This window comes from Phyllostomus discolor, chromosome X (genome assembly GCF_004126475.2).
Source record: "Phyllostomus discolor isolate MPI-MPIP mPhyDis1 chromosome X, mPhyDis1.pri.v3, whole genome shotgun sequence".
NCBI classification, from domain to species: domain Eukaryota; kingdom Metazoa; phylum Chordata; class Mammalia; order Chiroptera; family Phyllostomidae; genus Phyllostomus; species Phyllostomus discolor.
In genome coordinates, this window is record NC_050198.1 from 60,082,979 (window position 1) to 60,224,478 (window position 141,500).

A 141,500-nucleotide genomic window follows, 5' to 3' on the forward strand; every position below is an offset into this window, starting at 1 on the left:
ACAGGATGCCAAACCCATGGATCGGCTTTCCCATGAGAAATCAGGGCTGCATTATACCTAGGCTGCTTTGAGGCTTGCTTTTGCTAAAACTCCCTCACCCTGAGTTGAAGCAGCAAATGCTTACTGCATACCTTTAAAGTAACTTCCTGAAGTCTGTGCAAATTCTCCCAAGGACTGAAGTGTAACCAGACCAATTACTCCTATCATTCCCTTGCATTTGCAACATTTTTCTTTGTTAATCTGTAAGAAGTAATCAGCAACATCCTTTCCTTTGTTATCTAAAAAAGTAATCACCTAAAGCAAACCTGAGCATAATGAATGAAAACCTTCTTTGATGTATGCTATTAGAAATCCAATAAAAGCTTGTCAAGGCAAGGGTTGAGGTGCTCTCCCCTTAAGAGAGTGGCCAAGGCACCCTCTCCTTGAGAAAGTGGCCATGCCATCCCTTTTTCTCCACAGGACTTCAGTACTCTGTGTGAATTTGTTTCATTTCATCCACAACACCTCGGACACTGTTGGCCAGAATCTGCATCAGTCCTACAGATATACTCAACATGTACAAAATGACATATAAACAAGGCTATTCACTGAAGCATTGTTTGTAGTAGAAAGGGCCTGGAAACAACGTAAGTGTCTCTCAGATATTGGTTAGATAATGTTCCTACAATGAGATACCATGCAGCTATAAAAAGCAAAACTTCTTTATTTACTGATATGGAATGAACTCTACTACATGACATTAAATTAAAACAGTAAAATTCAAGACATATATGGGGGAATAAAATATACATGTGCATTTGTTTGTATAAGCACACATTATTTCTTGAAAGATTTGTTAGCATTGGTTGCCTCTGGAAAGAGGAACTGGGTGATTAAAGGGTAGAGGACGGAGGGAGGGAGATTTTTTACTATGTATCTTTTCTCTGTACTCTTTGAATTTTGAATTATGTGATTGTATTATCTATTCAAAAATAAATATTATTTTTAAAAAATAAAAATTTCTCCCCACTTCAGAACTCTGAACTCTACTAAAGAGTGAAAAGGTGTGATGGAAACCACTTACAGGAATAAAAGTTCTATATTTTAACTATAATACTTACAGATGTCCCTAGTCTCAAATAAATTACTTATATCTAAGGAATTCAAGCAGGGCTGAGTTAAGGGTGGGGTGTATAAGGCACTTGCCTGTATGCAAAATTTAAAGGGATGCCAAAAATTCAATAATGTAGATAAATAACATTTAATACAATTTTTAAATTGTTTTTCAAGTACAGTTTTCTGCCTTTTCTCCCCACTCCTCCCCACCACACCAGCCCTCCCCACCCCCCTCTCCCATTTCCACCCCCTCTTGTTGTTATCCATATGTCCTTTATAATTTTTCTTGTAAACCCTTCACCTTTTTCCCCCTTTATCCCCTTCTCTCTCCCTTCTGATCACTGTCAGTCTGTTCTCAATTTCAATGTCTTTGGCTATACTTCGCTTGCTTGTTCATTTTGTTGATTAGGTTCCTGTAAATGGTGAGATCATATGGTATGTGTCTTTTATCACCTGGCTTATTTCACTTGGCATAATGCTCTCCAGTTCCATCCATGTTGTCACAAATGGTAGGAGCTCCTTCTTTCCTTCTGCTGCGTAGGGTCCAGAGATATATGAAAGGATGCTCAGTATTGCTAGCCATCAGGGAGATGCAAATTAAAACCACATTGAGATACCTCCTCACACCATTAAGAATGGCCATCATAAACAAAGCAACAAACAACAAGTGTTGGAGAGGGTGTGGAGAAAAGGGAACCCTTGTGCAGTGTTGGTGGGATTGCAGACTTGTGCAACCACTGTGGAAAACAGTGTGGAATTTCCTCAGAAAACTAAAAATGGAAATGCCTTTTGACCTGGCAATGTCACAGCTAGGATTATATCCTAAGAACCCTGAAACACCAATCCATAAGAACCTATGCACTCCAATGTTCATAGCAGCACAATTTACAATAGCCAAGTGTTGGAAGCAACACAAGTGCCCATCGGTAAATGAATGGATTAATGCAATATTTTTTTTAAAGATTTTATTTATTTATTTGTAGGGAGGAAAGGAAGGGAGAGAGAGAGAGAGAGAGAGAGAAACATCAATGTGCGGTTGCTGGGAGCCATGGCCTGCAACCCAGGAATGTACCCTGGCTGGGAATCGAACCTGGGACACTTTGGTTCCCAGCCCGCGCTCAATCCACTGAGCTACACCAGCCAGGGCTGATTAATGCAATATTTTAAAATCAAAATTAATTTAAAAATCCATGATGAACAAAATATCAAAATACTAGATGCCACATCCAGCCATATTGGAGCCTGAAGCAAAAGGAAAAATGTGGGTCCCATATATGTGTTTTTATATGCTTTTAAATGGTTATTTTTTTTACAGAATATTAAAGTGGTTGAAAAATGTTGAAAAAATGACAAAGTAGGTTACCTTCACAGTATTAAATTTTTTAAATATTTTATTTAGTTATTTTAGACAAGGGGAAAGGAGGTAGAAAGGGAGAGAAACACAAATGTGTGGTTGCCTCTCGTGCGCCCCTCACTGGAGACCTGACCTGGTCCACAACCCAGGCATGTGCCCTGACTGGGAATCAAACTGGGGACCCTGTAGCTCACAGGTTGGTACCCAAGCCACTGAGCCACACCAGCCAAGGCACAGTATTAAATTTAAATAATGTATCTCCCCCCCTTTCTAAATTCAATAAGCAAGTCTGAATGAGGACAAATAAATTAAAATAAAATAATAAAAATAAAATAATAAAATATGATTAAAGACATAACTGAAAATGTGACAAAAGAACAAGGCACCATTTTTTAAAAAAGAGACCAAGTAGTTTTGAAAAAATATATAGAAATGAAAAAGTTTTAAAAACTTTTTGAAAGTAGTTTGAAAACTCAATAGACATATTAAACCACAGATTAAGCACAGATAAAATGTAAACTGGAGTATAGGTATAAAGAATACAGCTCAGAGAGATAAAGAAATAAAAACATGAAAAATAAATAAAGAGCATAGAGGATAACTAGAAAAAAATGTAATGTTCAATGAAGTAATGACTGGGAGCATTCCAGAACTGATGAATTAAAGATGCAGATTCTCAGATACAGTAAGTATGAGTCCTAAGCAGAATAAATACAACTAACTTCACTTGTAGATGGTTTTGGAGACTTTTCAGAAGATCAAAACATGATCAGAATGATAATATTAATATTTTCTATGTGCCAGGATTGTTGTAAACACTTTACTCAAAAGATAATCATTTTAATATTGGCATATTTTCTTCTAGTCTTTTATCCATACATGTTTATGTATGTACAATAATTTCAAAGGAAAATTAGAATAATACTACACATATAACTTTGTACCCTACTTTTTTTATTCAACATTTTTTTCATAAGCATTTTCCCAGGTCATTAAGCAGCAGCAACAACAGTATAAACAGCTAACATTTTAGTTCTATGGTTATGAACACAGATTTTAAGGTCAAATTTTGTATTTGAATCCCAGCTCAACACTTCCTAGATGTGTGACCTCAGGTAAGTGGCCCACCCTGTCTTTCACCCCATTTTCTCATCTGTAAAAACCAAACATCCTGGAGTTATTGAGTTACCATTTACTAAGCTGTCTGCCAGGTACTCTGTTAAATACATGAATAATCATATTTAATCCTCACACAACACCTATGGCTTAAAATGGTTATTACTCCTATTCTACAGATGTGAAAAGTGGGGCTTAGAAAGCCTGTAAAGCAGGGGTGTCAAACTCATTTTTGCCAGGGGCCATATCAGCCTCACGGTTGCCTTCAAAGGGCCAAATCAAATTTCAACTCCTTAACAGTTAAGAAGTTACATTTATACATTCTTAAAATTATTTTGGCCCTTTGAAGGCAACCGCGAGACTGATGTGGCCCCTGGTGAAAATGAGTTTGACACCCCTGCTGTAAAGTGATTTGCCCAGAATCCCATAGCCTATGACGGTGCTCCAACTTGAATTCAGATCTGTCTCAAAAATCCATGCTCTTGATTGTAATGCTTCACTCTTCTTCTTTGATATTATTTGAATGGCTTCATAGTATGTACAAGTCATAAAGCTAACCACACCTCCCAAAATTTGCACATTTAGATCTTTTGCACATTTTTCCTGTTGTACATCACCCAGTGAAGACTTTCTTTGCATATAAAATACTGCACTTCAGAGAGACCCTTTAGAGTAGCTACTCTGAAGTGGATTTATGAAGTCAAAAAGTATGAGCATTTTAAGGCTCTTAATATTTGTTGGCAAACTACTTTCCAGAAAGGGTGAAACCATTTACATACCTGTTGGAAATGAGAGTAAGTTTGAATTTTTTTCATATGTTGACCACCTATTTATGTGGTTTGCCCATTTTTCCGTAGACATGTTCATTTTTCTGATTTGCTTTTATGTTACATAGTTTTGTGTTATTTCATATATTATATATATTATATATGTATATATATCTATGTATGTTATATAGTATTCCCCTTTTATCTGAGGGGGGGTATGTTCCATTCCCAGTGGGTGTTTGAAAACTGATAGTACTGAACTCTACATATACTACACTCTTTGCTGTACATAAATACATATGATAAAGTTTAATTTATAGACACAGTGAGAGATTAACAACAATAACTAATAATAAAATATAGCAATTGTAAAAATGGACTGTAATAAGGGTTATGTGAATGTTGCATTATTAAGTAAAATAAAGGTCACTTGAACACAAGTACTGTGATACCAACACAGTCTATCTCATAACCAAAACAGCTACTAACTGTCTAACAGATGGGGAGCATATACAGTGTGCAAATGCTGGACAAGGGATGATTCAGTACCTGGGCTGAATGGAGCATGATGGCTCAGGATTTCATCATGCTATTCAGAATGATGCAGAATAAAACTTATAAATTATTTCTAGAATTTTCCCTTTATAGTTTACATTGATTTTTATTCTTACTTTTAATTATATTTTATTGATTATGCATTACAATTGCCCCAATTATTCCCCCTTTCCACCCCTCCATTCAGCCCCACAATCCCTCAAGCAATCCCTACACTGTTGCCTTTGTCCATGTCCCTGGGTCATGCATATGTATTCTTTGGTTACTCCATTTCCTATACTGAACTATACATCCCTATGGATATTCTGTAACTACTAATTTGTACTTCTTAATGGTTCACCTTTTGCCCATCCCCCTCCCCCCTCCCATCTGGCAACCATCAACATTGATTCTGTTTCTGTTCCACTTGTTTGTTTATTTTCTTTTTTAGATTCAATTGTTGATAAATATGTATTTGTTGACATTTTGCTGTTCATATTTTTAAAAGATTTTATTTATTTATTTATTTATTTATTTATTTATTAACAGAGGGAAAGAAAGGGAGAAAGAGAGGGAAAGAAACATCAATGTGTGGTTGCCTCTCCTACTCCCCCTACTGGGGACCTGGCCCACAACCCAGGCATGCGACCTGACTAGGAATGAAACTAGCAACAGGCCAGCACTCAGTCCACTGAGCCACACCAGCCAGGGCTACTGTTCATATTTTTTATCTTATTCTTCTTAAAGAAAACCTTTTAACATTTCATATAATACTAGTTTGGTGGTGATGTACTCTTTTAGCTTTTTCTTATCTGGGAAACTATCTGTCCTTCAATGCTGAATGATAGCTTTGCTGGGTCGAGTAACCTTGGTGGTAGGTCCTTGCTTCTCACCACTTTGAGTATTTCTTGCCACTCCCTTCTAGCCTGCAAAATTTCTTTTGAGAAATCAGCTGACTGAATTTTATGAGGGCTCCCTTGTAGGTAACTAACTGCTTTTCTTTTTTTATTTTATTTTAATCATTGTTCAAGTACATTTTTCTGTCCTTACTCCCATTCCAGCCCACCCACCCATCCTTCCCCACCTCCCTCCCATTTCCACCCCCCTCCTAGTTTTTGTTCATGTGTCCTTTATATTTGTTCCTGTAAACCCTTTCCATTCTCCCCTGAAATTCCCTCCCCTTTGCCCCCTGGTCACTGTCAATCTGTCCTCTATTTCAACGTCTTTGACTATATTTTTCTTGTTTCTTTGTTTTGTTGTTTAGGTTCCTGTTAAAGGTGAGATCATATGGTATTTGTCTTTCACTGCCTGGGTTATTTCACTTAGCATAATGCTTTTCTCTTGCTGCTTTTAAGATTTTCTTTGTCTTTAACCTTTGGCATTTTAATTATGATGTGTCTTAGGGTGGGCCTCTTTGGGTTCATCTTGTTTGGGACTGTCTGTGCTTCCTGGGCATATATGTTTACTTCCTTCACCAAGTTAGGGAAGTTTTCTGTCATTATTTTTTTAAATGGATGTTCAATTTCTTGCTCCCTCTGTTCTCCTTCTGACACCCCCACGATGCAAATGTTGGTATGCTTGAAGTTGTCTTAGAGGTTGCTTACACTATCCTATTTTTTTTTATTCTTTTTTATTCTTGCTGTTATGATTGGTTGTTTTTTGCTTCCTTATATTCCAAATTACTGATTTGGTTCTTGGTTTGATCCACTCTACTGTTGATTCCCTGTAAATTATTCTTCATTTTAATTAGTGTTTCTTTCATTTCTGACTGTTTTTAATGGATTACATGCCCCCTTTTATGCTGTTGAAGATCTTACTAAGTTCACTGAGCATCCTTATAACCAGTGTTTTAAACTCTGCATCTTGTAGCCTACTTGTCTCCATTTTGTTTAGTTCTTTTTTGGAGTTTTGTCTGTTCTTTTATTTGGGCCATGTTTCTTTGTCTCCTCATTTTGGCAGCCTCTGTGTGTTTGTTTCTAGAGCTGCTATGTCTCCAAGGCTTGGATCCAATGGCACAGCCTCCCCTATTACCCAAGCTGGGTATTCAAGGTACATCCATTGTATAGGCTGTGTATACACTGCTGTTATAGTTGAGCATTGATTGTTATTGGCACATCCAAGGTCTGTGTTCTGTCCAGGGTAATACAGCATAAGTTACAAAACTATCTGAAGATGGCTACTATTTGGCTGGGCTTGAAGGTGCCTAGGTGAAGCCAAGCTGTGAACCAAGGCCGGCTGCTGCTAATGCTAGGCTTGGGGCAACTTGGCAAGAGGTATGGGCCTCACTAAGCCGGATTCTGGTTGTTTGGGATAATTTAGGAAACTCTGAAACATGGGCCAAGACATCATAGGTTTGCTGGATAAAAATATGGTACATTGAAAAAATGCAATAACATTGCAGCTGTAAAAAGAAATGAGGAAAATTTCTATTCACTATGAAGTGATCTCCAGGATATACCATTAAGTGAAAAATCAAGGCACAGAATAGTATTACAATATGCTACCTTTTATGAAAGAAAGGGGAAAATAAGAATATATATAACTGTTTATGTCTTCAAAAATAAACAGTAGAAGTAAAAACTAAGAGCGAATAATATGATTATCTCTAAGAAGAAGGAATTGGTTGTTAGGGATCAGGAATCAAGGCCAGACTTCTCTGAATATCTTACAGTTTTGGCTTTGGAATCATGCATTTTTTTTCATAATTACATAAAAAATTAAACCACCAAATCCCCAAATGTTGAAAACAAAATAAATACAACAAATGACTCTGGATATATGAGGGTTGGCAGAACTACACAGAGAAGAATTATTCCAGGTTTCTTTAAAGCACGATAATTTGACTACACTTGTGAGATATACCTCAAAGACAAATAGAATCCCAGAGAAATCATGTTTCATTCGACAATCATATTTGTTATTAATAACACTGTAATTGATATTTTAAAACTTTAAGATATATATTGTAGGATAAACTAAAGAAATAATCATGCCAATGTCATGAGAAACCAAGATTCCAGCATTAAAAAAATGATACAAATATATAAAATTGAAGTTAAGTACAAATTTTATAACCTTCATTTTCAACTGAAATATCAGTCAAAACTAATTTAGTTTTTTTCTTAAAATGTTCTTTTATTTTTTATTACTTTACTGTTGTTGAATTACAATTGTCTGCATTTTCTTTCCACCACTTCCCCCTCACCCCATCCAAACCCACCTCCCTCCCTTGCTTCCATGGTCTGCATTGGTTTTGTCTATGTGTCCTTTATAGTAGTTCCAGAAAACCCTACTCCCCACTGTCCCCTCCCTGCTCCCCTCTAACAATCTAAAAATGTACATTTAATGTTTTTATAGTTGAATTGGTCTATCTTTTCTTTTACATAGGTTCTGGATATACAGTCTTTATTAGAAAGATTTCTTCTGTTCCTACAGTGCACCTGCAGTCTATCAGACTTCCCATATTTACCATTTTATTTTGTATTAAATATTAATCCACCTGTAATTTTTTTCTACAGTTTTTAATATAGGAATCCACTTTTATTTTTCTGAAATGGATAGCCATTGTGCCAGTATTAATTATTAAATAATCTATCATTTTCCTACTGAACTGAACTATTCCCTTGGTTATACACTAACTTTTTACATATCCTGGTATCTCACTCTGGATTTGCTACCCTCTACACTGATGTGTTGTCTAAACTTATATTATTATTATGTTGATTTGATCACACAGGCTTAATAGCATTTCTTTTTTTGAAGGTTTTATTTATTTATTTATTTATTTTTAAAGACTTTATTTATTTATTTTTAGAGAGGGAAGGGAGGGAGATAGACAGAGAGAGAGAAACATCAATGTGAGGTTGCTGGGGGCCATGGCCTGCAACCTAGGCATGTACCCTGACTGGGAATCGAACCTGCGACACTTTGGTTCGCAGCCCACACTCAATCCACTGAGCTATGCCAGTGAGGGCTAGATTTTATTTATTTTTAATTAACATTTTTTAATGTTTGTTCAAGTACAGTTTTCAGCCCTTTCCCCCCATGCCTTCCCATCACCCAAGCCCTCCCCACCTCCTTCCCCCATTTCCACCCCTCCTTGTTATTGTCCATGTGTCCTTCACAATTGTTCCTGTAAACCCTTCACCCTTTCCCCCCATTATCCCCTCCCTTCTCCCCACTGGTCACTGAACCTTTTCTCAATTTCAATATTTTTGGTTAAAATTTGGTTCCTTGTTCGTTTTATTCATTAGGTTCCTGTTAAAAGTGAGGTCATATGGTATTTGTCCCTCACCGCCTGGCTTATTTCACTTAGCATAATGCCCTTCAGTTCCATCCATGCTATGCAGCAGAAAGAAAGGAGTTCCTTTCTTTCTGCTGCATAGAATTCCACTGTACAGATGCACCACCGTGTTTTGATCCACTCATTTACTGATAGGCACTTGTGTTGCTTCGAGCACTTGGCTATTGTAAATTGTGCTGCTACAAACATTGGAGTGCATAGGTACTTTTGGATTGGTGTTTCACTGTTCTTAGGATATAATCCTAGCAGTGACATTGCCAGGTCAAAATGCATTTCCATTTTTAGTTTTCTGAGGAAATTCCACACTGTTTTCCACAGTGGTTGCACAAGTCTGCAATCCCACCAACACTGCACAAGGGTTCCCTTTTCTCCACACCCTCTCCAACACTTGTTTGTTGCTTTGTTTATGATGGCCATTCTCAATGGCGTGGGGAGGTATCTCATTGTGGTTTTAATTTGCATCTCTCTGATGGCTAGCAATACTGAGCATCTTTTCGTATGTCTTTGGACCCTCCATATGTCCTCCTTGGAGAAGTGCCTATTCGAGTTCTTTGCCCATTTTTTAACTAGGTTGCTTCACTTCTTAAAGTGGAGTTGTGTGAGTTCTTTATGTATTTTGGAGATCAAACCCTTGTCTGACGTATCATTGGCAAATATGTTTTCCCATACAGTTGGTTCTCTCTTCATTTTAATGCTGTTTTCTTTAGCTGTGCAGAAGCTTTTTATTTTGATGAGATCCCATTTGTTTATTCTTTCCTTCATGTCCCTTGCTCTAGGGGACATATCAGTGAAAATATTGCTGTGTGGAATATCTGAGATTTTCCTGCCTATGTTTTCCTCTAGGACTTTAATGATGTCACAACTTATACTTAAATCTTTTATCCACCTTAAATTTATGCTTGTGTATAGTGTAAGCTGGTGATTGAGTTTCATTTTTTTACATTTAGCTGTCCAGCTCTCCCAACACCATTTGTTAAAGAGGCTATGTCTGTTCTATTTAATACTGCTTCCCCCTTTGTCAAATATTTATTGACCATAGAGACTTGGGTTTATTTCTTGGCTCTCTATTCTGTTGCATTGGTCCGTGTGTTTATTCTTATGCCAGTACCAGGCAGTGTTTGATTACAGTGGACTTGTAATGCAGTTTTATATCAGATGTTGTGATCCTTCCCGCTTTGCTCTTTTTCTCAAAATTGCTGCAGCTATTCATGTCATTCATGGTTCCATATAAATTTTTGAAGTGTTTGTTCTATATCTGTGAAATATGTCATTGGTATTTTAATGGGTATTGCATTGAATCTATAAATTGTTTTGGGTAGTATGGACATTTTGATGATGTTAATTCTTTCTATCCATGAACATGGTACATGTTTCCATTTGTTTGTGTCTTCCTTAATTTCTTTCTTCAGTGTTGTGTAGTTTTCTGAGTATAGGTCTTTTACCTCCTTGATTAGGTTTATTCCTAGGTATTTCATTTTTCTTGTTGCTATATCAAATGGGATTTTTTACCCTGATTTCTGTTTCTGATGTTTCATTGTTGGTATACAAAAACGCCTTTGCTTTCTGAATATTGGCTTTGTATCCTGCTGTTTTTCCAAATTCATTTATTCGGTCAAGCAGCTTTTTGGTGGAGTCTATAGGATTTTCTACGTACACTACCATGTCATCTGAAAACAATGACAATTTTGTTTCATCCTTTCCGATTCGGATGCCATTTATTTCCTTATTTTTCTGATTGCTGTGGCTAGGACTTCCAATACTATGTTAAATAGAAGTGGTGAAAGTGGACAGTCCTGTCTTGTTCCTGATCTTAGTGGGAAAGATTTTAGTTTTTGCCCATTGAGTATGATGTTGACTGTAGGTCTCTCCTATATGGCCTTTATTATGTTGAGGAATGCTCCCTCTATTCCCACTTTGCTGAGTGTTTTTATCATAAATGGGTGCTAAACCTTATCAAATGCTTTTTCCACATCTATTGATATGATCATGTGATTTTTGTCTTTGCTTTTGTTTATGTGATGTATTACATTTATTGATTTGCAAATATTGTACCACCCTTGTATCCTTGGGATGAATCCCACTTGGTCATGGTGTAAGATCTTTTTAATGTGTTGCTGGATGTGGTTTGCCAATATTTTGTTGAGGATTTTAGTGTCTATATTCATCAGGGATACTGGCCTGATGTTTTCTTTCTTTGTTGTGTCTTTATTTGGTTTTGGGTTTAAGATGATGCTGGCTTCATAAAAAGATTTTGGGAGTCTTCCATCTTCTTGGATTTTTTGGAATAGTCTGTGAAGGATAGGGGTTAGCTTTTCCTTAAAGGCTTTGCAGAATTTTATGAAAACTTCCACTCCAGGCCTTTTGTGTTCCAGTTTTTTTTTTTTATTACTCCTTCAATTTCATCTGCTCTTATTGGTCTGTTGAGGCTTTCTGCTTCTTCTTCATTGAGTTTCGGACCATAATATTTTTTCTAGAAATTTGTCCATTTCACCTAGGTTTTCAAATTTCTTGGCATATTCTTCTTTGTAGTAATTTCTTACAATCCTTTGTATTTCCGTGGTATTGGTTGTAATCTCCCTTCTTTCATTTCTGATTTTGTTTATTTGGGTCCTCTCTTTTTTTTTTTCTTGATGAGTCTGCCTAAAGGTTTGTCAATTTTGTTGATCTTTTCAAAGAATCAGCTCCTGGATATATTGATCCTTAGAACTGTGCCTTTTGTCTCTATGTTGTTTAATTCTGCTCTGATCTTGGTTATTTCCTTCTACTTACTCTGGGTTGTCTTTGTTGTTGTTCTTTGACTTCTTGTAGGTGTAGGATTAGGTTGTTTATTGGAAACATTTCTTTCTCTCTTTTTTTTTTTTATGTAGGCCTGTATCACTACAAACTTCCCTCTCAGAACTGCCTTCGCTGTGTCCCATAAGTTTTGGATTTCTGTGAGTTTATTTTCATTTTTTTCCAGAAAAATTTTTATTTCCTCCTTAATCTTGTTCTTGACCCATTCATTGTTTAATAGCATGCTACTCAATCTCCTTGAATTTGAGTGTTTTTTAGTTTTTTCTTGAGGCTGACTTCTAGCTTCAGTCCCTTGTGGTCAGGGAAGATGCTTGATATGATTTCAATTTTCTTGAATTTGTTGGGGCTTTTTGTGTGTCCTATCATGTGATCTATCTTTGAATGTGTTCCAATGTGCATTTGAAAAGACTGTGTATTTTGCTTCTTTGGGATGAAAGGCTCTCTATATGTATTATTTAAGTTCATTTGATCTAGGACATTGTTCAATGCCACACTATCTTTGCTGATATTGTGTTTGGAAGATCTATCCATTTTTGACAATGGGGTGTTGAAATCCCCTACTATAATTGTGTTGCTGTCAATATCTTTCTTGAGGTCCTCCAAGGTTTTCCTTATGTATTTTGGTGCTCCTATGTTGGGTGCATTTATATTTACAATGTTTATGTCTTCTTGATTAATTTTTCCCTTGAGTATTATGAAGTGACCTTCTGGGTCTCTTTTTATGGTTCTTTTTTTTTGAAGTCTATTCTGTCTGATATTAGTATTGCTGTCTTTACTTTTGTTTTTCTTGTCTATTTGCTTGGAATATTTGTTTCCAGTCCTTCACTTTCACTCTGTGTAGATCTTTTGTCCTAAGGTATGTCTCTTGTAGGCAGCATATATATGGGTCATGCTTTCTTATGCATTCAACTATCCTATGTCTTTGATTGGAACATGTAATCCATTTACATTTAAGGTTATTATTAATAAGTACTTATTCATTGCTATTTTTTCATACATCTGTTCCTCTCTCACTCCTTTCCTTCCTTTTCTTAAAGCAGACCCTTTAGCATCTCTTGCAGAGCTGGTTTGGTAGAGGAGTATTCTTTTGTCTGGGAAGCTCCTTATTTGGCCTTCCATTTTAATTGAGAGCTGAATAAAGTAATCTTGGTTACAGGCTTCTGGTTTTCATTACTTGGGTTATTTCTTGCCATACTCTTCTGGCTTGGAGCATTTCCATTGAGAAGTCAGCTGCTAGCCTTATCTGGGCTCCCTTGTATGTTACTTACTGTTCTCCCCTGCTGCCTTTAAGATTCTCTCTTTGTCTTGGAATTTTGCCATTTTAATTATGATGTGTCTTGAGGTGGGCCTCTTTGGGTTCCTCTTGATTGGGACTCTCTGTGTTTCCTGGATTTGTGTGACTTTTTCTCTCATCAAATTAGGGAAGTTTTCCATCATGACTTTTTCAAACAGGTTTTCTATCCTTTGCTTTTCTTCTCTTTCTTGTATCCTTCTTATATGGATATTATTATATTTCATGTTGTCTTGCAGCACCCTTACCACCTGTTCTTTCTTTCTGAGTCCCTTTTCCTTTTCTTGCTCCATCTGGGTGGTTTTTTTCTATCTTGTCCTCCAGCTCGCTGATTTGATCCTCTGCTTCATGAAGGTTGCTTGTAATTCCTTTTAGTGTGGTTTTTATTTCTGAGATTTTATTGTTCATTTCTTCCTGGTTTTTGTTTATAGTTTCTGTTTCTTTTTTTATGCTGATGTAGTTATCACTCAGTTCCTTGGAGTTGTCTGTGAGTTCCTTCAGCATTTTTATAACCATTATTTTGAATTCTATATCTGATAGTTTGGTTACCTCTGTTTCGTTTAGCTCTTTTAGTAGGGAGTCTTACATTCCTTTTGATTGCTTGTTCTTTTTTTGTCTCCCCATTTTAGGTAACTCTTTTTGTTTGTTTTCTGCACTTCCTGATGTTTCTCTTTGCTTGCTGTCTTTGTAGGGTGAACGTCTATGGTAGGAATTCTGTGAGGTTCAGTGGTGTATTCTCTTTGATTTCCTTGTCTGGATCCTCTAAGTTTGCCGTTTCTTCTGTTTGTGTGGGCTCTTTTATTATACTCAGTTTTTTACCTTTTGGTGATTCCTTTGTTGGTGGTTTTTGTCCTCCATCTGGTACACTAGCATTTCTTAATACCTAGCAAGTTAAATCCTCCTTCAATGTTCTCATTTTTCGGACTGTTTTGGCTACCCATTTTACCCACCCCCCCAAAAAAAAAATCTCAATAGGATTCTAATTGGAATTGCATTACATTTACATACTAATTTTGGAATAATTGACATTTTTATGATATTAAGTTTCCTCATTCATTAGCACTGCATGTGCTTTTTTATGAGCTCATGAGATTGTTTAATGTTTATACAACATCTATAATGAGATCTTGTATTTTTCTTTATAGAAGTTCTGCATCTTTCTGGTTCAATTTATTCCATAGTATTTATAAGTTCTTTAAAATCTTTTTCTCCAGCTTTATGGAGGTATACTTGACAAATACAAATTGTATGTACTTAAGCTGTACCATGTGAGGTTTTGGTCGTTTTTTCCTTTTCTATTGGATTTATTGGGGTGAGACTGGTAAACAAAATTATACAGGTTCCAGGTGCACACTCCTCAACACATGATCTGTATACTACATTATGTGTTTACCGCCCCAAATCAAATCTTCTTTCATCACTATTTATCCCCCATACACCCTCTTTCACATCCCTTCACTCCACTTCCCTTCGCAATCACAATACTGTTATCTGTGTAGATGAGTTTTTTCTTTTTTTTTACTTTTTGCTCCATAACCCCCAGCCAGCCTCCAAAATCTGCCTCAGACAGCAGTCAGCCTGCTCTCTACCTGTGAGTCTGTCTCTATTTTGCTTGTTCATTAGATTTCATATATGAGTGAAATCATATGATATTTGTCTTTCTCTGACTGAATTATTTCACTTAGCATAATGTTCTCCAGGTCCATCCATGCTGTCACAAAGGGCAAGATTTCCTTTTCATTAATTTTATTGGTGGTGACGATCGTTAATAAGATTATATAGCTATCAATTGTGCAATTTTTATAAAAGATTTTATTTGTTTATTTACTTTTTGAGAGAGAAGGGTAGGAAGGGAGACAGAGAGGGGTGAACCATCAATGTGTGAGAGATACATGGTTGCCTCTCACACACACCCCTAACTAGGTACCTGGCCCACAACCCAGGCATGTGCCCTACTGGGAATTGAACCTGCAACCTTTCCATTCCCAAGCTAGTGCTCAGTCTACTGAGCCATACCAGCCAGAGCTCAAGTGTATAATTCTATAATACATCATCTGCATATTGCATTGTGTGCCCTTCATCCAAAGTCAAGTCTTCTTCCATCACCATATATTTGACCACTTTTACCCTTCGACTATTCCCCACTCGTCTTCCCTATGGTAACTACCATACTGTTGTCTCTGTCTATGAGTTTTTGTTTTTTTTTGTTGTTGTTGTTGCTTTTAGTTTTATAGCCCACATACGAGTGGCATCATATGGTTCTTAACTTTTTCTGTCTGACTTATCTTGCTTGGCATGATATTATCAAGACCCATCCATGTTATCTTAAATGGCAATATTTCATCCTTTCTTGTGGATGAGTAGTATTCCATTGTATATATGTGCTACATTTTCTTTACCCAATCATCTAGCAAAGGACACTTCAGTTATTTCTCATGTCTTGGCCACCTTGAATAATACTGCAGTGAACATGCAGGTACATATATCTTTGCAAATAAATGTTTTGAAATTTTGGGGTGGATACCCAGAAGAGGAGTTGCTGGGTCATATGGTAACTTTATTCTTAATTTTTTGTCAAGTTTCCATACTGTTTCCCACAGTGTCAATATCAGTTTACATTCCCACCAGGAGTGAATGAAGGCTCCTTTTTTTCTCCACAACCTCTTCAACACTTATTACTTGTCTTGTTGATGATGACAATTCTAACAGGTGTGATGTGGTATCTCATTGTAGTTTTGATTTGCATTTCTCTAATAGCTAGTGTAGTTGAGCATCTTTGTGTGTGTGTGTGTGTGTGTGTATGCAATCTGTGAGTCTTCTTGAGAGAAGTGTCTATGTGTCTATTCAGGTACTCTGTCCATTTTTTATTGGTTTGTTTGGTGTTGAGTTCTATGAGTTCTTTATATATTTTGGATATTGACCCCTTGTTGGAGCTTTTGTTTGCGAAGATCCTCTCTCATTTGGTTAGTTACTTTTGTTTTGTTGGCAGTTTCTTTTGCTGTGCATAAGCTTTTCAGTTTGGTATAGTCCCATTCATTTATTTTTGTTTTCTCTTGCTTTGAGGTCAAATTTATTAAAATCTTGTCTAAGAACCACGGTCCATAAATTTAGTACCTATGTTTTCTTCTGTGTAATTTGTTGTTTCAGTCTTTTATTTATTTTGAGTTAATTTTTGTATATGGGGAAAGACAGTAGTCTACTTTCATTCTTTTACAGATGGCTTTCCAATTTTCCCAGCACAACTTATTGAAGGGGCTTTTTTCCCCATTGTTTTTTTCTCCTTTATTTAAACTTATTTGCCCATATACATGTGGGTTTATTTCTGGGCTGTCAGTTCTGGTCTGTTGTTGTATGTGTCTGTTCTGCCAGTACCATGCTGTTTTGATGACTGTCACTTTGTAGTATAATTCAAAGTCAAGAATTGTAATGACTCTAGCTTTGTTCCTTTTTCTCAGGATTGCTTTGGATACTTGAAGCTTTTGTGGTTCCATACAAGTCTGATGATTTTTTGTCCTATTTCTTTTAAAATATCATTGGGATTTTGATGGGGGTTGTATTAAATCTGTATATTGCTTTGGGTAATATAGTCATTTAAACTATGTTAATTTTTCCAATTCATCAACATAAAATTGTTTTCCATTTCATTGTGTCATTTTTTTTAATTTTATTTTAATCATTGTTCAAGTACAGTTTTCTCCCTTTTACTCCCAATCCTGCCCACCCTCCCAACTCATTGTGTCATTTTTTTTCTCTTTTAATAATGCTTTGTAGTTTTCAGTATACAGGTTCTTCACATCCTTTGTTGAGTTTATTCCTAGGTACTTGATGTTCTTTGTTGCAGCTGCAAAATATTTTTTTTTCATTTCTTTTTCTGAAATTTCATTGTTAGTGTATAGGAATGCAGAGGATTTTTAGAAACAATAAACAAATACAGTAAAGTTGCAGGATACAAAATCAATATACAATGTAATATTTTGAAAATGTATGGTTGTGAAACTATAACCACAATCTGACTGACATATCTATCACCTAACGAAGTTATGATTTTTTGTGGTGAGAACACTTCAGATTAACTTTTTCAGAAAATTTCAAGTATACAATACAGTATTCCTAACTATACTTAACATGAGGTACATTAGATTTTCACATTGTAGTCATCCTACATATATGAAACTTTTCTTCACTTTGACCAACATCTCCACATTTCCTCTACCCCATAGCCACTGGGAACCATCATTGCATTCTCTGCTTTTATGAGTTCTACCTTTTTTGATTCAACATATAAATGAAGTAATGCAGTATTTGTATTTTCTGGTCTGGCTTATGAGTTCTTTTTACTGCTTTTGTAAGTCTAATAATTTTTTAATTTCCATTTTAAAGGAGTATTGCTATAATATGGACAATTATTTAATGTTGTATATTTATCTTAAATTCAAACTCTCCTATTAGTTATAGATTATTTTTTATTAAAGTCTCTTGGTTTTTCTATCTATATAAACATAAATTAGCAAAAAAAAAAAAGAGATAGATCATTTAATCTCATTTTTCACACTATATATACAGATTTTTTTTTTATCTTACTTCATTCTGTAGAACAGCATTGTCCAGTAGAATTTCCTGCGGTTATGGAAGTATTTGATAGCTGTACTGTCTAATATGGTAGCCACTAGACATATGTAGCTACAGAGCATATGTGCCTGGAGAGACTGAGGAACTTCTTTTTAAATTTTATTTAATTTTAATTATTTTAAATGCAGATAGCCACATGTAACTAGTATCTATAATATTGAACATCACTCATCTAGATTACTGAAAATAATGTTAATAACAATAGTAGGCATGTCTATATAGTCCTTGCTTTCAATCAAAATGTTTTTAGCAGAATGCTATTTATGATACTCTTTTCTTTTGGCTTTTTGTAAATAATTTATTATATTTAGGTATTTTTTTTCTATTCCTATTTTACTTAGAGTTTTTATTAGAAATTTCTGCTAAATTTTTTCAAATTCCTTTTCACTATCTATGAGATCATAAGGCTTTCTTCTTTAACTTGGAGAATAATGGATTATGATGATAGATTTTCTTTTATCTAATCACCCTCATCCCTGGAATAAACTATATTTTGTTATAGTTTAACTTGTTATTAAGTGATTTTCTTAAAATAAGATCAAAAAGTGATTTTAACTAAAAATTATGTTCTTGTTTCTTCATCACTACCTGAATCTTTCTGTTTCTGCCATCTGTGACAAGGTAGAAGTCTGCTTCTTCTGTTGGCCACAGATCACCATTACTACAGAGACCTGAATACTTAAGATGAAGCCCACATTCCCATGCACATTGGATTATCCATTCAAATAGTAAGAAGATAAAATTGAAGTATGGGAAAACAGATCAAAGGTAAACAAGCCTAAAATTCTTTCTCAAGAATTAAGCTAGATAATTCATGGAAAAATGATAAAAGTAACCAAGTTCATTACAACTTCCTTTCCCACATAGATTATTTTCTAGTGTTTCAATAGGAATAAAAAGTGGTTCTTATTTTAATTCACTGGAAAGCTCCCAGGAAAAAAGCAAGAAGCAGCAAATCTCATATAAGTCAGACAAACTAAACTAAAGAAAAATTATTGCAGAAGTAAACATTTAAGCAATGTTATAATTGGTGGGTTTTTTTATTGTACATGGGCAAATATTCATTGAAATACATAGTATTTTTTAAACACTATAAAATTAAATTTTCTTCTAAATAAAGAAACAGATAAGGAAATAAGCCCTGGCTGACGTAGCTCAGTGGATTGAGCACGGGCTGGGAACCAAAGTGTCCCAGGTTCGATTCCCAGCCAGGGTACATTCCTGGGTTGCAGGCCATAACCCCCAGCAACCGCACATTGATGTTTCTCTCTCTCTCCCTCCCTCCCTTCCCTCTCTAAAAATAAATAAATAAAATCTTAAAAAAAGAAACAGATAAGGAAATAAAAGACCATTCTCAGCAGAAGTAAATACTATCTGAACTTGTTTGTGGGCATAACAATTAAAAAGAAGAATGGGAAAGGTAGAGATAAAAATTATGACGATGTGACTTCTGGTCAAAATGGAGGCATAGGTAGACATGCTTAGCCTCCTTGTGCAACCACAAAAAGAATCACAACTAACCTCAAAACAAAAAAGCACCCAGAACTGCTAGAAAATCAAACTGTATGGAAGTATAACAACTAAGGATTTAAAGAAGCCAAATTCATCCAGATGGGAAGGAGGGACAGAGATGGGGAGTAGGGGCGGAGAGGACTCGGTGTGACATAGAGTGGCAGCTGTGGTGGTGGCAGTGGTGGCAGCAAAACTGGTGGTCCCACATTCACATGTGGTAGATAAAAACTGAGAGGCATACTTTTGGAGTGAGCTATCCCAGCCCCAGGCCAGACCACATGACCCAGAGTTCCAGTGCCAGGAAGATAAAGCCTCACAAGTTATGGCAGTAAAAACCAGCAGAGGTTGGCACAGGAGAAGAACCTGCCAGTTTCTCAAGAGTCTGTTTGAAAGACCCACTTGGACTTTGAACATCCACAAACCCACCCACTCTGGAAATCACCACCAGGGCAACAGCTATAGGGGCACCAGTAGCATACAAGAAATAGGTAAAGTGACTGGAAACTGTGTGAGGACCAGGAAGCCTCCAGAAGCTAAGCATCAGCATAGTCTTCTCTTGGACCCCTCCCCTTCCCACAGAGCTGCAAAGCAGTGAAACAGCTTGCCCCACCCTGGTGAACACCTCAGGATCCATCCCATACAACTTAACAGGTGTGCTAAGACAGAGAGTCAAAGTAGCTCTACGTAGTACACAGGAATAAACACAGGCTGCCAAATTGAGGAGACAAAGAAATATGGCCCAAATAAAAGAACAGAACATAAACCCAGAAAAATAACTAAAGGAAATAGACATGGCCAACCTATAAGATACAGAGGTCAAACACTGGTGATCAGGAAACTCAGAGACCTTGTTGAATATGGCAAAAACATAAGGGAAGAAATGAAAGCTACACTAAGTGAAATAAAGAAAAATCCTCAGGGAACCAACAGTGAAGAGAAGGAAGCCAGGATTCAAATCAATGATTTGAAACATAAGGAAGAAATAAACATCCAACCAGAACAGAATGAAGAAACTATAATTCGAAAAAAAAATGAAGAGAATCTTAAAAGCAGTAAGAGAAAAGGAGACAGTTACCTACAAAGGAGTTCCCATAAGACAATTAGCTGACTTCTCAAAAGAAATCTTGCAGGCAAGAAGGGGCTGGAAAGAAGTATTCAAGGTCATGAAAGGCAAGCACCTACATCCAAGATTACTCCATCCAGCAAAGCTATCATTTATAATGGAAGGGCAGATAAAGTTCTTCCCAGATAAGGTAAAGCTCAAGGAGCTCATCATCACCCAGTCCTTGTTATATGAATTGTTGAAGAAATTTACATAAGAAAGAAGAAGAAGATCAAAATTATGGAAAGTAAAATGACAACAAACTCACAATTATCAATAACTGAACCTAAAAAAATGAAAACAAAACCAAACTAAGCAAACAACTAGAACAGGAACAAAATCATAGATATGGAGATCATTTGGAGGGTTATTAGCTGGGAGGGACAATGCAGAGAATAGAAGAAAAGGTGCAGGGATTGAGAAGCATAATGGGAAGGCACAAAATAGGATGATGTTAAGAATAGTATAGGAAATGGAGCAGCCAAAGAACTTATATGAATGTCCTATGGACATGAACTAAGTGGGGGGAATTTCCACAGGAAATAAGGGATACTGGGTGAAGGGGGAAAGGGGGGAAATGTGGGACATCTTTAATTGCATAATCAATAAAATATATTAAAATAAAAACGAATAGTATAGGAAATGAAGAAGCCAAACAACTTATATGCATGACCCATGGACATGAACTAAAGGGGGAGAATGCTGGAGGGAAGGGAGGTACTGCATGGAGAGGGGCAAGGAGAGAAAAATTGGACCACTGTAATAGCATAATAAATAAAACATACTTTAAAATAATTAACCACATACACACACAAATTATGATTATGCTAACAGAACTACCAGATAAAGCATCTTACCTGACAAATATACCTAGTGCACCCAGAGGTTGCTAAGGCAAAGGTACAGGCTACAAAATTGACACTTCTCCAAATCCCGCTGCAAAGTGGTCACAGAGTTAGAGGCTTAGTGAGAGAACACACAACTTGGGATATCTGTCCAAGTTTTACATATACTAAACTTCTTAAAGTTAAGTACAGCCTATAAAGAATTAAAAGCTCTCTTATATATACACTTGTGCTACATAAAATCTGAACTTCTACCAAATTCCAATTTATCACTACCTTTTTCCCCCAGTTAAATAAATTCCAGCAGCTATAAAACAGGATAGTTCTGATTCCCTAATAGATTTTATCATTATTCTAGTGAGCCAAATTGATAGTTTTTTAGGTTGATAGCTTTTGTGTTATGACCAATTAATTAAAGTATCAGTAAATGTGCACAAATTACTGGTAAATAAGGGGAAAATACATCTGTTTTCCAGAGAAATGAGCAGATGATAAGCATTTAATTTCCTTTTTAATTTTTTAAAAAATATTTTATTTCTTTATTTTTAGAGAGAGGGAAAGGGAAGGAGAAAGAGAGGGACAGAAACATCACTGTGTGGTTGCCTCTCACTTCCCCCCAACCAGGGACCTGGCTCACAGCCCAGGCACGTGTCCTGACTGGGAATCAAACAGGCAACCTTCTGATTCATAGGCTGGAACTCAATCCACTGAGCCACATCAGCCAGGGACTTTAAAAAAAAAATTTATTGTTACTCTATTACAGTTGTCCTTATTTTCCCCTTTTGCTCTCCTCTGCCCAGCTCACCCCTTGCTCCCACAGGCAATCCCCACACTGTTGTCCATGTCCATGGGTTTTCATACGTGTTCTTTTGACTAGTCCCTTCCCCTCCCTTCCACTCTTATCCCCCTTCTACATCCACTCTGGTCCCTGTCAGTCTGTTCCATGTTTCCATATGTTCTGGTTCTATTTCACTCATTAGTTTATTTTGTTCATTAGATACTTCTTATAGGTGAGATCAAATGGTATTCGTCTTTCACCAACTGGATTGTTTCACTTAGCATAATGCTCTCTAGTCCCATCTATGCTGTAACAAAATATAGGAATTCCTTCTTTCTTTCTGCTGTGTGGTATTCCATTGTGTAAATGTACCACAGTGTTTTGATCCACTCATATACCAATAGGCACTTAGGCTGTTTCCAGCACTTGGCTATTGTAAATAATGCTGCTATGAATATTGGGGTGCATAGGTTCTTCTGAATTGGTGTTTCAGGATTCTTAGGGTATAATACCAGCAATGGAATTGCTAGATAAAAAGGCAGTTCCATTTTTAGGTGTTTTTTTTTTTTTTTTTTTTTTTTAAGAAATTTCATACTGTTTTCCACAGTGGTTGCACCAGTCTGCATTTCCACCAACATTGCACTAGGGCCCCATTTTCTCCACTTCCTCACCATCACTTGTTGTTTATTGATTTATTAATGATGACCATTCTGACAGGTATGAAGTGATGTTTCATTGTGGTTTTAATACACATCTCTCTGATGACTAATGATGTTGAGCCTCTTTTCATAGGTCTATAGGCCATCTATATGTCCTACTTGGAGAAGTACTTATTCAGGTCTTTTGTTCATGTTTTAATTGGATTGTTTGTCTTCCTGGTGTTGAGTTAGATGAATTTTTATATATTTTGGAAATCAAACCCTTGTCCGATGTATTACTGGCAAATATATTCTCCCATGTGGTCAGTTCCCTTTTCACTTTGGTGACGGTTTCTTTATATGTGCAGAAGCTTTTTATTTTGACATAGTTTCATTTGTTTATTTTTCCTTTATTTCCTTGCCCTAGGAGATATATCAGCAAAAATATTGCTACGTAGGATAGGAGGGATCACAATACCTGATATCAAGCTGTACTACAAAGCACTGTAATCAAAACCATCTGGTACTGATATAAGAACAGACACATAAATCAATGGAACAGCATAGAGAGCCCATAAATAAACCCATATCTCTATGGTCAATGAATATGTGACAAAGGGGGAATGAGTATACAATAGAGTAAAAATAGCCACTCCAATAAGTGGTATTGGGAGAACTGGACTGGTACGTGCAAAAAAAAATGAAACTAGACCACCAAATTACACCATACACCAGAATAAACTCAAAATAGATAAAATACTTAAACATAAGTCATGATACCATAAAAGCCCTAGAGAAAAACACAGGCAGTAATATTTCAGATACTCCAAGTAGCATTTAATTTCAATTTTACTATGATTAGAAAGTTCTACTTCTGCCAGAAGGGAAGACCAAAAAGGCAAGATTTTATTGAAAGACTCAGTCTGAATTTCTAGCAGTTGATACCAACTTTGCCATTACCATTTTCTGTTATTTGTTCTCAGGATGCTTCCTCACTAGGATAATTTTCCTAGGAACATTGCTTCCCTGCAGTGCAGGCCTTGAGGAGTGGGACCCAAGTGTAACTCTCAAGCAAGGCAATGGGAGCTGAAGTTAAATTTACTTTTGACTTAAGCACACAGAAACAGATCTGAATGTAGGGCAGAGACAGATATATGCTCAAGATAATTTTTATTATAGAAAAGTAAAAATGTACTTATGCTTATGTGACTACATCTATGTATGTTGAGTGTGTGTGTAATTATGGGAAGAAATGAGATTTTACTGAAAGTATCTGGGAAAAGGAAAAACTCAGAATGCTTGTTGGCTTATTCTAAACCTGACTGTGATGCATGAAAAAGCATACTTTTAAAAAATAAGTCATTGGGCCCTGGCTGGTGTGGCTCAGTGAATTGAGTTCTGGTCTGCAGACCAAAGGCCAGTCTGATTCCCAGCCAGGGTACATGCCAGGGTTTGGGGCCAGGTCCCCAGCTGTGGGGAGTGAGAGGCAACTACACAGTGATGTTTCTTTCTGTCTTTCTCCCTCCTTTCCCCTCTCTCTAAAAATAAATACAATCTTTAAAAAAATTAAAAAATAAAAATAGGTCATTGGGTTAAATATAATTCCAACAGATTATAAACTGAAGAGCACTTACTGAATATTAGCCCAACCCACAAAAACTATTCTTTCAGGTGTGTGTGACATCTATGACCTAAATAATGGCAGAAACATTGTCTATCAATTCTAGAACATTGCAGTATAATAAAGTAATAGTACAATTATTTATATTTTCTTCAGGTGAAAACAGTTGAAAAATGCAACTGTTCTTTATGAGCTTCACTAAGGAACTTGGATCTTTTTCCTCTCATTTTTATTTTTACTTGTTTTAGAAAAGGTTTGATTTTTTATTATAAAATTAGCACATTAATTACAAAAAAGAGAACATACAGAAAAGTACACAGAGGAAATGTGCTGATGGAAAATGAGGAAAAGAAGAAAATCTTAAAAATGACACTTTAAAACATGTAGAGATTGCTCTGATAGAACTGTTTCAGTTCATTTTAATAAGGTCTATCTTCTTTAAGATAAAGCTTCCTCCAATGAAAATGCTGTAGCTGAGAGCCAATGCTGTAGACCAATTTAGAAGTCACAGTAGTCAGACATTATCTCCTTCCAGTAATGATTCTCTAGTTGGATAAAATACTAAGATGAACAATTTGCCCAGATTTTAAAATTCCTGTTTTTGTGTGACATCAGTGAAAACAGCAGAGTAGGAAACTCCAAAAGTTTTTTCCCTTCGCAAAAGCAGCAAATGACCTGGCCAAGTCAAAATCAACTTTAAAGAACTCTGCAAATGCAAAAGTTTACAGCAACTATATTTGTTGAGGGACATCACCAAAAATGGCAGAGTATGTAAATCAAAGGTTATGTCTCACCACTAAAACAACTAACAAGCTGGAAAAACTGTTAACTTGTGTAGAACTCTGGAATGTAGTAAAAATAAACTTACAACAACCAAGGGAAAGCTTAATGAAAAAAGAAGCAGCTACACTACAGTAAAAAAAAATGCTATGGTATTTTAAATCACCTGCCAACCAACTCCCCAATTCTCTGGTCAGCAGCAGCCATGAAGATGATATCCTGCATTCCTGGTACAGACTGATACTGGCAGAAGAAATAATAATGACTTTATTCCCAAAGATTGTGATTGTGTGTTTCAAACTTACTAGTGACTACCTCAAGGTCTGGTATAAGGGCCTGCCTTTCTTTCACCTGACTCAGAACATTTCCAGGGATCACTGGGTGGCTTTTGCCAAAAGCATTTAAAGACAAATGTTTTGACTGGTGCACCCTGGGAAAAAGAATGACAGTCAGGACAAGCAATAGATAGACTGAAAAACCTGGAAAAGAAGAAGATGGGAAAGATGTGGGGGAATATGAACCTTTAACAGCTCCCAGATATACTTGGGGAATGAGAAAGTCATGTGCATGTTGAGAGCTGGACATGTGATCAGAAAATGCCTGAGAAGACCTACGATTTCATTTCTGGCTAACTTTCAGGATTCATGCAAGCCATTACTGAAGGCTAAGTCAGAGCTGTAAATGGTTAGGCTAAGCATTGAAGGAGTCTCCCAACACAGAGACAATATGCAAAATTGGGAGACTATTGTTTTCCTTTTCATTTCTTGACTCCAGGCATTTATAAAAATTCTGTCAAAATCTTAGTTGATTACTAAGCTAATGGAATACAAACTTCACTGGCAACATTACAGAATGACACTTTACAAAATAGTTTAGAAAAGGCTTTAAACAAACAAACAAACAAACAACAACAAGAAACAAAAACAAATCCTGGGGAGGGGGAGAATGATATATCAAGAAGTATCATATTATAATAATCTAAATATCCAGTTTTAAATAAAAATTATTAAGAATGAAAAAGAAGAAAAATGTATAGCTCATTCACAGGTAAAAAAAAGAACTAATATTAACTGTCCCTGAAGAAACTGAGACATTAGATTTACTAGACAACTTAAACCAAGGGCCTTAAATATGTCCAAAGAACTGAAGGAAACCAGGAAAACAATATCACACCAAATAAAGAATACCAATATAAAGATAGCAATTATAAAAATGAACCAAACAGAAATTCTGGAGTTGAAAAGTATAGTAAGTGAAATTAAAATTACATGATAGGACACAGTTTGAGTAAGATTTGAGCGAGCAGAAGAAACAAATTGGAGGTCAATCAATCCAGATTATCCAGTCTCAGAAGCAGGAAGTAAAAATAATGAAGAAAAGTTAATAGAATCTAACAGACTTTTGAAACATTCTCAAGAATACTAACAGCCCTGGTCAGTGAAGCTCAGTTGGTTGGAGCATTGTCCAATAAACTAAAAAGTTGTGCATTCAATTCCAGGTCAGGACACATACCTAAGTTGTGGGTTCAATCCCTGGTCAGGGTGTGTATGTGAGACAACTGATTGGTATTTCTCTCTCTCTCTACCCACTTCTCTCTCTTTCATTTTAAAACAATGGAAAAATGACCTCAGATGAGAGGCGGAGAAGAATACTAACATACACATAATGGTGTTCTGAGAGAGGAGAGACAGAGAGGAGGGAATAAAGAATATTTAAAAAAATAATGGCTGATATCTTCCCAAATTTGATAAACGACCTGAATATACACTCCAAGAAGCTCAACAAACCCCAAGCCAGATAAACACAAGAGGTCCATATTCAGACACATTATAGTTCAGTGGTTAAAATACAAACAGAGAATTTTGAAAGCATCACGAAAGAAGTGATAGATGTACATGAAAGCCTCAATATGATTGACAGGCTATTTGTCACCATAAACCATGGAGGACAGAAGGTAATGGGATTACATACTCAAAGTGTTGAAACAAAAAATGTCAAACAAGAATTCTATACCTGTTCAAGCTATAACTGAAGTGGATATTTAGACATTTTCATAAAAACAAAAACTGAGGGAGTTTGTTACTAGTAGATCTTCCTTACATGAAATGCTAGAGGGAATTATTTGGGCTGAAATGAAAGGACACTAGACAGTAACTCAAAACTTTATAAGGAAATAATGAACAATGACAAAGTTTACTACAGAGGTAAATCTAAAAGCCAATATTATTGTACTTTACCATGTAACTCCTTTTGTATTCTACAATATTTAAAACAAAACCACATAAAATAATTATAAATCTATGTCATTGGACATGCAATGTATAATGATGTAGTTTGTGGTATTAATAACATAAAGAGGGGAGCTACAGCAACATAAGAGTTGAGTGTTTATATGCAACTTAAGATGGTATCAATTCATTAGATTGCTATAACTTTAGGATGTTGTATGTCTTCTCCATGGTAACCACAAAGAAAATATCTATTGAATATACACAAAAAGAAATGAAAAGAAACAAAAACATGTCACTACAACAAAATCAACTAAGACTTGCTGGGTGATTTAGTTGGTTGGAGTGTCATCCCATACACCAAAAGGTTGTGGAATCTATTCCCAGTCACAGCACATACCTAGGTTGTGAATTCAATCCCCGATCAGGGCATGTGCGATAGACTATTGATCAATGTTTCTCTCCCATGTCGATGGTTCTCTCTCTCTTCCTCTCTCCCTCTCTCCCTCTCTCTCTTCCTCTCTCTTCCTTTCTCCCTACTTCTGTCTCTAAAAGTCAATGAACATATCCTTGGGTGAGGATTACAAAATCAACTAAACACAAAAGAAGGCTTTGATGGAAGAAATGAGGGACCAAAAACCATAAGGCATGCAGAAAACAAATGGCAAAATTTCAAAAGTCCTTCTTTATCAGTAATACTTTACATTTAAATGGATCAAAGTCTCCAATCAAAAGGCAGAGAGATTGGCAGAATAAATAATCATTGGGTAAAAAAGTAAATCACAAAGGGAAATTAAGATATAACTTGAGACCATTGAAAATGAAACAAAACTTATGGGATGCAGAAGAAGCAGTGCTAAATGGGAAATTTATAGCTGTATACATATTCAAAAATAAGAAATATCTCAAATCCACAGCCTTACTTTATACCTTAAAGAATTAGAAAAAGAACACATTGAACACAAGGCTAATATAATGAAAGAAATAATGATGATTAGAGTGCCACAGAGATGTACAATAGCCTGGGGGATATAGTAAACAATATTGTAATAATTGAGTATGGTGTCAAATGGTTACTAGACTTATTGCGGTAATCACTTCCTAAGGTAGATAAATGTATGTCATACATTTGAAACGAATTATTATGTCATACATTTGAAACTAATATAATATGTGTCGATTATAATAAAAAATAAACCATAAAAAGCTGAGTGAAAATAAATAAAATGGAGGATATAAAAACAATATAAAAATTAATGAAACCAAAAGTTGGTTCTTTGAAAATATCAACAAAATTGAGAAGCCTTCAGTAAGACAAAGACAAATAGAGAAATGACAAATTGATAAAACCAGAAAAGAGAGCAGGAAAATTACTGCCAATTTTACAGGAGCAAAAAGTGATTATTAGAGAATACTATTAACAATTGTATATGAGCAAATTGGACGACCATGATGAAATGAAAAAATTCCTAAAAACACAAAACTACCAAAACTTAATTAAGAAGAAAGCAAAAATCTCAACATCCCTTTAACTGATAAGGAGATTAAATCAGTATCCAAAACCTCCCCCAAAATAGAAGTTCTTAAGCAGGTAGCCTAACTGATATACTCTACCAAGCATTTAAAGAATTAACTCCAATGTTTCTCAAACTCTTTCAAATTTTATAGGGAGAGAACAATTCCTAATTGATTCTATGAAGCCAAAGTTACCCTGATACCAAAACCAGACAAAAACACTGTAAGAATAAGAAATTACAGGCTGATATCCATTTGAACATTGATGTAAAATCTTCAAAAATACTAGCAAACAGAATTCAGAAAAAATATTAAAAACATTATCTACCACAACCAAGAAGGGTTTATTTCTCAAATGCAAGATGTAATACCTTATGTGAATAAAGAGGAAAAACACATAGCATTTCAAGCAATATGAAAAAGCCATTTGACAAATTTCAACACCTTTTTATAATAAAAAAGTTCTACAAATTGAGAATACAAAAAACTTCAACATGATCAAGTCCACATATGAAAAACCCAAGGTTATCATCATACTCAATGGTAATAGCCTGGAAACTTTCCCCCTAAGACCAGGAGCAAGATAAGGATGTCTATCTTCACCACTTCTATTCAACATGGTAATGGAAATTCTAGCCAGAGCAGTGAGGTAAGAAAAAAGGCATTCAGATTGGAAAGGAAAAAGTGAACTTATTTATGTTCACATATGAAATGATCTTACATTAAAAGACTCTAAAGACTACACAAAAAAACATTAGAGCTAATAAACAAATTCAGCAATGTTTTCAGATATAAAATCAACACACAAAAATCAGCTGCATTTCTACACACTAACAATGAATAAAATGAAAAAAAAGAAAACAATTCCATTTATAATAGCATCAAAAAGAATAAAATACTTATGAATAAATTTAACCAAGAAAGCAAATGCCTTATACATTGAAAGCTATAAACATTGATGAAAATATTAAAGATGACATAAATAAGCAAAAAAAATCCTATGTTCATGGACTGGAAGACTTAATATTGTTAAGATGGAAGTACTACCCAAAGTGATCAACAATTTTGATACAATCTCTATCAAAATTCCAATGGTTATTTTTCAGAAATAGAAAAATCCATCCTAAAATTTATGTGGAACCCCTAAACAGCCAGAAGAATACTGAAAAGAAGAACAAAGTTGGAGGACTTGTACTGTTTTATTTTAAAACTTACCACAGAGCTATACGGTAATCAAAATAGTGTGGTATTAACATAAGGACAGACATATAGAAATCAAGGTTTCTGAAATAAACCCTTGCATAAATGATTAATTGATCTTTCACAAAGATGCCAAGACCATTCAACATGGGAAAGGACAATCTCTTCAACAACTGGTTTTGGGAAAACGGAATAGGATATCCACATGCAAAAGAATGAAGTTGGTTCCTTACCTTACACCGTATTTTAAAAAAGTGACTCAAAATGGATGAAAGACCTGAATACAAGACCTGAAAGTATAAAACTCTTAGAAGAAAACATAGGGGGAATCTTCATGGCATTGGTTTTGGCAGTGATTTCTTGCATATGACATCAAAGTTACAGGCAACAAAAGAAAAAAGATAAATTGGATGCCATCAAAAGTAAGATTCTGTGCCCTGGTTGAGGTGGCTCAGTGGATTGAGTGCCAGCCTGTGAACCAAAACATCATTGGTTGGATTCCAAGTCTAGGGCACATGCTTGGGTTGCAGGCCAGGTCCCCAGTAGGGGGCACATGAGAGGCAACCACACATTGATGTTTCCCTCCCTCTATTTATCCCTCCCTCCCCCTCTCAAAAAATAAATAAATAAAATCTTTTTTATGAAAGATTTTGTGCATTAAATGATACTATCAAGAATATGAAACAATCCACAGACTGGGGGAAAATACTATGTTTCTTTTTTTGTTTGTTTTGTTTCATTTAATATATCCACTGAGCCACACCAGCCAGGGCTATTCTCTTCTTTCTTTAGAAGGTGCTGGAAATTTGGTAACCAAGAAAAATTACATATGCATACGCCTGTATCTTAAGTTTCACCTCCTTCCATGAAACTCTTACCATATTTTAAGAATTTAATAAGTAATTCAAATCAAGCCTAGAATATTAGATTCTCAATTAGCGTTTTTAGGTGATTGGATTTATAAGTGAGCTCACTATGCTCCTCTCCTACACCCATAGGGATGGTCCCTGTGATACCTGTGTAAGAACTGTATTTTAAAGTTATCTAAATATTTATATCTAATTCTCTTTTTAAAGGTTTCAAAAAATAAAGGGTTTTGAAGCAGCTTTCAGTGTTACTACACAAGATAAAAATAATTAGGGAATTGGGAAGGACTGGTTATTTTAGATAAAAGAAATATCAACCTAAGGTTCACAGTTTTTAGAGGTGGATTGGCAAATGGGTTCTGAGCATCCTAGTAGCCATCATAAGGAAAGTTAATTACTCAATTCACATTGTTCATATGATTCAAAACACACAATTACTCAACTATCCCAGTTACCAAAGATATAACTTTTCTTTGAGTTACTATTAAAAATTATTTTTATGTAATAAATGCCTTCACAAGTATATACAGTAAATGAAAGCCAAATTTCATTGGCCTATTTTGTATTATAACCCTTGATGTAGTAGCCCCATGATGTAACACCAAAGTGGATGGATTCTAAAAGGGACCAAAACAATATTGCCTAGGTCTGAAGCTCTGGTAATTTAGCTTCATTGAATGAAAAAATATATCACTTATCCAGAATAAATGATTATACAATCATTTGTCTTCCCAAAGTATTTATTCCTTACAGTGAAGTTTAGATAACTGTTTGGCAGTAGAAACTTTGTGGCGTAATCGCTAACAAGCACGGTAATCTTATCCCTATGTCTTTAAGGAGGATACCTTTGACATCACTTTATGAAAGTACTGGAACCTTTCAGGTCACGTGACTGAACGGGGAGCCATTTTAGTACCTCAAGTAGGTAGATCCTGGGGGACATCCCATATGTCGGAAAATGTCTCAACGCCAACAACTTCAAAATCAGAAATTATGAGTTCCCAGGATCCCCAAATTCTTGTGGACTCTGAAGCTGAAAGTTCTGATGACTCTGACACTCAAACTGTGGGTGACCAAAGCACCCCAACTCCTGCCGGCCATGGTGCCCAAGCAGATGCCAGAACTCCTCGGGGAAGCTTAATGGAAGGGATAGGTAAGTGGCTTTACAGTTTTCCCCTCTACAAGTAAAGGATAAAATAAACAAGAGAAGTTTATTTTAACTGTGGGATCCCCTTTAGGAGAAGTAAGGCTCTGTTCAAAAGATGTAAAATAATGACTCTGTGGAAGAAAGGGGGTGGCTAATATGTTAGAGTAGCTTGGGCACTGATTCCAGTTATTCAATAGGTTTGAGGGGTGGCATATTTGTCAGTAAGTGAGGAGCAACCAAATGTGCCACCACTTTTACCAGTGCACAGCACCCCTTTTTTCACTGGTAAAAGTCCTGTGGCCACTGAGAAGGTCGCCCCTGTGTGAAGAGAATTAGCTCTACACCCTCATTCTGTGAGATACCTGAGCTGCCGCATTTCCGCTCCGCTTAGCGCCCCTCGAGTCTTTCCTCCACCCCCACCGCCAACTCCACCCTCACTCCTGTTACCCCCACCCCGGCACGCGGTGACCTGGCCTCGCCTCGAGGCCACCCGCCTGTCAGCTGGTCCAGGCGGCCCTGGAGGCGTGGCGAGGCGGGAAGGGACTGTGAGCAGTGCTGCTACCTGCCGCTGCACAGTCTGCCACCCGTCGCCCGCCATCAGTCTACATGGCTTGCCACCCAGAAGCACACTCACGCCCCCTTCGGAGCCAGAGGGGCAGAGATGCGGGTTCCTCCCATGCGGCCTTTCATGTGCCTGCGCGAGTCAGCGGAGGAGCTGGTGAGTCGGCCAGGCGGAGGGTCTCAGGGCGGGTCAGCGCCTTGTGTCAGCGCACAGTCCTTCCTTCTCTTGGCAGCTTGGACCGTAAGGTTCAAAGGCTAGGACCTCTTGCTTTTCCAGGGAAATCCGTTCAAAGTCTAGGAGCCTCGAAAGCTTAGTGCCCCAGGGATAAGGATGGAGGGGTCATTGCTTCCACACTGCATCTAGAGGCTATGAGCATGAGAAAACGCCGATTTTTGACTGATGTTGACTTGAGCTGCCTGGAGCATGTTGTCAGTCGCCTTTCACCTCGCTATAATTCTAATTCCAATTCTAATTCTACTGACGCGAGGTGGAGCTGGGAAGTAGATGGTGAAGAGAGGTCCTAATGTAATTACGTATCAAAGAGCTCTTGCTAGAAAGAAGTGGATGGATGTCTTTTCTTAAATACTATAAAACCAGTTCATTAGATAAATGAAGGTAACAAACTTTGAAAAATATTAAAAATTTCAACCCAGGTTTTCAACCTTCTCTGAAAGTTTTCGTTTTTACATTCTTTCTTTCATAAAATAGGAGTTGAGAGAAAGGCATTGAAATGAACAAAATGTCCTGGTCTTAATTCTGCTGAGAAATCTAAATGTTACTACTGATTTGAGAAAATCTTGCTTTAGCAGCTAGTTCTTCAAGTATCTCTATTTCTGCTTCCAATCTTAAGTGTTGGATACTTCTTGTGCTGTAATGGAATCTTTCCAGCCCCAAGATTTAAAAATTTAATTTGCTTTGTTTTAATTAACTTCCCCCTTATGTTTACACTGTGTGTATATAACTGTATGAAGCAGGAAGAAAAAATGATTATCACAAATAATCAGTACCTCTCTATCTTTTTTTCTCTCTCATCCTGGCTGTCTACCTTTCCACTGCTGGCCTCTCTTACGCTTTCTATGTCTTTCTGGTAGTTTCCGAAGTCACACTAAAGGACTGAAATTGTAACTGGTGAGTGATTTCACCATAATAGGGTCTCAGGCTAACTTGTACATGTTTTTAAAGAAAGGTTCCACTGTTTTTAAGTGATATTCAAGTTCAAAACTCTGACCCCAGTTAGTGGTTTACAGAATAGTAGGAGATATAAATTAATTTAATGTGAGGTATATGTATAACATTTTATAACTTGGTGTATAGTATAATGTCCTTAGAACCTAAGAAAACTTTGTCAGGTTTCATATGTATACATTGCTTTCTTTCCACTTTTGAGAAAAAGTCCCTCAGAAGTGTGGGCCCAAAACCCCAAAATATGAATCACTTTGGATATATCCCAAATAGATGGAAAATAAGATGAAACATAAAGATTAACTTGGAGAGGATTACTCACTTTACAGAAGATGCCTTTTTTAATATATAAAAGGGATCCATTTTAGGATTTCTTTAAAAATTTGTACGAGTATTTAAAATAAGTGGTGGTTGTACAGCTTGTAAGAAATAATATACCTAACATGCAAAATGTTGTTCTTATATATAGAATGCACACAATAAATGTAAGCTATCAATAAATTGGAGTTTACATTCTTTCATATCACCCTTCAGGAATGTGTCTATCCATGAAGTTAGCTGTATTCCTATACATAGCCTAATCATAAGAACCGGACTTTTCTGAAAGTTGCTCTGAACTATTTATGCTGGCTGTAGAGTCATAAAACAGTGCCTGCTCTCCCATGATCTTATTTAATTCCTACCAATCCATTAAGGTGAATGAAATATTGAAAATTAAGTTATTGTTTTCTTTTAATCATCATAAAACATTTCTGCCAGTTGTTTGGGGTTTGATATTGGACTTCGGTTGGCATTATCTATGCAGAGGCATGTAGTTTATTTCAGTTTCCCTCATGATGTTGGTGAAATTGTAGTGCTTTACTTGAGTCTAAGAATGTTAAAAACACTAAATCACGTTTCATACCAGTTTTGACTTTCTTATCATGCTTTTTGCATAAATTTTTGAAAATCTTCACATATTGTGGGAGAGATAAAATCACTTTTATAAATAATAAAGTTATTTCAAATAAGGTATTTCAGAACTACACACTCACACCATTCCAGTGAAGATTGTGGACAAAAATCTTGTATAATTTAACCAGTACTACCAGAAGTGATCAACAGGGGGAGTAAGAGGAGTTTTTGGTGACTTTCTGTTGGTTTTGTTTTTATTTTCATGAACTCAAAAACAAGAGATGAGTAATAGCCAGCATGAACCTCCTTACGAAATTGAGAACCAGTTTATATTGCGCCTGCCTCCGGTAAGAAACCTTTGTATCTCAGAGAAAATATCTTCAGTGCATAAATATTAGCTCTGCTTGGAATCTGTAGCATTTCTATTTAAGGTAGGCTTTAAAAACTGAGAACATTTGTTTCCCAGGAATCATGTTCTATTAAGCAGCCCCATCCCAGTGTATAGTCTTCCAGAAGTATTTTTTTTTTTGTCCTATATCTGCCACCTATCATGTGGGTTGGTTTCCTGGCAAACAGCTGTAACAATGGTGGATTTGGTAACTTATCACAGATACTAACAGACTGTTCTTTGGACAGCCAAGTAAAGACTCTTCTAAAATCTAAATCCTTTGTCACCTCAGAAGGACCATCACTGTGTCCTGCAAATTCATCACCATGCAAGGCTGTTGAAGCTCCTCTCCACATTGTATTAGGTTCTTCCCCCGCGTCGAAAACTGTATTCAAGTAGTAGCTCGTCTAAAAAAACTATATTAAGGATGGGTTTCAGAAAGCTATTTCCCCAAATATGGTTAGTTACTGTACTCAGTAAACTGCAGCTAAGCCTTTCCTTAGTAACTACAACTGAAGGGCAGCAGTGAGAGGCAGGAATATAGACCTGGGAGAAGGCATTAACAGTAGCTACTAAATAACAACAATGAGGTCAGAGTCAGCCTCATCCTAACTTGACTTACCCAATGCATGGAATCTCATGGTACATAGCATTGTTCCTAACATTCGGGAGGTTTGATGTTTAATTTCAGGAGGACTGTGACATACCTGTTCTTTTATCTTCCAAGTAGTCAATTCATTTTCTGATTTGTCAGTTTATCTCCTTTTTAGGAACATGCTGCTACTGTCAAGGAAATGATACACTCTGGAAGTGTTGCCATGAAGGATAAACTAACAATTGACTTATCTTGTAAGTAGTTAATATTCATTCACCATACACTGAGCAGTAATTTATTAAGGGATTTCTCTGTTCCAGGTGCTCTATGCCATACTAAGAATGTGACATAACTAGAATGTAGTCTCTGTCTTGATGGACACTAAGAGAGGCTTAAGTCACTCATCTCTTCTTTTAAGAGGAGAGGAAGTAGATACTATGCAATCTGAGTTAATTATCAGTGTGTATAAGGAGAACTTGAGGATTACCTGTGGGCTTTGAATATTGCTGATTGTCTCCTACACATAAAGCTTTGTGATTTCTGACTATGACAAATGAAAGTGCCTTCTTTGTTTACAAAGGTGATGTACTTTTCTCTCTTTTCAATAATGTTTATTAGGTTTTCTAAAACAGAGAAGTAGAACCTATGCCTACTGAAAATTTGTGTATATGTTCATTTAAACTGTGGTTGTCACTTTAGTTTCAAAGCTGCTGAAGGTTTTTTATTATAGCATGTATTTTTGTTCAGATAATTTTACATGATGATGCATGTATTTATTCCATACAACTTTTTGCTAAAAGTAAAATAAATACAGAGAAGTGAATAAAGAAGGAAAAAGCCCTAGCTGGTGTGGTTCAGTGGTGGAGTGCCGGCCTGAAATGAAGGGTCACCAGTTCAATCCCCAGTCTAAGGCACATGCCTGGCTTGCAGGCCAGGTTCCTGGTGGGGGGCATGCAAGAGGTAGCCACACATTGATGTTTCTTTCCCTCTCTCTCTCCCTCCATTCCCCTCTGTCTAAAAATAAATAAATAAATAAATAATCTTTAAAGAATAAATAAAAAAGGAAATAAAAAATGGTCCATCAGCCCAACACACTAGAAACCCTACTGGCATTTTTTTAAAAAAAGGGCAATACCAGTTTGGGGCTAGAAAATTCAAATAAGACAGAAAAGTTCAAAAGGAGGAGTGAGACTCTCCATCCCAGTGTGCCAAAATCAATACCAAAGATAACTAATATTAACCCTTTCTCCTCGTGATTCATTACAGACAAAACTTTTATGCATACCAACATTTAAATAATCTATGTTTTTAAAGTTAATTTATACCAAAAGGATTATGTCATACATGGTTCTGCATCTTTTTTTTTTTTCACTTACTGTTAGAAAATTAATTACACTCGAATCCTTAAAAGATATCCATGTTTGAGACATCTGGACAGGAATCAGAGTTGTCAGTATGTGATGTATGTGTGTATGTATACACACACACACACACACACACACACACACACACATATATATATATATATATATATATATATATATAATATACATATGTCTTCCAGTATGTGGCAATTGTGTAGACTTTTATCTTTTTGAAGCTAACTAGAGGTTATAATTTGAGACTTAATTAGTACCATTTCTAGGATCAACCCTTCCCTCACCCGACTCTTTGAAAACACTCATACATAATGACATGGCTTCTTATGCTGTCAAAAAGAATGGGTTTGAATAAATGGAGTTTGCCTTTCAGGATGAGAATGAAACATTTACTACTTTATCTACATTTAGTTCACAACCATTATGAAGAAAATTCACTACTTTTGATCAAGTGACATAAACTGAGAGAAAACAACCACCCCGTGTACTCTGCCTTCTTTTCTTTAGAGAGTTACTAATTGCATGCACAATTCTAGCGTTATGAGAAATAGTAGATTTCACTGAAAGACTAGTCTGTCCTCCAAGAGTCTTCATTATTCAAACCCTAGGAGGTTTAAGACTACATTGGGACAATGTCAACTTTAATCTTTCCTATGTCTCTTCAGCTGATGGACGCCATGCAACTGTTGAGGTAAAAGATGTCTCACTAACTGCTAAGATGGTTGACTTGCCTTGCACTATTGGAAGCCTGAAAACTCTCGACAACAAAATCTTTTATAAAACAGCAGATATTTCCCAGGTATAGACAGTTTTCTTAATCTCCTAGCTCTCACATCTTTCCAGAGACCCCCTTCTCCCTGCTTTTCTCTTTCTTTCAGTGCTCCTTTCCACTTGATGAATAACTGCTTGTGATTTCCAGTTTTTAGCTCAATTATAGAAGAATACAATGACATGTTCTGGTTTGGTGTTTTATCCAGAACTTTTCACTATTTTATTTTATCCATACAGCTTTTAGAGCTTCCTGTTTGCCATTTATAGTGACTCGTTATTTGAAAAATAAGAGCATCTGGGATTTTCTTCTGACCTTTCTGCTGTGTGCTTTTAACTGTGGAGATTTACAATGGTTCTTATTCATTATCTCTACTCTTGATTTTGTGTTTCTTTTCTAAGGCAAAATGCTAGGATATATCTGTTTTCAACATATTTCTTTCTTCTGTGATAAACACTCAAGCTAAAAATAAAAATCCTACTTAGAGTTCATATACAGTGCTGCCAAGACACAGAGAAAATGAATATGAATGTATGTAATACTTGGTTTTCTGGAAATGTCAAATAACATTGTTATCGCTTCTATGCTTAAGGGCATCTGGTGGTAAGAATGATCATGATTCATTATTAACTCAAGATTTGTGGCCATAGTCAACTTCTTTGTCTTTATTAAATGTAGATGCTTGTGTGCACTCCTGATGGTGATCTCCACTCCTCTCCCAAAGAACCAGTTACCTCTACTGATCTAAAAGGAATAAAGAAAAATGAAAAAGCGATACAGAAGAAATATGCCTGGAAGCATGGAAGTAAGTCACCAGCCCTTTCTCTCATTCTGGCTGACTACATTTATCTGCTAAATCCTAATACTTGTGAGCCAGAGACCAATTTACCACACTTACGTGTTTGGTTCATTAGGCATCTATATATTCTTAAAGAAATGAGTCATGTTCTGAGCCAGTAATATATAACATGAACTTTCTCCTTAACAAATTCAGGTAGATATGTGACTGCCATCAGTATTATATATGTTTCACCATGTTACATTTATTTCAGTTACTCCACCACTTAAGAATGTCAGAAAGAAAAGGTTCCGCAAAATGACAAAAAAGGTTAGTTGCATGCTATTTATGTGTCTACTGGGTAGATTGGAAAAGTATTGTGAGTAGAGAAAAAAGAGACAGTCCGTTGGGGATTAATCTGTTCATTCATTTGTATGTTCAGTAAACATTTATTGAGTGTGAGCTAAATGCTAGGCACTGTGTACTAGCAATTGGGAATATAGAGTAAACAAAAACCACCCTGATCCTTGAAGTTATAGACTAGTTCTTTAGGGACCTGTTTATATCTTGAATCTGAAACTTCTGCTAATGTTTTTAGTTTTCAATTGCAATATTTAGTTTTAAAGTGAACCCATCCAGAACCCAAGAATTGGGAATTGTGGTTACATTCCTAACCTTACCTTGGACTTTTAGAACCTTGGGAAAGCTATATGAATACTGTGATTTGGCTTTATTTTTTAATTTTTTTTTATTTTGAAATAATTGTAGAGGCACATGCAGTTGTAAGAAATAGAAAGGATACATATACCATGTATCCTTTACCTAGTTTTCCCCATTATAACTTTTTGCAAAGTTATAGTACAATATTACAAAAAGGAAATTGACATTATTAAAATTCACCTACCTTATTCAGATTTCTTCAATTTTACTTGTATTCCTTTGAGAATGTTTAGTTTACTTGTATTACCTGTGAATATGTTTAGTTTTATGCAGTTTTATCCTATGTGTATGTTCAGGTATCTACCTACATAGTCCAGATACTAAACAGTTCTGTCACCAAAAGGATCCCTCATCTTGCCCTTTTATAGCCACACACCTCCCACCTACCCTACACCCCTAGTCAGTCTCTAACCTCTGGCAATCACTAACACGTTCTCCATCTCTATAATTTTGTCATTTTAAGAATGTCATATAAATGGGAACCTATCCTTAATAACTGTGCAAGTCGTTGCATGTATGAATAGTTCATTACTTTTTATTACTAATTCCATAGTATGAATGTACCACAGCTTGTTTAACTGTTCACCTATTGAAAAACATCTGGGTTGTTTCCAGTTCTTGACTATTATAAATAAAACTGAGAGCAGGTTTTGGTGTGAACATAAGTGTTCATATTTTTAGGATAAATGACCAAAAGTGCGATTGCTGACTCATATGGTAGTTGCATGTTTAATTTTATATGAGACCGCTAGACTGTTTTCCAGAGATGCTGAACCATATTACATTCCCACCAACAATGTATGTGTGATCTAACTTCTCTATCTTCACCAGCATTAGGTATTGTCACTATTTTTTATTTTAGCCATTCTGATAGATGTGTAGTGATCTCACTGTGGTATTAATATGCATTTCCCTGATGGCTAATGATGTTGAACATATCCTCATATGTTTTGAGCATATTTTCCATCTGTATATCCACTTCAGTGGTGTGTCTATTATGCCTTTTGCCACATTTTCTAAATAATTTTTTAATTGTTGAGTTTTGAGAGTTCTTTTTATGTTCTAAACATTATTTTTTTTTGTCAGACACCTGGTTTGCAAATATTTTCTCCCAGTCTGTAGCTGGTCTTTTCATCTTCTTCACAGGGTTTTTCAAAGAACAAAAGTTTTTTGTTTGATGAAATCCAATTTATTGATTTTTCTTGTTAAAGATTTTTATTTTTGTGTCATCAAATAATTCTTTGCCCAACCTAGTTCCTGAATATTTTCTCATATATCTTTTTCATAAACTTGTGAATTTTATAATTAAGTGCACAATCCATTTTTGAGTTAATTTTTGTAAAAGTGCTATGTTTATTTCAAGGTTCTTTTTTTTTCTTTTACATGCCAAGTTGCTCCAGCACCATTTGTTTAAAAAGCTGTCTTTCCTGCATTGCATTTCTTTTGTACCTTTGTCAAAAATTGATTGCATATATTTGTGTTAGTCTCTTTCTGGGTTCCCTGTTTGGTTCTGTTAATTTATGTGTTGATCTCCCCACTGATATCACAATGTAGCTATATAATGTCACAAAATCAAGACTGTTACCAACTTATAGATGGAGAGAAGATGACAGACAGTGGGGGTGACTAGGGGTTGGAGGGACTGAACAAAAAGGAAAAAGGACTCATGGCATGGACAACAGTATGGTGATTGCTGGGGGGGTGGTATAAGGGGATTGAATGGTGATGGAAAAATACAATAAAGATTAAACTTAAAAAAGGCTGTTATCATTTTATTTTCCTTTGTAAACATTGCTTTAACCTTTCTAGAGCCTCTACCTTTCCATATAAATTTTAGAATAAGTTTGTCTATGTCTATAGAAAAGCCTTGTTGGAATTTTGGTAGGAATTGTGCTGAACTTATAGATTAATTTGGAGAGAATTGACATCTTTACTAATCTTTCAATCTATGGATGTGGTTGCCTTGGCTTTTATACTACACATCAAAAGCATTCATTGAATGCCTACTAAGTGTAAACTTAAGTTAAAAATAGTTTTAGAACTCTTTAAGCTTTAGTAAAGTATGACAATTGTGCTATAACTTCATTGTTTATTGTGTTTTATTTTACAGCGGGATGATTTCAAACAAGTTGAAGAGGTCAGCTTTACTGAGGTAGAGCAGCCATAATATAACTTTATTGTTTCCCCTTAGTATGTTTTATTTCATAGCTCATTAATTTCAAACAAATCAAAGAAATCATAGAGATTACTTTCAAGCCTTTCTTCTCATCTCTAACCCCCACTCTCATACACATACACTGAATTTGATTCACTGAAAAATGAATTCATTGTTTAATGTCTGATAACTCCTAGAAGAAATGATACAATTTGACAATTTGTCCAGTAACCCTGTTTATTCTAATTTGCTTTTTTCCTCTGATATTTATTTTAAAAGCCATTTCTTAGAAGCCAAGATTCACTTTTACTAGCAGTTGTTTGCAATTGCTTATTCCTTCTCAAAGTTTTAATTTCTATTTGTGGCATGATGGATCAGTTGCTGTGGAGGTAACTGTCTAAAGCTGGATATATGGGAGAACCCATAGCTAGGACCCTTTTTTAAAATAGGAAAACCTCTAATAATAAAGATGTAAGGAAGTGGAATCTGAGAGTTTGGATCTCTAAATCAAATTAATTCTAAATAACACATAAGGAATTATAGTTATTTGCCAATGTAGGTCAGGGCAAATAATAACTCAGGCTTAAGGGCTGCACCCCTGATAGAAGTCTTTTACATAGAGTTGCAGATTGAAAAGATTAAATGTTTCAAGTAATTTGGGGGGAAAATAAGCTTACCATACAAAACTGTAGCTCCTGGTCAAAATTCCTCCATAAATAGTATTACTTAAAGTACAAATTTGGATGGGTATCTTAGAGAGAGTTAATTATTTAAATTTATTTGTGTGTAGGAAAAGAGCATTCATGGGAAACACAGAATGTTAAATGACACTACTGGTATTCCTCCTGCCCCAACTCTGGTCCAGTACACTGACTCTCCTGATGTGGAAAAGGAAGTGAAAAGACTGCTGTGTTCTGATGCTGAAGCTGTCAGTGTCCGTATCCTTTTATACTAAATATGTTCTGTGTAGCCTGTTCCATCCCATATGCACTTGCTGACAAGCCCTCACTTCTGGTATTTGTGTGCTGATTTTGATGTATAGAACATATCATTTTTGGAAATTTTATTTTCTACCTAGGAACAGTGAATCCATGTAATAAATATTTATTTACTTGTTTAATTCAATATGAGGCACTTCTTCATACTAGGAATCTAGATAGAGAGGCCTGAAGTTGGATTAATATAAGTAGCACTTTCAGCAGAGCCTCTTCCCTTTCAACATTGTCTTCTGCTTTCTTTCTGCCTTTTTCTTTGACTACCCCTCTTTCAGAATGGGAAGTCATTGCTGAAGGTGAAACCAAGGAACTAGAAAGTAAAGGCTCCATTCCAAGCTTTGAGATATCTCCAGGAACAAGTGGCTATAAACAGGATCATAGCTCATCAGGTACATTAATAAAAGCAAAAAACAGGAGCTTCAGAGAGGGTAGGTGTTGACCCTGTGTAAGACAATTCTCCATATTCTTACAGGATAATTACAGGAAAAGGATGGCTTTGCCCTTCTTTCCTCTTATTGGTCCCTTAGTACTTTGTAGGTTTTAGATTGGGGTTCTAATCTCCCATCAGTCCCTCATATTCTAAATTCTTATGGGCCCTTAGAATATCTAACTATCTTGATCATTGAATACATGAATGAATGTTACAGTGTTTTGTATTTCCTGTCCTTGTTTTTTGAAGGGAATAGTCTTCCTACATGAAAATTACTTATAAAATTCATTGGTTGCCCAGTAAACTTGAGGGGAAGGAGTATAATTGAAGCTGGAGTGGGAGTCATTTGAAAAGCTTCAGGTAGTTTCACCTTCTTCCTGCTTAAAACCAATAGAATATCATAGGCTTCGGGAGATGCTCAGTGATTCTAGCAATAGCAGTGATGATAAGGACAAGGATGAAACTGATGAGGAGGAGGAATTTTACTATGATGATGAGAATGAAGAAGATGAACAGTATTATGAAGAGAATCTGCAAAGGGAGCTACAGGCCAAGTTAATTGAATTTGGCCAGTGTGAGTCAAAGGAAGGAGCCAGTTCAATAGGTAAGTTAGAAGAAAAAACAATGGGGTGGGAGAGAGTGGATGGTAATGCTAAAGACTGACTCTAAACATTAGATGCAAGGCTAAGTTTGAAAAGTTATTGCACAGATATGTAGTAGGATTTTAGTTGATTTGGATTTCAGTACACTAGTTTAAGCTGTGTTTAGAAACATAAAGTGTCTGTCTATCTCTGTTAGTCATGGAAATTCAGAAGCATATTCATTATATGGAGAAAAAGCTCCAAGAGATTCAGTGCAGAGCACAAAGACAGAAAGATCTCATCAAGAAAGTGGAAAACCTGACACTCAAGGTAAATTCTTGTTGGTTGGTATAAGGTCTTGGTATCTTACTTAAATCCCATCTTGTGTTTCCACTTATGTCCTCTCTGAGCAGCATTCTTGTTCACTCATGAAGCTAAACAAACTCTTTGAAAATCCCTAATAATGGATAGTCCCATTTACTTTTATCTGAGTAATTTTGATCATCTCATCTCAGCATTTTTGGGGAAGGGGCCAGGAAACTTGCGCTAATAATTGCCAATATTGAGCATTTCCTATGTGAAAGGCACATAAAAAGCTTAGCGTTTTACACGAATCATCTCATTCCATCCTCACATCTCTGAAATATAGGTACTGTCACTATTCCCATTTTATAGATAAGTAATTGAATTTCAAAGATGTTAAGTAACATGCCAAGGAGCACAGAAAATGGTAGGACATAGACTGAACCCTATTTGTACCAAAATGTATGCAGTAAATGAGAATTAACTAAATTTGTTTTTAAATTTTATGATGCATCCTTGAACAGGAATAAATATCTAGATTTATTTTTATTAATACAAATTTTAACAAAAGGAAAATGTGTGTTTATACCATGTTTGCTTTCCTATCTATAGTGAGGGAAATTCAGAAGCATCCAGAGAATTCCTTGCCAGGTTTCATTTTCTGTAGAGCTGTAGTCATCAAAAGAGAGCAAAATGACATGAAACTGTACTTACTTAAAGTGTTATCCTTTAGAAAAACTAAGTGAGATAATAGATGTGGACATACTTTGAAAGACACAGATATATGGTATATTATGATTATTGCAGCATTCAATACTAGCTAAGAAGAAATATTCTGCCCAAGTGCAGGAAAATGAAGGAGTGAACACCAAGTTCCAAGCCACCTTTTTAAATAGTTCACCACAGTCAAATGATTTGTGCTAAACTAGAACAATGTAACACTAAGGTGTTCCAACCATTTATTTTAGAACAAGATAAAATGTTGTGTAGGCTATATAAAATCAAATCGATGGTCTTGTAGTTAGGGGATGCAGTTTTTATATTCTAAGTCCTTTAAAAAAAGTTTGCTCTTCTGTTATGAAGGACAGTTTTCTTACTTATCAAATTATTTGCCACACTCTGTCTCTCTTGATCCTTTTTTTTTTTTTTTGAGACTTGGCATGTATCACTTATACATTTTGTTTTTCAGAATCATTTACACTCTGTGTTGCAGCAGCTTAAGTTACAGGAAAAACAAAAAAATGAGCAGGTAAGAAATGTGTTTTTAAATCAAGCAAAAATATTTGATACAAAGAATATCCCACCTTTAATTTTATTGCTGGTTGTTCTTTATAGTAATATTAGTGGTCAGATCTTCTAAATGAAGGTAGCAGGTTGGAACAAGACCTTTATGAAAAATTCACTCATTTAACAGATATTGAACATCTAGTAAGTGAAAAGCCCTGGATGTATACACAGTGGTTTTTTTAATTTTATTTTTTCAATTACAGTTTACATTCAATATTATTTTGTATTAGTTGCAAGTGTACATCATAGTGGTTAGACAATGAATGATATACTTCACAAAATGTTCTCCCAGATAAATCTAGTACCCATCTGATACCGCACATAGTTATTAGAACATTTTGACTATAGTCCTTTTGCTGTACTTTACATCCTCTTCACTGTTTTGTAACTACCAATTTGTACTTCTTAATTTCTTCACTTTGAATAAGACAGATACAGTTCTTGTCCTAATGAAGCTAAGAGTCTAGCAGGGAAGATTTGACAGTAAACAAATTATACAAATTTAAAAGTACAAATCATGAACAAGTGCTGTGAAAGAGAAAAAAATCATTGGTGTTATTTGAATAAAGAGAATCCTGACTTAAATTGTGTGTGTGTGTTGGGGGGTCAAGATCAACCTTTCTGAGGAAGTCATATTTAGGCTAAGACATGGAAGGTAAGTGCAGCCTAAGAAGTAATGGGAAACACTTGGGTGGGACATATTTCAGATTCCACATTGGGAAAGAACTTGGCCACCTCGAACACCTCTGGAGTATTTAAAGAAAGGAAAAGAGTGACAACAAAAGGTTGGAGAAGTAGGCAGAGGCCATATTGTATGGTCTCTTGCAGGCCATGTTAAGGATGATAGGTTTTAGTCTTAAGTGCAATTGGAAGTCTTTGAAGAGTTTTAAGGAGGAGACTAACATTTAATTTAAACTTTTAAAAGATCACTCTGGTCTTGGTTGGTGTAGCTAAGTGGATTTAGTGCAGGCCTGAGAACCAAAGGGTCACCAGTTCGATTCCCAGTCTAGGGTACATGCCTGGGTTGCAGGCCAGGTCCCCAGTAGGGGGCATGTGAGAGGCAATCACACACTGATGTTTCTCTCCCTCTCTTTCTCCTTCCCTTCCCCTCTCTCTAAAAATAAATAAATAAAATCTTTTTTAAAAATAAATAAAAGATCACTCTGATTCTTATGTGGAGAATGCATTGTAGGAAGGCAGGACTGGAAGAGGGAGGCCAGTTAAGAGGCTATGTGGTAGTTTAATAAAAGATGATGGTAATTTGGACTAAAATGGTGGCAATGGAGATGGAAAGAACATATATAATTTTAACTGAAATATCAATATTTTATAACAGCTTTATTGAGATATAATTCACATACTTTACAATTCACCCATTTAAATTATACAATTCAATAGCTTTCAATACATTCACAGAACTGTGCAACCATTACCACAATCAGTTTCAGAACATTTTCATTATCCCCCAAAAACAATTGTACTCATTACCATTCAGTTCCCATTTCTTCTAAATCGCTCCTACTTTGTACCCTTAGGCAACCACTAATCTACTTTCTACTAGTCTACTTTGCCTATTTTGGCTGCTTCATATAAAAGGAAACATACATAGTCTTTTGTATCTTGCTTCTCTCACTTAACATAATGTTTTCAAGGTTAATCCATGTTATGGCATGTATCAGTATTTTATTTCATTTTATGACTGAATAATATTCCATTGTATGGATATGCCATTTTGTTTATCCATTTATCCATCAATGGATTTTGAGCTGTTTCCACATTTTGGTTATCATGAATAACACTTCTATGAATATTCATATATGAGTGAATGCATTTTAAAGGTAGAATTGATGGGACCTGGGTAAATTATTGGGTGTTAAAGGAGAAGGAAGTGTTAAGGATGTGTGCCAGATATCTAATTCAAGTGACTGTATTATTTAACGTCACAAGGAAGTGATCAGAGTGAACAAGGAGGGCAGTGTGTGATGAGGGACAAATATAATGTGTGCTGACTCCAGCCCTATAATATTGAGGTTAACAGTTTTGTAAAACTATATTTCATTGATTATGCTGTTACAGTTGTCACATTTTTTTCTTCCCTTTATTCCTCTCCACCTGCATCCTCCCTCCCACCAGCATTCTTCCCCCTTAGTTCATGTCTATGGATCATACATATAAGTAATTTGGTTTCTACATTTCCTATACTATTCTTAATGTCCCCCTGTCTATTGTGTATCTACCATTTATGCTTCTTATTCCCTGTACCTTTTCCCCCATTCTCACCCCTCCCTCTCCCCACTGATAACCCTCCATGGGATCTCCATTTCTGTGATTCCATTCCTGTTCTACCTGTTTGCTTAGTTCATTTTTGGTTTTGTTTTTTATAGGTTCAGTTGTTGATAGTTGTGAGTTTATTGTCATTTCACTGTTCATATTTTTTATCATCTTTTTCTTAGATAAGTCCCTTTAACATTTCATATAATACAGATTTGGTGATGATGAGCTTCTTTAACTTGATCTTGTCCGGGAAGCACTTTGTCTGCCCCCTCCATTCTAAATGGTAGCTTCATGCCATTGTTGGAGAGAGTAATCTTGGATGAAGGTCCTTGTCTTTCATGACTTGGAATACTTCTTTCCAGCCCCTTCTTGCCTGCAAGGTTTTTTTTGTTTTTTTTGTTTGTTTGTTTGTTTGTTTGTTTTTTGAGAAATCAGCTGATAGTATTATGGGGACTCTTTTGTAGATAACTGTCTCCTTTTTCTTGCTGCTTTGAAGATTCTCTCCTTATCTTTAACCTTGGCTAATGTAATTATGATGTGCCTTTGTGTGCTTCCTTGGGTCCAACGTCTTTGGGACTCTCTGAGCTTCCTGGACTTTCTAGAAGTCTATTTCTTTTGCCAGATTGGGGAAGTTCTCCTTCATTATGTTTTAAAATAAGTCTTAAATTTCTTGTGCTTCCCCTTGTCCTTCTGGCACCCTTATGATTCGGATGTTGGAACATTTAAAGTTGTTGCAGAGGTTCCTAATCCTATCCGCATTTTTTTTTAATTATTTTTTTCATTCTGTTCTGGTTGAATGCTTATTTATTCCTTCTGGTCCAAATCATTGATTTGAGTCTTGGTTTCCTTCCCTTCACTGTTGGTTCCCTGTATATTTTCCTTTATTTAACTTTTCATAACCTTTACTTTTCCCTCTATTTTGTGACCATACTCAACCAATTCTGTAAGCATTCTGATTACCAGTGTTATGAACTGTGCATCTGATAGGTTGGCTATCTCTTCATCACTTAGTTATATTTTTTCCTGGATCTTTGATCTGTTTTTTTCATTTGGACCATATTTTTTTATCTCGGTGCCACTTATGTAGTAAGGGGTGGAGCCTTAGGTATTCACCAGGGTGGGGCAACCCACATTGATTCATTGTGGTGGTGCTGTATGTGAGGGAGGGATCTGAAAGGGAACAATGCCACCTTCTTGGCTCTCAGCCAGCTTTCATTCACTTCCCCAACTAACCACAAGCAAATTGGGCCCTTCTGGTGGTGATTCCTGGGTGGGTGGGTTTGTGTATGTTCTAGGACCCAGTGTGTCTGTCCAATGAAGTCTCCTGTGAGGCTTGGAGTTTCTCCCACCACTGAAACCCCCACAGGTTTTTACAGTCAGAAGTTCTGAGGCTTTCTTTTTCCATACTGGAAACCCTGAGCTGTGCAGTCTGTCTGGCTCCCTAGTTGTTTCTCCTGATTTATCCACACACAAATATGGGACCACACAGTCCTCCAGCTCCCACTTTGCGGTGTGTCTTCTCCATGCTGGCTGCCCATCTCTGCTCCTCCTATTGGTCTGAATGAATATTTCTTCTTTAACTCCTTGGTTGTTGGACTTCCATACAATTAGATTTTCTGGCATTTTGGGTTATATTTTTGTTTTTGAATTTGTTATTGTCCTTTTATTTGTGCAAGGAGGCAAAATGTATCTACCTATGACTCCATTTTGGCTGGAAGTCTGAGGGTAACAATTTTGAAGAGACTGGAGGTCATATTATGAGGATGGGTTTAGCATGGGGCTCTTAAGGTAGAGACAATGCTATTTCACATCCCCATCCAACAAGGCCAGGGAAATTCTTATGTTCTGTATCTTCCCCTCCCTTCAGCAAATCACTAATCCAACTACTCCTTATAAACAACCATATAAATGGTTAATGCCAAGATTGCTTTAGCATCCACTAAGCTTTCATCAATGTAAGTAGTTAGTGTTGGGGAGTGCTATTGATATTTTCAACAGGAAAAGATAGCTGTAAACTTTATTCACTCAAAGCCCTTTATGTTAGCTCACTTATTTAATGTAGATTTCTTGGGTGCCTACTTTGAGCTAGGTTATGCAGGGAGCTACAAAATGCTTACATCACACTCTCTGCCTCCAGTGGAGGAGAAATCCATGAGGGGGATGGCAATTTAAAGGAATGAGAGTTTACTTTGTCCATGGAGATTAAGGAATACTTCATGGAGAGATGGTGTTTGAGGCCATAAAAAGTGGGTAGGGTTTTACTAAGGAAATTAAGAAAGAAGGCATTGATGCTAGACTATAAGAGTTTAGATTTTTGATGATGGTCATGATGAGCCATCAGAGGGGTTTTGTTGTTGTTGTTGTTTTTTAACCTGGGGAGCAATTCAGGAAGATTTCTCTGCCAGCAGTATATAAGAGAAATTAGAGTAAGGAAGACTGGAGGAAGGTTTAAGTGATAGAAGGAATCATACGCCAATAATTGATTAGATTTATAGGAAAAAAAGAGTAACAAAGAGGAGTCCAAATCTGGGTAACTAGAATATGGTGTGCTACTTAACAGAAATGGAGACAACAGGAAGAGGATTGTTGGGGATGGGGAATGGAGAATATGATTAGTTAAGTTGGAAGCACTCTAAAATGGGAGATTGGAGAGTGGTTCATGCATAGAAATGACCACTGAATCTGTGGGGATAGATGAGTTACCCAGGTTGGCTGTTCAATAAAAGTCTGAACCTAGGGAAAAAGCTCTTTTTAGAGGGTGGTGGGAAGGGAAAGAGCCCCAAAAGAAAAAAATTGGAGCAGTCAGTGGTTGTAATCACAGTCAGCATTGGAGTGAAAAAAAAAGCCTCTTACTGCAGGTGGCAATTATAGCAGTTTTGGTAGGTGGTGTGGAGCACAGGATCATTTTTGTAATGCTCTATTCTTTTTATTTCACAGAACGAAAATGCACACTGGTATGAAATGACCTAAATTGAATAATATTTATAAATCATCTTCGCTGCAAAGACAGTATAACTCAGTGTTACTGGCCACTTTGACATTTTAAGTAAAAATAAATAAATAAATCCTATACCACAAAAGGTTCAGGGCTTCTGTCTTAGAATGCATCAGGATAAGTAGAATACCATCAGGCTCCTTGATTGGTCAGGACTCTGAACCGGTTTCCAAGTGTCTCTTAATGTGACAAGAAGCAACAGCAAAGACCTGGTATAAGACTCAGTGTGTTCAGTGAGACAAGAGACTCTCCTAACCACCTTATCTTCTGACTCTTAGAATAATGACTACAGTGATTCCATCTCTTTTGTTCCTACACTGAGCTGTGACCTCTGTATGCTCCTTCCAGAAGTAAAAATTCTTAACAGCAACCACATTTAATTTTTTAGCCTATTCAATTTTAAGGCTTCCTTTTATAAGTTTGCTATAATAAAGACAATATCACAGTTGCAGCATTGTGTATGCAGTCTTTTTTAAAATCCTCACCTAAGGATATGTTTACTGATTTGAGAGATGGGGGGAGGGGGGGAGAGAGAGAGGAGAGAGAGAAAAGGGAAGAGGAGAGGAGAGAAGAGAAGAAAAGAGACACATTGGTTTGAGAGAGAAACATCAATCAGTTGCCTCCTCTAGGCACCCTGACTGGGGACCAAACCTGCAACTTTGATCCCCAGGGCAACTAGATATGTGCCCTAACTAGGCATTGGACCTGCAACATTTTGGTGTATGGGACGATGCTCCAACCAACTGAGACACCTGGCCAGGGCTGTGTATGCATTCTTGACTATGGCACAGTTCTTTGGAACATTACAAGACTAAGATAACCATATAAATGTCAAATTATAGTTGTTCTTTTTTGGTTCATATAAGTAAATTCTAAGTCAAGTAGTGGAACTTAAGATTTCAAATTAATTTTTCATGTTTTTCTGCCTGTCCCTACAGATCATTTCCCTCCAGGAAAAACTGAAATACTTTATGGAGAACTGAGATCTTTCAGCTTGGCATATGAACATTGGATTCTCCAAACTGATTGAAGACTGCGTGAAACTGGATGTTTCTGTTTGTTTCACTGCCTTATGTTAAATCATTTGTATTTGTTTCTCTGAGCCTTTCTTCTTGCTAATAATATTTGAAGTTTATAGTAGTGTAGAAAGGGACAGAATATTTAAAAAGTAGTAGACCTAATGACCCAACTCAACTATGGGCCTTTGCTTCTCTTTATGAATTTGAGAATTATTTGTATTGCTCTGTTCTAGGTGCCATAAGATGATTCAGCCATGCTTGCCAAAGACAGATAGTATAGCCTGAAGGGCATGTAGCTGGTTTGCATATGTTTCAGCTTCTCTTTCTGTTTGCTTTATATATTTTCTAAAACATAGAACAAATAAAGTCATTTCTACTAAGGGCTAGGACTGGCCACAGTGAATTTAAGTGCCTACTTCGTGGCAGCTGATAGTAAGTGTGTCTTATCTCTGTTCAGGTGATAGAAGCTGCTTTCTTGCTCAAGGATGATTTTTTTTTTTTTACTTTTATTAGCATCTATTTTATGCTGAATTTACTCCCAGGCCATACAATTTTGTGTTTTGGGGGGGATATTTTTTCCTTCTGTGTAACTTCCTCTTCTGGTTTAGGAACAATCTGCTCTTTTCAGTAGGATCATCTCAGTGTGGCAGGGAGAGCTCATGAATGGGTTAGACCACCCATGAGCTCTGTAAGTTCTGCACTGCATCTTGGGAGATTTGTTCACTTGGATGTACTCAATAACCAGAGAATCTACATCTAAACCCTTAAGTTCAGCATTACTCTCTGCATTTTGAAACATGGAGCAAAAAATCAGCACTATTTTAGGGCTGTGGACCCTGTGTCCAGCCCTACTGTTTGGCCTGGGCACATCTACCAGCTCCACCATTATAACAATGCAGTTGCACACGTTGCTTCTGTAAAGTGACATCTTTCAGATACTTGTTGGTTTTTCAAATATGCATACCTTTGTTTGGTGGCCTGGGCAGTTTCATGAGTGTTCTTAAAGTGAACAGGAAGATTTGATCCTCTTTATTTGCATGGTTTTGCAAGGTTTTCTAAGTCAAGTGAATAGTAAGCCATTTTCAGAGGTCACCTCAAGCCACTTACCAGAGAGTTGGGGATGATTTCTTGCCACTATCTTTGTTCTGCTGTTGTGTTTTTAGGACTGTGTCCCATTGTTATTGCCAGCTAAGAGAATAGTTACAGAAGAGATGAAATTCCAAGCTGTTCTTATTCTGAGTCTCTTCATCCTAACCCCCATCAGAAAGGGTTAGGAAAAACCAGATGCCTGTGAAGACTCCCTTAAAAACCATGGGTGAGTTTATTTCTTCAGCTGTATTCTTAAGATTTTCTACTCTGTATTCTTTAAGCAATAAATAAAGTCCTTATTTTAAATGGATTGCTGTCACATTATTAAACTACTCACACAGTGAATATACCCATATTCAAAAGGAAACTGGAGAGACAAGCAGTGAACTAGGATCAGGAAATGTCATAAAATGCTGCCAGTATTGGGTCTCCTAAAAAGAAAATCATCCCATATTAATCCTACAGCACTGGAATTTCAAAAGCAGGTAGAGAGATGTGATAAAAATGGCAGTTCCAATATTTGCATTAAATTATGTTGTAGTGGAACAAACCCACGGTTGGAATCCCAGCTCTGCTATCCACCTTGGGCAAGTTCCTACACCTCTTTGACCCTCTATTTCCTCATCTGGAAATCAAGGGTGATAACACTTATTACCAAGAAGTATCTGAGGGTTTTCTGGAAGCAGCCAAGCTAGATTTAGGTCTGGTCCCAATTAATGAAGTTGGTGTTGCTGTAGGAAATGCACTTGCAAGTTTTCTCTGCCACTTCAGGTGCTCGCATTCCAAGTTGAGGTTAGTAAGCCAAGGACAGGGAAGGGGAGGTCAGTATGTATGGGAAGGGCCTATGGAGGAGGGATGAAGACAGAAGGAATGCTGGAGACTAATTAATGTAGGGAAGAAGTGGGACTAAAGGAGATAGACATGTTAACAGAAAACAAAATGAAGCCAAGTTTAGGAAAGAAGTTAGAGGACAGCTTGAAAATCAAGATATAAAAACAAATTTTCCCCAGAAACCCAGAATAAAAGATGAGAACAAAGAAAGTGGGGGAAAGGAATTGAGTGTCAGCGGCAGTGTCAGAATGTGAAAGAAGAGGGATGGTTTGAAAAGAAGATAGGTCTTTTCAGATGAAGGAAGGCAGGAGACTGGAACAGAAATGGATAAAATAAAGTAACCTAGAGACATGGCTGAAGAGACAGGTCAGTGGGAGTGGCACATATGCATAAGTGGCATCAAGGGGTCAGAGAGGTAGAAAAGCCCTATCCAGCCCCTGTCCAATACTTCAGCCCAGGAACAGCTAGAGCTATAATGAGTGGCAAGAAGAAAGGGAAGACAACAGGAAGGGACAAGGTCAAATTCATGTATCTGCAGTGCCCTTCCATTCCCTCTACTACCTTATCTCATTGTAACCCTGGGTAACTGCTTCACCACTGCTTCACCCTCCAGTTGGCTAAGGCTTATTGCCACCCTGACTTTCCACCCCCCCACACACCACACACACACACACACACACACACACACACACACAATACCTCAAAGATTTTTTTATAGACAAGTAGTTCGGACTTTTGCATGTTATAGACCTGCACTGTCCAATATGGTACCCACTAGCCACATGTGACTTTTGTATACTTTACATATAGTTAGCCAGAATTTAGATGTGTGGTAAGTGTAAAATATACAGAGGGTTTCTGTAGAGGGACTACCCTGTTCCAGCACCCTGAAAACCTCACACTATCCACATAGGCCATGTAGGCATGGTTCAAGTGCAGGTTTCCCTGGGCCTTGGTGGAACACTCTGCAATCCTACTGAAACACAGGAAGATAGTTTTATGAAGAGCTACTTCTAGAAACCATTCTAACTCACCTCCTTATCTCAGGGAGGCTGCCAAAAGGCACTTTCTCATCCACCTCCTTCATTCTGATAAGGCATGGGAAATTCTGCCTGCTTCACAGCCCCAAAGGCCATAATCTGCTTGGCTGGAATGTGGAATTGGCTACTCAGCAACAGAGTGTCCACCTATTCATACTGCATGTCATAAGGCCCCTTTTGTTCCAGTGTTATCCTGATGGACAAGAGACACAAGGACCTAATACCCTTAAGGCTCTTATTTTTGCTTTCTTTATAAGTAATAGATTCTCTAGATCTAAGTTGATTTTTTTCTAAAGTTATATTTTATTGATTATGCTATTACAGTTATCCCCATTTTTACCCATTGCCCCCTTCCACCCAGCACCTCCCACTCCCTCAGTCAATCTCCGCACCATTGTCCGTGAGTCATGCATATAAGTTCTTTGGATACTCCATTTCCAATAGTGTACTTTACATCTCGATGGCTATCCTGTAACTTCCTATTTGTACTTCTTAATCCCCTCACCTCTTCACTCACTCCCCCACATCCTCTTCCCTCTTGGCAACCATCAAAACAATCTCTGTATCTATGATTCTGTCTCTGTTCTTTTTGTTTACTTAGTATATTTTTTAGATTCAATTGTTGATAGATATGTATGGTTTGCCATTTTATTGTTCATAGGTTTGATCTTCTTTTACTTAAATAAGTCTCTTTAACATCTCATATAATAATGGTTTGGTGATGATGAACTCCTTTAGTTTTTTCTTGTTTGGGAAGCTCTTTATCTGTCCTTCAACTCTAAGTGATAGCTTTGCTGGGTAGAGCAATCTTGGCTGTAAGTCCGTGCTTTTCATGACTATGAATATTTCTCACCAATCCCTCTGGCCTACAAAGTTTCTTTTGAAAAATCAGTTGACAGACTTAAGGGAACTCCTCTGTAGGTAACTAACTGCTTTTCTCTTACTGTTTTTAAGATTCTCTCTTTATTGTGAAACTTGGCATTTTAATTATGATGTATCTTAGAGAGTGGGCCTCTTTGCATCCATCTTATTTGGGACTCTGTGCTTCCTGGATTGGCATGTCTATTTCTTTCACCAAATTAGGGAAGTTTTCTTTCACTATTTTTTCAGATTTCCAATTTCTTGCTCTTTCTCTTGTCCTTCTGGCACCAAATTGATGTGAATGTTGGAATGCTGGAAGTTGTCCCAGAGGCTGCTTACACTATCCTCATTTTTTAGGATTCTTTTTTCTTCTTGTTGTTCTGACTGGTTGTTTTGCTTCCTTATGTTCCAAATCATTGATTCGATCCTTGGTTTCATCCGTTCTACTGTTATTTGTTCTTTATTTTAATTAGTGTAGCCTTAGTAATACTGTAAATTGTTCTTTATTTCAATTAGTGTAGCCTTAGTTTCTGACTGGATCTTTTTAATGCTGTTGAGGTTCTCACTAAGTTCCTTGAGCATCATTATAACCAGTGTTTTGAACTCTCCATCTGATATACTGCTTTTCTCCATTTTGTTTAGTTCATTTTCTGGAGTTTTGATCTGTCCTTTCATTTGGACCATGTTTCTTTATCTCTTCATTTTGGCAGTTTCCATGTTTGTTTTTATATATTAGGTTGAGCTGTTATGACTCCCTATCTTGGTAGCTTGGCCTAATGTAGTAGGTGTCCTGTATGGTCCACTGGCACAGTCTCCCCTATCACCCAAGCTGGGTACTCAAGGTACACTCTTTGTATGGGTTGAGTATACCATCCTCTTGTAGTTGAGCCTTGATTGCTGTTGGCAGATCAATGGGAGGGATTTACCCAGGCCAGTCAGCTGCAAGGACTGACTGTTAACACTGACCACCAACCTCTGCACTCTGTGGAGGATCAGCTGGGTAGGGGCAGGGTAGTGGTGCTCTGATGTGGTCTATAGCTATACACTGGGTGCTGCAGGCCAAGGTCAGCCCCCATCTGTGTTTTGATTGGGGCCACCTTCCCTGAGCTATAAAGCAATCCAAGATGGCAGTTCCTTGTGCTGGCCTTGGGGAATCCCAGGTGAGGCTACGCTGTGAATCTAGGCTGGATGCTGCTAATGCTGGGCCTGGAGCCACTTAATAAGAGGCACAGGGGATCTGAGGGTGCACTGAGCCTGGCTGTTGTTTGTTTGATAGGACTTAGGAAGTCGTGAAGTGTGAGCCAAGACCAACCATTCTTATGGAAAAGTCATGGTTAACAGTTAGGGTGGGCCCATAGTTGGATGGTATGGAGTCTCAGGGGATCTCCAGGGTGGGGCCAAACAGTGTTAGCCAAGTTGATGGAGTCTCAGATATAGTGCCCGTGTGCTAGCTCTGTGGCTCTATGGAGGGAGGGCTCACAAAAGGGACAATAACCTCTGTCCACCTTTCTGTCTGAGAAAGCTGTCCCCCAGCTACTGCTTTTATGGCAGACACTTAACTTCATCCCTGTATGCCACTGGTGCCTTTCAAGCTGCTACCCCAATGCTAAAGCTGAAAGGGAATGAGTCTGAGTAAGTTCGTGTCTAAGTTCTTTAAGGGAAACTGCTTGGGACTCCAGAAGTTTCTTCCATTGACTCAATCCCCACTGGCTTTTTCAGCCAGTGATGAGGACTCAAATGTTGGAAAATTTTAGTTTTAGGTAATTGTGGGGAACTCCATCCCATGGAGCTCTCCTGGCTGCTGAGGATGAGAATAAGTTGTCCCAGACACAATCTGTTGTCCTGGTGGGAAAGAGGGTGGAGATTCCCTCTAATGAAGCATGCCCTGAGCCCTTCTCTGAAACAACTTTTATTAGGATCAGTATATGCAGGGGTATACATCATGCATGCATAACTCATCAATCAATTCCCAAAGGCTATAGTTAATAGAAAACAGATATTATCTATAGATAACAATTGAAGGAACACAAAATTCTGCCTCAGGTTAGGGTCTGTTAGATGTGCTGATGCCAGATGGTCCTGTTTCGTGAGATAAGGAGTTCACTCCCTATGCTTATCTGGTTTATACCAACAGGGCTATACAAAGCAAAGCAGGCTTCAAAAGGTACAATGCATTCTTCAGGCCTGGTTTCTCACAGGAACCCTCGGTGCTAGCACTGGGTCAAACCTGCCTCCTGCATTCTCAGCATTCTGGTCATGACTTACAGGCCTCTCTCAAGGCCTTGCTCGCAAAGGGCTACAGTCTTCAATGCCATGCAAAGTGGTCCCTAACAGGTAATAGCTAGTAAGCTTAGTAATCAATGCATGTAAAAAGCTATTGTTTCAGGAATTGAAGGTATTACCCACCTTGACTCCAGGAGACCATATGCAATTCCACCTTTGTGCCTCAGGAGGACTGCAAGCAATCAAGATGGTATCTGAGCCATATGCCCACCTCCCAGGATACAGATAAAGACCATAGCCCAGGACACAGATGAAAGAATGCTGCAACTTTGTATCTGATTAACCATTTCCCTGAATTCCAAATACCTTACCTACATTTTTCTTCTCCTTATAAAAAGGGTCAGTTTAAAATGGAATATGAAATGGTCTGTTAGGGTACATAACCCACTGTCTTCTCAGATTGCTGGCCATCTGAATAAAGCACCCACAAAAGTTCCATCCCTGTCTCTGCTTATTGGTTGTGGTAGTGACAGGCAGCATGAATGATGGCTTTTCTGGTTTCACCAGGAGTTATGGGGACTTATATTCCTGGCACTAGAACCCTGGGCTGGGGGGGCCTGGTGTGGGGCTGGGACTCCTTGCTCCTGAGATATCCCTCCTAAATTTTTATCTACCACATGCGGGTGTGGGAGCAGCCTATTCAGCATCTCTGCCCTCCTACTAGTCTGGATGGATGTGTTTCTTTTAAATTCCATAGTTGTCAGACTTCCATTCAACTTGATTTCTGGGTGATGATTCTATATTTTAGTTATAATTTTGACATGGTTGTGCAAGGAGGCAAACCATGTTTACTTATGCTACCATCTTGTTGGGATTTTATTTCTTTACCAGCAGAATCTATAAGCCTGTTTGACAACTTCTAAGACATTTTTTTAAAAGGAATATAAAATATCTTATTATTAAGAATTGTTTTGTACTGATTACATTTTTGGAATGATAATAATATTAAGGATTGTGGCGTTAAATAAAATATACCATTAAAATTAGTTTCACCCATTTGTTTTTACTTTTTAATAAGGCTGCTGAAAAAATTTAAATTGCATATGTGTCTCCCTTTATATTTCTATTGGACAGAGCTGTTATAGATTGGTGAAAAAAGAAAAACTGGTGGTAGTGAAGATGGACCGACAGACTTGTAATTTCCCATTTGTAAAAAACTATCACTAAAAAAGAAAAAAACAAAAAACAAACAAACAAAAAAAAACTATCACTACCAATTCACAGGGATGTACGAGATCTGTCTGGGGTAAGTCCAGCTATTGTTAACGTAACAACAGTTTGTGCAACATCAATGTAACCTGGCAGCCAAGGAGAGTGGACTGGAATGTGTGTGTGTGTGTGTGTGTGTGTGAACAATGATGACTTCACTGTACTAGTCAGTGGGGGTGGTAGATGCCATTGAATGAGCATGTATATTGTGTGGCCATCACATTCAAAATGACTGAACAAGCAGAGGAATGGATCTGCATCAAATTTTGCATGAAGCTTGACTATTCTTCTGTGGAAACTATTTGAATAATTCACAAGGCCACAGCTATGGGCCACTGGTGATTGGCAGCTTCATCACAACAATGTACCTACTCATGCATCACATCTTGTTCAGCTTTTTGGTGAAACATCAAAATCACCCAGGTGACTCAGCCCCTCTAAAACCCAGATTTGGTGCCATGACATCTGGCTTTTCCCAAAACTAAAATCACCTTTGAAAGGGAAGAGATTTCAGAATGTCAATGAGATTTAGGAAAATACGATGGGGCAGCTGATGGCAATTAGGAGAAATGTATGAGGTCCCAAGGTGTCTACTTTGAAGGGAACTGAGGTGTCATTGTCCTATGTACAATGTTTCTCATATCTTATCTTATTCAGTAAATGTCTCTATTTTTCATATTACATGAATGGATACTTTCTGGGTAGACTGTGCATATGTATATACAAGTATGTTTTCTAAGGGATAAACCTTTGACCTTTAAATTGAATAAAGGTAACTTTATGGAAACTTACTACATTGTCCTTCTTCACATATTATTTCAGGTGGTAAAAAAAATTCCTCAGATCAATGAGGATGGTATTGAGGAACCATTGCCATAAGTGCTCATTCTTTGAGGGGGTAATTTGTAGGGCCTTGAGAAGTAACTACTCCAAGTAACTGTGGTGGGTGCACCTAGTAGGAGTATGTTTTGGTCCAGTAGGTGTTGGACTCATCTGGTAACCTATGTTTTGCAATGTTTCTGTAGTCTCTTGGCCTACCCTTTCTTCCCACACACAAATAAGGAAAAGGTGTGTAATAACAGAGTCAAACAGTATATATAACCAGAGGAACCAAAGTAAACAAATACAAATTTATTCTTTTCAAAGGAGAATTCAAGGGAAAGGGGAGAAGCACCACAGTGAGTAGCAATCAAGGTTAACCAATTTGTTTCCAGTCCTGACCCTTCATCCCAAACTTTTCTAGACTAATGTGCTACCCTTGGCACCTCCCTCAAATCCCTTCCCTAACTCTCATCCTCATCACCAGTTCTTGCAGCTAGCAAACATCATAGTGGGCTTCAGTATAGCCTCAATACAACCCTGGGGATTCAGCAGGTCATACCCTCTTCCACAAATGCATCAGTTATGGGAGGAGATGTAGGCTGAGAGCTGAGCCCTGGCCTTGAGCCTTTCCCTCTCCCACAGCCGCAGGTGTTAAAAAAGTAAGAAGGAGCTGAAGTATTCCTTTGTTCCCAGAGACAGTTATTGACAAGGAAGCCTAGAAATAGAGGTGTCCTGCTGAGCAGCTAAGTCTCCATAGCCCTAAGGCAAGGGCCCATTTCTCTCCCAGGACTGTTTGTCTTTTATTTTTTATTTTTTAAAGATTTTATTTATTTATTTTTAGAGAGGGAAGGGAGGGAGAGAGAGAGAGAGAAAGAGAGAGAGAGAGAGAGAGATCAATGTGCAGTTGCTGGGGGCTGCGGCCCGCAACCCAGGGATGTGGCCTTACTGGGAATCGAACCTGCGACACTTTGGTTCGCAGCCCGCACTCAATCCACTGAGCTACGCCAGCCAGGGCTTGTTTGTCTTTTAAAGCAGCTACTTTCTTGGTTATCTGTCACCTATGTCAAAGAAACTTTGATGAGATTCTTGGCCTAAAATGGTTTCAGAGGCCATGAGTCTACCATTGAGAATGTGTGTTGAAGGAACTCTCTAGCCTGAAGCTGGATATGGAGCTCAGGTCCCAAACACACACCTCAGGCAGTAGACTATTCCTTTAAATGAATCTGGAGGCCTCTGTCTGGCCTCAGGATTTCTCATTACTGTGATCTATAAGCCCATTTCCTAGAGCAAAGAAATTCAAACAGGTTTCTCTGTAAGAAAATATTCCCAAACTTTAGGCCTTGAAGAAAATGGGTACTTGAGAGCCTTGATTTCAGCATTTCCATTCTGGAGAGAAGGGCACATGTCCTCCTGGGTAGGGCCCTCCCTAGGAAACCAAACAACAAACAGCCAGATGTCCTCCAGCCAGTCATGCTTTCCTAACAATTTCCTAGTCAACATGATTCCACTATGCTCTCACTACAGGCAAAGGCACCCTTCAAATGGCTTCTTGGCTTCTATCAGATTCTGTCAAGAATAAATCACCTATCAGTCCTAACTGTTCATTGATATTATTTGACAACAACCCCAGCAGACACATTCCTTATCACAGATGCTAACCCTGCAAGTCAGAGATTTTCCTCTGGCTGCCTACCCAGTAACTCCCTTCACCACAGTTTCAGTACAAGGACATACACTACACAGAATCACACACAATTCCTCTAGGAGACACATACATGACAGACACCTAATGGCATACAACACATCTCAGTAAATCCCACCCTAATTTGGATTTACAGTGCCCACAGATCCATTTACCTCACTGCAGGCATAGTGTTTGTACATAAGGCAGTGACCATCACCAGAGCCTTGAGTGATAAAGAGGCATACCTTGGAGATATTGCAGGTTCAGTTCCAGACCACCACAATAAGCCTCACAATAAAATGAGTTGTAATCTTTTTGCTGATGGAGGGTCTTGCCTTCAATTTGTTAAAAAAAAAAAAAAGCGCAACATCTACAAAGTGCAACAAACCAAAGTGCAATAAAACAAGGTATGCCTATACCCACCTCAGGCTTTAAGGTAAACACAGAACCACAAAGTGTCAGTGACCCTGGTAGTGAAAATTCAACTCTTGACCTGCTGATTCAATCCACCTAACACAAATCCTACATAACAAGATCTACAACTTCCCTATCATGCCTGGCCCACTGTGGTTGCCACAGGCCCTCAGCAGCCCTAGATCTCAAGGGAAGTGAGGGTTACATAAAGGATTTTCCAGGACTTCCCTGGTAAAAGATTGTTTCATAACATCTGCACTCCTAAGGCTTAAGCAACCATAAGCCTCAAAGACCCTGAATCTCTGTTTTATAGCAAATTTCTTCTATCCCATTCCTACTCACAATCTAGGCTCCTACCAATATAGATTCCCTCACTCATGTACAGATAGATACTCAGGCTTTGTGTTTGATGCCCACCTACCATGTGCTCATAATACATCCAGATATCCAAGTCTTTCTGCCCAGAGACCTTATGAACAATAAGGCAGATGTTGTGGCAGTGTGGGCTTCTGCCTTAATGTCCCCTGGTGATTCTAGAAGGTGGCAATGCTAGGCTTTTGGACACGAGCTGCTGCCCTCCCTCCCCTGTAGCAGATAAATCTAGCTTCCCAGTAGTTTTACCCACTGGCCCACTGCTTGGTTGTAACATAACACCCCAAGCATCTCAAACCCTCCTGACTTCAGTGGCAACCACAGGTTTCTTTGAGGCCCTGAGCCAGACTTAAGAACTAGAAAGGGATAGAAGATGTAATCTGTGTCTTAGCCTGACAAAGGCTAATAAAAGCCTGTTTGTTACTTCTTTTCTGCATGGGGTAGGTAAAGCTTGGATTTGCTCTATTTTGGTACCTGAACTATCCTTCAGAGGACCCTGGGAAAATTCATCCAAGACCCAGGTCTCAAGGAGACAAGAATTGGAATGAGCAAAGAGAAGAGAGTGACTCTTCCTGTTAGATTCCTCTGTGACCACAGGCTTCTGTTGCTTTGGTCTTGAAGACAACACACTTGAAACATGAATGGAGACACATCATAGGGGAGCAGGCAGGATGTATCTATCTGTTCAACCAGAGGCTTGGGCTAACAAAGAGCAAGGCAGAACATTAATACTTTGAGAGGTATTAGAATTTAATGTGTGAGTGATGCCAGGGGTGTACTGATGTACAGTAGATATGTATGCATATAAACTTATATAAATAAAGTCAATTTCAGGGTTCTAGCTTATAAAGCTCCTTTTGAAAGAAAGCTGCTTAAGTAGGCTCTGACTCCGTTCAAAGTTCCCAAGCTCACTCCCACCTCTCCCCACTATCTGCCCTAAACAGTTTCCAGATAAAGGGATCTTGGTATATGTTGCCTAGGAGGAACTAGTTTAGTTGGAGGTTTGGGTTCACCTTCCAGGGTTAGAAAGAATAGTTTTCTGCAAAGGAAGGCTATGCTCTTGCCTGTATGGAAAGTAGCCAGTGGATCCTATGAATAGGCTGCTATTCAGGGTGGCCTATTACATCTGTTTTAGGATTAGCTGGGGAAAATCAGCCACTTCCTCCAATTCAGTCTAAAAGAAGCAAGGGTGTTGGGCAGCTACACTCCTCCAGGCTAGTGGGTTGCTTCTCCTTTCTCACCCAAGGAGAGCAAGTTCTCCTTGCTAAGTAAGCTGCTGCCCCTCCCCAAGGACTGTGAGGGCAGGCTCAGAAGAGCCAAGGGGGCTTCAGTTAGATTTCCAGAGCCACTCAGCTTGTCTCTCAGGATGCTGAGGCCTTCAGGATAGAGGAAGCTCAGGAGTTAAAAAAAAAAAAAAACCTAAGCTCATAAGTAATTCTTTAATGTTTCCAAATGTAAGGTAGAAGTGGGAACCAGAATGAACAGTTCCCCCCTTAAGGAAGGTCTGCCAGGAACAGAGGCAGAGGAACCGAAGATATTTGAGGAGAAAACAATATCTAAGTAGTATCACGATGGCTAGAGATATGCCTCTGAGCTGAAGTAATATGACACATGCTGCCCAGATTTTTCAGGGTCACTTTGATGGAGAGGGGGTATCTCGAGGATACCCTTTTACCTCCCTGATTTGGGCCAGAGAGTAGAGCTAACCCCTGTGAGTTCATAATGCTGGGACCCGGGGGTCATTAGGCTTTCCAATCTCCATAGTTCCACGGAGAAGAAAAGGCAACAGCAAGCACTGTTTTGCTTTGCAAGGCAGCTTCTTTGATCCCCACCTGAGTGTCCTCCAAGTGCTATTTCCTTCAGCTACAACAGGAATGTACTTAAGGAACATCTCAAACTTGAGGATTTAAAGGCCCATTTTTAGAGCCAGAGGAATCATACCTCTCCCTTCCCTGGCCCTTACACACCCACCTCACATACCACCAGATCCCTGCTGCTGCCCAGAGCCCATATAATTCTGGCTGAGAAATGTAGGACCAGTGGGGACTGGAAAGTTTGGGTGAAGGTTGAGGACGGCTTTGACAGAACTAGGAGAGGACTATGGTCTATAGGATGGGGATCTGGCTCCATCAAGAGGCCAACAGGGTGTTGGCAGTCACATCAGAGCTTTGCATACTGGGGAAAGCATGACGAAGTTTCTTCATAATGTCCTCCAAGCACAGGCTGACATCTTGGCTCTTTGAATTCACACCATCTGTATTGGAAAATAGAAATTTTGAAAAGGAACTAGAGATTCCCTAATGTGGCCAAGGGGTTGAGGTAGGGCACCACCAGCTGATGGGCAAACCCACAGCATTTGTGTCTTCTGGGCACAATGTATAGTACATGGGAGGTGCTCAATATACATGTATAGAATAAGCAAATGAATGAATCAGTCAGTAAGCCAATCATTCCTGATATGCTATGAGAAGAAACCAGATCCAGCCATAGCAGAACCTTAGGCAGGTACTCTGGGGAATGACAAAGCATGGAGGAAGGGGCTGGAAAGGGCTGGTGTAACTCACCTTCAGCCTCAGTGTTTGGAGTGGTCTGTTCCTTCTCCTGGGGGTGACTGCTTTCTGACTGCAGTGGAGAGGAAGCTAGGGATGAGCCTGCAGAGCCATTGCCATCTGATTCGGTGGGTGGCTAACAAGAGGTAATGCATGACTTAAATTGCTTTGCTTTCCTGACCTTATTTGACAGACTTCTGAACTTAGAAGGGGCCTTAGAGACTTCATGCCCATCTTTTTGTCCTTAGAAAACTTTGGTAGTGCCCAAACAGTGGTCTCCTATTTGATGGAACTTCTTAAAATATTTGATTAGCAATTACCTTCCTTCTTTAACATGTGTCAAAGTCTCCCAGTTCTTATAAGAATGGTATTACAACTAAAGGTCTCTTGCTGTCATTTCAGCTACAATTGAGCTGTTTAAAACCCAATTCTGTAGAACTGTAGAGTTGCACACCCAATCTTCAGTTCATAACATATCATATGTTAGAGACCTCCACGCATCTAGAGGCCATCCCTTGGATGATATGGGGAAGATGCAGGGGGTGGTATCACTTGGTATGTATAATAATAATAGGTAACATTTATCAAGTGTTTACTATATTCCATTGTGCTAAATTCTTTAAATGCATTATTTCATTTTATGTTCACCAAATTCCATGAAGTTTGTATATTATATCCCTATTTGATAAATCAGGGGGGTACTGGGGCTTAGTGAAACTAAGTAACTTTGCTAACACTTTACAGGCAGTAACTGGCAGAGCCACATTCAAACACAGGGCAGTCTGGCTCCAGACCTACACTATATCATATATACTACCTCTCAAAGAAGAAAAAAAAAACAAAAATTAACAAGTGCTTCCATCATGACAAAAATCTTTTTCTTGTCAAGCATGTCCAAACTTGCTTTTTTCCAGCAAAATCAATGTTTTGGATGAATGATTTTTTTTAACTTTGTTCTTTCAATACTGGGCTCAAATGGGTTATAGGGAAGTGGGTTCTCAGAAGTTCTCCTCTGCCCCAGGCCCTGAGAGTACCAGACAAGGGTGGAGTGAAAGCTAGATGGAAGGGAATTGGACAAGAAATGAGACATACCAGGCCTTTCCTTCTCCACCTTCCCCAATTATCAGCCCAATTGTCTTCAGAAAGTCATCTAAGAGTCATGGCTAAGGATCTCTTTGTTTCCACCCCATTGTCACACTCCCCAGCTCCCCACCTATATCTCAGCAGGGGCTGCTCTGGTGTTTTTCCTGGCTTCAGCCTCACCTGCAGGAGCAGTTCCCTTAAGCGCTGCAGCTGAGACTCTAGTTGCTTGTTGTGGTCTTCAAGGATCTGCATGCGTGTCTCCAGGCGGCTCTTATGCTGCCGAAGGATCCGGGCCTCAGCCAGAAGCTCCTCATTGCGGTGGTCCTGTGCTCCCTCAGCAGTGCCTTCAGCCAAAGCGGGCGCCTCAGCAGCCTCCTCATGCTGCCACTTTAGGCGCCTCAGCTCTCCCTGAAGAATTCTGCCAATGACAAAGAAGCCAAGACCTATAGCCCCACTGAAGGGTTGACTCTCCAGGTCCCAAATGACCCCTCTTTAAAAAAAATTGTATTTTTTTTCAATTACACTTGTCACCATTTTCCCCCATTACTCTCCCCTGCCCTGCCTACCCCTTCTCCGATACTCAATCCTCCCCTCATTGTCCTTGTCCATGGGTCCTTTATACATGACCCTTAACTTGAACATTTTCCTTATTTCCCCTGTTATCCCCCTCCCCTCCCCTTTGGTCACTGCAAGTTTGTTCTTAACCTCAGTGTCTCTGGTTCTATTTTGCTTGCTCATTTCTTTTGTTGATTGGGTTCCACTTCTAGATGAGATCATATGGTGTTTGTCTTTCACTGCCTGGCTTGTTTCACTTAGCATAATGCTCTCCAGTTTCATCCATGCTGTCATGAAGGGTAGGAGCTCCTTCTTTCTCTGCTGCATAGTATTCCATTGTGTAAATGTACCACAGTTTTTTCATCCACTCATTTACTGATGGACACTTAAACTGTTTCCAGGGCTTGGCCATTGTAAATAGTGTTGCTATGAACACTGGGGTGCACAGGTTCTTTTGAATTGGTGTTTCAGGATTCTTAGGATATAATCCTAGCAGTGGAATTGCTGGGTCAAAAGGCAGTTCCGTCTTTAGGTTTTTGAGGAAATTCCATTCCATTTTCCACAGTGGCTACACCAGTCTCCATTCACACCAACAGTACACTAGGGGTCCCTTTCTCCACAACATCACCAGCATCTGTTTGTTGTCTTGTTTATGATGACCATTCTGACTGGTGTGAGCTGGTATCTCATTGTGGTTTTAATTTGCATTTCCCTGATGGCTAGTGATATTGAGCTTCCTTTAATATGTCTAGGGGCCTTCTGTATGTCCTCCTTGGAGAAGTGTCTGTTCAGGTCCTTTGCCTACTTTTTAATTGAATTGTTTGCCTGCATTGTGTGGAGTCATGTGAGTTCTTTATATATTTTGGAGATCAAACCCTTGTCTGAGGTATCATTGGCAAATATATTTTCTCATATGGTTGGTTCCCTTTTCATTTTCCTGATGTTTTCTTTAGCAGTGCAGAAGCTTTATATTTTGATGAAGTCCTATTTGTTTATTCTTCCCTTTACATCCCTTGCTCTAGGGGACATATTGGTGAAAATATTTCTGTGTCGGATACCTGAAATTTTCCTGCCTCTGTTTTCCTCTAGAACTTTTATGGTGTTGCACCTTATATTTAAGTATTTTAGCCATCTTGAGTTTATTTTTGTGCATGGTGTAAGCTGCTTGTCAAGTTTCATTTTTTTTCATGTAAAATTCAGATCTCCCAACACCATTTATCAAAGAGGCTATTTTTACTCCATTTTGTGCTTCTGCCCCCTTTGTTTAATATTAATTGACCATAGAAACATGGGGTTTTTTTCTGTGCTCTCTATTCTGTTCCCTTGATCTATGTGTGTGTTCTTATGCCAGTACCAGACTGTTTTGATTACAGTGGCCTTTTAATATAGTTTGATATCAGGTATTGTGATCCCTCCTACTTTGTTCTTCTTTCTCAAAATTGCTAAGGCTGAGGACTTCTGGCCAAGATGGAGGTGTGGATAGACACACTGTGCTTCCTTGCACAACCAAAATAAGGACAACAACAATTTAGAAACAAAATAACAATCAGAACTTACAGAAAATTGAACTGTATGGAAGTCCAACAACCAAGGAGTTAAAATAGACACATTCATTCAGACAGGGAAGAGGATCGGAGTTGGTGGCCAGGTGGAGAGGGGTTGCAGCAAAAAAAGCAGTGGCACCAGGTGTGCAAGGCAGCAGCTGACAAACCACGGGCGTGCAGGGTGCACAAGACAGCAGTGGGTAGACCCTGGGCACTGGGTGACAATGGGCAGACCCAGTGAGTCAGTGATTGTGAAGTGGGGCACATCATGCAAGGCAGCTGGCTGACCAGGCAGTCCCACATTCATGCATGCACATAAACCAGGCAAAACTGGAAACCAAGACAAACCACGTAACCCAGGGTCCTAGAATGGGGAAATAAAGCCTCAAAACACCAATTGAAAACACCTGTGGGGGACAAGGTGCCAGGAGAGACTCCCAGCCTCACAGGAGAGTTCTTTGGAGAGACCCACGGGGTCCTAGAATGTACACAAACCCACCCACACAGGAATCAGCACGACAAAGGCCCAGTTTGCTTGGGGGAAGTGGTGGAAGGGACTGAAATCTGACAGAGAGCGTAGGAAGCTCCATTGTTCCCTCTCAGACCCCTACTCCACATACAGCATCACAACCCAGCGATGTGGGTTGCTGTGCCCTGGTGAACACCTCAGGTTCTGCCCCTCATACATAACAGGTGCGACAAGACAAAACAAAATGGCCCAAATGGAAGAACAAATCAAAACTCCACAGCAAATACAACTAAGTGATGAAGAGATAGTGAACCTATCAGATGCACAGTTCAAAGCACTGGTGATAGGGATGCTCACAGAATTGGTTGAATTTGGTCGCAAATTAGATGAAAAAATGAAGGCTACACTAAGTGAAATGAAGGAAAATGCACAGGGAACCAATAGTGATGGGAAGAAAATGGACTCAAATCAATGGAGTGGACCAGAAGGAAGAAAGAAACAACCAAACAGAAAAGAATGAAGAAACAAGAATTCAAAAAAATGAGGAGAGGCATAGGAACCTCTAGGACATCTTTAAACATTCCAACATCTGAATTATAGGGGCACAAGAAAGGGAAGAGGAAGAGTAACAAGTGGAACAGTTATTTGAACAAATAATAAAGGAGAACTTCCTCAATCTGGCCAAGGAAATAGGCTTCCAGGAAGTCCAGGAAGCTCAGAGAGTCCCAAAGAAGTTGGACTCAAGGAGGAACACACCAAGGTACATCATAATTACATTACACAAGATTAAAAATAAGGAGAGAATCCTAGAAGCAACAAGAGATAAGGAGACAGTAACCTACAAAGGAGTTCCCATTAGACTGTCAGCTGATTTCTCAAAAGAGACCTTGCAGGCAAGAAGGGGCTGGAAAGAAGTATTCCAAGTCATGAAAGGCAAAGACCTACATCCAAGATTGCTCTATCCAGCAAAAGCTTTCATTTAGAATGGAAGGGCAGATAAAGTGCTTCTCAGATAAGGTCAAGTTGAAGGAGTTCATCATCACCAAGCCCTTATTATATGAAATGTTAAAGGGACTTATCTAAGAAAAAGAAGATAAGAAACATAAATAGTAAAATGACAGCAAACTCATAATTATTAACAACCACACCTAACACAAAAACAAAAGCAAGCTAAACAATCAACTAGAACAGGAACAGAACCACAGAAATGGAGATCACATGGAGGGTTAGCAACAGGGGAGTGGGAGAAGGAGAGAGGGGAAAAGGTGTGGAGAATAAGTAGCATAGATGGTAGGTAGAAAATAGACAGGGGGAAGGCAAGAATAGTATGGGAAATGTAGACTCTAAAGAACTTATGACACATGGACATGTACTAAAGGGGGTGTGCAGGGTGGAGGGGAATGAAGGGGGGAAAATGGGACAACTGTCATAGCATAATCAATAAAATATATTTTTTAAACAACTATGGTACATTTACACAGTGGAATAGTATGTAGCAGAAAGAAAGAAGGAGCTCCTACCCTTTGCAACAGCATGAATGGAACTGAAGAGCATTATGCTAAGTCAAATAATCCAGGAGATGAGGGACAAATACCATGTGATCTCACTTTTAACTGGAATTTAATCAATAAAACAAACAAGCAAGCAAAATATAACCAGAAACACTGAAATTAAGAACAATCTGACAGTAACCACACAGGAGGTGGGAGGGGATAATGAGGGAAGGGGGTAAGGGTTTTCAGGAACAATTGTAGAGGACACATGGACAAAACCAAGGGGGTGTGGGAGCAAGGGAGGCAGGTGAGGAAAACTGGGGTGGGTAAGGAGTGGTGGGGGGTAAATGCAGACAACTGTAATTGAACAACAATAAAATAATTTTTTAACCTAAAAAAATAATTGCTAGCCCTGGCTGGTGTAGCTCAGTGGCTTGAGCGCGGGCTGCAAACCGAAGTGTTGCAAGTTCGATTCCCAGTCAGGGTACATGCCTGGGTTGCAGGCCATGACCCCCAGCAACCACACATTGATTTTTTTCTCTCTCTCTCTCTCTCTCTCTCTCTCTCTCTCTCTCTCTCTCTCTCTCTCTCTCCCTCCCTTCCCTCTCTAAACATAAATAAATTTAAACAAAAATAATAATTGCTAAGGCTATGTGGGGTCTTTTATGGTTCCATATAATTATTTGTTTCATACCTGTGAATTATGTCATTGGCATTTCAATAGTGATAGTGTTGAATCTATAAATTGCTTTGGATAGTATGGACATTTTGATGATGTTAATTTTTCCAACCCAAGAACATGGTCTATGCTTCTATTTATTTGTGTCTTCCTTAACTTCTTTCTTCAGTGTTGTATAGTTTTCTGAGTACAGGTCTTTTACCTCCTTGTTTAGGTTTATCCCTACATACTTTATTTTTCTTGTTGCTATAGTAAATGGAATTTTTTCCCTAATTTCTGTTTCTATTTCATTGTTGGTGTACAAAAATGCCTTTGATTTTTAATATTGACTTTGTATCCTGCTGTTTTGCCAAATTCACTTATTATGTCGAGTGGTTTTTTGGTGGATTCCATAGGGTTTTCTATGTATACTATGATGTCCTCTACAAACAATGACAGTTTTACTTCATCCTTTCCAATTTGGATGTCTTTTATTTCTTCTTCTTATCTGATCACTGTGGCTAGGACTTCCAATACTATGTTGAATAGAAGTGGTGAGAGTGGACATCCTTGTCTTGTTCCTGATTTTAGTGGGAAAGCTTTTAGTTTTTGCCTGTTGAGTATGATGTTGGCTGTAAGTTTCTCATATATGGCCTTTATTTTGTTGAGGTATACTCCCCCTACTCCCACTTTGCTGAGTGTTTTTATCATACATAGATGCTATACTTTATGAAATGATTTTTTCAGCATCTATTCATGCAATCATGTAATATTTGTCTTTCATTTTGTTTATGTGATGTATTACACTTATTGATTTGTGAATATTGTACCATGCTTGCATCCTTGGGATGAATCCCATTTGATCATGGTGTATGATCTTTTTAATGTACACTGGATGTGGTTTAATATATTTTGTTGAGAATTTTAGTGTCTACGTTCATCAGTGATATTGGCCTGCAGATTTCTTTCTTTGTTGTGTCTTTATCTGGTTTAGGGATTAGGACGATACTGGCCTCATAAAAAGATTTTGCAAGTCTTCCCTCTTCTTATATTTTTTGCAATAGTCTGAGAAGGATAGGGGTTAGCTCTTAAATGTTTTGTAAAATTCTCCTGTGAAACCATCTGGCCCAGGGCTTTCATGTGCCAGGAGTTTTTAATTACTGCTTCAATTTTACTAGCTGTTTTCAGTCTGTTAGGGCTTTCTGCTTCTTCTTGATTCAGTTTTGGAAGATCATATATTTCTAGAAATGTGTCCATTTCACCTAGGTTTTCAAATTTTTTAGCATATAGTTGTTCGTAGTAATTTCGTATAATCTTTTGTATTTCTGTGATTCCAGTTGTATATTCTCCTCTTTCATTTCTGATTTTATTTATTTGGTTCCTCTCTCTTTTTTCTTGATGAATCTGGTTAAAGGCTTGCAGATTTTGTTTGTTTTTTCAAAAACCACCTCCTGGATTTATTGATTCTTTGAATTGTTCTTTTAGTCTCTATGTCATTTAATTCTGCTCTGATCTGGATTATTTCCTTCCTTCTACTCCCTCTGGGCTTTGTTTGTTGTTGATATTCCAATTTTTGTTGGTGTGGATTTAGCTTGTTTATTTGAAAATTTTCTATTCTTTTAGGTAGGCCTGTATCGCTATGAACTTCCCTTTCAGGACTGTCTTCTGCTGTGTCCCATAGGTTTTAGGCTGTTGTATGTTTATTTTCATTTGTTTCCAGATACTTTTTTATTTCCTTGATATTTGATCTCATTGCTAACTCATTCATTGTTTAATAACATGTTATTCAGTATCCATGAATTTGACTGTTTTTGAGTTTTTTACTTGAGGCTCATTTCTAGTTTCAAGCCTTTGTTATTCGAGAAAATGCCTGATATGATTTCAGTTTTCTTCAATTTGTTTAGGCTTGTTTTGTGTCCTATCATGTGGTCTATTTTTGAAAATGTTCCATGTGCATTTGAAAACAATTTGTATTTTGCTTCTTTGGGGTGAAAGATTTGGTATATATCAGTTCAATTCATCAAATGACCCCTCTTATCTAGGTGTGAGCTATACCTTGGCTCTCCTGTCCTCACCCCCACTCTAGCCATGTTTTTGGTTGAATGGCCCTTATAAGCAGGCAAAAACATTAATGAAGCATTACAGCCATTGACTCATCTACTCCATTTTTAGATTTTAGAAGACATAATATAAACAAAATATCATCCATCTTGCCTCCTCTGTCAAGTACCCTTCTCTTTGGCACATGTTGAACACCCATGTTGAGTTCAAGAAAACAGATTCCAAACAGATGGTATACTTTGGGGGATATTACTTTTTTCTACTCTCTCTCTCTCTCTCCCCCCACCCCCTCTCTCCACTCTTTCTTTCTGCAACAGAATTAGTCTCTCCCTATTGTCTCCCAGGGCCTGCCCACAGACAGCTGCTCTAATGCCTGCTCCTCAGATTATCTGTAGTGAAGACTTATTGGGATCATTATTTTGTAAGTTACATAAATGTCTAATCATTGTTGTATACATAAAACTAACATAATATTTTGTGAACTGTAATTGAAAAAAAATTTAAATTAAAGAAAACTATCCATAGTAAAATATTAGAGAGATTTTTCAATCCACTGTGGACCAATATGTAGTCTGAATATGCCAGTACACAGCTCACACACACATGACTTGCCATGCAAGTTCAGCAACTGTCAGATTGATATATACCCAATTCAATGAAGACAAGTCCACCAATTATCTGCTAGGATGTCATGGAAATGTCAAATTGCTATAACAGTTTCTAAAAGTTTACTCTCTATTTCTGTATTTATCTTATTTTGAACCAGTTACAAACACTTCACAGACTGATCTGTTCTAAGGACTTGCAACTCCAAGTATAATCTTTGGGCCAAGGCATGGGCATTGGGAGCTGGGAGCTCCCTGGGAGCTGGTTAGAATTTCAGTAACTTAGGACCCAAATCAGGCCTGTGAATCAAAATCTGCATCTTACCAAGCTCCCCAAGCTCCCCATGTATGCTCACTACTGTTTGAGAAGCACTGTTCTGAGGGATACTACAGATTCCACTGCATGCCCTCAAAGTGGCTTGGACCCTCTTCAGGACCCTGCTGCCATCAATGCTTCTTCACTTTCCCTCAAATGTCCTCAAATGTGCTATGCATTGTCACCTTCCTCTTCTTTTATTATTTTTACTAAGTGCTAAGTATCTTTTCCATACCAACCTTGAAAATTTCTTCAGGGAAGAGACATATATACTCTTCCATATTATCTGGGTTTGTATTCTTTCTGCTTGCATCTAGTGGGTACTTCAAAATATTTGGGTTGAATTAAAGGGATTCGGCTAATTACTAGAATCACTAGTACTTACTGAATTACTGAATAGTTTCTTTAAGCCAGGCACTGGGTAACACATATGCCTGATCATATGATCTTCCCAAGTGTGCATAGGAGGGAGGTACTATTACTATCATCCCCATTTTACAGATGAGGAAATGGAAAATCACAGAATATAACTTGTTTGAGGCCACATAGTTAGGATGTGGAATTTCCAGCGCTTGAATTCAACTGTCTTACTGTAGAACCCACATAGATCTGTGCCATCACCACACCCACCGGTTCTCATCCTCTAAGTGGGCCAGGATCTTCTCCAGCTTCCCCTTGCTTTCTGTGGCCATGTTGCATGAAGCCTGCTGTCCAAAGCCTGGCTCCCGGTCTGTAATGGGGCTGGAGTGCTGCAGCAGATACTGGTCCTCATCTCTGCATGGGTGTGGGAAGAGGAAAGGATATGGCCAGTCACTGATCCTAGAAAGAGTTCAGGGCATGTGTTCTCAGTTCCTAGCTCAGACCTTAGGAGGTGCACGGTGGAAAATTAACTTCTAAGTCTTGTAGAGAGGGAAAAGAGAGACTTACGAGGGGCAGAAATATTCACAGGTGGCAGAGGTCATGTTTGGGTGCACTAGGAAACAGGGTTTTCAATATTCTGAGGCTTCTGGGTTCTACTTAAAGCCCCCTGGGGAACAATCCTCATTTTGTGCTATTCCTTTATCTTGCCTACCCTTTCTTTCCCCACCCCCAGAGGGATCACTGCCTACTTGAATCACAGTCAGGGCCTGACTTATCCATGTAGCTAGAAACTCCTAGGCCTTCTGAGCAGGCTAGGTACCTCCCTAGAGATGAAGAGTCCATTCTTGGGGCTATAGCACCAGGTATTCTCTCTGGACATACTTCAGTCAAGTCCCTGGTGTCTCCTTAGGGTTGCTGTGGTACTAGCTGGGGCTTTGGCATCATGAGCATAAGATAATGGTTCATTTCTGCAAAATTAGATGAGAGCATATTCTTCTTCCCTCAAAACTTAGCATAGAAAGATGGGATCTTGCAATAGAAAGGGATCTAGGCAGATGGCAGGGAGGTAGTAGATCATTTCCCCTGCTCAGTTGATAGAAAGCAGACTGTTTCTCTTACTAAATACTATACCCAGAAATCAGCCTTCTTTCCTTAAGGCATCAAAGACCCTAATCACCAAGCCCTCCTCCCCTTAAGGATATACCCATCCCAAATAAATAGTGGCAGAAGAGTCCTAAAGAGAGCTAGCTATTTGTGGAAAAGAAGCAGCTGTGAAAACTCACATGCTGTCATCTGGGGACAGGCTGTCATTAAAGAAGGAGCAATTTTGACTTTCCATCTCAGCAAGCCTGGGAAAAAAGAGCAGGGACAGAGGGGAAAACAGGATGGGGGGGGGGGCTTGTTTTCATCTCAAGGATTCTAATCCCACAATAAAATCATCAGTTTTAGGGGCTGCCCCAACCATACCTAAGTGTTGGGCCTTGGTGGCTGCCACATACCCCACTATGCATATCCCCCTGACCTGACACCTTTCTCTTTGCCCCAATTGAAAACCCCTTCCCCATGAGACTCCTTACAATTCCTCTCCCCCAAACCTGGTGGTACCTGCTGGCGAAATGCTCAATGCGGGAGTGTGTGTCAGCATGTGGTAACCTCAGGGAAGAAGCCAGCCTAGAAGAAAGCAGCAAAGACTCAGAGGACTAAAGACTGGGTAGCAAGGCAGCCTGTTTCTTCACTACTACCATTCCCCTTCCAAAATTAGTGAGACGGGCAAGAACTGATGGAAACAGAATACAGAGACTGAATACACAGGGTCTAGTGGTGGCGCCGAATTCCTAGTCAGGCCCAAGTTGAACTGCCTAGAAGAAGTAGTCAGGTTTACTAGTTGGGTTTTCCCTGGAATGCTCTCTGAGCCCACATGGCACTCAGTCCCTTCACATACCCAGGCTCAGCAAGGTTGCCCACAGCCCTGTCCAGCCACTGGTACTCACGTCTCATTGTAGTCAGCCTCCAGCACTGACTGCACAGGCAAATAACCTCGCTGAGGGTGTTTGCTGAAATAATGCTTTGAGCGGAACTTGTTCTTTAAGGTTGTGGCAAAGTCCCTCATGTTCTCACTGGATGTGGTCTGAGGAGAAACAGGGTAGAACTCACTTTAAAGGCTTTGAGGTACAATGATGTAGGTGTGGCTGCTCCACTAAAGCAGGGAATGTGACTGGTCTTCCAGTCTTGTTCATGCCTACCACACCCCAGTCCTGGAAAAAGTTCCAAAAGGGTACATCCCAAGCTGGGAACACTGATTTCCTCTGAGACGTTGGACCAGAAGGGTGGAGACCAGGTTGAGGGGAGAGAACTTTCATTTTACACTTTAAATACCTCCATATCATTTGGATCATTTATAATGAGCATGTACTTGTTCATTAAAAAATATATCATTTACATAGATTATAGGGACATAGATGAGCAGGAGGAAGAGGATTATCAGTCTAGCATCTTGAGCCAGTTTCCCGTGTATGACTTTTATAACATTTACTTTAAAATGATAATGAAAGAAAAATAAAAGGCAAGATCTCTCCTTCCACTAGGTTGTATATGTTTTTGTACCATCAGAATTTAGAGAAGAGAATGATAACTTGGAGGGATGGATTGTGGGGAAACAGGTTGAAAGATGAGAAGGTAGGGTGGTAGAAAGCAGTGCAGAAAACTGCATATGCTTTGGGCTTTGGGAATACCTGTGGGACAAAATGGGATAAAGGAGTTGTGGGGGGCAGAGTTAGCTCAGACAGCTAAGTCTGTACCTGTGGAGAAATTCTGTGGCTGGAGTTCAGGGATGCTGACCAATTTGGACTCAGGTGGCTATGAAGGACATGGTTTCCAATGAAAACCAAGTGGAATTGGGGGTAAGAGCATACACCATTCCTCCCAAGAGACTGAGTAATTATTTTGAGGAAAAACTTTGACATTGACTAAAAGGGATGGAAACAATGATAACATAGCAGGTAAAGACCAGGTGATAGGAGCAATATAGGAAACTAAGCAGGAAAAACAAGGGAGCAACAGAAGGCTTGTTGCCCAAAACTGTCTACTCTCTTTTTCCTGAAACTTGTTGGCAGGAAAATAGTGAGTGCATTTTAAATGGCTGAGAGTGTTCCTGGGCTGCTATAGCCAGTTGTGGCCCTGGTAAGGGAGAAGCTCTGCTGTAAGAACAGAGAGGCCTGAATCCCTCAAACCAGTGAATCATCAGGACTGTTCAGAAAATGCTCCCCAGGAGATCAAAATACATTTATCCAGTGCTTGCCCAAGTAGATCAAGGGCCCAGAACCTGAGAGCTTTCTTCCTGTCCTACTTGTCCCAGAGGCTCCGTACCGGGGTGTAATACTCCATGATGGGGTAGTGCAGCTTGTTGCCTTTGCTGGCCCTGCCTGTCAAGAAGCAGGTCTGACAGATGTCCACGTTAAATTGTTTGAGACTCCGGTACCTTAAGGAGAGGAGAGGTGTTAGGACAGAGGATCCAATGGACCATAGTCACTTGCTATTCCCTTCGTATACAAATATAGACAAACATTAGAAGGGGGTGGGGCATGGAGCCATAATATGCTCAACCTCCTACATATAGCACTAGCTGAGTCTTTACTAAATGATTAGTCTTATTCTAGTAAACATAAATCTCCATGAAGTGTGGAAAATATCATTGTCTCACCATCTTTTTTTAAAAAGGAAGGGGTGCAGGTATAAATCACTTACAATAGCAAATAGCTTTCTAAGCAAGGATGGCCCCAAAGGGTTCAGTTTTACAGGTACCAGTACCTATGTTGGAGAAGTTACTTTTCCAATACAAAGGCCACTTATCCTACCAGCCCTGGAAAAGTTGGCTAAAAGTTATTTTTAAAAGATTTTAAATAAGAACTCTATTATTACCCAATATAGACTAGCCCTTCAGATCCTGTTCCCAAGCCTGGCTGAGCTGCCCAGACCTAGTAGAATATAGAATGGTAAAATGCCTAGACTTAAAGAAATCAGAAGATCCAACATCTGGTCCTGGATCTGCACTAACCATCTATGTGAACTTGGGCAAGTCACATTCTACCTCCGCCTCATTTCCTTATAAAAAGCAGGGTGGTTGTGAAGAAAGGGTATGTTAGTGCTTTAAAAAGTAAAAACTTTGAGCATTGTATGATGAAAACCAATTTCAGGATAGTGATTACCTTGTAGGAGAAGGATCGGAATGTAATCAGTGGAACTTCAAACATATTGTAATAACATTTTATTTCTTAAGCTTGACAGTGGGTATGTACTGTGGGCTGCTAAAGCTGGCTCGAAACAGCTCACAAGAACAAATTGTTAAAATTTCAGGGATTTTCCAAGCTGGTTGTTAAATACAGCCATTATTTTATTATTTTTTAAAGGGTCTCCTGTGTCCATTTTTAAAATTACTATTAAAGATTATTTATTTATTTATTTTTAGAGAGAGGAGAAAGGAGGGAGAAAGAGGGAGAGAAACATGATGTGCGAGACAAACATCAATCATTGCCTCTCTCACATCCCCAACTGGGGACCTGGCCTGCAATGCAGGCATGTGCCAGACTGGGAATTGAACCAGCAAACTTTTGGTCCACAGGCCAATCCACTGAGCCACACCAGCCAGGTCACAGCTATTATTTTAAAAATAAATTATCTAAGCTCACAATTAAGTAAATGATATTAAAAACAGGAGTAATAAATATTCAAAACTTGTTTCATCTATTTAGTGTGCATGGCAGAAGTACTATAAACTATAAATAGTGTGCAACCGTATATCTCTTCCCAACCTTCTGTGGGTAGCCAGACATTGGTCATAGTGGGAGCATTTACATCATGGGAATTAGCAAATGCTACAAATTAGGGTTTTTTTTCTTGCTTTATAGACAGTCAGTTGTGAACCATTTGCAAGCATACCATTTGGTACACAGATGTTCTTATGTCAATATGCTAGGCTTTCTGGGTTCTACTTAATGCTCCCTGGGAAGCCATGAGCAAATTGCTTCCCCTTCTGTGCTGTTCCCTTACCTACCACGTTTGGCTTCTCTATACATTTTTGTAAGTCTGGAATATTTCATAATACAACTAAACAAAAGAAAATATTTAAGGTTGTTTAAAAAGTTAAACATTCTGCAATAGAATTACAACAATATGTAAAAACATACAATAGATTAGCTGTACTTATGTAATACATTTTTTGTGATATGTGATTTATTTGCAATGTAGCCTATTTACAATTATTATCATTCCATCAGGTATTGTTTTACCTACCTGAAGCCCTTGATGGGGCACTGCCTACAGATAGAGCATTTGGTCTGATGTTTCACTTGCTCAGCAATGGTGACCCGATGCAGAACAGCTAGCCACACCATGGATTGGGGCTCCAAGTTGACCCATTCCAAAAACTGTGAAGCTTCAATGACTGGCTTCCCAGTGCTCTAGGGAAACAAGAAGTCCAACAGCAATGGCTGAGGCCCAAAGTATCTTGTCCTCAGAATGGCAGCCCTCAGAAAGAACAGGAGAACTGACAGGATTTCAGTTGGTCTATTCTCCAGAGGTGTCTACCTTCTGTCCTGTCCTAGTAGAGCTGGCACTCTCTCTGGCAGGACTCTGACTCTAAAAACCCAGAGGACCCTTTGCCCTGTTGTTCTACACATCAAACTCCCTTATGTGTGTGTAATTCAGATCAAAAGCCTAGCTCTTAGTTCTCCCTCCCTTCTTCCCACCCTTCTTCCCATTATCCCTCCCTTCCACCCTACCCAGGTCCATACTCACAAAACGGAAGCAACTACGGACACTGGGCTCCACATTGCTGCCCCCAAAGGCTGCCACTTCCCCCAGCTGACGGGGCACCTGAATGGCCTCATGAAGCAGGACACCAAGGTGGCGCTGGTCACACTGGCTGCCTGAGTTGGCTACTTGGCTGAAGAGGTCTGTTGGCCCCACCATAAGTCATGACCAACCCCGATGCAGGAATGGCCAGACAATGGTGCAGGGAGAAAGAGCAAAAAAAGAAGACAGGGAAAGACCACATAGATTTAACTAAAGACTTTTGAAACTACAATACCTACAGGCCAATCCCTGACCTTCTAGAAGCCTAAGAGTTCTAAAAAGAGCATTCTCTGAGTTCAGAGAGAAAAAGTGAGACAGATACAGAAGGGAGAACATCAAAAAGAGAGGATAGAGAGAGGAAGCCAGAGAACAAACTGTGTAAGAGCAGGGCCAGACATGGTTGGGAAAACAGATTCTCAAGAAGATGAATGGTATGGGATTAGGATTACCTGAACATGAGTCACAGTTAGTCTGCCTTATCCCCTCCTAGCTTATGCCATAGTATTTTATCAATTATCCACACAAATGGAAAGATAAACTGACACAGATAGCCCAAAAAAGAGGAGATAATTAAAAGCATTTGATCATCTAAGAATTATCTCTAAGTGATTGTGGAATAGGCTATGGTACTTACTTATATTTGAATATGGGTGATATCTGCCCTGGTGGGAACTCTCCCACCAGGGCAGATAGAAAACCTCAACCTTAGAAAACCTCCTCCAGAGATTATTGTCTGTGTGCTTTATACATCACCTAAGGCTCAGGAAACACACAAATATGGAAGACAGAGGGCCTGGGTTTTAGTAGTGGATCCATTACTGACTATCTTGTAGAACCTTATGTAAGTCATGAACCTCTCTACGTTGCAGTTTCCTTACTTATAAATTGAAGATAAATAATCATTGTCCACCCCATGTCAAAGGAATGTTGAAAGAAATATGAGGTCTGTCCAGAAGGTATCCAGCCACGTAATATGAAAAGTAGAGACATTTACTGAAGATACAAGATACAAGAAACATTGTACATAGGACAATGACACCTCAGTACCCTTCAAAGTAGGCACCTTGGGAGCTTACACGATTCTCCCAATTGCCATTAGCTGCCCTGTCATATTTTACTGAATCTCATCAATGGTCTGAAATATCTTCCCTTTCAAAAGTAATTTTAGTTTTGGGAAAAGCCAGAAGTCACAGGGCACCAAATCTGGGCTGTAGCTGGGCTGAGTCACCTGGGTGATTTGGTGTTTCACCAAAAAACTGCATGAGAAAGAGTGCATGGAATGGGCACATTGTTGTGATAAAGCTGCCAATCACCAACTGCCCACAGCTGCAGCTTTCTGAATCATCTGAATAGTTTTCTCATAGGAATGTTGAAGCTGCATGCAAAATTTAATGCAGATTCATTGCTCTACTTGTTTAGTCATTTTTTTTAATCATTGTTCAAGTACAGTTTTCTCCCCCTTACTCCCATTCCATCCCACGCACCCAACCCTCCCCCCTTCCCCCCATTATCCCCCACCCCTAGTTTTTGTCCATGTGTCCTCCAAATTTGTTCCTGTAATCCCTACCCATTCCCCCCTGAAATTCCCTCTTCTCTCCCCTCTGGCCACTGTCAGACTATCCCCTATTTCAGTGTCTTTGGTTATATTTTGCTAGGTTTTTTTTTGTTTGTTTTGTTTTGTTGTTTAGATTCCTGTTAAAGGTGATATCATGTGGTATTTGTCTTTCACTGCCTGGCTTGTTTCACTTAGCATAATGCTTTCCAGCTCCATCCATGCTGTTGCAAAGGGTATGAGCTCCTTCTTTCTTTCTGCTGCATAGAATTCCATTGTGTAAATGTACCATAGTTTTTTGATCCATTCATTTACTCATGGGCATCTAGGTTGCTTCCAGCACCTAGCTATTGTAAATTGTGCTGCTATGAACATCGGGGTGCAAAGGTTCTTTTGTATTGGTGTTTTAGTGTTCTTAGGATAGAGTCCCAGCAATGGAATTGCTGGGTCAAAAGGCAGATCCATTTTTAGTTTTCTGAGGAAGTTCCAAACTGCTTTCCATAATGGTTGTACCAGTCTGCAGTCCCACCAACAGTGCACTAGGGACCCCCTTTCTCCACAGCCTCTCCAACACTTGTTGTTTCTTGCTTTGTTTATGATGGCCATTCTGACTGGTGTGAAGTGGTATCTCATTGTGGTTTTAATCTGCATCTCTCTGATGGCTAGCGATATTGAGCATCGCTTCATGTGTCTTTGGATTTTCTGTATGTCCTCCTTGGAGAAGTGTCTGTTCAAGTCCTTTGCCCATTTTTTAATTGGGTTACTTGTCTTCTTAGAGTGGAGTCGTGTAAGTTCTTTATATATTTTGGAGATTAAACCCTTGTTTGAGGTATCATTAGCAAATATGTTTTCCCATACAGTTGGTTCTCTTTTTATTTTGATACTGTTTTCCTTAGCTGTGCAAAAGCTTTTAATTTTGATGAGGTCCCATTTGTTTATTCTTTCCTTTATGTCCCTTGCTCTAGGAGACAAGTCAGTAAAAAAGTTTCTGCGTGAAATATCTGAGATTTTCCTACCTACGTTCTCTTCTAGGACTTTAATGGTGTCACACTTTATATTTAAGTCTTTTATCCACCTTGAATCTATTTTTGTATAAGGTGTAATTTGGTGCTCAAGTTTCATTTTTTTTGCACGTAGCTGTCCAGTCCTCCCAACACCATTTGTTGAAGAGGCTATTTTTATTCCATTTTATGTTGCTGCTTCCTTTGTCAAATATTAAATGACCGTAGAGGCTTGGGTTTATTTCTGGGCTCTCTGTTCTGTTCCATTGGTCTATGTGCCTGTTTTTATGCCAGTACCAGGCTGTTTTGATTACAGTGGCCTTGTAGTATAGTTTAGTGTCAGGTATTGTGATTCCTCCTACCTTACTCTTCTTTCTCAAAATTGCAGCATCTATTCGGGGTCGTTTATGGTTCCATATAAATTGTTGAAGTGTTTGTTCTATGTCTGTGAAATATGCCATTGGTACTTTAATAGGTATTGCATTGAATGTGTAAATTGCTTTTGGTAGTATGGACATTTTAATGATATTAATTTTTCCAATCCATGAACACGGTGTATGTTTCCATTTGTTTGTGTCTTCCTTGATTTCTCTCCTCAGTGTTATGTAATTTTCTGAATACAGGTCTTTTACCTCTTTGGTTAGGTTTATTCCTAGGTATTTTATTTTTCTTTTTGCTATTTCAAGTGGGATTTTTTTCTTGATTTCTGCTTCTGCTGTTTCATTGTTGGTGTACAGAAATGCCTTTGATTTCTGGATATTGACTTTGTATCCCGCTATTTTACCAAATTCATTTATTAGGTCAAGCAGTTTTTTGGTGGAGTATAGGATTTTCTATGTACACTATCATGTCATCTGCAAACAGTGACAGTTTTGTTTCCTCCTTTCTGATTTGGATTCCTTTTATTTCTTTTTCTTGTCTGATTGCTGTGGCTAGAACTTCCAGTACTATATTGAATAGAAGTGGTGAAAGTGGACATCCTTGTCTTGTTCCTGTTTTTAGTGGAAAAGACTTTAATTTTTGCCCATTGAGTATAATGTTGGCTGTAGGTTTCTCATATATGGCCTTTATTATGTTGAGGAATGCTGCCTCTATTCCCACTTTACTGAGTGTTTTTATCGTAAATGGGTGCTGTACCTTATCAAATGCTTTTTCTGCATCTATTGATATGATCATGTGGTTTTTGTCTTTGCTTTTGTTTATGTGATGTATTACATTTACTGATTTGCGTATGTTGTACAATCCTTGCATACCTGGAATGAATCCCACTTAGTCATGGTGTATGATCTTCTTAATGTACTGTTGGATGCGGTTTGCCAGTATCTTGTTGAGGATTTTAGCATCAATGTTCATCAGTGATATTGGCCTGTAGTTTTCTTTCTTTGTTGTGTCTTTATCTGGTTTTGGAATTAAGATGATGTTGGCCTCATAAAAGGAGTTTGGGAGTCTTCCATCTTTTTGGATTTTTTGAAATAGTCTGTGAAGGATAGGTGTTAGTTCTTCCTTAAATGCTTTGTAGAATTCTCCTGTGAAACCATCTGGTCCAGGGCTTTTGTGTGTTGGGAGTTTTTTGATTACTGCTTCAATTTCTTTTGCTGTTATTGGTTTGTTCAGGCTTTCTGCTTCCATTTTATTGAGTTTTGGAAGGTTATATTTGTCTAGAAATTTGTCCATTTCATCTAGGTTTTCAAGTTTCTTGGCATACAGCTCTTTGTAGTAATTTCTTACAATCCTTTGTATTTCTGTGGTATCTGTTGTAATCTCTCCTCTTTCATTTCTGATTGTGTTTATTTGGGTTTTCTCTCTTTTTTTCTTGATGAGTCTGCTTAAAGGTTTGTCGATTTTGTTTATCTTTTCAAAGAATCAACTCTTGGATTCATTGATCTTTAGAATTGTGCTTTTAGTCTCTATGTCATTTAATTCTGCTCTGATCTTGGTTATTTCCTTCCTTCTGCTTGCTCTGGGCTGTCTTTGTTGTTGTTCCTCAAGTTCTTGTAGATGTAGGGTTAGGTTGTGTTTAGTCATTTTTAATGTGATGACCACACAGTATACACGCTCACTCAATGGCATCTACCATCCTCACTAACTAATACAGTGAAGTTGTCATTGTTCAAGCATGTGCATTTCAGTCTACTCTCCTTGGCTGCCAAGTTGCATCTATGTTGCACAGACTGTTCTCGTTATATTAACAATGGCTGTACTTTTTCTGGACAAACCTTGTAAATAATAACATAGCCATGAACATGCTTTGATGTGTTTCCTTCCCTGTAAAGTATTCCCAGACAGACCACTGTCATTTCTCTTCTGTGATCTGATATAGCACATATCATTTGCCATTCTGATTAGTCTAATTAACACTTTATAGAAACTGTTTTCTGTGTATTTCTGTCTCCTCCTCTGGACTATAAACCACTTAAGGCATAGACCATGTCTAATTGAACTTAGTACTCACCACATTTAGCACAGTGATTAGCACACAGTAAGCATTTGACAACTAAGGATACTGCTGTAGAAAAGTACAAAATGGTGTACAAAAGATGAAGGATGGAGAGGAAAGCATAGGCACTATGCACCAGAGAGGTTGAAAACTACAGAATTGCATACTGTTCATCTTCCAGTGATAGGGATTATTGCACATTACATGAAAAGTCTCCAACAGAAAATGTGACATGGCTTGAGCTTCAGACTGGAGAAGGTTAAGTGTGATAGGAAATAAAACGAGAAAGTCTGGACTATGGGTACCCCAGGATGGTAACTCAGATCCTGGTAAAGTAATTACATCAGATTGGAAGAAACCAAACCCACTGGAATGACATTGGGAATGAAAACAAGCCTTAGGCCCATCTTGGCCTTTGGCTATTGTGGGTTCTTTGCAATAGCCTAGACCAGGAAGTATTATAAGATAGCCTCAGTAGTCCCCCTGCTGAGTCATAAGACCTACCTTCTGCTTGTCTGATACCCTCCCTCCTCCCACCACATCTCTCCCTCCACCCTACTCCACTTCCAGACTTTGAAGCTATACTCACATTGCAATTTTTCCTTTACTTCTGTGCCACACAGGCATGCAATGCCTGTCTTAAAGGACAATGCTCGCATCTTTCCACTGCGACCACTAGGTTTAAAAGAAGATATTGAAAACATAAATGTGTGTAAAGGGTTAACATCTTGGCAGTCATTTCCCTCTTAGAGTTGGCCTTAGCTGGGCTCTGTGCCAATCATGCCCCAAGCTGAGTCCAAGTCCACTATGGGAGCAATCCCTTCCTACCAGGCCCACTCCAGATGCCCTATTGAATTTCATCCTGGATGCTGCAAGGGCTGCAAGCCCTTACCTATCAAATACATTGAGGAGCCAGTTGAGGCTCATGTCCACACAGAGTGGCACGTTGACCAGGATGCCTCTTTCCTCCTCCAGCCGTTCATATAAGGCAGTCAGGCAGTGAATGACCTCCACCACGTCCATCACATGCTCACTGGCCTGAAGATCATGCTCATTAAAGATCTCCAAGGCAGTGGCTAAAGTTACCAGGTCCACTGGGAAAGAAAGGAGAGAGGGAGAAAATATAGCCAAAAGAAGAATCCCATGCTCTAGGCAAGGAGATAAGCCCACCAGCTTCACCAAATTTGACTCAACCTCCAGACAAACCATTTGTAAGTATGATACAAGCTTGCCCTTTGCTAAGGAGCAGGGAAAACAGCAAAAGGTCCCCTAAATTAACCCCAAATGTTTCTATACCCATATGTTCTTTGACATCAGCTTCAAGAAGATGGTGGGATGTGAGTAAACTCACCTCCTTTGTTTACTGTTTAGTGAAGAAATCCCATTTTGATTTTCTCTGTCTACATATATTTCAACTGCAAATAGGTTTGCCCATGGATCTTGTTCTGAAAATCTAGTCACCACTTATTAAGGCTCGGATGTGCTTGAGTAATTGTGACATACTTCAGGAGGTCTTTATAACTACCTCTAATGTTTGAAGCAGACTAACTAGATATGCCAGGAACATTGAATAAACAGTGTTTATGAGAAAAGCTGGGAGGCACATTATATCTGTAGCCATGTTGTCCCCTAACCATGGATATATCCTTCAACAGATCTGCTACATCCAATAACCCCAAGAAGGGGTTATATAAGCTAGGATACTTACTGCCATAAAACAGTTGCTTGATTTTCCATGTTGGGCAGGAAAGAAGGATAAGGAAGAGGATGGCTGTGGGTTAATTTTCAAACAAGTTTGGAGCTTGGGGAGAACAGAAGGGCCCTGGAAAGAGCAGGTGTTCATAGCCAGCATATCCCAGCCTTTGGAGGGTTCCCACCAAGCCAATCAACAACCCTGGCCAAGGTGCGATAAAAGTGAGAAACAGCTGACAGAGAGGAAGAGAAGAGTGGGGGGAAGCCATAAGGAAAGTGTGATGGCAGACTTACAGCGCAATGCCTTCTGGACTCTGCGTAGCTTCATAGCAGTGCGGTAGGCTGAGAACTTAATATTGTTCAGATCAGCTGCAAAGAATGAAGAGACCCACACAGATCAGAAAAATGCACATTAAAACTGCAACAAGATACCATTATATACCCACTAGACTGGCAAAGATAAAAGTGACAATAGCAAGTGTCAACAAAGAGGTGGATGAACAACTGCTAGTGGAAGTATAAATTGATACAATCACCTTGGAACACACCATGGTATTACCTAATAAAATTGAACATCCAGCTATGCTACAACCCAGCCAATTATATATCCAGATCAGCAGTTTTCAAATGTTTTCTGACCAACTGAGAAATTAATTTTATATCATGGTTAAATTAACATATACTCATGGGAGTATGTATAAATAACTGAATTAAACATTTCAGGAAACAATACCATCTAGATTTGATAAACTAAAAACATAAAATTAATATCAAATATGATATTGCTAAAGATGTGTTTTACTTTCATATTTCCTGGTCTATTTCACTTTTTAAAATGCTTGTCATAACACTGAAATAATGTTAGACCTGTAGTCTGAAAAACGTGCATGTGTACCAGAAGGCATTCACAAGAGCTCTTCAGCAGCACTGCTCTTATTAACTCCAACTCAAACTGGAAACAACTCAAATGCCTATCAACAGTAGACTGGGTGGAGAAACTAGTATATACAATGGAACACTCTACAGCAGTTAAAATAAATTAATTAAATTCATATACATCAACATGCATAAAATTTGCAACCCAATGGTGAGTCTCAGTAGCCAAAAATATGGCACATGAGAGTCTCATTCATTACACCTTGGACAGTGTTTCCCAAAGCAGATGTGGTTCACATCTATAAGCATAATTTCCTAATGTAATGATAAAATGGTCCAGGGGTAATGTAGAACCTCCAGATGAGGGAGGTGCAGAGGGGAAATGAAAGGAGGCTGCTGGAGGAAGGACAAGGCACTCACTTTCATCCCCACCTGCTTGTTGAATGGAATTCCGTTTTGTTCTTATACAACAAAGGCAGCTGAATATCCAGCCTATACAGGAATTCTGCATTCTTACCCAGGGTTTGGTACAACTCTGTCATCTTGGGATGATCCCAGCATGTGGTCTGAGCCTGGTGGCTACAAACAAAAACATCAATAGCACCAGGGACCACAACACCCCTTACCCCCCTCACACAAGCACACTGCACCCAATGATAGGTTGGTTGCAAGGAGTTGCAGGATCCAGGGGTGAACCCTGAAGATCCTAAAGCACAAGGGTTCACCTTTACCCAGGCAGAATCTTGAGCTCTTGAGATGAGTAGGAGGAAAAATTAGACCACATGAAGGAATCCCAACAGAGAAGGAATGACAGGGACAGGTAGAAAAAAGAAAGGTAAGTGAAGGGGTGAACAGGTGATTGACCTGCTTCTGATTCACTCACTTGATGTAGTAGGGAACTTTATTGGGTGAAATTGCTCTTTCCCAGGGAACCTGCACAGAGGCTGGTAAGAGAGAAGAGAAAGAAGCTGGTTACTAATGCTCTTCAGGCTCCTAGAGACTCCCCTGCTCTGTCTTCCCAAGTAGAGGTCAAGCCCCAAAGGGGATTGGGGATCTGCCTGGCAGTTCTTAACAGACCCTAAGAGTGGGGCAAAGACTAATGTGCACACTTCCCTCCCTGATCTCAGGGCAATGGAAAGAAAAGAGGTTGTCAACGATAGCCTCACATTCTAGAGATGTGGCAAGGGCATGAACAGGAACACTTGACTTTAGCCACCCTGACAATCTTCTCCCTGATCAGGCTGGCATTTCTACCCACTCAGCTACAGGTAGCTGGGGTACTGCTGTGTTTATTAAGTGGAGTATACATTCCTCCTGGGGCTCAAAGCCCTTCCGCAAGAAGTCAAACTACTCAGTCCTATGGGATATTAGGGAATGGTACTGCCCATTTCTACATTGTGAGAGACTCTGTAAAGCAGAGGTCCCCAACCTTTTGGACACCAGGGACTGGTTTTATGGAAGGCAATTTTTCCACGGATGGGTGTGGGGGAAGACAGGAGACAAGAGGGCAGAGCTCAGGTGGTAATACTAGCAGAACTTCACTTGCTAGCCTGCCACTCACCTCTTGCTGTATAGCCCAGTTCCTAACAGGCTACAAAGCAGTACTGGTCCATGGCCTGGGGTTGGGGACCCCTGCTTTAAAGGATGTCCCTCTCTGCTCCATGTCTTTACCTTCTGGATGTTCCAGGAGAGGCTCAGTTACCTGTGTAACCTCCTAATTACCATTTCTCTGAGTACAAGAGCCCTCTGCAGGTATAACTACCTGTCAGTTATCATAATAGCATAATTTCAACTGACATTAACATTTATTGAGTTCTTACTATGTGTCAGATATTCTTTTAATGCTTTGTATGTATATCTAATTTTCATATCTGTATATTGCCACTGTCTCCACTGCTACCAGCCTGGTCTAAGTCCCTTTAATCCCTCACCTGGATTATTGAAATATGCTTGCTAACAAGTCTCTCTGTTCCCACTCTCAACCCCCAACACTCTGACTCTTCTGTTGAAGCATTAAATGAGATCATGTCATCCTTCTGCTCAAACCCCTCCAAAGGTTCTACATTCCATTCAGTATAAAATCCAAAATTCTTACTCTAACCTATAAGGCCCTCTGTACTCTAGACTGTTGCCATCACTCTGACCTTCCATTCTTTCCCTTTCTTGCTCTCTTCTATACCAGCCTCCTTGCTGGTCATTAGGCATGTCCCTGACTTAAAGTTCTGGAAGTTGCTGTTCCCTTTCCCCTGTATGCTCTTCCCTCAGATATGCACATGGCTTACTCCCTCGCCTCTGTGAGGCTTCCTCACCATTTTCATGCTCTCTGTGAGGCCTTTTCTGACCACTATTCAGAATTTCAATGCCTGACCCCCTTAAGTCTATCACTTCCTATTCATACCTGAGTTGCTTTACTTCTTTCCATAGCACTTGTCATCAATTTACCTTATATACTTTTTCTTATTTGTTTATGGTCTGGCTTCCCTCAAGAGAATATAAGCTCTATAGGACTAAAAACTTTGTTTTGTTCATTGATGTTGCCCCAGTGCCTAGAAGAGTATCTGGTCCACAGTACACCCTCAATAAATATTGTTGAAAAAAATAATGGTTAATTTCCATAACCCTGTGAGCTAGGTAATATTTTTACTTCTTTTTATGTATAGTAAAACTGAGGTTCAGAAAGACTAAGCTCTTTTTTTAAGCTTGCACAGCTATTAAGTCAAAGAGCTGTGACTCAGACCCAGGTCTCTCTGATTGGGGAGTTTGTCCTTTTAATCACTGTACTCTACTGCTTTAACGTTACTGTGTCTGGAATGCCAAGGTATACTGGACTCTTACTAGACCCCCAAGGGAGAACAGTAGACTCTCCTGGAAGGTAAGTGGAGGCTCTGCTAAGTAAAGTCCAGTTTGTCTCACGTACAGGAAAGGAAGTGCTGTGACCCAGGCCCAAAGTCCCTATGGGCATCCTGGAGCTGCTTAAGCCTCTCGCCAACTGACACCTAAGGAAAGAACAAGTAGGAAGTCAGTGGATTCATTCTACATATTTAGTTTGGGGTTTCCAGGTGCTTCCAAGAATCTTTGTGAACTCCCTCACAGGCTGATTCTTCTCTGGTTCTAGCTCCTCCCACCAACACCTAACTACTAACCTTCCCACAGGACTCCCAAGGGTCAGAGATTCCCAATTCCAGGTCATAGTCACTCTTCATATGTCCCTGTGTACCCTAAGTGTCCATATTTAGACAGGTCCCTCTCAGATCTTCATTTCAAGCACTTCCCATAGAGGTTGAGAAGCCTGTTCCTTGGCCCCAAATTCTCTACAATTCTTCTCCTATGTAGATCCCATTTCAATATCCCTTCTCTTCCTTTGAGCCTAGAGAATTTCCTCCCAAGCCTAGTTTTACTGAGGCTCTTCCCCATGGCTCACTCCAGACTTCTCTACCTGCAGCTGTTTCCACCGGATATTTATCTGCTCCAGGGCCCGGGAATTCTCCATTGATAAGTGCACATCAGAAATGGCAAGCTGATGGGCCAGATCATTCAACAACTTCACTCCATCTTTCATTGGGGAGAATTCTTCTTTGAATAGCTTTAGAACCAGGGCCCAAGTTCCACAGTGGACAGAGAGTAGAAAAGAGAAACCATTAGTCATTCACTTCAACTCTTCCCTCTTCACTCAGAGATTTTGTTTCAACAGCACAACCTAGGTGCTTGCCTATTAGGGCAACAGGACTAAGATGTGAGTGGCCACTGTATTTATCCTCTTCCTTTATTACTCTCAGAAAACACCAGAGAAAGAGAAGACAGTAGAAGGACAGAGAAGACACCAGCTGAAGCAGCACTGAAATACAGCACATAAACTGGTAGTCCTGGTCAACAGTGAACTCTCAGGAGCAGGAAATTTATCAGGGTCAGGGAGGAGTGTCAGGCATCAGAGTGGACTGTAGCCAGGAGAGGGGTCATGCATACCTTAAGAGCCTGGATGTGGTCAGGGAGTGAATCAATGAACAGATCCCCAATGGGCTCCCAAGTGACTCGGACTCCCTCAGCCTGAGTCAGAGTAGTGCTTAATTCTTCCATGGCCCCTTGGATCTCCAACAGCTGTTCCAGAGTGTGCTCAATGTGGTGGTGCTGGTCCACACAGCGGGCTGTTAGCTTCTCCCATAGTTCACTGGCCACTGTCGCTTGCTTCCACACAAAGCGGCTAACATTCTGAATCCGCTGTCTGGGAGAGGTATCTGCAAAGGCAGGCAGGAAAACAGGTATGGCCATCCAGGCAGGGGAAGCCCAGGAAAAGAAAGAGACAAAGACAGCCCTTTGTAAGATGTGCATGTGTATGTGTTTGTGTGCATGTGCATGCATTTGTGCATATATTTGTACAAATGCATATTTTCCCATGGTGGAGATCCTTTTGCACATTTAGGTATTTAAAAAAATTAAACTTTTTATTTTAAGTTAAATTATTATAGATTCACATGCAGTTTTAAGAAATTATACAGAGATCTCATGTACCCTTTTACCCAGTTTCCCCAAATGATAACATCTTGAAAAACTATGGTATATTATCACAACCAGGATATTGACATTGATGCAATCCACCAATTTGTTTAGAGTTCTCTAGTTTTACTCATACTCATGTGTGTGTGTGTGTGTGTGTGTGTGTATTTAGATCCACTACTATAGTTAAGAGATCATGTTCTTGTTTTCTGTCTATTATATCCTGAGGGTTTCCTCATATTCTTTAAAAATGGGCAAGGTAAATAGTGAATAAAATATTTTAAGAAGCACAATGAGGCAAATAGTCCAGAGTCCTATTCACAAGACCCTGGAATGAGGTTTTGCATTAGTGTCTGCTGCCTATTTCCATCAAAAGAAGGGATGCATTTCCTGAAGGATCAACCCAGGAGAGGTTAGTATAACTAGCCCAGCTTTTTCACCTAGATTCCTAAACTGTAGGTTTCCTCTTCCTCCCTCAGACCTCCTGTAAGAATTAGATTCAAAGTCCTAAAACTCTAAGCTAATTGGAACTGTCCTGGTCTCTCTTAAGCTTGTCCTACATGAAGCCCATTGGACAATAAATTGGGTACCAAACTCTTATTGAGGAGCTCAAAGTAAATGAGAGGGTCAACAGCATTGACAAAGGGCTCAACAAATGAAGGGTCCTTCCACCCCTATTCATAGTCAATTTCAAAGAGTTGACTCTTCTAGAAAAGAGAGCTGCTAGACAACCATTCACATCTAATCTCCAAGGATCCCAGCTGAGTAATAGGAACCTAGACCTAGAATGGCCCACTCTGTTGAGGGGAAGGGGCCAGAAGTCACTAGGGTCAGTTACAAAAAGTCATAATCAATTTTCTTCTCAAATGTCATTACCTAACTTTTCAGATTTTGAAAAGGGTTGTTTTTTTATTTGCTGGTTTATTAGAGCATTGCTACATGTCTCTATGTTGGAATCAAGTGGGGTGTTTTAAAAGGACATGCTACTACTTTGATTGAGTCTATTGTTTTTTTTTTTTTTTTCTTTTTCATGCCTCATTAGAACACCACACGTGATGATCTCAAGCTGCATACAGCTTTGGGCCATGTGCCAGTGTACCCTGCTCCAGGCTCTGTTACCTTTGATTTTTCTTGAAATATCAAGAAATATCAATTTTTGAAATATCAATTTTCTTACCTTTGATTTTTCTTGAAATATCAAGAAATATCAATTTTTGAAATATCAATTTTCTTGAAATATCAAGAAATATCAATTTTTCTTTGTCCTTCCAACTTTGGACTCCTAGGAGAAAATTATCCTCCTAGATAACAGCTGAGAAAATGAGTTTGGGTAAGGCAGGAAGGTAGTTAGTGCTTTATAGTTCAAAAAGGGGGAAGAGAGGAAGGCCACCTACCTTTGCTCTCCAAACAAGGCTCCTCTATTTCCTCAAATGGGTGCTGGGACAGAAAAGCCTGAGCTGACTCCAGCACAGAATAGATATAGGGTCCCCGAGACTTCACATCTTCCATAAAGACCTGTGAAGTTTAGCGACACAGTCAACAGGGAAAGAAAGTCTTTCAAATCCCCAATTTACAGCCTTTCTTCTCCTCAATGTAAACTTAATCTTTTGGCATTATCATGTACCTTTGGGCTACCCAGACAAAAAGAGTTATAATCCTCCCTGTAGCAAAAGAAAGAATAACTCTTTGACAATGGGCTATCTATGTAGTATGAAATGGGTCTCTCTATGCCACGGGGTAGAGAACATCATGAGGATTTGGGGGATGGAAATCTTGGTCCTTGAGAACACTCAAAAATCCCCTATAAGGGTCTTAGAGAAGTCAAAAACAGAACGGGCCAGATTACATAAAGAGTTTAATTAATTTTTTGTTGAAATATACATAGAGAAAAGTACAAAAATCAAAAGTGTGCAGTTCAATGAATTTCCATTAAGTGATTCCATCTCTGTAACCAGTACTGAGATCAAGAAATAGAACTTTACTAGCATCCCAGAAGGCCCCCTCATGGCCTCTTCTGGTCACTATCTCATCTTACCTATCCCCCCACTTCCTGTGGGTAACCACTATTTTGTCTGTAATACCACTGATTAGTTTTTCCATTTTTGAACTTTATATAAATGGAATCATACAATATATCCTCTTTTTGTATGTTTTTTTCTTCAATCCACACACTGTCTTTAAAATTCATCTATGCTGTGGCACACAATTATAGTTTATTTATTTTCTTGCTATATTTTATTCTATTCTGTATGAATTTGTAATTGAGATATAATTGACATATAATACTGTGTAAGTTTAAGGTATACAACATATTCATTTAATACATTTATATTGCAATATGTTGCCATTGCTGTGTTAGCTAACATCTCTTTCATATTACATAATTATCACTTCTTCCAGTGCATTTTGCATGTGTTTTTAAGAAATCTCTGTTATTTTCTGATTATAGAGATATTGTATGTCACAGAAATCTTAGAAATTTCAGAAAAGTATAAAATATTAAAAAGAACTCTAATTTCATCATCTAGAGTTGTTAACCATTGTGAACATTTTTATATAGTTCCTTCTTATGTTTTTATCTGTGTGTATACATGTATAAACACCCATATAGATTTTTATATAATTGAGATTCACCTGTATGCGGTGAATCCTTCTCCTTCTCCTTCTTTTTCTTCCCTTCTTCTTCTTCCCTTCTTCTCCTCTCCACCTCCTCCCCTCCCCATCCCCCTTCTTCTTCTTTTTCTCCTTCTCCTACAGTTTAACACTTTCCCCAATATTTACTGCCATTTTTTATTGTTGAGACTATTACACATGTCCCCTATTTCCCCCCTTTTCTCACCTCCATCCAGCACCCTTCACTCCCCATTGGACTTCACACTGTTGCCTGTGGCCATGAGTTATGCATATATGTTCTTTAGTAATCTCTTCACCTTCTTTCATCCAGTCCTCCCTCCACCTCCCCTTTGAGATCTGTCAGTCTGTTCTATATATCCATGCCTCTGTGTCTATTTTGTTTGTTAGTTTATTTTGTTCATTAGATTCCACATATAAATAAGATCATATGGTATTTATCTTTCTCTGATTGACGGCCTCCATAATTCTAACCTACCGCATGTGTCTCCTTCTCCTGTTGCACCAGGGCCACATCCCCTTGTAGGGGCAGCTGAGATGACAATTCCTCATCCTTTTGGCTGAGCCAGTCAATAATCTCTTGGAGAGGGATCTGAAGCTTTCCACTGTGGTCTGAGAAGGCCTCTAGGCGAGCTCTGCACATAACGGGTAAGACCAGTGGTTTTCAGTCTTCTTTTTAAGTGGAAAAACATTTTTCCCAAATAAATACTTATGAAGAACATTACTCTATAAAACATATTAAAGGGGAATTACCCTGGCTGAAGTAGGAGGAGGTCCAGAGCCCCTCCCTCTTACCCATCCACAGCAGTACCTCCACATGGAGTTCAGTGCTAAAACCAATGGTGGGGACCACAGGTGGGGAGGTGTTCCAAACTCAAGTGGCTTAACATGTCACCTTATGGACATCAGTTAATTAAGTTGTATGCTCTGCATCAGACTGGGAAGGGCAGAAAACTGAGCAAGTGTGTTAGAGGTAACAGCTGTCTCCTTGCCCTCTTGCCCTAGAGGAACTCAAGTCATGCTAAACTGCACATCCACAGAGGCTTCTCAGACCCTGCCCTCTGAGCAGAAGAAGATGCAGTAAGTGGGAACGGCAAGTAAGGTGGTTGAATAAAGACACATGTACAAGGATGTATACAAATACAATAGTTCCAAGGGTCCCAAAGAAAAATAGTAACAAAGGTTTAACATATGCACTGTATAATTATCTCTGTCTGCCTCCCTCCACAATGAACCATGAACTGAGGTCCAAATGGTAGGAAGCTGGAAGCCAGCTTAGACTGTGTGAAGCCATCAAGCCCATTCCCCTTAGCTGACAAGAATAATGATTCATTGCCTCCCTACCACCCATACTAATCTATTTACCTAAATTTTTGCTTCTATTAATTCTCAGAGCAATTTTACTCCACAGGCACTACTATTGCCCAGAGAGGTTAAGTAACTTACTCAGGGTCACACAGTTAAGTCACTGATAGAGTTATGATTTGAACTTAGGTTTATCTGATTCCAGAGCCTATATTTTTCAACTTCTCCACACTGCCTCATCCCTACCAGAGTACACCAGAAGCTATGGGTTTGGGTTTTGATGATGGGGAATGGAGAAGAAAAGTGTGAGTGGGGGATACACACATGGGTATGCATACCCATAAAAGAGGAAAACATAGAAATTGCCTTCCAGCTCTTACTAATTTGTCCTTAGTTTGTGGAGTGCTAGGTGGGTTAATAACCAATGGATGGGAATAGAAAAATGAAAGGATGAGAGAGAGGGCAGATGAGATCTACCAAGCTGAAGAACAAGTATGAGAAGAAGAGGAAAGAGTAATCATATCCCTCATTTGTATATCAGTGACTTTAACTTTCATGAGTATTTTCAGATCTTATTTGAATCCTTGTCACAACACTGTGAGGTAGTAAGGCCAGGTATTATTCCTACACCTATTTTTCCCAAACAAATGGAAGCTCAAGTTCAGATAACTCAAACCACTTAAACCTGAGGCTAAAATCCAGCTACTTAAACCTGAGGCTAAAATCCAAGTCTCCTGACCTCTGACCCAAGGCTCTTTCCCCAATGTCAGGGAAGGAAAGGGGAGAAAAGGGGACAGTGAGGCTGATGAGAGGGTGATACATAGGCTTAGGGGAGAATGAGGGGAGTAGCAGCAAAAGGAGTCCAACACTGTTCAAGACAGATCCCCAGGGTCCCTGTTTGTGGGACTTACCGGAGGTTGTGAGACTTCTTCTTGATTTCGTTCCAACACAGATTCATGGCTGATGATTCCAGGGTTCCAATGGCACCAACAGACCCATTGAGCAGCTGTGGGCTTAGGCAGAAAACCCCAGCACCATTCTGAGAAGGTACAGGGGAGGTGGCAGCAGCTCTAACCTGGACAAAAACACAGACATCCTGTGATCCCTGGAGTGTGCCACACCCTGGTCTACAGAAAGACAAGGATGGGATAGATATAAACAAGGGAAGAGAAGGGCTGTTACAGAATGTGTTTATGGGTAAGATAAAGAACAGTTTGGTAACTCTGTTCATTTCAAGGTCCACCCTTGGTATAGGTTGATCACATATGACTCCTGGCTACTATTAGTATTATCCTATTATTGTAAATTCCGCTAGGACCACTGCCTGGATGTGATCCTGGAAGTCCTTGCATTAGTAAGAGCTGCTCAGAATCGCCCAAATATTGACAACCACTGCATTGAAGGTGAGCTGTAGGCTCCTATTTCAGGGTCCCATACTTTACTCAGGCTCTGGAAAAAAAAACTCAGTGGCTAGCCCTCTTCCTCTTCCCCAACCACATTTCCTACCACAGTCAGGAAGCCTGGAAATTCTCCTAAAAAGCACTGTTTATCTTCCAAGGATTTTGAAAGGGCTAAAGCAGCATTTTGGATCCTGATCTCCAAATGACCCTGACCAGAGTGGAGAGCTAAGAGGACCAGCCATGGAACCTGCCAAAATCTTACCTTGGTCACTCAAGCTTAGAGCTCATCACTTGCTTGCCCTGTGGGGTAATGTGGGGTTTTGGGGGAATGGTGCTATTCCAAATAGCCCTAAGAAGTTAGCTACCTCCAGCACAATTGCAGGACTACCCAGCCATGGGGGGCAGTTGGGGATGAAGGGAGATGGAGTGTGGAGGAAGAAATCTCAGTTGAGCCTCTCCACTCCAGCCTGGGGAAACCCACCACCTGCCTCTCTGCCAGCTTGCCTTCTATGGAAAGAACACAGTCCTGCTGGTGGTTGAGACTGTCTGTCTAGTCTCCCTTTCCCCCCACGATTTCCACACAACACAAAACTTCCTCCCCACACAAGAATCTTCAGACAATTTAGAAAACCAAGCATTCCATTAAAACCACAGCTTACACACACATACTAAAAGGGAAATGAGGGAGCAGCCAGGTTCTGGGGCAAAACTCTCAACTCAATCACTCTGCATCCCCGTGAAGCTGACACTACCTGTGCTGCCTGGGGACTCCATGGCAGGATTGGGCAGCTCCATTATTATCCCTCAGCACAAATCCAGACCCAGTGCCTGGTGAGCCATAGGCAGAGTTCTGACAGGCTTTGAGCAGACTCCCTCAGGGAGGGCAGGCAGAGTTGAGCTAGGCTAGGAGGCGGGAGCTGTCACCCTGTTTACTGACCCCCCAAGAATCTGGAGGGGGTGGCTATGTCAGGGCTCAGCTGGTGAATCAGAGCTTTGTCCCTGGGGAATTCCAGCTTGCTCCAAACTGGGCCCGCCACACTGGGGACAGGAGTTCCCTCCCAGACTGGCAAGGCTGGCAGGAGTGGGACTGGGCATCCCACAGTGATGAGGAGGGGCATACAGAGAGTAGCTTCTGCTGATTTATTTTCCCTTGCTATGGAAGACACAAAAGACTGACTCTGCTTCCAGGCCCACCCCTCCCCTGAGGTGGAGGGAAGAATCAGACCACTTTGGTGGCAAATCTCTCTGATAAGCAATTTTCCGAAGGCCTGGCAGAAGGATGGGCTTAGAAATAAGACTTGTCCTTGACTAAGAAAGTGTTCTCAGGCAGTGAGGGATGTGTGTAGCACATCTGGGGATAGAGCCATAGGACTACAGGATCAGGTTGTTGGGCAGCAGAAGATTTATCTGAGCTTCCTGTGAAAACACAAGGGGCTTTGCCCTGCCTTTGGGAGGCAGAGAGAGGTAGAGGGAGTCATATCCACCCCCCAGACCTCTCACCACACTTTAAGACTAGGGGGAAATGGATGGTCTATGGACATCCCCTTGGACCTCTGCAGCAGAGAAGAGGGGAAAATGGAACTCAGTGGCTCTATGCAGGGATTTAGTTTCAAGGAAGCTCCTGTGCCCTTCCTATGCTTCCCTGGGCCACTGGAATGATGGGCAGGGTCCCTTCTGGAAGTGGCCACTCTCCTTCAGCAAGACTTGCCTGGGGAAAGGTTAACATTCCCGAGTTGGGCCCCCATACCTCAGCACTAAAGGAAACACTTTATGTTTACCAAAAAGGGTTCTGTTCTCATCTTCATTTATCTCCCACAGAGTCTTCTGGGCTTTCCACAGTTCCACATAGTTTCCATGCTGAGGCCCACCTACAGGAATAGTTGGAACAGCTGCCTGACCCTTTCTCGGGGTCTGGGTTAGAGCCATCCGGGGTGGATGGGGGATGGAAGAGGATGGCAGTCCAAGGAACAAGGAGTGGCTCTTGCTCCAGGTCACAGCTTTTCTTGTGCTGGAATAATTGAACTTAAGCCAGTCTTATAGATTATCCTGGACTGGGAACACCCCCAAGTTAGAAATGGCCCCTTGTGACCCAGCCACAACCAACTTCTCTTGGTTCTGTAGGAAGCACCCACAATGAGCTGGCTCTACCCATGTTAGCCTTTCATTCCCTCTAGCCTTCTTCTTAACCACCCACTCAGCTCCCTTACTATGTTCTTTCATGCTGTTGTTCCCTCCTAGTTCCCTTTTATACTCACAAGTCCATATAACAGAGCCAAGCAAACAATAGGCAAATAATAACAGTAATTGTTTTCTTTCTCTATCAATGGCCTTCTACTTCTGGCCTTCTGGCCAGACATCTGGCCAAGATGTTTGCTTCTCATCTGCACTCCCCACAGGTCTCTCTCCTCATCTCTTGAAACTTTAAGACAACATCAGGGCTTTAGGGAAGAAAGGAAGATAAGTAACTGGACATTGGCAGAGGAAAAGGGTTGGTCTCACCATTCTCAATCACAAAATGAAGCTCTTAGGTCCCCATGACTATGAAAGGGACAGACTATGAGCAGGGGAACCATTTTGAAAGGGCTCAAGTTTCTCAATCCCTTGACCCTATGAAAATCCCACTCTGGGGAAGAGGTAGTTGCACTGAGGGACACTGTCTTTGAGAACATGTTAAAAACAGCACTTTTCTCTGGCTAGATGTGGGGAAAATATCTCAGAAGAAACCTGGATCATATGCCTCTCTGTACCTTAACTTTCCCTTACTATTCTCCCCCAAAATGGGCTCCCCACTACTCACATTCTCCATCTCTGCCACCTTTCTCCCTCCCTTCCTCCTCCCTGTATATTCAGCTGCTGCCTAAACCCCCAGCAGTGACTTGCCACAGTGGCCCACCTGTGAAAAACTGGGAGACATAGTAATCTTTCAACCCCCATGGCTTCTGGACCCAAAGCACTGTAGTGAAAGCCAAAATATGCTTATGCTTCTCCCTTGTCCACTCAAATTTTCTGTGGGCCTCCTTGGCTGCCCTCTTGGGATTACTGCCCCTCACAGATTGTCTGCCTACTTACCAATATATACAGGCAGGCACACACAGTACAACAACCACACTTCTAGGGGAGGAGAGAGCAAGGAGAGGATGGTATGAAGCTCTGGAGGTTCTTAGTGGAGCTGAGTCAGGAGCATCAAGTAAGGCTAGGGACTGGAGAGGAGCAAATGGAAGAAGAGAGAACATTCTTCAGGTGTAGAATATGAGGTATACCACCAGAGAAGTCAAGGCAAAAAAAGGTCCTGCCTTGTCCTAGGCCATGCCCTTTAAGAATATACTCTTCTGGAACCCTCCCCTTAGGAGGTTAACATGGAACCTGCCCCTTCAACCATAGTGTGCCCTTTGGCTTGCCCAGTTTAATACACTTCCTTGCCCCATGATTCCCATAAAGGGCCTCACGAGTGACAAGGGATGGGCCAGAAGGAAGCTCTGTGCTATCCAAGGGGTTTAATTTATATGGAGAATGCCCCTGAGCCTTAGGAAGCATGGATACCCACAAAAACACACATAGAGCTTGTCTTCACATTTTCTCCACAGGTCTTCCTTTTGCTATTAGCCTCTTACCTGAAGCTGGGGGCAGGTGCTTCGGAGGCTGCTGCTGTGATGGAACTGATCAGCTTCCCCCCACTCATGACATCGTGGAAAGGTATAAGGGCATCCCTGCATGACCATAGGTTGCATCAGAACTAAGTCTCATGAGGGATGAGGATGGGAAGTGCACCATCCATTGAGCATAAGCACCTGGAAGGGTATCAAGAGAAGATTTAGAGTCAAGACATAGAAAAGGTCTATGAACCCAGCACTTACCAAGAGGTGCCTATATCAATTAGTAAATAAATATTCAAACCTTACTGACCTACCCAATAGTTTTTCCCATGTAAACATATGCCATAAAATGCTATTTCATTATTAATCAAGGAAGTATTTATTGTTTATCTATTATGCTTTGTGCTAGAAACATAAATATGATTTGCAGTCTGAGATCTCACAGTCTAGGGATGAGGGTGGGGAACAGTCCAGTCAAATAAGCTGATAATTATTATAAACTTACTATGTGGCAAATGCTATAATTAAAGTTTTACCACAAGGCTAAGGAAGCACAGAGTGGAGAACAACGAACTCTACCAAAGAATGTGCAAAGATTTCAGAGAGACTGCATTTGAGGTGAGTCTTATGTTTTGTTTTTGTTTTTGTTTTTTGTGCACCATTCCCAGAAGTACTGTAATACCAGGTCAATGCATGGAGTGGATGGAGCAAGCCCCTATTCCATCTCCTAGCTCCAAAAATCCATTTGATATAATGTCTTCAGATAGAGGATGTATCAGATATTAAACTGATATGAACAGATACTACACTTGATCTTAGCCAAAAGACCAAGAAGCGATGAGGTGAGCCTTATTTTTTAAATATATTTTTATGGAATTTATTAGGGTGATATTGGTTAATAAAATTATATATGTGTCAAGTGTACAGTTCTATAATACATCACCTGTATATTGTATTGTGTGTTCACCACCCAAAGTCAAGTCTCCTTCCATCACTATTTATTCCTGATTTACCCTCTTCTACCTCCCTCACCTCCCTTTACCTCTGGTAATCATCATACTGTTGTCTGTATCTATGAGTTTTTTCCCTTTGTCCCTTCACCTTTTTCACCCAGCCTCCCAACCCCTCTTACCTCTGACAGTTGTCAGTCTGATTTCTATATCTATGAATTTGTTTCTATTTTGTTTGTTACTTTATTCTGTTCATTAGTTTCCACATATGAGTGAAATCAGGTAATATTTGTCTTTCTCTGACTGGCTTATTTCACTTAACATAATACGCTCTAGGTCTATCCATGAGGTGAGTCTTGAAGGACAAGTAGATGTTTGCCTTCTTGCACAGAAAGGGATAACAGCATTCCCAGCAGAGGGATCCACCTGTGCAAAGGTGGATTTCACAAAAAATCTTAGCATGTTCAGAGAACAATAGGTTCAGTATGGCTAGAATTTAGAAGGCACAAAAATGAAAAAGACAATGGTGCCTGCCCCTAAGGAGTTCACATGCAGAGAGAAAAGACATGGATAAAATCAGGCCATAAAATGTTATCTACATTAATAATAGAAGTATTGATGGGATGGAGTGAAGGGATAGATAAGGTGAGTTCCACTTGTTCAAGTCAGGAACAGTATCTCTAGAAGAAATATACTTGAGGTGAGTCATGAAATAGAAAGTAGTTTTTCATTATAGAAGACAAAATTAAAAAGAATACTCCAAACAGCTTAAAAATAAATTGCATGATGTGACCAGAGTATAAGGTAGGTACCCTGTGGGAAGTAGCAGATGAGGTTGGAAAATGAGGTTGTGGCCAGATTGGGTCATGCCTTGAGTGACAATCAGAGGATTCTAGGTTTTCTCTTGTAAATAACAGGGAGGCAGTGAAGACTTTAAGCCAGGTAATAACATGACCAGATTTGCATTTTAGAAAGAGCCCTCTTCCTGCCTTGTGAAGTGATTCTCCCAGGGAAAGAATCCATTGAGACCTTATAATAGGCAGGCAGTTTTGGTAAGGATGGAGCAGATAGCATGACTTTGAGATACACTGAAGAGGGAGACTTCCAGCAAGATGGAGGAATAGGTGGACGCACCGTACCTACTCACACAACCAAGATTAGAACAACAATAATTTACAGACAGAATAACACTCAGAACTGACAGAGGATTTATCTGAATGGAAGTTGGACAGCCAAGAAGTTGAAGTAGACCCGTACATCCAGGCTGGTAGGAGACGACGAGCCGGGCAGGCACGGGGCTGGCATGGGTCGGCGGTGCGCAGAGGTGGGGGAAAATTTGGTGCGAAATCAGCGCGACAGCCATCAGGGGTGCAAGAACGCAGCGGTGATCCCTGAGTACGCAAGCTGCGGCTAGGGGACCCAGTGAGGCAGCAATTGTGGACCAGGGCAGAGCTCACAGCCCAGGATGCCAGAGAAGGGTCTGAGCCCAGGAGAATGGAACTACCACCATTGTTCCCTCCCATCCCCGCTCCCGCCCCTGCCCCCACATATAACGTCACAATCTAGCAACTGGGGTGCCCAGCCCCGGTGAACACCTAAGGCTCCGCCCCACACTGTAACAAGAGTGACCAGACCGGGGGGAGGGGGAAAGGAGAGACGGGGAAAGACATAACATATGTTTCCAACAGAACAGATCAGTCCCCCAGGACTCATCCTTTTGAGCAACCAAGAAATAGCCAATCTATCAGATGCACAGTTCAAAACACTGGTGATCAGAAAGCTCACGGAATTGATTGACTTTGGGCGCAATTTAGATGAAAGGATGCAGGTTACTATAAAAGAGATGCAGGAAGATACGCAGAGGAGAGCCAATGGTGAAAGGAAGGAATCTGAGTCTCAAAACAATACAGTGGACCAGAAGGAAGATAGAATCAACCAAGCAGGAAAGCATGATGAAATAAGAATTCAAAAAATCGAGGAAAAGCTTAAGAGCATCCAGGACACCTTTAAACATTCCAACATCAGAATTATAGGGGTACCAGAAGGGGAGGAGCAACAAGTGGAAAAGTTATGTGAACAAATAATAAAGGAGAACTTCCCCAATCTGGCAAAGGGAACAGTCTTCCAAGAAATCCAAGAAGCTCAGAGAGCCCCAAAGAAGTTGGACCCAAGAAGAAACACACCAAGGCACATCATAATTACATTAGCCAAGGTAAAAACGAAGGAGAGAATCCTAGAAGCAGCAAGAGATAAGGGGACAGTCACCTACAAAGGAGTTCCCATCAGACTGTCAGCTGATTTCTCCAAAGAGACCTTATAGGCAAGAAGGGGCTGGAAAGAAATATTCCAAGTCATGAAAGACAAGGACCTACATCCCAGATTGCTCTATCCAGCAAAGCTCTCATTTAGAATGGAAGGGAAGATAAAGTGCTTTTCAGATAAGGTCAAATTAAAGGAGTTCATCATCACCAAACCCTTATTTTATGAAATGCTAAAGGGACTTATCTAAGAAAAGAAGATAAAGAAAAGACATGTATAATAAAAGGACAGCAAACTCACAATTATTAACAACCACACCTAAAGCAAAACCAAAAGAAACTAAGTAAACAACTAGAACAGGAAGAGAACCACAGAAATGGAGGGTACATGGAGGGCTAGCAGCAGGGGGGTGGGAGGAGGAGAGAGGGGGAAAAGGTATAGAGAATAAGTAGCATATAATGTAGGTTGAAAGTAGATAGGGGGAGAGCAAGAATAGTACGGGAAATGTAGAAGCTAAAGAACTCATAAGTATGACACATGGACATGAACTAAAGGGGGGGAACGTGGGTGGGAGAGAGGGTACAGGGTGGAGGGGAGAGAAGGGGGAAATGGGACAACTGTAATAGCATAATCAATAAAATATATTAAAAAAATAGATACACTGAAGAGGTAAAATATATTGGGCTACGTGATCAACTAGATGTAAATTGAAGAGTGAGGAAGTGAAGGAGTCAAAAGTTTCTAATTTGGAAGCTGGGAGGATAATATCACCAATAGTAAGGGAGAGAAGGAAGGAGAAGGAACAAATCTGGTGTGGTAGGGGGCGAGGGCAGTGCTCCATAACAAGCTATGCTTGAGACATTGTCGGTTTTAGATGTTAGAAGCTAAGCTTAGAAAAGAAAGATATGAATGAAGAAGTTAGATGTTTAAACCAATTGACAGGTTAGTAAATATACACCAATGTGATGGGAATGGGTAGCAAAGACAGTGCTTGCAAATGATAAAAAATGACATCTTTTAGTGCTAGGCGAAGACATGCAAACCCTAATCCAAAAGGCAGGAAGTGAGCATCTTTAATTCCTAATGCTGATAATTAAATAAACACCATTTTTAGACTCTATTTCAGCAGTATCCAACTCTTTAGATATAAGGAAGGACCCCTTTTTTAAAGATTTTATTTATTTTTAGAGAGAGGGGAATGGAGGGAGAAAGAGAGGGAGAGAAATATCATTGTGCAAGAGATACATCAGTTGCCTCTCACACATTCACAACTGGGGACCTGGCCCACAACCTAGGCATGTGCTCTGACTGGGAATTGAACTGGCAACCTTTTAGCTTGCAGACCAGCACTAAATCCTCTGAGTCACACCAGCCAGGGCAGAAGGATGCCTTCTTGAGATAAAACATATATATATATATATATATATATATATATATATATATATATATGCGCCTCACTTCACCCACTTATACCTACAATGGTAGCTATATTTTCAGTACATAAAGAATGAGAAAAACACCCATTTAAAAATCTGTAGACTCCTTCAATGAAGTACCTATCCCTCCACCTCAGGGGCCCATGGTCCAAACATTGGAAATTATCACAGATCATGAAGGTGCAAAAATTTATGGGCAATTTCTAAGAGTCAAATTCCTTGGAGATTACACAGCTACACAGTTCCTCATCCCCAAAGAGATTTCCTAAAGAGTGGCAGAAAAGATGGCTCCCACTCTGACTGGTGTGGTTCAGAAGGTAGGGCATTTTCCTATAAACTGAAGGCTTGCCAGTTCAATTCTGGCCAAGACAAATGCCTAGGTTTCGGGCCAGGTCCCCAGTTGGGGGCATGTGAGAGGCAACTGATCGACAGACATATATGTTGCACACAGAGGTTTTTCTCCCTCTTTGAGCTCCCTTCCCCTCTCTTTAAAAATAAATAAATAAAATCTTTTACAAAAAAAGAAAATGTGGCTCCCTATGAATGTGTTATAAGAATGAAACTACAAAAGCCTTACTTTCAGACCTCTTATTATATTAACATTTTTACTTTTGCCAGGTACATAAGTAATACATATTCTTTATAGAAAAATTGGAAAACACAAAAAAATCATAAGGATGCAAATGAAACTAACCTATAATACTGTTACTGAGATATAACTGTTACTAGAAGGTATAAAGTCTTACGTATTTTTCTATGAAAAATATGTACATACTTTAAAAGTAAAATTGTCATCATGATATATACTCATATATATGTATAATTTTGTATCAAGCTTTTCTCATTTGCCATTTATTTTTTACATTTTTTATTGTTGTTTAAATATAGTTATCTCAGTTTTCCACCTACCTCTGCCCCCCACCCTATCTATCTCCACTTCCCACTCTTGATCCTCCCCTCTTTAGTTTTGTCCATGTGTCCTTTATACATGCTCCTGAAAACCCTTCCTCCCCCCATCCCCATTATCCTCTCCCACCTCCCCTCTGGTTACTGTTGGTTTGTTCTTAATTTCAATGTCTCTGGTTATATTTTGCATGCTTCTCTGTTTTGTTGATTAGGTTCCACTTATAGGTGAGATCATATGCTATTTGTCTTTCACCACCTGGCTTATTTCACTTAGCATAATGCTCTCCAGATCCATCTGTGCTGTCACAAAAGTCATTTGCCATTTATATCATGATCATTCTAGAATGTCACTAACTATTAGTCTAAAACATGATTTTCTCATGGCAGCAAAGGTGGTAGAATGCTATGGTTGAGGCCATGGGCTTTGGCATCAGACAGACCTAGAGTCAAATTCATAGTACTCAACCCATTAACAGTATGGCCTGGGACAATTTAACCTGTCTGAACTTCAATGTCCTCATCTGTAAAATGGGGATGACAAAAATACTTCTCTCATAGAATTTTTCTAATGATTAAATTTAGTAATGTATTAAAATAACTTAGCATACTGTCTGGAAATAGTACACTGCTCTACAAATGTTAGCTGTGGTCATTATTGTATACTATTCCATTGAATGAATATATCATAACAATTAGACATAAATCATACTGCAATGAACAGCCATGTGCACATTTGCAATTCTTTCCTTTATATAATTTCCTAGAAGGGAGAATTCCTGGATTGAAGGGTATGAACCAATTTCAGGCTGTGATTCATACTTTTAAATTGCTCTAGAAAAAAAGTTAGATCACTTTATACTACCACCAGCAATGTGTAAGAGTGCCAGTTCCCCAGGACACTTGCCAACAGTGAAATAATCTTATTTTTAAAATATCTTTGCCAAATATATAATTGAAGATGGCATCTTGAGGACTACTTCATATTTACTTATTTATTAGAGATGCTTAACTTTTTCCCTACATTTTTAGTGGCCAGATGTATTTCTTCTGTCATGAATTCTCTCTTATTCTCTTTTGAGGTTCACCTCTCTACAAATTAACTTCATGACTTGATGTCAAGTTGGTTGTTCATGAACAAAGATAAAATAAACCCAGGAGTTAGAGAATTTAGATCTTCAAATCCCAGTGTAGGTGAAATACATTCCTTCTGATCCAAGCATGGTTATCCTCAGCTATTTTCAGACTTTGCCAGTAACTATGACCTCAAGTCATTTCACCTCTCTAGACCTTGGTTTGCTAATCTATAAAATGTTAATGTTTAAGAATGCCACACATCAAAACCTTAGCATTTATTGCATTTGTATAGCATGTTTTTGTATCCTGCTGTACTCTCTTTCTTGATCTTCAGTGCACCCTACTAAGGGTGGCTCAACCAGAATTATGATCACATCTGACAGATGAAGATGCTCAGACACAAGTGAACCTGGGCCTCCTGACTCCCAGCCAGTGCTCTTTGCTCTACACAAAGATCCTTCTTTCTGCCTTTCTATTTATCTCCATCCTGTCCCAAATTACCATCTGTGCATACTGATTCTCTTCCTATTTCTCCTTTCAATTTGTAGAGGCTGTGAGGAATCAGAAATGAATCCAATTTGGTCCCTAACTGGTCAAGTGTAGGAAGTAAGACATATAAGCAAACAACTATAATTTAAGGGAGAAAATGATTTGCACCTTAAGTGGGACACAGAAATCATGTAATGAGAGGTCACAGAGGAGGAAGTGTTCACCTTAAGTTGAAGGTATTTAGGATGTATTTATGGAAGATATGCCTTTGATCTAAGATGAAAAAGAATATATTAAATCATGGAGTAGTAAGGAGGATGCTTTTGGGGTAAAACTAACTCTTCTGTGCTCTTCTCTGGGGGTATTAATGGATATCAAGCTGCGGCTTTTGCCACTAAGCATACTTTTTTCTTTGTTCTCAAAGTTATACTCGGTAGGCCCTTATGGGAGGACAGAGACATTGTTTCTCTTGGGCAGAGGTAAAAGCTTTAAAAACATGTGAGACTGTGGAGAAAAGGGAACCCTAGTGTGCTGTTGGTAGGAATGCAGACTGGTGCAGCCACTGTGGAAAGCAGAATGGAATTTCCACAGAAAACTAAAAGTGGAACTGCCTTTTGACCCAGCAATTCCACTGCTGGGATTTTAACCCAAGAATCCTGAAACATCAGTTCAAAAGAACCTAGGCATCCCAATGTTCAAAGCAGCATTATTTACAATAGCCAAGTGCTGGAAGTAACCTAAATACCCACCAGTAAATGAGTGAATAAAAAAAACAACTGTGGCACATTTACAAAATGGAATACTATGCAGCAGAAAGAAAGAAGGAGCTCCTACCCTTCATGACAGCATGGATAGAATTAGAGAGTATTATGCTAAGTGAAATAAGCCAGGTGGTGAAAGACAAATACCATGTGATTTCACCTACAAGTGGAAACAAACAAGCAAGCAAAATAGAACCGGAGACATGGAAATGAAGAACAAACTGACAGTGACCAAGGGAGGGGAGGAGGGGATAAGAGGGGAAAGGAGGGGAAGGGTCAAGTCAAGAAATATATCTAAAGGACCCATATACAAAGACAATGGGGGGTGGACTGAATGGGGAGGTGGGGTTTGCCCATTGGTAGGGCAGGAGAGAATAATGGGGGGAAAATGGGAGCAACTGTAATTAAACAACAGCAAAAATTTTTTAAAAACATGTCAGAAAGACCAAGATTTCAGCATGACAGCAAGATTGTTGGCTTATGGAGGACAAGGTCCAAGTCTGATATTTATTTCAACCCCACATATTTTTAGCACAGTGCCAGGCACAGAACAGGCACTCAAAGAATGTTTCCTGAGTTGATTTACTGAATTAAATTTCAGTTAGGTAAGTGTATAGGACTTCAAGTTTGTAGATACAAATACTAGGAGTCATGAAGAGAAGTGTTCTAGATATACATTTCTTTGCATTTCTATGAAATGATATATGTAGAATGTTAGTATTTGAAGCAAGGCTTGAAATGGCATAAAAAATCCCCCCTGCAAAAAATGTAAATGTCCACTACTAGAGGACTAGTTAAATAAATGTGTATCTATGCAATGGAATTCCATACATCTAATAGAAACAGAACTAAGAACACTATGTGCCAATATGAAATGATCTCTGAAGATATATATTTTTAAGCAAAAAGCAAAGAAAAAACAAGGTAGTTAGTTTATATTTGTATAAAAAAGGAAATTATAACTAAAATAAAATATCTGTAAAATTATTCCAAAAGAACCTGTTAATATTGATTGTCTTTTGAGAAGGGAACTGAGGGGCTACCAGAAAGAGGTAGGAGAATTCTTTCCATTCCTTTGGGATTTTTCCCTATTTTCCCTCTTTTTAAAACTGAGAAATATAACATAGTTACAAAAAGTACATAAAACATACGTGTAAAGCAAAAACCCATATAATCACTGTCTGGATTGAGAATTAGAATAACTATCCACACCCACAAAAGCCCTGTTTCACCAATAGAATAAGTAGTTTTTATGGACTATCCTTTTGTACATTTTGAGTATTGAACCATGTAAATATATTAGCTATTTAACAGATACTTTCTGCCTCCCTTCCCACTCCTCACCAAAATGCCATGAACATCTTCAACTGTTTTATGGAAAGATTGACCTTTCTATAGGCAAATAAATTATAACAGTTAAACTTACTGTATTCCATGTTTTATATATATTAACTAAGCGCTCTACATACATCACGTCATTTAAGCCTATGAAGCAGTTACTATTGTCTTTATTGTGCAGATAAGAACACAGAGGCACAGAAGCAGTAAGTAACCTTTTAAAAGTGATATTGTAACCCTGGCTGGTGTGGCTCAGTGGATTGAGTGCCAGCCTGGAAACCAAAGGGTCACTGGTTCTATACTCAGTATGGGCACATGCCTGAGTTGTGGGCCAGGTCCCCAGTAAGGGGTGTGCGAGAGGCAACCACACATTGACGTTTCTCTCTTTCTCTTTCTCCATTCCTTCCCCTCTGTCTAAAAATAAATAAATAAAATCTTTTAAAAATAAATAAAGCTATATTGTGCATATAAGCTGAGAAGCTGGGATTCATATCTAGGCAGATATGTTCCAGAGTATGTTCTTCATTGTTATACTATTCCACCTCTGTAAATTCTATAACTCAGTCTTTGAGGTACTGTAATCACTGACCCCTATCAAGTAGAGAAGATTTTTGACTATGGGCCACCAAGTGGATCTCAAGAGCTGACTCAGTTATGCTATTACCCAAAGATAGAAACAATTGAGAACAGATAGGCTGAAGTTAGTCTGGAGTCTGAGGTATCACTCAGTTGGTAAACCCTAACAAGCATTTATATGACTTTCCCAGGATATCCAATAAGTAAAATTCTAGTCAATGCCACTAGTCTGACTCCAGAGCTTCCCCAGTGCCTTAGAGCTCAGTAAAAATATATATTTTAATGAATGAATAAGATTTCTCCACCTATAAACTGAAAAATACTAAGAATGTATCCAACAGAAATACTTGCAGAAGCGAACAAGTATGTACACTGTAGTATTGTTTGTAATAGCAAAACTCTACAATCAACTCAAATGTCTACCCACAGGAGACAAGTTAAGTGGATTATGTCAGAAAGATGGTACAACATGACAGTTAAGGGTGCAGGCTCTGAGCCAGGATACTCAGGTTTGCATCCTGGCTCTGCCACTTATCAGCACAGGTTTGTATAAACTCCCTGAACCTTACTATTCTTCAGTCCCTGCATCTGTAAAACAGGGATCACAAAAAGACCTACCTCATAGCCTTGTTACAAGAAGCTAATTTATAGTTTTTTGACATGTAGTAAGTATTCAAATCTTATTTATTATTGTAGCCACTCACACAATGGACTATTATGCAGCTGTTAAAAGGAAGTAGATTTTTCCCTGGCCAGTGAGGCTCAGTTGGTTGAAGCATTTTCCCATACACTGACAGGTCACCAGTTCAATTCCCAGTCAGAGCACATACCTAGGTTGCAGGTTTGGACCCTGGTCAGAGCACATACAGGAGGCAACTGATCAATGTTTCACTCTCTCTCCCCCCTTTTCCTTCTCTCTAAAGAACAATGAACATATCCTTGAATGAGAATTTTTTTTTTAAAAAGAGGTAGATCTCTATGCATTCTTTTGAACACATGTCAGAAATATGTATTTTAGGTAAAACAAAACAAGTGTCAGAATAATATGTCTGATAGAACTCTAATTTTGTAAAAAAAAAAAACCTTTTGAAAAATTGTGTGCAGTGAAAAAAAAGCCTACAAGGACGCATAAAAGTGTTTAGTGACATTACTTCTAGAGAGCTGACTTTATACACTTTGTGTGTGTGTACATGCCCACATGTGTGTACAGAGAATATATATATTTATAACAAGCACTTATTATTTTGAAGAGAAAAATAAATAGGGAAGATCCTAAATTAGGAAAGAACAAGGCAATAGGAAGAATACATCCCTTCCCATGTGCTCTCCAATTCAAGGTAAAACTCGTGATGGCCCTCTCTCTCACAGCACTGCCATTTTACTTGACAGCATGGCACTGACAGATGAGACACATATTTTATTGGCACCAAACCTTGTTATGTGTTCCTAAAATAATTCCTGCAATGTAGTAAAAAAAACATGGTTCTTGCTTCAGATGATGTCACTTAATGAATAAATCATGGAAACTCAGATTGTCAAACTGGAAGGATCTTAGAGATTATCTAGGCCAACCCCCTCATTTACAAATGGAAACAATAAAATGTGTCCTGAGAAGTTATTAGCTGTCAAATACTTTTGAGAAATAAAATTCATTTTCCAGTAACAAAAATCAGAGACATATCTCTTGAGGAGAAGTTTATTTTAAGAGCCAATTAATGCACTACATCTGAAACCTTCATACACCGCTGGTGGGAGTGCAAGTTAGTAAACCATTTGGGAGAGAAATTTGACAATATCTCCCAAAAGTGAAGATTCTCAGATCCTCTGATGGGACAATTCCCTCCTAGATACAAACTGATAGCAACAGTCACATAAGAATAACTACAGAAGAATGATCATAGTAGCCCTAACTGTGAACCAAAAATTGGTAGTGACCTAACTGCCCATAAGCAGCAGAACAAATAAATAAATCATGGCATATTTACTAAATGGAATGTTATACAATAGTAAAAATATGAATGAACTACAGCCACATGGCACAACATGGATGAATTTTACAAATATAGCACTAAATAGAAAAAAAATTGGAGAATTCAGACCATTGATCTAAATTTTAAGACATACAAAGCAGTGGTGTATGCTGTTTAAAGACATAGTCATATTATAGTAAAATTATAAATAAATGCATGAGAATAATGAACACCAAATCCAAGAGACGGGTTACTTTGGAGAGAGGAAGAGAAGGAGAGAGATTTAATCCACAGGATAGACATAGGGGGTTTCAACTTTATTAGTAAAGTATTTTCTAAAGCTGGGTGGTTGGTAACCTGATTTTCATTATATTATTCTTTATACCTCTTTGAATGTATAAAAATTTCCGTAATGCATTGTTTAAAAGAGTGCAACAAATCCCATGCTGTAAGGAAAATTCATAATTTTCAGAAATAACAAAATACTAAAAGAAATGTGTAAGATATAAATGCTATACTCAAAATGACAGGATTATTCCTTAAACCTGCCTCATTTTCCTAGGACTAGTTTCATGGGAGGGAACCAGCTAGAGAAGCAGTAGTTGGGCAGTGGACTGAGTATCAGGAGACAAGGATTCCACTCATTCAGATACTCATTAGCTTTGGGAAAAAGAACAATTTGATTAACCTTACAATCTTTTTCACATTTAAAAATACAGTGTTGGGCCCTGGCTGGGTGGCCCAGTTTGTTGGAGCATTGATACATGCACCAAAAGATTGCAGGTTAAATTCATGGTCAGGGCACATACCTAGGTTGTAGGTTTGATCTTCAGTCAAGGCATGTATGGAAGGCAACTGATTGATGTCCCTCTCTCATGCATCAATGTCTCTCTCTCCCTCTCTCTCTCTCTCTCTCTCTCTCTCTCTCTCTCTCTCTGTCTGTCTCCCCTCCCCCCCCCACATGACCCACTGCTTCTTCTGTCTCAATTCAATTAATTGTTCCGGGAGTGAAGATTAAAAAAATATAAAAGGTGATTTACCTAAGCATCTTTCATCTACAGGCAAGGATTCCTTTGGAAAAGTCAGGAGCTAAGGTGAACTAGATATAAAGCTTTTTAAAGGCATTCATTCTTTTGAACAAACAGACAACATAAGAGAAAAGTATGTTCTTTCTCAGATAGCATCCACCATGCTCTCAGTGGAAGCAGGTAGCTGCCACTGCTGCCATCTATCTTTCTCTCTTCACTCCACCCCAGCCCAGTCCTAGCCCAGCAACCTGCTTGGACCCAACACACAGGTAGCCTGACTTCAACTGCCTATGAAAGGCAGAATAAGCCTTAACTCCCCACAGAGTCTCAGGCCCACTTACCAGGCTGGGGCATTGGGCATGATGATGGGGAGAGTTAAGGAGAGCAGAAGGAACAGGGTGCTTGACTTCAGGAGAGGTAAGCCTGATTTCAAAGCACTCTAAGCTATGCTCTCAAGAGTAGAGAGGCACTTTATAATTATAGGGGATAGAAAGGAAACGATGGAAAGAGCAGGAGGAAAAATGCAACAGGGAAGAAAGATTGAGCCAGGAAGTAAATGCAGAGATGAGGATCAGCCTTCTGCCCCAGGTTCCTAGGTCAGAGGCATGTTTACTCCACAGAGGCACTCATATGTCCTGTCTGCAAACCAGACATTCATTTGTTCAGGAAACCTGCACCAAGGCTCCACGTTTCCTCTTTCCTCCTTTTTCAGCCAATGCTTTCCACACCCTTTCCATTCCCTCTCACCAGGAAATCTACCCATAGACAAAAAAACATGTCATTGAGAACAAACAAGCAAGCAAATAATACCCTTCTCTTGTTAAAGAAGCAAACTATGGACCTTCTTCTGATTTATTAGTTGTTCAAATTAGCTTTAGCTTTTATTCCTAAGCATTTTCCCCTCTATGAATCCAAGTGGTAGCCATTTCATTACGGGTATATTTTAATGTAAATCCCCCCCCCCAAGGCATATTCAGGCAGCAGGCAGGCAGACATGTACATGCACACATACACATCACCTCTGGAGCTTCCCCTCCCTCAGTCTTTTCCCCTCAGCCAGCAGAAAAAGGGCAAGGCTTAGAAATCATTTCTCTGTGGCCCACCTTGTGAGTCCGTCAGGTCTGAGGAGCAGGCGGCAACTGGGAACTAGGAGGCCAGGGATGGACTGCCTCTGTGAGTCAGCAAAGAAGTCCCTGAGACAGGAATGCTGACAGCTGCTGTACGCACACTCTCCCTCTGTCTCTCCCACCTCCCTGCCCTCCTTCTCCTTCTCCTCCTCCTCCCCTCTCAGAGCAGCTCTGTGTTGCTATGCAATCATATCACCCGGACTAACAGCATCACTCCAACCTCAGCCTGAGATACCCTTGACTGGGCAAATGCAGAAAGAGCAAGGACAGTTTTGTCAAACTCCCAGAGCCTTGGCAGCTCTCAGAAATTCCAATTCATTAGAAGCAGAGGAGGAAAGCGGAAGAGGCTGAAAGGCAGACAGGGGGAGGGGGAGAGGCTTCCACTGAGGAGGAGGAACAAAAGAGGCCTGGAGATCAATACAAGCTGCTCAGTGAGAAGCCTGGGCTCCAGCTTCCACAAATCCAACCCAGAGCCAAAGCTTACTTCAGAGGCAGCAGCTGGCAAGCTCTCTTGGTAGCCAGTCCAGGATTCAGTTTGTGTTGGAGGTTGAAACATTCAGCCCTAGAGTCGGCAGTACCCAAGATACAGTCTGGGACCCAGGACAGCCTGACAATCACCCCTAAATTTCATCCTCACCCACTCTTACAGCTACATGTAGAAAAAGCCTAAACAATGATAAAAACAAAATAGACTTTGAATAATTTCAGAAAATGTGGTCCCTCTCTTCAACAACGTCTACACTAGCTCTTACTCTTTTCACTATTACACTGTTAGAGAGGAGAGAGTAGGAGCTCCAAAACACCTTGAGAGACCTGGGAGAAGCCACAAAAAAGACAGAGAAGATTACATCACTTTATAGAGTGCCCAGCACATAGTAGATTACCTAATAAATATGGGTGGGATGAGTAAATTGGATGGATGGATGGTTGGCAGTCAGAAAGCTCCCATCTTAATCCTCCTATACAAACACATTTATATTTAAAGCCCTAGAAGCTCCAGGCCAGGCCATAGGATAAGAGAAGCATTCTTTCCAAGAACAGGGTGTATATATATATATATGTATATATATATACACACATATATGAGAGAGAAAAACAGATTGCTTTGGGAGTGGGTTGCTTAACTCTATTGATTTGCCTCTAAAAACTCTATAAGCTCTGATGGCACTGGGATTTAAAACAGAAAATACTTCCCAGCCCCAAAGACCTGAGATTAGTGTTTACAAAGTGTCTGCAGGGACTAGGCATTCTTATTCTTATTACTATTATTATTATTATTGAAAACCCTCAGCCATGAAATAACTAGTGTGTATGTGTGAGTGTGTGTTTCCTTTGAGAGGAAATTTTTAAAACTTAAGCTGCAGGTTTCAGTAAAAAGTTAGTGATAGGGCCTGATCTCCTCTTCAAAACAAACAAAATGGAAACCAACTGCCCCTTCCCCCACGCTTAGCTTTCAGAGATGCAAGAGTGGCTCCTCTTGCCTGGCCAAATTGGCAGCAGCCAGGCTCCCATGCAGGAGCAAAAAGGGTCTTTGACTTCTGAAGGGGCTTTTGGAAGCACATATGGCTTCTCAATCTTCACAACCTCCAAAGAGCATTTCTTAGCTACCCAGCCTCACTCAGGCTTGGCCCTGAGTATCTGCCCCCATCTTAACCCTGGCAACTTTCAGGGTTTCTCAACACTATTCACACCCAGAGCCCCAGGAGCCCTTTACAACTGACTTAGAATGACTTGGAGCAGGGGCTTGGCTAGAAGAAAGACTAGAGGGAACACTCTGAGAAATTGTTTGGGCTGCCACAGTTTGGGCAGACACAGAATGACTGCAACAGACCCACACAAAACACATGGGAACATGACTCATTGCTCACCCCTGGTACCAGCTCACCACGTAGAACAACACCAGAGTCTAGGTCTAGAAGAAGGAAGAAGAATAATCTGGGTGGGGTACTTGCTCTCCACTTTGATTGCAACTGGACTTGCCCAGATCATAAGTAGCACTTGGAATAACTCTTTACTTTTCTCTAACTCTAGAGAAAGCATTCAGATTGTAAACACAAAATTACATTATCAGCCCCCATGCAAATAAACTCACTGAGTTCATTTTGAGGGGTATAATGAAAGGTTTCCCAAAATCTCTCCTACTGACCACATTATTATGGAAAAGACTTCCTTCCTTGTTACTTTGCTTAAGGCACTAAGGGCTCCTATGAAAATGAGAATATTTCCTATGAGACAAAAAACATTAATCCATCATCAGCTAGCAGCACCTAAGATTTAATTATTATACTATATTAATAACAATAATAATGCCTAACATTATTGAGGCTTTACTACAGGCTAGACACTGTTTAAAGTGCTTTGCACACATTATTAGCACATTAAGCTCTCACAGAAAATTCAAATCACTTCTATTATTATCCCCATTTCACAGATGAAGCACTGTAACACAGTGAGGTTAAATGACTTGCCCAAGGTCACACAGCTAATGTATTATGGAGCCAAGATTTACCCTAGATCTCTCTGGGCAATGTCTACATGATTAACCACTGTGCTATTCTAAATTCATCTAGTATTGGCCTGATCAGATATTAGGCCTGGGTGGGTGATTAAGACAAATGTGACTAGGGCAGAAGAATTCCCCAGATAGTTTTTCTATCCTTTGTGCCTTTTGTCAGGTTATTTCCTCTACTCAGAATGTCTCCCTTGCCTTTAGAGGTCAGACTTCTCTCTCTGAGGAGTCCCAGGTGAGCACACTCCACAAAAAAATTTGATTAAGGCTATTAAGGGAGTATGAAAAGACAAATGACCTTGAGATGAGGTGGAACTCTCCAGTTTGCTAGGGTCTCCACACATTCTGCTGTATTTCTGCACTCATTTATACTTCCTGCTTAACTCCTGTGGCTTTTCAGCATGTGCCGCCTCATAGGCCATTGAAGGTGTATTTGTACTGTTGCTGGTCTTCTGGAGTATCTGGTGGAGGGTTTTTTGGTTTTTATTTCCTGGAGGATGTTGGGATAAGTGGAGTCTCTAGTTGTATTTCAGGAGAGGTAACTTCTTTTCTCACCATCATGACTGGATAGAAAAGACCATTCTGACCTTTAAACCTGAGGAAGATTCATTTTCATGCAGGGGACATCTGGACAAACAAGGGAAAGCTCATAGTCTATTTGCAACTATTTTTCTGAGGAGGGCAAAGAAAGATCAAAGCAGTTGGGCCACAAGCTTTGACTATGGCTCCACCCTGGTAACTTCTAAGAGGATGTTTGTGACCTACTCTGGTATCACTGAGCAGGACTTTGCTAGGTGGACAAGGGTAGGTAGGACGTTTCAGGTAGAGAGACAGTATGTGCAACAGCCCAATGGTTGGAGAATATGGCTTTCTAAAGGAGTGCAAGTACTAGTGAAGTATGGCTATGTTAAGATAGGTAACAGGTGAGAAATGGGAAAAGATGGGAAGACAAAGCTATGGAAGACACAAGGAGGGGCTAGAATATCATGCTGAGGATGATTTAAGATTTTTCCTTTTAAATTACATTTTATTGATTATGCTATTACAGTTGTACCAATTTTCCCCTTTGCCCCCACCACCCAGCAATACCTACTCCCTCAGGCCACACTGTTGTTCATGCCTGTGGGACATGCATATAAGTTCTTTGGCTACTCTATTTCCTATACTGTACTTTACATCCACATGGCTGTTCTGTAACTACCTACTTGTACTTCTTAATCCCCTCACCTCTTCACCCATTCCCCAATACCCCCTCCCTTCTGGCAACCATCAAAAAAAGCCAATGTCCATATCCATGATTCTGTCTCTGTTCTTCTTGTTTGTTTAGTTTGTTTTTTAGATTTAATTGTTGATAACTATGTGCTTACTGCCATTTTATTGTTCATCGCTTTGACCTTTTTTCTTAAATAAGTCCCTTTAACATTTCATATAACTCTGGTTGGTGATGATGAACTCCTTTAGTTTTTCTTATCTGAGAAGCTCTTTATTTTCCCTTTGATTCTAAGTGATAGCTTTGCTGGGTAGAGCAATCTTGTCTGTAGGTCCCTGCTTTTCATGACTGAATATTTCTTGCCAATCCCTTCTGGCCTGAAAAGTTTTTATTGAGAAATCAGCTCAGAGTCTTATGGGAACTCCCTTGTGAGTAACTAACTGCTTTTCTTTTGCTGCTTTTAAGATTCTCTTTTTATCTTTAAACTTTGGCATTTTAACTATGATATATCTTATTGTGGGCCTGTTTGCATCCATCTTGTTTGGGAAATTCTGTGCCTCCTGCATGTCTACTTCCTTCACCAAAATAGGGAAATTATTTTTCATTATTTTTCCAAATAGATTTCCAAATTCTCACTCTTCCTCTTGTCCTTCTGGTATCCCTATGATGAGAATGTTGGTATGCTTGAAGTTTTCCCAGAGGCTTGTTACATTATCCTTGCTTTTTTTTTTAATTCTTTTTTTCTTGTTGTTCTGATTGTTTTTTGTTTGTTTGTTCCTTGGTGTTCCATATTATTCCTTTGATTCTTGGCTTCATCCATTCTACTATTGATTCTACTGTAAGCTGCTCTTTATTTCCATTAGTATATCCTTCATTTCTGCCTGAGTCAAAATGGTTCCTTAAGGGTGCCTTGGGAATTCACTAAGTTCCTTGAGAACCCTTATAACCAATGTTTTAAATTGTGCATCTGATAAATTGCTCATCTCCATTTTGATCAGTTCTTTTTCATTGATCTGCTCTTTCATTTGGGCCATGCTTCTTTGTTTCTATGTATTAGGTAGAGCTGCTTTGACTCTTTGTCTTGGTAGCATGCCCTAATGTAGTAGGTGTCCTGTAGGGTCCAGTGGCATAGCCTCCCAGATACCCAAGCTGGGTACTCGAGGTGTGCCCTCCATGTGGGCTGAATACATATTCCTCCTTTTTTTAAAAAAAATATTGTTTAAGTACAGTTTTCTATGTACACACTTCTGTTGCAGTTGAGACTTGATTGCTATTGGCATGTCAAAGGGAGGAACTTACCCAGTTCAGTCAGCTGTAAGGATTGGCTGTGACTACTGACCACCAACTTCTGCCCTCCATGGAGGTTCAGCTGTGCAGGGGCAGGGTGGTGGTGCTCTGTCATGGTGTGTAGCTGTTGACTGGGTACGCAGGCTCTGGGGTTTCCCAGGTGGTACAGGCCTGGGTTAGCCGCCCCTGTGTTCTGCCCGGGACCACCCAGCATGAGCTATAAAGCAATCTGAAATGGTCACTACTTGTGCTGGGCTTGGAGATTCCCAGGCAAAGCCAAACTGTGATCCAAAGCTGGCTGCTGCTTAGTGCCAGGCCTGGGGCCACTTAGTCAGAGGTACAGGGACTGGGGGCTCACTGAGGCTGGTTGTTGTTTGTTTGAGAGGATTTAGGAAGATGTGAAGACATTTATACGGAAAAGCCACTGTTAACAACTTGGGTGGGCCATAAGGTAGGTGAAGTGGAGCCTCAGGGGTTCTCCAGGGCAGAGCAAATCATGTGAACCAGGTTGATAGAGTCCTAGATATGGCTACCACCTGCCAGTGTGCAGCCCTATGGGGAGAGGGCTCAGAAAAGGAACAATGGCCTCTGCCTACCTTTCTGTATGGGAAAAAGCTATTCCCTAGCTCTCGCCCTGATGCCAGACACTTCAGTTCCTCCTCAAATGCCATTGGTGCCTTTCAAGCTGCTACCTTGGTTCTGGAGCTCAGAGGAAGGGAGTCTGAGTCGCTCTGTGGCAAACTCTTTAAGAGGCACTGCTTGGAACTCCAATAGTTCCTTTCAGTGACTCAATTCCTGCTGGTTTTTACAGCCAGGAGTTATGAGGTCTTATCTACCTGGCACTGGAACTCTGGGCTGGGGGACCTATTATGGGGCTGGGTACCCTTGCTCCCAAGATAGTCCTCCTGAATTTTTATCCAGCATATATGGGTGTGCGACCATCCCATTCCATGTCCCCTACCAGTTTGGATTGATGTGGTTTCTTTAGTTCCATAGTTTTTGGACTTCTATTCAACTCAATTTCTGATGGTTCTGAAGATGGTTGTTCTGTAGTTTCATTGTAATTTTGATGTGGCTTTGCAAGGAGGTGATCCATGTTTACCTACACCTCCATCTTGACTGGAAGTCTGGAAGTCTTTTTTTTTTTTTTTTTTTTTTTTTTTTAAGGAAAACAGGCTTTTAGTGGTGATCATTTTGTAGTGTATACAGATGTTGAATCATAATGTTGCATACCTGAAACTCATATAATGTTCTGTGGCAATTTTACCTCAATTAAAAAAGGTAAGCGGCATGATCATATTTTTGGTTTTGAAATATTATTCTAATGGCTTTTCCAAAGGACAATTATTGAATGCTTACTACATGCTAGGTCTGTGCTAAACTCCAGGGGCATAGAGAAGAATCAGAAACTGCCTAATTAATTAATATAAACAATACAGTGGTAAGTACAATGGAGGATGAACTGAGGGGTAGACAGTCTGGAATTTGGCCACTTGGTAGGTGGCAATTGCAGTACTCATCTGACGAGGGCCTGAAGTAGGAAAGTTGTAAGGGTGAAACAATAACCCCCACCCCAATGGATCTTCCTTATATAATCTTTCCTTTTTATCATTTCTTCCTAACCTTACTGTGTGCTGAGTTGTTAAAAGAGAAATAAGCAATGAGCATCTTTTTTGTCCTTTGAGGGTGGGAGAGGTGATATAGGTAATTCACACTGCTGTTCTGCAAGCTTATTCATTGACTCCCTGACCATGTTTACCCAAAGTACTACTTCATATTGTTTTTACTCTTCTCAGACACCCAACCTGAGCCCACCTACTTCAGCCATTAACCTCTTTTCTTGCTTTCCTGAGGTGAAAAGAGGAGAAGTTTCCTTCCCCAGACAACATAAAATCATTTTTCCTCCTAAGTTCAATACCTCTACTCATGATCTAACACTGTTCTCTTCCTATCTCCTTTGAAACCTGCTTCATAAATTTTCCTTATCTTGCTTTCTTTTCCATCTTTTCCTTGCCTCTGATACTTTCCCTGCTGTCTAAAACATGTAAGGAGCATACATTTTGCTGACTCCTGTAAGCTTAGAAGTAGAAAAAATGTTTCCCCACTAGAGAAAGCTCCCTCCCACAACCCACCACACACACACAACCAAGTCAAAAATGTTTTACTGGCAAGTTGGAGAAAGTCTGCGGGGAAATAACATCATCAGGGCAAAGAATTCCCAGATTTTAGGTAAGGCTGAAAAGTAAAAAAGCAGGACTTAAGAAAATGCAGAGGATAAGAATGATAAACCTTTGTCAGTTATTTGCAGAATATTTTTGCAACATTATTTTATTTATCTAGCAGAGATTTCTTCCAATGAATGGACATTTCATGCACCAAAACTGAAAGGGTTAAGTAGAGGGCAAGACAGAGGTGAAATGTCTCAGGAGAAGTCAGGATGTGAGGATGAGTCAGACAGGAGGAGGGAAGGATTTTCACCACAGGTATATAACATAGACAAGGAAGCATGAAATTAGGAGATATGTTGGAGGAACATGTTAGGAATGTGGGAGAACAATGCTGAAAAGGCTGGATTTTGTGGTTGGAGTTCATAAGGAATAACACAATGCCATGACAGCCTAAGGGTTGAAGATTCAGTGTTGTCACAGTCCATGTTCTGAATACCCTCTGATGCTTTTGTTGAACATATCAAAATGCAGAATTCATCTTACACACTTGGTTACCTCCCACCTTCTGCTATTTTTCAAGCTTCTGTTAAACCAGACCCAGCAGCTGGGATGTTATATAACCAAATATTATGTTCTATTTATGTTTTCAAATATATTCCACTTAGGCCACAACCATTCAAACTCCATTAAAAACAGTACAGTGGACAGGACACAGAACTAGGAGGCTGAAGACATAGCTTCTAATCTTAGTTTTGCTAAGTTTCTGTTGACCTTTTTGAGTCTTGGGTATTCTATTTCTTCACCAGAAAGAGAATAATATCTTCTCTGTCACTTGATTAGGTTGAGACTCAAACAGTATAATGGATGTGAATATATATTGAATATACTGAAATTATAAAGTACTATTGAAATGTAAGATATTATTATTTCCATTGCTTCAAGGTCCTGGTAGTTTTCCTGTATGCAGAAGACATAAAGACTCAGAGTAGATTATAGCAGTAAAGGAAGCACTGCCAGGAATGTAATTAACTTCCATGAAAGATCACATATTATACCACTTTAAGCAGACACACCAACAAAGTAGTCAGATTCTTATTCACCATCTTTCACGTTGTCAACCTTGCCATCCTCCTGTCAGCCCAGAATGCTAGACATATGCACAGGCACTAACAACCTTCACATATGAGATTCCAGGATAGGATATTACAACACAGTAAGAATTACTGGTTTTCTAGGATAAAGAGAACTATTAGTGATTTGTACTTTTATTATGTTTAGCCTGCTGAGACAAGGTGGGTGGGCATTTCTTGCTTGTAATTTGCATTGAGAGTAGAGGGACACTAACATTTTTTGAGTTCATACTTTGTACCAAACACCATGTAAGGCACTTGACATCTGTTATCTCCTGTAATGCTTGCAACAACTTGATGAGGTAACAATTATCATTCCCACCTCTACAGACAAGGAAACTGAAGCCCAGAAACTTTAAGTAACTTATTCAAGTTCATTAAGCTAATAAGAAATGCAAGCTGGGATTTCATCCCAAATCCATCTGACTGCAATGCTGATGCTCTTTCCACTTCTCTTCTTCCAGGCAGGGCCTCACTATTAAAAGTAGGGTACCTCCTAGAAATTACTATTTCTTGGTACACTCAAAAGTACCTACTGGCATAACATCTGGCAAGTACCTTGGCCACAAACAGGCAGAAGCCCCTTTCAGGGGTACCTTTAAATCTTGGCTTTGTTTTTTAATCTAAAGCAAGCCTGGGTCTGAAAGATAAGAGCCATCTATCTTTTACATGTAGTAGTGAGCTCTGTACAGCTCATAAAAGACAATTATTTATCTGACAGACACAAAGTGACGATTTTATGGTGAGAATAGGTCAGTGATAAAAGGATTTCTCACAGTGTTGGCTGGCCAATAACTAAACAAACTCAGAGGTACTCCACTGGCCCCTCTTTAGATTCCATCTTAAATTAAATATATAGGAGTGGGTAGAATTAGAAGGTACCTACCTAATATGATTTGAGGATGCCTGAAATGCTATCACTAATCAAAATTACTTTCCCCACTGGCCCTGCCATGAGGCCTGCAATTCCCTATTAATAATTTCTTTCAGGTTAAGTCATCTTAAAAATATAAGTGCTATCTTTAGTCACTACACATTATACTCATGATTTTATTACTTTCATTGTAATCACCAAACAGGTATGGGGCAAAGGACAAATAATTTTGAAGGGGAAGGCTGAGGGAAAGATTTGATGTAATATATGATGGGAAGCTAGAGTTCAGTGGAGCCATACTGAGACTTTTAGAAACCCCAAGCACTGAAGAGATAATGTTACAAATCCTACATGCCCATGTATAATTCAAAATAAAGATAATATTAATATGTAAAATAAGCATAAGATGGTTCAACAAAATCTAATCTTTCCCATAATTGCTATTGCAATTCATTTTTGTTGCCATACAATTCACTATTTAAAGTGTACAATTTGGCCCTGGCCAGGTAGTTCAGTTGGTTAAAGCATCATCCCCATATGCCAAGGTTGTGGGTTCAATCTCTGGTCAAGGCACATACAAGACCCAACCAATGAATGCATAAATAAGTGGAACAACAAATCTCAATCTCTCTCCCCACCCTCTCTCCCTTCCTTCCTCTCTCTCTCTCTAACATCAATAAATATATCCAGGGAAGGAATAAAAATAAATTAAAAATTTTAAAAAGTATACAATTCAATGGCTTGTATTATATTGAGTTATACAACCACCACCACCACAATAAATTTTAGAGAATTTTCATCCTCCTCTCCTCACAAAAAAAAAAAACCATATCAGTCACACCCTATTTCTCCCATCCCTTTCCCAGCCCTAGGGAGCCACAAAGCTACTTCCTTTCTCTGTAAATTTTCCTATTCTGAACATTTTACATAAATGGAATAATATAATATGTAGTACTCTATGTCTGAATTCTTTCACTTAATGTTATCAAGATTCTTCCACGTTGTAGCATGTATCAGTGCTTCATTCCTTTTTATAGCTGCATAATATTCCACTGTGTGCATATGCCACTTTTTAAAAAAAAATTAGGGGGATCTAAGATGGCGTCGGAGTAGGAAGGAGCAGACTCGGCTTTTCTCTGCTCAGGGGAGAAAATCCTGACCGATGTATGGAGTAGAAAGGCAAGCAACCAACATATTTCAGCATTTTTGAAAACAGAGGACCAAGGATTGTGGCAGAACCGAAAGAACAAAGAACAGATCCTAAGGGGAGTGCTGCAGCAAGGTAGGGTCCCAGGACAAGCGTGTGGTCCCGGGGCTGCAGCCCCAGGCCCGGGGGCCGCTGATGGGTTTACCATAGGGTTCTTGGGAGAGAGCCAGGTCAACTGCTCCCTCCCCAGCCGAGCAAGGTCTGAGCAGCTCTGGGAGGAATCTAGGTGCTGGCAAACACACAGGGGCAGTGAGCACCTTTTGGAGGCGGTGGACACCAGAGGGGCCGAGTTGCGCAGTGGACCCGGACTCCCACGGTCACCGGTCTGGCTGGAGCTTTGGCGGCGGGAGAACCCAGGCCACTGTGGGGAGCGGCGGACTTGAAAGGGAGGAATTTCTCAAGAGGAAGGAGTGAATAGACACAGACACTGTTTGGGGAATTCTCCTAATGTGATCAGTAGCTCCAGCTTGTCTGCTACCCGCGGACGGGCGCACCAGCGGTCGGGCACACCCGGCGCACGGGGCGCCGGCAAGGAGAGCATCCCCGCACACCAGCCCACAGCAGTAACCCTGGGGAAAGACCTGATTCCCACACCCAGGGCCCAAAGCTGAGGAGCCAGTGCGAACTCCACTGGCCAAGGAAGAAAAGCCAAACAAATCATCCTTCAGCCTGCCTCAACCAGCAAGAGCAGAAAAACCGGTTTGGCCACTCTGAAATCAAGAGACTTTTTAAATTGATTCTATTTTTTTAACAATTTTATTTTTTTTCTTTTTTTAGATTTTATTTATTTATTTTTAGGGAGGGAAGGGAGGGGGGAGAGAGAGAGAGAGAGGGAGGGAAACATCAATGTGCGGTTGCTGGGGGTTATGGCCTGCAACCCAGGAATGTACCCTGGCTGGGAATCGAACCTGGGACACTTTGGTTCCCAGCCAACAATTTTAAATTTTTTAAGTTTTATTGTTTTTATTCTCTTTTGATTTCTTTTTCCTCTCTTACGTGATTTCTTGTTTTATTCCTTCCTCCTTCCTGTCCTCCAATTTTATCTCTTCTTCCTTCCTTCGTCTGCCTTTTATATTTTTTACTTTTTAAAATTTTTCCTAAATACCTACAAGTGAGACAAAATCCTGGATTTGTGAAAAGACCAAAGTTGAACCCAAAGAAGGGGCATCACAACAGATGGGACAGTGAGATAAATGTCACCCTGCTATTACAGAGAACCTGCAAGTTATTGCATATTTGTATTATTATTATTTTCCAGTGTTCCTACATCTTTTTTTAACAGTATTTTTTATATCCCTCTTCTTTTTGTATACCCTGCTTTGTTAGGCTGGATATATGGTATGACCTGACAGCTTTCCCCTGATATCTCTTTCTATACCGTATTACTAAACTGCTGCCCTTGAACTCACCTGTGTCCCATCAGCACACTACTAGATGTTCTGTACTCCCTATTCTTTTTTTTTTTTTTAAAGATTTTATTTATTTTTAGGGAGGGAAGGAAGGGGGGGAGAGAGAGAGAGAGAGGGAGAAACAGAGAGAGAGAGAGAGACATCAATGTGCGGTTGCTGGGGGTTATGGCCTGCAACCCAGGAATGTACCCTGGCTGGGAATCGAACCTGGGACACTTTGGTTCCCAGCCCGCGCTCAATCCACTGAGCTACGCCAGCCAGGGCTTCCCTATTCTTGTTACCTAGATCTCATAGACTCTGTCATATGAATGTTGCCATAATATTATTGTAAATAACTGCTATTCCATGCAATTGTAATTACTTCACAACACCCCCCCCCCCAGATCTTAGCTCATTTCAAAGTTTCCTGAACTCTATTACTGTAGTGGTGAACTCTATTCTCTTACACACTACACCTATTTACTATCCTTTACTCTCACCTTACCCCAGAATCTGACCGCCCACAACCTCCCTGCTTTATAGATCCAGCTCACAATCCTTCCTCCCCCAATAAGAGTCTTATCTTCTTTCCATCCTTTCTAAAAATCAGCTAGCTGGGTGGAAGACCACGGTTAACACTATATATAGTGAAAGGATCTCCTATATCTTCCCTACTTGCTACTACTGTAAATAGCATTGAATTCTCTGTTGCTGTCTTAAACCATTTTGCCTTCCCCCTCCAACTGATGACAAAAAAGAATAGGTGGAGGAGATGAACACCAGGATACCCACTGGAAGAGGAAACCCAACAACAAAGGAACCACGAACAGATAACAGCAGAAGAAGGTGAAGGAGGGAGTAGTAACCACACAAACCTCAATCCAGGACTTATCTGGAAATACAACTAAACAGTAGAGACAGTACCCAATACAAACAACTGAACAAGATTTGTTTAAACCTTGTACACACAGAAGAACCAGCTTCAACACAACCTGCCCTCACCAGCACAACAAAATACAGGAGGTGGTGGACAAAGTGACCCACATTTAACCAGCTGGTGGGAAGGAACCACCAAAGAAAGACTCAACAACAACAATCAAAACACAAAGGCAAACACAAAGCCAACTTAAATGACAGCCCAAGACCAGTGATCTTGGGAGATCAAGGAAACAGCACCACTGAAACTCACTGCTATTCTAATAAAGAAGTTCACAACATACACCCAGGGAGACAGAAGAGATCAATATAAGAAGCTGAGGCGAACAAGAAGAGTCTCACAAACAATGGGAAGACAAAGAAATAATCCCCAAATGAAAGGAAAGGAGGAAGCCTCAGAAAGAATGCTAAATGAAATAGAGGCAATTCAACTATCAGATATTGAATTCAAAGCAATGATTGTCAGGAAGCTCAATGAGCTCCCATTGAGCTACGAGAAACTACAGGGAAGCTACAATGAACTCAATGAAAACTACATCAGCATAAAAAAGGAAATAGAAACTCTCAACAAGGGACAAGAGGAAATGAAGAATACAATTTCTGAACTGAAGAACACAGTAGAAGGAATGAAAAGCAGGATGGATGAAGCAGAAGATCGGATCAGGAAGCTAGAGGACAAAGTAGAAGAAAACACCCAGAAAGAGCAAGAAAAGGAAAAGAGGCTCAGAAAATATGAAGAGGGGTTAAGAGAAATGCAAGACAATATGAAACGTAATAATATCCATATAATAGGGATACCAGAAGGAGAAGAAGAAGAACAAAGGATAGAAAACCTAGTTGAACAAGTGATGATGGAAAACTTCCCTAATTTGATGAGAGAAAAAGTCACACAAATCTAGGAAACACAGAGAGTCCCAATCAAGAGGAACCCAAAGAGGCCCACCTCAAGACACATCAAAATTAAAAATGGCAAAATTTCAAGACAAAGAGAGAGTCTTAAAGGCAGCAAGGGAGAAACAGGAAGTAACATACAAGGGGGACCCAATAAGGCTAACAGCTGACTTCTCAATGGAAACACTCCAAGGCAGAAGAGAATGGCGAGAAATAACCCAAGTAATGAGAACCAGAGGCCTGCAACCACAGCTACTTTACCCAGCAAGGCTCTCAATTAAGATAGATGGCCAAATATGAAGCTTCTCAGACAAAAGAAGTCTAAAAGAATACACCTCCACTAAACTAGCTCTGCAAGAGATGCTAAAGGGACTGCTTTAAGGAAAGAAAGGAAAAGAGAGAGTGAGAGAGGATCACACGTACATAAAAGGCAATGAATAAGTACCTATCAATAATAACCTTAAACGTAAATGGATTAAATGCTGCAATCAAAAGACATAGAATAGCTGATTGGATAAGAAAACATGACCCACACATATGCTGTCTACAAGAGACCCACCTCAGGATAAAAGATCTGCACAGGTTGAAAGTGAAGGGCTGGAAACAAATTTTCCAAGCAAATGGACAGGAAAAAAAAGCCGGGGTAGCAATACTCATATCTGACAAAATAGACTTCCAAAGAAGGATGATAAAGAGAGACCCAGAAGGTCATTTCATAATACTCAAGGGAAGAATTCACCAAGAAGACATAAATATTGTAAATATATATGCACCCAACATAGGAGCACCCAAATACATGAAGAAAATCTTAGAGGACTTCAAGAAAGATATGGACAGCAACACAATTATAGTGGGGGATTTTAACACCCCACTATCAAAAATGGACAGATCTTCCAAACAACATATCAACGAAGATATTGTGGCATTGAACAATACCCTAGACGAAATGTGCTTTACTGATATTTACAGGACCCTCCATCCCAAAGAAGCTAAATACACATTTTTTTCAAATGGACATGGAACATTTTCAAAAATTGACCACATGATAGGACACAAAACAAGCCTGAAGAATTTCAAAAAAATTGAAATCATTCCAAGCAATTTCTCAGATCACAAGGGACTGAAACTAGAAATCAACCCCAAGGAAAAAAACCCAAAACACTCAAACTCATGGAGATTAAACAGCATGCTATTAAACAATGAATGGGCCAAGAATGATATTAGGGAAGAAATCAAACGGTTTTTGGAAACAAATGAAAACGAACTCACAACAACCCAAAACTTATGGGACACAACCAAGCAGTCCTGAGAGGGAAGTTCATAGTGATACAGGCCCACCTAAAAAAGTTAGAAACATTTCAAACAACCTAACCCTACGTCTACAAGAACTCGAGGAAGAACAACAAAGACAGCCCAGAGCAAGCAGAAGGAAGGAAATAACCAAGATCAGAGCAGAATTAAATGACATAGAGACTAAAAGCACAATTCTAAAGATCAATGAATCCAAGAGTTGGTTCTTTGAAAAGATAAACAAAATCGACAAGCCTTTAAGCAGACTCATCAAGAAAAAAAGAGGGAAAACCCAAATAAACACAATGAAAAATGAAAGAGGAGAGATTACAACAGATATCACAGAAATAGAAAGGATTGTAAGAAATTATTACAAAGAGCTGTATGCCAAGAAATTTGAAAACCTAGATGAAATGGACAAATTTCTAGAAAAATATAATCTTCCAAAACTCAATAAAATGGAAGCAGAAAACCTGAACAAACCAATAACAGCAAAAGAAATTGAAGCAGTAATCAAAAAACTCCCAACACACAAAAGCCCTGGACCAGATGGTTTCACAGGAGAATTCTACAAAGCATTTAAAGAAGAACTAACACCTATCCTTCACAAACTATTTCAAAAAATCCAAAAAGATGGAAGACTCCCAAACTCCTTTTATGAGGCCAACATCATCTTAATTCCAAAACCAGATAAAGACACAACAAAGAAAGAAAACTACAGGCCAATATCACTGATGAACATTGACGCTAAAAGCCTCAACAAGATACTGGCAAACCGCATCCAACAGTACATGAAAAAGATCATACACCATGACCAAGTGGGATTCATTCCAGGGATGCAAGGATGGTACAATATTCACAAATCAGTAAATGCAATACATCACATAAACAAAAGCAAAGACAAAAACCACATGATCATATGCATAGATGCAGAAAAAGCATTTGATAAGGTACAGCACCCATTTATGATAAAAACACTCAGTAAAGTGGGAATAGAGGGAGCATTCCTCAACATAATAAAGGCCATATATGAGAAACCTACAGCCAACATTATACTCAATGGGCAAAAATTAAAATCTTTTCCACTAAGAACAGGAACAAGACAAGGATGTCCACTTTCACCACTTGTATTCAATATAGTACTGGAAGTCCTAGCCACAGCAATCAGACAAGAAAAAGAAATAAAAGGAATCCAAATCGGAAAGGAGGAAACAAAAGTGTCACTTTTGCAGATGACATGATAGTGTACATAGAAAATCCTATAGACTCCACCAAAAAACTGCTTGACTTAATAAATGAATTTGGCAAAACAGCGGGATACAAAGTCAATATCCAGAAATCAAAGGCATTTCTGTACACCAACAATGAAACAGGAGAAGCAGAAATCAAGAAAAAAATCCCATTTGAAATAGCAAAAAGAAAAATAAAATACCTAGGAATAAACCTAACCAAAGGGGTAAAAGACCTGTATTCAGAAAACTACATAACACTGAGGAGAGAAATCAAGGAAGACACAAACAAATGGAAATATATACCGTGTTCATGGATTGGAAAAATTAATATCATTAAAATGTCCATACTACCAAAAGCAATTTACATTCAATGCAATACCTATTAAAGTTCCAATGGCATATTTCACATAGAACAAACACTTCAACAATTTATATGGAACCATAAACGACCCCGAATAGCTGCTGCAATTTTGAGAAAGAAGAGTAAAGTAGGAGGGATCAGAATACCTGACATTAAACTATACTACAAGGCCACTCTTATCAAAACAGCGTGGTACTGGCATTTAAACAGGCACATGGACCAATGGAACAGAACAGAGAACCCAGAAATAAACCCAAGCCTCTACGGTCAATTAATATTTGACAAAGGAAGCAGCAACATAAAATGGAATAAAAATAGCCTCTTCAACATATGGTGTTGGGAGAACTGTACAGCTACGTGGAAAAAAAATGCAACTGGAGCACCAACTTACACCTTATACAAAAATAGATTCAAGGTGGATAAAAGACTTAAATATAAAGCGTGACACCATTAAAGTCCTAGAAGAGAACGTAGGTAGGAAAATCTCAGATATTTCATGCAGAAACTTTTTTACTGACTTGTCTCCTAGAGCAAGGGACATAAAGGAAAGAATAAACAAATGGGACCTCATCAAAATTAAAAGCTTTTGCACAGCTAAAGAAAACAGTATCAAAATAAAAAGAGAACCAACTGTATGGGAAAACATATTTGCCAATGATACCTCAGACAAGGGTTTAATCTCCAAAATATATAAAGAACTTACATGGCTCCACTCTAAGAAGACAAGTAACCCAATTAAAAAGTGGGCAAAGGACTTGAACAGACACTTCTCCAAGGAGGACATACAGAAAATCCAAAGACACATGAAGCGATGCTCAATATCGCTAGCCATCAGAGAGATGCAGATTAAAACCACAATGAGATACCACTTCACACCAGTCAGAATGGCCATCATAAACAAAGCAACAAACAACAAGTGTTGGAGAGGCTGTGGAGAAAGGGGGTCCCTAGTGCACTGTTGGTGGGACTGCAGACTGGTACAACCACTATGGAAAGAAGTATGGAACTTCCTCAGAAAACTAAAAATGGATCTGCCTTTTGACCCAGCAATTCCACTGCTGGGACTCTATCCTAAGAATACTAAAACACCAATTCAAAAGAACCTATGCATCCCAATGTTCATAGCAGCACAATTTACAATAGCTAGGTGCTGGAAGCAACCTAGATGCCCATGAGTAAATGAATGGATCAAAAAACTATGGTACATTTACACAATGGAATTCTATGCAGCAGAAAGAAAGAAGGAGCTCCTACCCTGTGCAACAGCATGGATGGAGCTGGAAAGCATTATGCTAAGCAAAACAAGCCAGGCAGTGAAAGACAAATACCACATGATACCACCTTTAACAGGAATCTAAACAACAAAACAAAACAAAACAAAACAAAACAAAAAAACTAGCATAATATAACCAAAGACACTGAAATAGGGGATAGTCTGACAGTGACCAGAGGGGAGAGAAGAGGGAATTTCAGGGGGGAATGGGTAGGGATTACAGGAACAAATTTGGAGGACACATGGACAAAAACTAGGGGTGGGGGGTAATGGGGGGAAGGGGGGAGGGTTGGGTGGGTGGGCTGGAATGGGAGTAGGGGGGAGAAAACTGTACTTGAACAATGATTGAAATTAAAAAAAAATAAAAAAAATAAAAAAAATTTATAAGACCTTATTTGAGCCAGACTGATGACATATGCCAGGAAGCAAAATGTCAAATGCTCTGGAGAATAACAGTTTTGCAGTTTCTTTTATGCATTTGAAATTAAGATGGAGAAAAGCAAGGCAAGGATTTGGATTACTGAATAGTTGACAAGATGATGTGCATCCATTCATCATTTGATAGTCATTTGGGCTGTTTCCACTTTGGGGCTATTATAAGTATTATTGCTATGAGTACTAGTGTACAAGTTTTTGTATGAACATATGTTCTCAATTCTTTTAAGTGTATACCTAGGAATGGAATTGCTGGGTTATATAGTAACTCTAGGCTAAATTTTTCAAGAAACCACCAGATTGTTTATCAAAGTGGCTATAACATTTTATATTCCCACCAAACCAATACTTATTGCTTGTCTCTTTTATTATAGTCACTCTAGAGGATATGAAATGGTATCACATTGTGTCAATCCTGTTTTAAACTATCATATATATAGTTATTTTAAAAAATCTTTAATACCTCTATTTAGCTGGTTTCCCAAACATATGCTTGATCTGCCTAATATTAGGCCATCCATGGCTATAATCAGCTTGAATGGATCTGGTTCCTGGGGTTGAAGAGCCTACCATGTAAAACATTTCCAACACCAAACCAAGACACAAAGATGACTAAGCCATACTGCCTATCTACTAAAACAACTAAAAAAAGGAGAATGAGAGGAGTGTTATAATAAGGCAATGAAAGAAGGGTATTAGGGAAAACCAGATGCTAAAGGACAGTGCTAATCAGCCCCCAATATCATCAAAGCAGCCCAACCCGCCCAGCCACAACATGAAGCCAGAGTCTTCTCAGAAACAGCCATAAAAACAGGAAAAAGACTCTTAGAGACCTACCGTTCTGGGCCTTTTCTCATTTCAATTACTATTCATACTGACTACCCACTGAATGATTCTTTCAGACTTGGCCTTATCACTTTTATTCTTATGTCAATGTGTAGTACAGCACTGAAGAATGGTTGTGAAAATGCATTGTAAATAATAATCTCCCATTGCAACCTTCTTACTCACAACAAACAAATCCTACTTCAGTAGTTCCTCACTGCCATTTCTCCAATCTACTATTTTACCTGAATTGCTCCTAGTACACCTCTTTGCATCAGAGCACCCCAACTTCTGGAGATAATACCATCAGCTAAGTCTTCAGAGAGCCTTTGCAATCATAGAAGCACTGTGATTCCATATTTTGCTTTGGAAATAGAAAGCAAGCCAGAGGGGTTGCTCCCATTTCATCCTGGAAATACTGAGATTAAGTGCCCCAATAATTCAAAAGAAATCATGTTTTCAGACTGAAATTCTGGGTGTCTTCCCTGTCTTACCCCTGCCTCTACCCATGAGGAAGCTGCAGCTATTAGTTGTGGGTTTGGCATACCTACTCCCCAGGTCCCAAGCCTTTCTCCTGAGAGTAGTAAAGAGTAAGCAGGACACCTGAGTACAGTTAACTCCTATTCAACAGACCAGATAAGGCAATATCACTTTCTAACTGCTCTTTACTTTTCTAAAGTGGGACACAATTGTGCTTGAAAATGTCAAGCACAACCTAATTGCTCTCAACCATCTGTATACCTTCTGTCTACTTACATTGCTCAACCATCTTAGAGCAATTGGCCAGGGCCTTGTAAAAACACATGACTCTGCCTGAGGATGGACTGATTCCTCCAGGCAATGGGGTGTTCTAAACAGATGAAACAAAATCCAATCAATGTTTACAAAGAGAGCTATGGTGAGAGCATGGGGGCTTGAAAGGAAGAGGTAGGGAGATAATTTAGGAGGCTTTAGCAAAGGGCTAGATAATAAATGAGAGCCATTTCTAGGGTAGTGGTAGTGGGGACCGAAAGGTGATAGACTTGGGCAACACTGCAAAGAAGTAGTACACTGGGAAACAATTGGATATTTAGAATTTTTTTTAAAAAACTTGGTTTATAGTTTGTTGGTTTCCATGGTGTAAATACTTCCCTGTGGCTGATTTCAAGCTACCAACTAGATATCACAAGATGTGAAGTTTGTCAATCGGCTCTCTGGATCCAATGCGAGCCAGCACACTACTACATAGTGACAGTTTACATGTGGGAAAAGAGAGAGCAAAATTAAAGATGATGAATGTACCTAACTCGTTAGATGTTAAATTAATGAAGACAGGGAACACAGAAGGAAAAATACACATTGTTTATATGTTTGGGGTAGGGAGGATTAAGAGGTAAGAGACATACCAGAAGAGAATTATGACTTTGGTTTTGGACATGTTGAGCTGGAATTACTCATCCTGAAATTCAATTATCAGTGAAGCTCTGCCTAGTAACAATAACTCACATTAATAAAATACAGTGTGCTAAGCACATTATATATTTTTATGTTCTTTCAGCTTCACAACAACCCTATAGATTTAACAACATAACTGGAAGATAGTAGTTGCTCAAAACACATTTATTAAATAAATTGATTAATTAGGTATCGTTTTCTTCATTTTACAAATAGAAGAAATGAGATAAATTGGTCAAGGAACTTGCACAAGGGCACACAACTGGGACTCAAACTCAAGCCTGCATGATTTCAGAACCTCTCTGCTATATTATATACGCATGCTAGATATAAACCCTGGCAGAGATCTTTTCTTTTTATCTTTCTAACTCTAGTCTACCATAATGCTCCCACCACTGTAATTCCTGCTGCTAGATTTTTGCAGCCAGAGGTTTTGAGGCTTTATTTCTCCATGCTGGAAGCCTGGGTTGCATGGTCTCCAGTTGTTCCTCCCAACTTATCCACAGGCAAATGTGGGACTGCCTAGTCTGCCAGCTGCTGTCTTGCTTGCCTTGTCCTCCAGCCACCGCCTTGCCATGCATCCTCTCTGCCTTGGCTGCCCGTCTCCACCCCTTCTACCAGTCTGAATGAATGTTTCTTCTTTAACCCCTTGCTTGTCAGACTTCAATACAGTTCGATCTTCTGGCAGTTCTGGTTATTTTTTGTTTTATATGTGTTGTTGTCCTTCTTTTGGTTGGGTAAGGAGGGAATGTGTATCTACCTATGCCTCCATCTTGGCCAGAAGTCACATGAAGACTACTTTTTGGGGGAAAGGATAAAGAATCAAAATGGAGGAAAAATCTAATAAGAAGACAAATTAGAAAACAGCTGCAGAGTATTCTGTGACAACTTCTTTTAGTTTGGCCAAATGCAAAAAATGCTGAGACAGAAATTGAAACTTGGAACTGCTTTATAACAAATGACATTTTACATTTAACCTTATTATATAAAAATAAATACATCAATTCTATCTCAAGCTGGCTTTCACAAGAAAGAGATGCTAAATAGATAGACAAAACTGAATTGAAAGCATTTTTAGGCCTCTCATATCTAGCTGCTATACATCACAGCAATTGGCTAAATTTGCAGGATTTATGGGCTACAGATGGTAGTAGGATTGAACTTTTTAGACTTATATCTTCATGGAGATTTAGATTTATTCATAATTGTATCAGGTTTGATGACAAATTTACCTGCCTAGAACACCTGAAAGTGGATAAATTAGTGGCTGTAAGAGGCATTTTCTCAGCATTTGTAGAAAATTGTAAATTATGCTACTTTATGGGACAGAATGTAACAATAGATGAAATGTTACCTACATTTAGAGGCAAATGTGGAATTAGACATTGTATTTCATACAAGCCCAATAAATATGATATAAAAATTTTGCTATGGTCAAATCAAAAGTATTTTACACAGGAAAACTTGAAATATATGCCAGCAAGCATCCTGAAGGTCTTTATTAGTAATAAACCAGCAGACATAATTAAGGGACTTGCAGAACCCATTTATTCATCAGGACGTAACATTACAGCAGGTAACTGATTCACAAGCTGGCTTTCACAACAGGTTTTGATATCAATCTTATTTCCAACTTGAAAAAGAAGCAACTTTCATATGTGGGTACTGTTGGTAAGAATAAACCCCAACTATCCCCTGAATTTGTCATCTAAAAACAGGCCTGAAAAATCCAAATTATTTGCTTTTAGTGAAGATTGTACACTTGTATCTCATATACCTGAAAAGAGGAAAAAAATGTAATTTTACTTTCAAGTATGCATTTCAATGATGCTGTAAATTTAGATTTGCAAAAGCCTGACATAATAGAATATTACAACCGAACAAACTCAGGAGTTGACACTGTGGGACAAATGATAGGTACATATAATGTGGACAGGAAAACCAGAAGATGGCCTATAGTTATATTCTATATAATTATGACTACTCCAGGAATAAATATTCAGACTATTTGTATGCTGAAGAGCTATGTGAAAATAAGATGAAGAATATTTATTAGAAATATTGTAATGCAGTGTCAAAACAAAAATAAAGGCAATCAAATCTCTACAGGTGTGCACACACTTTTACATCTGAAACTATCAATTTCAAATACAAGTTGAAGGAATGTCTAATGATGACATTGATACGGCTCTTTCAACAAGTAGAAAAAGAAAAAGATGAGTTAGGTGCTATGCATCAAAAATGAGTTGCTTATCAAAATATTTTTGCAAGTGTTGTGAAAAGTATTTTTGCTTTGAGCATAGCAATATTGTTTGCAATTACTGTTACAACCATTTTGCAAAGCCAGCTATTGAAGATTGGGATTAATTAGCCTTAAAGATAATTTTTGCTGTATTTTTAAGGAATACCCATGTTTTTGTTATTTTAAAAGAAAAATTTTTTTCGTTTTTATATTCCTTTAATAATTTCTAGATTATAACAGAAAATAATCATGTATTTTATTATATAAATGTAATAAATGCAATTTGCAGTGTTTTAATTTTTTTCACGTTTCAGCACATACTGGTAATGAATGAATCTCTCAGATACATGCAACCTATGCTGTATATTTTTTTGACCATGACCTCCACTGGCTTAAGGCCACTGTCTGCTTTTTGGATTTCTGTCTGGAAGGTCTATCCATTGAAGTCAATGGGGTATTAAAATCACCTATCATGACTGTATTTCTGTCACTTCTCCCTTTATGTTCATCAAGATTTGCTCTACATATTTAGGTGCTTCTGTGTTGGGTGCATAAATATGTAGTAGGGTTATAACCTCTTGTTGGATTGCTCCCTTTATCATTATGTAGTGCCCTTCTTTGTCTCAGTATAATCAACTTGGTATTAAATTTTTTTTTTGTTGGATGTAAGTATTTGCTACCCCAGTTTTTTTCCCTTTCCATTTCCATGAAATACCTTTTTCCATCCCTTTACTTTTAGTCTGTGTGTATCTTTTGTTCTGAGGTGGGTGTCCTAGGGACAGCATATATATGGGTCTCATCCATTATCTACCCTAATATTTTCAATGGAGCATTTAGGCCATTTACATTTAAAGTGATTATTGATAGATATGTATGTAGTGCCATTTTATTTAACGATTCTGTTGGTTTTTTTCCTTCTTCTTCTTAAAGCAAGCCCTTTAACGTTTGTTGCAATACTGGTTTGGAATTCATAAGCTCCTTTAGCTTTGTCTTGTCTGGGAAGCTCCTAATTTCTCTTTTGATTTTAAATGATAGCCTTGCTGGGTAAAGTAGCCTTGGTTATGGGTCCTTGTTTCTCATCACCTTGAATATCTCATGCCAATCCCTTTTTGGCCTGAAATGTTGCTGTTGAGAAATCAGATGACAATCTAATGGGAGCCCCCTTGTAGGTAACTGCTTTTCTTTTTCAGCTTTTAAGATTCTCTCCCTGTCTTTAAGCTTTGCCATTTTAATTATGACGTGTCTTGTTGTGGGCCTCTTTGGTTCCATCTTATTGGGCACTTTCTGTGCTTCCTGGACTTGTGCCTTTTTCCTTCACCAGTGTAGGGAAGTTTTTAGTCATTATTTCTTTGTATAGGATCTTGATCCCTTGCTCACTCTCTTCTTCTGTTATACTTTATGTTGTCCCAAAGGTTTCTTAAGTTCTCCTCATTAAAAACAATTATTTTCTCTTTTTGCTGCTCTTCTTGGGTGTTTTCTTTTCTACTTTGTCTTCCAAATCACTGATGCAATCCTCTGCTTCATCTAACCTCCTGTTTATCCCTTTCAGTGTATTATTTATTTCAGATATTCCATTCTGTATTACTGACTAGTCCTTTTTTTTATTGTTTCTATGTCTTTTTTCATGCTGTTGAATATCCTTATAATCATTAAACTCTGTATCTGATAAGTTGCTTACCTCCATTTCACTTAGTTCTTCTGGAGAATTTTCTTGTTCTTTCACTTGAGGGCTATTTCTTTGTCTTCCCATTTTGGCTGCCTCTTTGTGTTTGTTTCTATGTATTGGGTAGATCTGCACAGACTCTAGTGCATGCCTAAGTTAGATGCTGCCTGTGACTGGCCCTGAGCAACCTGTTTGGAGCTATCAATGATCCATAGCTCGTGGTTCCTCTGCTAGGCCTGAGTGCATGCAGAAAGAACAAAGCTGCACATTAAGGCAGGCTTTTTACTACTACCAGGTCCAGGGGAGGTTCAGCTAATGTCTCAAAGCTTCCAGAGACCCACCTTAGCCTGCAGGCTTTCTGTTAGGCTTTTACATGGAAATAGCCTCTAGCACTACTCTTCAGCAGCCCAGCTTAAGCTCCACAGGGTGGAGCAAGAGGAATTCCTGCAGGTGGGGCTATTGCTTCTCCCTAGTCTTATGCAGCATGGAGGGGTGTACTCTGCCCAAGGAAGATGATTTCTGCAGTATAAGGAATGATTAAGCACAGGGATCCTCATGGCTGACACTTTAGCTCTCTCCCCAGCCTCCAGCTGTACTCCTCAGTAGCACAGTTAAGCTCACAGGATAGGGCGAGAGGACTTCCTGCGGGTGGGGCTATTGCTTCCCCCTCAGGCTAATGCTACTTGGAGGGAAGTGCTCTGCCTGAGAAAGATGGCCTCTTCAGTATAGGGAATGATTCAGCACAGGGATCCTGGCAGCTGCATTTCAACTCTCTCAGAGCCACCAACCCCAGACACTTCTCCCTCATGTCCAGCCTGCTCTGCCATCCCTCTGCTGGAGCCCAGGGTAAGTGACTGCAAACAAAATTTTGTGCTTTGGCCCCTTTAAGGGGCTCTCTGCATCTCTAGTCATCTCTCCCTGGCAGAGGGAAACTCGGCTGCTTTTCACAGCTGTTATCAGTTCCTTTTCCAGTTCTGGTGCTCTAGTCTGGGGAGCCCAGCTTGGGGTTTAGACCCCACATTTCTCAGGGGAAATCCCCACCCCAGCTGCTGAAACATCCCTCTGGAACTTCAGCAGCTGCCCATGGGAGCCCAGCCAACCCTCTAGCGCCTCCATACTTCCTACCAGTCTCATTGTGGTGGTCCTTTTTCTTCCCTAAGTTCTTAGTTATAAAGCTTCTCTGTGGCTAGTGTTCAGTTGGTTGGTCAGGATGATTTTTCTCTAATTTAGTTGTAATTCCAGTTTGGTCCTAGAAGGAAGTTAGTGTAGGTTCCACTTACTCCATTGCCATGTTGGATCTCCTCTACACTATTCTTAAAAATAATTCCTGTAATAGGTAATGTTAGAAATTCTTTTAACAAAAAAGTGACCTCAAATATATAAAGTTAGAGAAAAAATACAGCAGAAATCTCTTGTGGCCTCTGTGTGTGCATATGTATCTAAATGCTATCTGTGTTATAGACTTATGAAGTTCAAACAAGATAAGGTAAATAAAGCACTTCAGAAACCCCAAGGTGCATTAAACTAAGATTTAAAAAAAAAAACAAAACACAAGGTTTCAAAGAACTGTTGAAGAAATCAACCTGAAGTCCCAAACCTGGATTTGTCTGAATAATTTTTTGGAAATGTGGCTCCTAAAAATTTCCTGGTTAGATTCTTGAACAGAATTAAAGACATAAGAAGAATTAACCCGAGGAAGTTAGTTTTGTGAATAACAAATAAGCATAAAAGGGTATACCATTAGACTTTAAACCATCAGGTCAATATTTTACTAAGGATAACCCTCTTCTGGTCTATCACCTCCTTAGATACACTACCAGAGATTTCCCTTTTATAGGCTGGCCAAAACACTAAAGGGATTGTTTAAGAGGTAGTTGTAGATATAACTGATAAAAAAGTGGTTTCGTTAAAATTTATTCCCTAATCTAAGCATACTAAAGAAAGCATACTAAGTGTACTTAGATTATTCCCTAATCTAAGCATACTAAGCATACTAAAGGAATCTGATGTCAATAGTAAACAGTAAGATGAAAAAGCTGTCTTGGAGCCTTCAAATTCTAAGATTTTGGTAAGAATTTCAGTCATTTATAATAATACAAGTACAAAGATTTCAATTATACCTTTCAGTTTACTATTAGCCATACTATGATACCCATTGTACTTATGTGTGGGGGGGCATGGAGATAGAGAAAGAATATAATATTTTTTAAAAATTTCATTTCTAACAGAAAAACAAAGTAAATAAAGTTTGGTGGGTTTTTTTGAGGTTATAGAAAATAAAAACACAGAAAAGTAAAAGAATGTTATTTAAAAATTGAAGACAGAAAAATCACAAATATTACTAACATTTTAAAAAACTAAATAAGTAGCCCTGGCTGGTGTGGCTCAGTGGATCGAATACCAGCCTGCAAAGCAAAGGCTATCTGGGCTGATTCCCAGTTGGGGCACATGCCTGGGTTGCAGGCTGGGTCCCCATGGGGGGCTTGTGAAAGGCAATCACATATTAATGTATATTATCTCTCCTCTTTCTCCCTCTCCCTTCCCATCTAAAAACAAATAAATAAATAATTTTAAAGCTAAATAAGTAGATTGGTATACTATATTCATGAATTAGAAAGATCACCATTTTAATATGTTAATTTACCCAAATTGATATATAGAATCAATACAATCTCAATAGAAATG

The 141,500-nt window shown here is 39.2% G+C and overlaps 2 protein-coding genes and 1 non-coding gene across 5 annotated transcripts; 1 reads left to right on the forward strand and 2 right to left on the reverse strand.

The window, feature by feature from the left end:
- Nucleotides 1-35,033: 35,033 nt before the first annotated feature.
- On the forward strand, nucleotides 35,034-52,694 carry TAF7L (TATA-box binding protein associated factor 7 like). Its single transcript, XM_036016354.1, has 12 exons — nucleotides 35,034-35,099; nucleotides 35,911-35,989; nucleotides 37,780-37,913; nucleotides 38,562-38,688; nucleotides 38,936-38,991; nucleotides 41,492-41,533; nucleotides 42,402-42,474; nucleotides 42,807-42,920; nucleotides 43,356-43,565; nucleotides 43,760-43,872; nucleotides 45,035-45,094; nucleotides 51,340-52,694. Exons 1-12 carry the CDS (start codon nucleotides 35,034-35,036, stop codon nucleotides 51,382-51,384), a joined length of 1,119 nt encoding a protein of 372 aa, XP_035872247.1. The 3' UTR covers nucleotides 51,385-52,694.
- Nucleotides 52,695-64,046: 11,352 nt separating this feature from the next.
- On the reverse strand, nucleotides 64,047-114,884 carry DRP2 (dystrophin related protein 2). 3 transcript variants are annotated; one of them, XM_028523262.2, is made up of 23 exons: nucleotides 114,437-114,884; nucleotides 100,565-100,741; nucleotides 96,465-96,628; nucleotides 94,727-94,883; nucleotides 93,012-93,132; nucleotides 91,090-91,358; nucleotides 90,563-90,709; nucleotides 90,044-90,122; nucleotides 88,010-88,070; nucleotides 87,644-87,705; nucleotides 86,545-86,619; nucleotides 85,451-85,652; nucleotides 85,148-85,233; nucleotides 79,512-79,669; nucleotides 79,008-79,174; nucleotides 77,085-77,196; nucleotides 75,710-75,846; nucleotides 75,324-75,389; nucleotides 75,002-75,067; nucleotides 73,989-74,132; nucleotides 65,838-66,075; nucleotides 64,590-64,710; nucleotides 64,047-64,279 (listed from the first exon to the last, which is right to left on the reverse strand). In XM_028523262.2, exons 2-23 carry the CDS (start codon nucleotides 100,679-100,681, stop codon nucleotides 64,155-64,157), a joined length of 2,874 nt encoding a protein of 957 aa, XP_028379063.1. In that variant the 5' UTR covers nucleotides 100,682-100,741; nucleotides 114,437-114,884; the 3' UTR covers nucleotides 64,047-64,154. The 3 variants fall into 3 exon arrangements, with proteins under 3 accessions (XP_028379063.1, XP_035872223.1, XP_035872224.1); XM_036016330.1 differs by lacking the exon at nucleotides 75,324-75,389; XM_036016331.1 differs by lacking the exons at nucleotides 100,565-100,741; nucleotides 114,437-114,884 and adding an exon at nucleotides 97,706-98,563.
- LOC114505912 lies at nucleotides 101,195-101,385 on the reverse strand. Its single transcript, XR_003685361.1, has one exon. It is a non-coding gene; the product is annotated as a U2 spliceosomal RNA (small nuclear RNA).
- Nucleotides 114,885-141,500: the final 26,616 nt, after the last annotated feature.

Bases quoted from the DNA above. Each gene is read 5' to 3' on its own strand.
- TAF7L (XM_036016354.1), top strand. From the start codon at position 35,034: ATGAGTAATAGCCAGCATGAACCTCCTTACGAAATTGAGAACCAGTTT. The intron at 35,990-37,779 runs GTAAGTAGTTAA...ATGTCTCTTCAG, and splicing joins ACTAACAATTGACTTATCTT to CTGATGGACGCCATGCAACT. The intron at 41,534-42,401 runs GTAGAGCAGCCA...ACTCTGGTCCAG, and splicing joins AAGAGGTCAGCTTTACTGAG to TACACTGACTCTCCTGATGT.
- DRP2 (XM_028523262.2), bottom strand. From the start codon at position 100,681: ATGCAACCTATGGTCATGCAGGGATGCCCTTATACCTTTCCACGATGT. The intron at 94,884-96,464 runs GTAAGTCCCACA...CGTTATGTGCAG, and splicing joins AAGAAGTCTCACAACCTCCG to AGCTCGCCTAGAGGCCTTCT. The intron at 75,068-75,323 runs GTACCACCAGGT...CTTTTTTCCCAG, and splicing joins ATTGAGCATTTCGCCAGCAG to GCTTGCTGAGATGGAAAGTC.